The sequence below is a fragment of the Thermobia domestica genome, chromosome 16 (genome assembly GCF_964235325.1).
Source record: "Thermobia domestica chromosome 16, izTheDome1.hap1.1, whole genome shotgun sequence".
Classification (NCBI taxonomy): Eukaryota; Metazoa; Arthropoda; class Insecta; order Zygentoma; family Lepismatidae; genus Thermobia; species Thermobia domestica.
In genome coordinates this window covers 183,582,881-183,727,059 of record NC_137469.1, presented here as the reverse complement: position 1 = coordinate 183,727,059, position 144,179 = coordinate 183,582,881, and the positions used below count along the sequence as shown (strand labels likewise).

Sequence of the window (144,179 nt, the reverse complement as noted above, 5' to 3'; positions counted from 1 at the left end):
GACTACAATTAATGGATGATATTAAAACAGAAAGATCATACGCGAAGACGAAAAGGTTAGCGGAGGACCGTGGAGCATGGAAGCTTCTCAGCTGCGGCAAGTGACCTGCCAATAAAGGCAGAATACCTATGATGATGATATGCAGAGTGTTTATTTTAAAACTTCTCTCCTTAGGAATGAAGTGAAGGAAAAGTTTTTTCCCCACAGATCTGTATAAGGTTTAAGCAGTCTGTCAGAAGAGAGAAAGAGGAAGAGAAAACATGCATCACCTGAATGGAATTGGAATCCAAGACACCATTAGTCTACTAATAGTCACTTTGCCGATTGCGCCAATAACGAGGCAGGCAGAAAAATAATTTTAATATGATTTCGAGGGTTTAATTTATAGTTCTGTATAGAGGTAAGGAAAGTCGATAAGGCTGAAGACTTATCAAACTTCCGTTTCGAAAATTTACTCTCCGGCGCTCGAATGCCTTCGAGTATTTGAGATTGTCGTGAAACTAACCTTGAGAATTTTGGGTGCGAAGCTCCCTATTACAGGCCGTCCTGTCTGTCTGTCTGCATGTGGCATCAGACGATAACTTTTGAACGAATTGTCCGATTTTGATGGAACTCATTTTAAAATGCTCTCTTTTGCTTTCACCAGACACTTATTGTTTTGGTTGCCATACCACAAGGGGATTTTTCCCGAATTGAAGTATTTGTTCTTACTTTGGACGTAGGCGGGTGAAAGCTACGATAACTTTCGAATGAATTATCCGATTTTAAAGAGAATTGGTCTAAATGCATATGTCAGGTATCTGTTGCTCTTGGTTACTTTACGATATTTGATTTTGTGCATAAGATGCCGTGCGGCTCTGGGCATTACCAACCTCAGATTCAATGCGTACCTGGGAGGGGGGATGCGGCCGAAGCGTGGTGCCGACAACACCACATTCATCTACGACTGAGGGCACACTCCCTACATGCCCTCATGGCATGATGCTATGCACAAGGGAGAACTTTACCTATGACAGAACGAAGACTAAAGGTAAATGAAATGAAGTGAAATCTTCCAGTTGAATGACCTACTATTATGTCTGTTAGGCTAAGGGAGAAGTATGATTAAGGCAAGTGAGTGATGATGGAATAATTGGTGGAATGGGAATGTGGAAGGAAACGGGAGTACGCCGAGAAAACCCACGGAAACGATGTTGTCCACCACAAACTTACTTGGTCGGGGATCGAACCAGGGAGGGACAAAAGGGATGAAGGGGAAAGGGGAGAAAAACACACATCTTCTGACTTACATTTCAATGGCTCTGATTCAATTTCCATATCAAATTAAAATAACTTCCGATCACTTCTTAAGGAAAAATAGAAAACATTATTTCCTCAAGAGTTCTCTCAGCTGCTTCGTATATTGTTGCAAACAGACTTTCAAAGAAAGGTGGTCGTGCAGTTACTTGCTTTGCAGTTGTTGAAAGAAATATAAGACCCTATCTCTCCTGTTGTGTCCTGCATACAATAGACTACTTTTATCATTGTTTCTCTCTTTTAAGAAACAAGAAACCAATGTCTTTAAAACCGATTACGATTACATTGCACTTTGGTTGTAATCAGATTTTTCTATGGGAAACAAGGTTATACTGCTAATTCAAGCTGAAACGGTACTGGAAAGTGTGTTCAAGTTACTGAAGTGAAAATGTCAGCGAAAAGATCATATGGGATATTTGGATCATTCTGAAACCTGGATATTTGGATAGGGCACATACTAGTTCCTAAATAAAATCTTGACCGGACTACGGTAGATCCTATAGTATTGGAGCTATGGACCTATAAAGTTCATTTATTCATGTTTTCGGTATCCTATAACTCCAAAAGGAAGCATTTGTGCACCCAGGTTGGTCTATACTTTTTGTTTTATCTTGGTCTCAGGATAGGGTTGCCATATTTTGAAATTAGAAAAGCGGGGGATTCTAAACCGTAAGTACTGATGTGAATTTGTGTATTAGAAATACTGACGATCCTTCTGACCATTTTTTAGTGATTCCTTTTTTAAGTGACACTTCCAATGTACTTTTCTAACAAAACTAAAGTAAAGAAAATTTAGTTTTTGCCTTTAATGTTTTATTAAGTTCAACAAATGTGAGTCTCGAATTGTAAAGTAAGTATTAAATAAGTATTACAGTAAAATATCTCTAATAAGGATTTCTCTAAGACAAGTTTTCAAAAAAAAAAAAAATAAAATAAAATAAAATAAAATAAAATAAAATAAAATAAAAGCAAGCGATATATGGCAGATGTTGTTCATACGGTTTTCTCTCTAAAGAATACAAAATAATTACTAAACTTTTATCGTAAGAAAGCTAAAACATATTTAGGAGTCTTGGTCCATTTCTTATAAAATTTCTGATCATTTTCCAAGATTTCTACTTGAAATCATACTAACATACGAAAATACTACAGTTTCACAATATATGAAATACAGTATAAACATTTTAAAAGAAAAAATACTAATAAGGAATCTAATCTAAACAATATGCTAAGAATCCGTAGGTTCAATTTGCAATCATTTCTGAATATATAAAGACTAGTTGAACATATAGATTACGTAACAACATAGACGTGTTCAGTTGAACTGGACAGAATGTTATCAAAGAAATACGCACCCATGAGATCATACATTAGTATTCATGGGTTGAACCAAAATGTGTATGATTATGCCAATTTTTTTACATTTTTTCATTCCCTTTAACTTCCTTTAAAAAATCTCGATGGCATAAAATCTCATCATAAAGTTCTACGTATGATACGTCTTTCATATTGTACAAAACCAGTAGTAATAATTTGACAGTTTTTGCGTTCATCTTGTTTCTGTCATCTGTCCATTCGCGATTGAGATTGACACAGAAATGTAGCGGTTTACGTTGAATATAACAACACTATATCAACAAAGTCGTCTTAGATTTTTCTCCAATCCGAAAAAGTGGATGGTTTTTCGTGATTAAGAGATGATTAAGCGGGGGACGAATATAAGACCTGAAAATCTGGTGGTATCCGCTAAAATTAGGTAATGTGGCAACCCAAACGTTGGCGGTGTTGTTTTGAAACACACTATATAAAAAAATTAACCACGTTATTCTAAATTGATGCAAAACTCTTACGTTTTTAAAACCTACATTATTCGTCCAGGAAGCAATCTGCCTCCACCAAACGACGCTCCTGGATCCGCTAGTGTGTGGATTCATCATAACATACAAACCGACTGTATAGAACATATGCTAGACTGTATATTCACTGTCGAGGAAATAGATTTATTTCCGTTTTTCACCTTCATTAAACTTAGTGATGATTTCAAGGTTTCCCGCGCGTAGTCTTATCATACGTCCTAGATTCAAGCCCGATCCGGAAAATTGTCTGGGATTAACTAATGCCCGAAATTTTAGGGAAAATGGAAGATTGGGAAATTTCGCTGTGTTTGGTCAAGTGCTTGGCTTGCAATTCTGTCTTGTGCTGATATTTATGAAAAAATCAATAACGATAAGGTGTTCTTCGCAAGAATACTTTACTCAGGAAAATAATTAAGACAATAATATAAAAAAAATATATTTTAAGTACAGAAAATGAGCATAAGCATTTTAGAAAGTTAAGATTATACTTTTCTTAACTTCTCAATAAACACACACACCATTCTTAAAAATATCCAGAAATTATAGTAATCCTACCCCGGGAGATTTTGAATACACGGAGGGTGAAAGTAGCAAAAATACTGGTAAACCACGGTGAACATGATCAGAGATATGTTTGTGGGGAAATATTCCTCCTAAACAACCCCTGAAATCACCACTGATTTGACTAACATTTATTTTACTGAAAGGCTAAAGGGGGAGTTTGCGCCCAAAGCATCATCATATCTGATTGCGGCAATGTGTGAACTAGTGGCCATTAAGAGAAAGTAAACACGACAGAAGATAATACATTTGGATTAAAAATAAAATTTTGCTATAACATTTTAGCGATACCGAGTGTGATTAATATGGTTGAGGTGTTGGGCGTATACTATATCGTATGAAGAGCAAATTACCCTATTTGTACGTTTAAGACCTATCTCTGGCAACACTAATACACTAGCTGTTAGCAAATAACAAACAAGAGATAAAATTCAGGGAAAAATGAACGCTTTCTGTGGGAAGGGGGGGGGACGAAAAAGCAATCCCTTTGTGCACGCTTTCCTTTCTCCTCACAAGTACAACTTTGCAATAACTTATCAGATAAAAAAAGTTGTTTGACTAGTTTGGCTGCAAGAAGGAATCATTGGAGAGGTGAAGGAACCGAACTGTCTATCACTACTTTTGATAATACCCGAAACTTCGATAATACTCGAAATTTCGATAATACCCGAAACTTCGATAAAACTCGAAATGTCGATAATACCCGAAACTTCGATAATACTCGAAATTCCAATAATACCCGAAACTTCGATAATACTCGATATTTCGATAATTCCCGAAACTTCGATAATACTCGAAATTTCGATAATACCCGAAACTTCGATAATACTCGAAATTTCGATAATACCCGAAACTTTGATAATACTCGAAATTTCGATAATACCCGAAACTTCGATAATTTCAAATACTCGAAAGGTTTCGAGTAACCGATGACAACTCGATAAATTTTCAGTCCCGAAGTTCGATAGGTCCTCAGCCTTATCGAACACCCCTAGTTGTCATATTGCTACTTTTAAGGGCACCAAACTTTGGAATGGGTTTTATTTATATATATAAACTAAGAAAGTTTCCTCTTCTGGGGGGGGGGCGATCGCCCCGATCGGCCCCCTCTGGAGCCGCCCCTGTCTTTATGCATGTTTGCTCCCTCTCTTTTCAAAGCAGTGTTTCTTTGATATTGCTTCCAATTTCGGCAGGTTTTACCATGGGGGGAAGATTCCTAAGTGCGTTTGCACACGGCAACGATAATATCGGTGGAAGTGCCGATAATGGCGGTGAAATAGACTTCAAATCGTAGCTTGCACACGCCACCGACATTATCGGCCGATCCTCCGACACGCAGATGCTGTCGGCCAAGCCCCCGATATTGTCGGCGATATCGCCGACACCGATTTTGTCGGGGGCAATGTTTTCTTATGATTGGATGCACATGAGGCTTATAATGTCGGCCGGCCAGTGGGTTAGATGAAGAGAGTGAGTTACAAGGCGCTGTGTATTCTTGTTTCGTTTCATGTCTTTGGATTTTTTTTTCCATTTTATCTATTACAATTGTATATTAATATTATTATTATCTTGTCCTATAAACAACTTCGGAACAGCTTATTATTTTTTTACAGTCTCTGTTTTGGAGTAGCTAATTCCCTTTATTAAATAAGTATAAAATGTGGGAAGTCTGAAGAATACTGGTTTCCCTCTAAATAGCTATTACCAAATAGAGTATAGGAAATTTAGATAACTAATTTCTTGATTATTTTCCACTCCTTTTTAAATTTTTGTTCTTTCTCTCTCTCACACACACACACTCTTTGATGGTATATTTTTTAATCTATTAATGCACATAAATTTTAATACATTCTGGAAATTAATTTAAGCGTCATTTTCAAAGTTTGATACACTGTGAACATAAGCATATGGAAAAAACTCCTGATTATTATTACTTCCTTTTATTTTCATCAAAATTGTGTGCAGATCACTTTTCCCGGTCCCACTCAATAAGCAATGATTGAATAGAATATTTGTTGACAAGTCAAAGTAGAATTATCATTATTTTGAAACGAAACCAGCACAATCAAACACTCTTTACAAAGCTCCAAGGACAAGTGACTCATTTGGCATTTTCTTGATTGTGATCTCAACAACAGGGATGTGACTTTATGCTTCACTTGTTGCAGATTTTTTCTCTCACTTCCAAAACTATCCCAAATCCCCCATTTTTAAAAGAATTTGTGGAATGGCAATTGAAAACAAAGACCAAAGCTATGTATCGAAGTTTTCCCTCTCCCCTTTGTACCGGCTTCGACCCCCTGATAGAGTTCCGCAGTTTAGCTACAGTGACTGGATGAAAAGGTTGTGTATTATTGTATTCTTACCTTTCTAGTTTTGCTTAGATTTTTAGAGATGGCAAGAATTTTTCCATTCGATATTTTAACCCTTATTGAACTTGTGGAATGTAGACCTTACATATGGGATAAGATAACAGACTCTTTCAAGGATAGAATTGAAAAGCAAAAAGCATGGCAGGAAGTTTATGCAAGCCGATATATAGCGATGTTCAAAATATTTCTGTAGTCGAAAACAATGCTGTGGAGAATTGGGAGCAGAGTTGTCTTCAACATTGGGAGATGGACAGATTTGAGGCTTATTCTGAGTGGACATTAATTTCTTGTATGTATGAGTTTGTATGAGTTTTCTTACCGTTGGGTGATTGTGTCTAACCAAATGGAAAAACTTATGATTCCACCCCTCACATAAGTTATTTATGCGAGGATTATTAAATAGAGTTGCCTCATGAGCATCCCAAACTTCCGGCGGAAATCTTGGTAGCACTCTCTTAATTCTCACGACATCACAATTCTCAGAATTGAAATATTATTAGCAGTTCCAATTTTGGAACATAATGAATGAATCGAAAATTTATGTTGAAATCTTCATTTACCAAGTAAGAAATAAAATAGTTTAAAACCCGAGAGTTAAAATTATACTTTCTGCTTTTATGTCCTCCTGCCATTTCGTCCTCTGCTATTTCGTCCGCCTGCCATTTCGTCCTCTGCCATTTTGTCCTCCTGCCATTATGTCCGTCCCCCATCCTCCATGTATCCCGGTCTGAATCATTTGTCTAAAGCCCATAAAACATTCAAATTCAAATGTAGATGTTGCTCATCAGTGTCGACACCTAAATATTTCTCAATCAACGGTAGAGGTGTTTGGTACCCTCAATCTGTCTCCCTCTTATTAGCGGAGAAACACTCTATATTCGGTAGTAATTCCTTTGCTTTTAAGTGCTGTTTAATGTATGTAGTAACGCATAGGAAACTAAATTTTAATATACCGGTACCCTAGTAGTATAGAAACGCACCAGATGGTACCTTACCAAAATAAACACCTTATGCCAAGGATTCAAACATTAACAATAATAAAAAAGATATTAATAAACATTTTAAAGACAGTCTTTCATTAATCAAGTCGCACTTAAAAGTAAAAAAAAAAAAAAAAAATGTTTATGCATGACAATAAAATAAAAAATGGGATGCGCTCTAATATAGCCTTACAGTTACTTTATAAATTTTTAAAATGACGCTCACTATTCTTTTTATTTAGTCTTGCATAAACAAAATTATTTTTAACTTTTTAGTGCGAATTGATTAACAAAAGAATGTCTTTAAAAGGTGTTTTATCATTTTTTATTCATTGGACACATATTCCAAATCCTAAAGTGATATGCAACCAGGGAAACCAGGGCTGGTTCAAGGCTAACATTTATTTTAGAATAAAGAAGTTGAAAATAAAAATATATTAAAATTTGCTTTTAAAATAAATAGATATATTGCAAAGTATGAAAGTAACAATGGAATATTGTATTGTCACCGGACTTACGTCGCTCTGCAACAGTTCTTACTTCTATGACGTCAAGAAATAAGTTCAATTTATACGAACACTAATTCAATGTTTGAAAAACACCTGCTATGTCCTTGTACACTCATGTCCAAAATGATTGTTGCATATCTATAACTGTCTTCTTGTAAGAATATACAGTACAACCCCTCAAATCCGAACCCCGGAAATCCAAAAACCCGGCAAATCCGAACACGTTCTCAGGAGAAAAATATTAACTACAGCTGGAAAATGAAAAAAAAATAGATTTAATCACACAAATATAGTTTTTTTAAGGTTTTGACCTAATTATATTCTTACAAGAAGACAGTTATAGATATGCGACAATCATTTTGGACATGAGTGTACACCCGCCAGTCAAGGTCACTGCCCTTTCGACCACTGGGCCACCCTGTCTAACCTCAGTCGTTGTTTTACCGCCAATTCAGTGACGAAATAAGTACGTAATATTATTTCCCGGGTAATCCGAAGCCCCCGAAATCCGAACAGACTTCAGCCCCAATTAGTTCGGATTTGAGGGGTTGTACTGTAATGTAATAATGATTTTGCTGGGTACTTTTAATACTGATACTAATTATGTGTACAATCGGGAAATGTATATGTGGTAAATTTCATCGGAAAATAATTATAAATACGAAAATTAGAATGACTAAACAAATGTTGCTAAATGGACGCGAAAGATTTATTTTCGTTTTATTGCTCTTATATACTGCTTTTTTGACATGAAATTTGCCACATACATGTCTCTGCCAATTGTATACATACCAACATGATAAAAAATATCGGATGAATTCGTTATCAAATTATATTCCTACAACAACATATTTATAGACATGCAACAATAATTTTGGACATGAGTGTACCTTCCTAAAGAAGATGACACGTTTTAATTCTATTGTTAATGAAGTGGTCTATTTCCCCAAATAAAAAACAACACCAAGCAGGGTATATACTCCCTCCTGTCCTTCCAAGCCGGTTCCCAAGGACCCGGGTTCAATTCCCGGCGGGAGCTCATGTGGTTCGGATTCCACGTTAATCAGTAGGTCCACGTCTCATATAGCCTCGCTGCTGAACGGGACGTAAAACTCAAAATCAATCAATCAATCAATCCGGTTCCCAAGGCTGCATGTAATATTGCAGCCCTTTCCTGTTGTAATAGGAAAAACTCAGGATGATCATCCACTGGTATCGAACCCAGGACCATTCGAATGTGAAGAGAGAGGGTAAATCTGGTGGTCATATTTTGAAAAGAAAATAAGGAAATAAATCCCACTAGAAAAGAGTCACATTGTCAATACATTTCAGATCTTTGCCTGGGTTTTCTGCCTTTCAATTGAAAGTTTTTTTAACCACGATGGCCCTAAATAAATTAGAATAGTTTTATTTACTCTCCCTTTTTCTTTTTTTTTAATATTGGTATGGTTTTTCATTTTATATCAGACTCTTCTCGCACTATTCTGTTATTTGCCATAGGTAGAATCCTTTGAGAAAGAGATGTTTGTAACCGTCGTAGATATTTGAGTGGCTCTCTAGACACGGAGCTGACGGCTGATAATCATGTTGGTCCCTCTTATTTATTTTTTTTTCTTCAGTTCTGTTTCTCTTTTAGCCAAAAGAAAGGAATTTCACTCTTCTGTCCCATTTCCAGCCGTAACCACCCCCTCCTGCGCTGTCCAACTTTGACCACATGCAGGGGAAAACGAAGGAAAAGGAGGGGTGCCATTTGCTTTGACGGCATTTCAGCTACAACCCCATCTGTTGCCAAAATAAGGAAACACTTTGCACTGCAAGGAGAATCAGGAAGGCTGATAGATCCTCGATTTGTCAAGGTCACTTGACTCCTGCCGACTCTTAAAGCCACCAGGCATGGAAGCGTATATGAAAAAATATCAGATTGTCGGGATTCTAACCAGGACCACCTGATTCGTGGTCAGACACACTACTGCCTGGATCAGAATGACTCTATGCATTCATAATCACTTACGTAAAAGAATAATAATAATAATAAGATGTATGGATTCTATCCACGCTCAACACCAAAAAGAAATACATGGACGCAGATTAAAAACCAGATTACTTCTTTGCCCATCCCGGCGTATTTGGAATTCATTTCAAAGGACCATTCTATCACAGCACACATAATACAACGTAACTCAGAGTACATTTCTCAAGATCACTAATATTAGTTATTACTTAGTTAAAATTGTAGACTGCTTTTATTTTCAAAACAAGACAATGCTGCTTAAATTCTAAGGGGAGAAGTGACACCAATGCTTATAGTGTAAGTCTTCGTACATATACATATAAGCTCTACCTCAGCCTTTTCCAACCTGGGGTCCGCAAGCCAGTCTGAGAAAGGCACACACATGGGTTAGAAATACATCATTCTAATTAATGATCGAATTAATAATGACAAGTCAATCTCCGAAACGGCACTAGGATACTTAATGCCGTTTGCCACGACATACCGTTGTGAATCTACATTATCTGCTCTTTCTTATCTGAAGAATAAGAACAGGATTAGACTTGATGTTGAGGCGGATCGTCGCTCAAAAGTTTCTTCGTTTGATCCTGACATTTCCATGTTAGTGGCTGAAAGATAACACCAACCATCACATTAACGAAGTTGTGTACTTCGGTGAGTCATATACACTTATTATCATGTTAATTTGTTGAAGTTAATACATTTTATATTATTTCCAGAAAAAAATACTATTTTCTATACCAGATGGGTAGGCTATTGTTGTTTTGTGTTGTTTACGTACTGGATTTATTTGCAACATCTTAGTCAAGGTGTCCGGCCTGAGATTTGAAACCAAGGCCACCTGATTACAAGGTAGGCATCATACAACTCTAACAGGATTATACCACTGCAAAGAAAAACAAACACACCCATATATGCATTAACATGGGAAAAAATATAAATACTAACCGCATATTATTGCAAGGGGTCTTTCACATGCATTGTAGATTCTAAAGGGGCACGCAGTGTGGAAACGTTTGGGAAAAGCTGCTCTATGATATCATGAGTTGCGGTGGCTTCCATTCCACCCTTTGGGTAATTTCTCATCATCTAAAGTTATTCCCGGAGTTCGCATGTTTATTACATGTTGATAAAATTTACCGCCCCAAGAATTTAGGAAACACCGGTTAGGTGAAGGTAGAAAATAGAAAGGACAACAGAGGCCCCGGCGTGAGCAATAGCTCCGGAGAATGAAGGATATACAGTTCATCCAGTTTCTTCACCACTTTCCACAACTCTTCCAGTTAAGAGGAGAGTTAATGAGGGGGAAGTAGCCAAAATCTTATATTATTTAAGGAGGGGATATTATGTCAGGCGCTCCTAGTATTAAGGGAACTAATCAGTTACCAAACCCACCAATTATAATCGGCATGACTACGAAGAAAATTATAATGAAGGCATGGGCAGTTACAATTACGTTGTAGATTTGATCGTTTCGAATTAAGCTACAGGACGGGCGAGTTCTGCTCGACTAAGAAGACAGTGATGCACCTACTATTCCTTCTCAGGCCCTGAAGATTAGGTATATTGTACCAATGTCTTTATGATTTGTAAAAAATAATCATCGTTGCAATTAAATAGGATGGCCGAAATGTTAAGTGATAGATTGTAAATCTATTTATGGTATAATAAACCTCCTATTGAGTCTTATAGTCAATATCATGATGTCGGACTGCAATTTCGGAGTAGTAGTTAATATACTAAGACCTAAAAGGTTGCGTTTTATTTACGGCTTTGAAGGCCATTAGTTTTTTTTTTGAATTTAAAGTCTTATTTAAAGAGTGTTGATTGTGATAGGTAGAATAATTATACCTCTTAGTGAAATAATAATGAATGTTGATCTTATTGATGTTTCTTGATTTTTGTTCATGTCTGGTCGTAGTGGTTAATAATAAAAGCAGCGTAAGCAATTCGTAAGTAGTAAAAAGAGTAATTAGTGTTGTTATTACGATTAGAGTGAGAATAATAAATGATATTTGTTCAGCAGTTTTTATGATAATAATTCATTTCGGTAAAAATCCTAAGAATGGGGGCAAACCACCTAGGGACAAAAGGCTAGTGAAAATGGCTAACTTCGTTAGAAAAGGTTTGATTAATGTGAAATATTTTATTCATCATGAAGAGGGTGACTGTTATTGTTGAAAGTAGTGCGTAGAATAGAAAGTAAAGTGATCATGTTATATCACTTAATAATAGAGTTATAAGTATCCAGCCAATATGATTAATTGATGAGAATGCTATGATTTTACGTAGGGATGTTTGATTTAGACCTCCAATTGAGCCTACAATTAAAGATAGGATTAAGGTCAGGTGAATTAAGCTTAGGAGAGTAAACCAAGAGGTGCTAATTTTTGCCAGGTTATTAAATTAATGCAGTTTACTCAGAGTATAGCTTCTATTACTTCCAGTATTCAGAATAGAAGATTAATTTGAAGACCAATTCAAGTACCAAATCATGATGAGGAAGTTAGGGGAATGAGGGTCCCCAGCATAAGTGTTGTGGAGTAGAGTTTTAGGATTGGTGAGCACTAGAAAAAGAAGAGTAAATCCTCATATGCGGGGTATGAGCCCACTAGCTTATCTTAGGTTATCTTTCTACATCTTGGCGCACGGTGCACGTTGATTTTTGATGTCAAAGGTGAAAGTTTGATTCTTTTAGATGTAATAACAGTATATTAAAATACTTGATTCATCCTATTACGATAATCCTTTAATCAGGCATCTTATTATTTAATTATTATTTATAGTGGTATATGAGGATTTAAAAAGATCAAAATTATGATAAATTAATTAAATTTAGAGTTATTATATGTTAATAATAATTAAGACTTGAAAATCTATTAGATCCTTTTTATTAACCTGAGATACCGGCTAAAGGTAGATTAATAAGCTTAAGGTATCCATTAAGTGCTAGCTTTTACTGCATATGTGTAGAGAGAGAATAAATATACTTGTATAGGATACAATTTTGTTTGATGGGGGGAGAACCAAAATTGTACCTAAATAAGGGAGATAAAAGGGTTCATTTACTACTAATTCTTATTCATTAAAGTTAAACGCATAGGGCCTTATGCAGAGTCGTTTTGACATCTGATTAACGCCATACTACGTTGTTGACTAACGGATGGTTATAAAAATTGTATTCACAGTCTCTGATTAGAACGTAGTATTGGACGAAGTTAATCACATTTAACTAATTAATCTAGAGCAGAGACTAGTCTTTTACCCACGATTTAGTGTGCGACACAACATTTCGTATTTCGTAATTCATGTATTTTCATTTTTACAGACGACGCATGTGCTGATCTACTTTTCCGTAGTTGCCACATTTATTTTACTCACCGATGCATTGGAGTTAAATAAGTTAATCATAACCAAATCATCATTTTAGTTGCACTCAAAATTGACTCTGAATACCAAAAAGTGCACCTTCCTTAGTAAATTCCGAATTCTCTCTGAATACCGCCCATAGTTAATAGCTATTTAGTTTCGTATTATATCTTAATAATAAAATATTATCCTTGCTTTTCTTTCCTTATTTATCTGGTTGTACATGTAACCTTCGGGATAAGTGAAAAAGCGGTTGTTGTTGGCCTTGAAGACAAATAATGAAGTATAATTGCTAGCAGTACTTGCTTTTGTTTATTAATTGGCGTTTGAAGCAGTTAAGGTTAACTGGCGGTTAAGGTGTAGTTATAACTTGGATCGGAGGGCTTTATTTTTTTATTTTTAGGTAAAATTATTATTTGGAATAAATAGTTCTATTGTTTGAAGCTATGAAATTATTTATTAGACTAGGATTAGATGCCCTATTATTTTTAATGTGAAATAGAATACCTGGGTAATAGTAATTGTGTTCTTGAAACTCAAAGGATTTGACGGTATTTTAGACTAATCAGAGGAATCTGTCCCGTGATCGACAATCCACGATATATTTTACTTGCTGTTCTATTACAGTTTGTATACCGCTGTAGTTGATGATACTAGGAGAGAAGTTAAGATACTTTCAGTGTCTTTATTAGGAAAGGCTTCAGGTTAAGGTGCAGCTCATCAGTAAAAGGAGATGGATTACAATAAGATTTTTAATAGGAATTTTGATATGAAATTATTTAAATGAAGGTGGATTTGAATGTAATGTCAGTTATATTGCTAGCATGAGTAGGGCTCTAGGATATATACCCATCGCCCGTCGCTCTCATTTGTTTAGGTGAGATAAGTCGTAACATGGTGGGTGTACCGGGAGGTGTGCCTAGTTTGATTAATTACAAAGTAGAGCTTGTTAATTGAGCTATTCGTTTACATGGAAGAGGTTTCTGTGCAATTCAGATTATTTTGAATGAAGAATATACTTATTATTGTTATTATCTATATTAGTGTTAAGTGAATCAACTTGAATTGGTGTTATTGTATAGCGTATAGAATTAATTTGTTAGTATTATAGTTAATTAGTACCGTAAGGGAATGTTTAAATAAGTGAAAATTGTTTTGGGGGAAGAAAACATGAGATGTTGTACCTTTTCTATCAGGGGATACTAAATGATATAATTATATAATTATTTCCCGAACTGGAAACAGCTAAAATAATATAGTATTATAAGTGGTATATTATTTACTAATTTTATTTCAGTGGTGAAATGCCTTTCGGTTTCCATTATATCTGGTTGTACTGTACAAGAATTGAATTTAATTCAGCTGCGGTTAGCTTGTTAAGGATTTAATTTTCTTGTAGTTTGACCCTAAGTAATAGTAAGGGAGATTTCCTCTTTACTTTTCATCGTTTATAATGTGGTTTTTATATTATATGGAAGATGTGGGCTTAGAAGTAGAAATCATTTGTAATTTTGTTATAACTTATTTGAATTGTTTTATTACATTTCATATATTATTGTACTTTTATCTTAAAGTATCTTAGATAATTTGTAATGGTGTTATTTTGTATATTAGAGAGAATGAATAAAGGAATTCAGCAAGTTTTTCCTTCGCCTATTTATCAAAAATATGTCCTTTTGTTATAATATAAGGTCTGACCTGCCCAGTGAGGGTTTAAACGGCCGCGGTATCTTGACCGTGCGAAGGAAGTATAATCATTAGTCCTTTAATTGTGGGCTTGTATGAAAGGTTGGACGAGTGGAAGACTCCTTATTTGTGATGATGTTGAATTTTACTTTTGAGTGAAAAGGCTTAAATGCTTTAAAAGGACGATAAGACCCTGTATATTTTTATATTTAAGTAGTGATTTTTATAGTTGAGAATGGATATATTTGTTGTTTAAGTATTGTGTTGCGGTGACGAGAAGATAAATAAATTCTTTTTATGATAATTACTTTTGAGTATTTTTATGATCCTTTATTAATGATTGCTAGACTAAGTTACCTCAGGGATCACAGCATAATTTTTTTTGAGAGTTCATATCGACAAAAGAGATTCCGACCTCAGGTTGGATTAAGATTTTATCTAGGTGCAGAAGCTTAGTATATATGTCTGTTCGACCTTTAAAATCTTCCATGATCTGAGCTCAGATCGGCGTGAGCCAGATCGGTTTCTATCCCTTAATTTGAAGTAGTACTTTAGTACGAAAGGACCAAGTACTAATAATATTTATTATTAAGGAATAAAAATAATTAATGATTACTTTGGCAGATAAGTGGATTAGATTTAGGATCTAATAATGGATGAAGTAAGTCCAGGTAATAGTGTATTGTGATTATAGTATAGGTATTATTTCTTATTTAATTTTGATTATTTGTGTTTTAATTGGAGTTCCATTTTTATCTTCATTGGAGCGAAGGGTTTTTAGGATATATTCAGATCCGACGAGGTCCGAATAAAGTAGGGATTTGTGATTTACCACAACTTTTTGCAGATGGAATTAAGTTGTTTACTAAGGAACAAGTTTTTCCTACTATATCTAATTATTATCCTTATTATTTAGCGTCCGTTTTTAGTTTATTTTTATCTTTATTAGTGTGATTAAGAATCCCCTATTTAAGTATTATATTGACTTTTTCTTTAGGATTATTGTTTTTTGTGTTGTACCAGAATGGGTGTATATACTGTAATGCTTGGTGGTTGATCTTCTAATTCTTCATATTCTTTGCTAGGAGGATTGCGGGCAGTTGCACAGACTATTTCTTATGAAGTTAGTTTAGCTTTGATTTTATTATCTTTTGTATTTTTAGCTGAGAGATATAGATTGTTAAGTTTCGATTATTATCAAGAGGAATTATGATTTTTATCAATTACATTTCCTTTAGCGTTAGTATGTTTTTCTTCTTTAGCAGAGACTAATCAAACTCCTTTTGATTTTGCTGAAGGAGAGTGAGAACTTGCTTCAGGATTTAATATTGAATATAGAGCAGGAAGGTTTGCTCTTATTTTTATAGCTGAGTATGGTAGTATTTTCTTTATAAGAGTTTTGTTTAGTGTATTGTTTTTGGCCATGATATTTTTTCTATTTTATATTTTGTAAGGTAGTATTTATTTCTTTTGGATTTATTTGAGTGCGGAGGACTTTACCGCGGTTTCGTTATGGCAAATTAATATATCTTGCTTGAAAGTGTTTTTTACCCCTTTCTCTTAATTATCTTTTATTTTTAGGTGCCATGAAGCTTCTTTTTATTTCTCTTTTATTTTAAGTGTATTAAATTGAGAATAAGTTCTTAGAGCTTTGCTCTGTTGTATGTTTTCAAAACATACTCTTATTCTCAGCCAAAGAACTAAGTTTTATTTAATAAGGAATCTCATAAGGTGGAGAGGAAAGGCACAAATAAGATGTAGACAACTGTGAGGATTTGTCTTGTTAAAACATAAGGATCTTCGACTGGTCGAGCACCAATTCAAGTTAAAAGAATTTCTGTGCAGACTATAATTCAAAACATAATTGTAATGTACCATTACAATATGATGTAATGATATTTTTGGTAGGAGGGTGCCAGAAATTTTTTGCACCGACTGTACTTTCCACTTAGCAAAAAATTTCTTTCTGTTTATATAATTTATGTCTTTGTTCGTTATCTTATTCCAAATCAACATGGAAGATGGTAAAAATTCATTAGGAATCATATTTTTGGGGATTAATATCTTTATTCATATATTAATTAATTATAAATCTCGTATATGGATATTTTAAATGGATGATTACAAATCTCACGATGCCAGTGCTATTCGGAAATATAGGCCCACCATTGAATGGAAATTTTGGAATAATTAACCAATCTAAAATTTTGGCAGAATTGTCTGGACCTCTCTTCACCCCCTCTTAGATATCTATGTCTGTCTAAAATCTAGTTTAATGCAGATTTTACCATTTTTTATTCGTTTCAAATGCTCCACCGCCAAAAAAAGCTTTGTTTTGATTGGTGCAGTTACCGACGCGAGATATCAACGCGCGAGCATCGACATACTACACCAAGAAGCCGAAGACAGCAGATCCAGATTTCCCCAGCTCAGAAAAAAGTAGAAATTAGCTAGAAAAGCTGCATTAATAAGGTAAATCTAGTTTAATAGTTGAATAAATACCATCCAGGAAGCCACGGAGCCATAATCTACTAAATTTCAGAGTAAAAAATCAGACTGAAAAGCTGAAATAGGAAGTGTAAGTCAGTGACGCCATGTTTTGCAGATATTATTAGTGATGGGCAGGTTCTGCCAAGTGAAGTACATCAGTTTGTTAGTTGTCCTTAAAGATGCATAAACAGTTTCGGATGAGTAGTGTCTCTCCCTTAAAATCTTTTATCCTGAAAATTGTTCCTTTTAGGGTTACGTAAGGCCTGTCCCGGTGCTGTTTCTGTCCGTGTATGTACTGAATATGATTTTTTTTACTTATCTAGAAGTAACATGGCGGTATTTAATTTCATTGTAGTTAGAATAGTGATCATAATGCATGTGTAAAGTTTCAAGAGGGCTCCTGTTTACTCCCAACTTGGGAGTACAGCTTCCAGTAGGGATGGGTTGAATGTGTAGTTGTTATTAGGTTCTTTTCCCTTCAGGAAAGGGGCCTATATTTTTTCAATAAATAGTTTGGGCATTAACTAAACAGTTTGAATTAAGAATGTGATTTAGTGAATACAAGGGCCAATTGGCCCTGTTCCTTTCTGTCCCTTTCCTTTCGTAAACCGATAGAGCCGATTTAATATGGTAAAATTTGGGCGTTGTTTATGTGAGTTAGTAGTAATGATTAGTATGTATTAAACATGTATTAATGTATTCTGTAATTATAGATGTGGCATGTGTGTGTTTGTAATGTAGTATTATTAGTAGCAAATTGTAGTTGAGTGATGGAATAGTATGTGAAATAATTAAGTGTGGACAGTGTATCATGTGCTATTCACATTTTCGTATTCGATTAATAACTAAACCCATCATACCGATTTATAGCAATATCAGGAAATGAGAGTGATATAGTATCAAAATTCCGTGTACAAGGTCACATTTAGAGGTTCAAGGGTTGATAGTATCATTGTTAGCCCCTAGTGTCAAAATTTAGTACTGTCCGTCATTCATATGTCGATACTCAGTCATTTTGTGATTTAGTTTCTATGAGATTGACCTTTCTTTTTTGATTAGCGCCGAGCAAATATAATTCCCAGCCCATATGAACATGTATTTAGGTAAAGTGATCCGAAGCCAAGGTTTTCCAAAAATTACAACATGCTACGTAATCTAGAAATAAAAACATTTAAGTAAAAAGACATTGCATATATTCTTAACAGAAGTCAGCTGATATGATGCTAGTCTTCTTTCTGAAATTACAATATTAAACTGTTTTTTTAATGGCTGCAGAATAATTTCATTGTCGCACTCAGAATTTCATAAAATTAAGTAATATTATCGCAGATAATCTTACTTTCTGTGAGCGTATATATAATTTTTTTAATGAAGCTGCGGAGTATTATGTAGTATTGCGTATGTGGCAAGAGAGTCTTGAGTTCGGGTGAGGTTTTGTGTAGTGATCGGAACGATAAATTTGTAGTGATTTATAGATTTTAAAATATTATAATGAAATGTGTATATAGTCTGGGTATAGATAGATGAAATAGGGTGTTTATAAAATACGGCGTTTTAATAAATAAATAAAATGATAATATAAATATTATATAATATATTGTAGTAAAGAATAAATGATAGAACACCCATATACATACATACATACATACATATATATATATATATATATATATATATATATATATATATATATATATATATATATATATATATATATATATATATATATATGAGCCCAGTGTATACTTCGCCACATGTTGGCATATATATATATATTAAATCTGTAAGTGCTATAAACATCTCGGGTTCTGACCCCTACGCCGGAACCTCACGCGAACAGGAGGCGATATGTTTGGACTATGTTATTACTTCACAGTTTAATATGCTATAGCAGTAGTGTTTATCCATAAGAATCTCGTCTGACAGCATGAGTAGCATCATATAATCGCTGGCTAGACATGTTTAATAATCAATTATGAAAAGACAATAGTTGTTGTAGAACTTGGGGATGTAGTGAATTATGTTTCGGTCGGTTTCAAATAGAAAATCCTGCGACTTGAGATTTTTTACGACACCTATTTCTGGCTAACATACAGTATTCGCAGAGGCGACGGGTCGGATAGATTAAAATAATTAAATTAACTGGTTACTGAAAACTTTTGTTTTCGTACCCAGGTGTCGAACCCCCTCTCCCCCTTGAATATTTTCATTTCTTTTCTTAGTTTTAAAACTAGATAGTTATAGAAATTAGTCGACACCTTCAAGATTTGGCACTCTTGCGAAGGGGAGCTACTGGTGAGTTTTGGCAAGTGAAAATCACCAGTGCAAAATTCAGTTTATTTAAATTTTATTTTATTTTTTTAATTTTTGGCAAATCCATAATTAGGATCTCTCTTACTTCATCAACTTTAGTTTAATTTTCCTACTTTCCTCTCGACCCTTCTCTTTTTCGATGAGGTCGGATAGATTTTTTGTTGGAAATTCTAAATTAAGAGACTGCACCAACCTTCCGGTAGGACCGGAGTCTCTAAGGACACAGCCGGATTACGGTGAGGGGGGAATTCCTTAAAGCTTCCGCCTTTTTGAAAATTCCCTTGAGGGCACGGACTCGCTGTGAATTTGGAGACAACTTATTTTAGTCTACGTAATTGGGTAGACCACCTTTTCGGCATGTCAAGAATATTTTTGCTATGGATTTGTTGAGAATGAAATTCGACCTCTATCTTTGTAGGTTTAGTTATTCTCACTTAAGTCTTTGGCGCGCCATTCTTATTCTTCTTCTCCTCTCCTCTATCTCTCCTTCTCCATTCTTCAAGATTTTTTTAAATCTCAACCTGCTCCTCCCAAATTTTGAAGTTGTTAATTACCAATTACTTAACGTATAACTCTGATCTGAAATTACCAGCTGAAAGATTGTGAGACACAATTCATGGATGAAGTATATAGTGACTGTTTTTTCCCATCATATTTTGACCCATTGCCGACGTTCCTTCACTGTCGTCCTTCTGGGATTCTTACTAAATCCATTGGTCGCTTTCCTTCCCTTTTGGTTTCGTAAATTTTGTAAAAATTCTGGGCCCAAAATTAATATTGTGTTTAATTTATCTCTTTATACATATATAATTAGGAATGTTCTATGTTACGTGCCTGCTTTACATACTTTTTGGATTACTTCGAAATACATATGTGAAAACCACGAAATTCCTAGACACGCGGTATAAGAAAAAAATATTTTTTCTTTCATATGTCGGAAGTTGTCTGTTCTTTGTACAATGTTGCAAACTTGTGAAGAATTATTGTGGGGGTCAATGTATTAAATGTGTGCGCGTTTAATAAATATGTATATACATAGATAAATGTATACGTCAAAATGTAAATATGTTTAGTATGTGAATAGGATAGTAAAGTAAAACGTAGAATACTAAATGGATTATATGGATATATGTAAGAGCGCTCGTGTCTACCCCGAACGTAAAGTGGTTGCCAGAGTTTCGAAGCAATTATCCGACGGATGTAAATATGTAGATTTTCTTTTAAAAGTACCGCCGCGAAACTATACAAATTTTTACATTGTTCTGAATAGATGTAATTAGCAATCTTCTGTGGAATTATTGTCGATGACATGTGTTTTGAAATAATGGCAGGCCTAAAACGTAACCCAAACCATAATGAACATTATCCTTAAGTGACCAACCCGAAAATTCTTTTGGAAAGTGTACCCTAAATCCTCTTTTACCTATATATATATATATATATATATATATTCTAGAACTTAATCAGTGGTTTCCTTAATATAAATCATCATAATCCTCACACCTATGAAAGATCGTCTTAAATCTGAACGCTATATACAAAAGTTACACGCAATAACCGAAAAATGTTATGAGGTGACCCAGTGACGAACAAGTAACCTGAAATTGATCAAATAATGAAGTCGTAAATGGACTGACACAAGGGGAAAACATCCTCTGACCAAATTTTGTCTTTGGAAGTCCCTAGGTGGGAAAAACTGTTCAGCATGCGAGTGTATCTATAAACTGTTAGTTCATAGGTTCTCAATAAATGATTATTATGAATCTCTCTATATATATGTATACATATAAACGAAATTAAATTGAGTGAAATGTTTGGGCACTATTGTGGTTATGCTTATTTGAATTTCGAAATTCTTCTATTATCTCCTTTTTCAAGTTATACTGTGCATTGTCAACATCCTTTCTGTCTAAGAATATTTTTATCCATTGCCTACACTGACCTTTGAAAACAGCTGGCAATAACAGTTTCTTCTTATTATCATCGTAACCATTGATTTGGCATGCGTCGTCAAATTCCTCAAAGAATGCAACTATGTCATTTCCTGACTTTATATCAAAACGCGGTAGCTTGCATAAATCTGCCTGTATGTTTACCGTTACTGGATTAGCCTGCATGTTTGAGTGACCTTGATCGCTACTAATATTGCCAGAATTGTTCGTACTTCTAAACGTTAATCTTGTATCAGATACCTGAGTAATTACGTATTTTCTCTGTCTAGGAGGAGTAACACACTGAAGAATCTGATCTAATGTACTGTCTAATTCGTCTATTGCTTCATTTTGTTTCCTTATAACTTGTCTAAAAGACATACCATTCACCTAAGAACATTAGTAAAATAAGAACCTTGAACCTATAAACCTGTATATCTAAAATACGAGTCAATCCCTTATACCATTTTAACATTATTAATAATCACCTACATGTTAAAGTAACTTATAAATTATACCTATATTATTGTTTCATTATTAAAGATTGAAATTCATTTCACTTCAAGATCTTACAATAACCTAGAATCTTTGAAAAGGCGTAAGCCTAACGCGTCTTCCACCATGTGGTTATGCTTAAGGTTTATCCTAATGGGGGTACATTGCGAGAGGTTTTCTTTCTTAAACATAACCAACTCCGTCCTATTCTCCTTATAGAAGTGTTACGTAACATTAAATAAACCAAGAAATTCTAGGCGTGAATAAAAAATACAAGCCTCAAATATGTGACTGAATTTAATTTTTAGTGAAGTCATGAGATGTTTGTGAATTGGTTTATGTGTAGAGACATTTTGGCAGTTGACAGATTTCTGAAGCACATACCTGATTTCTTGTTGAAGATTATTGTCCCACGACAGTCACTCCAGGTCCAATCTCAGCCCAAGTCCTTATTGACACAACAGTGACTTTCCAAATTTTATCTGATATAGAATTTAATGTTCGAAGTCTCGAGACAAAATTGTTTCACATAGCTCAGTTACATGGAGACTATCGACGATGTAATCTCTGGTTGCTCTCTCTCTATCCCGGAAATATCGTGAGGTTATATACTATTTCTTTTGCTGAGGTTGTTACCCAAAGTGACGTAGATCCATGCCATGACCCAGAAACTCGGGTTCAATTTTCTTTTAATGTAAAATGAATGTCTCCTTTGCTTATGTTGTGAACTATAAATTTGATTTAGCATGCCTAAGACATGATATATGTAATTATTAGGTTTCGGATTTTTAGGTCCCAAAAAATTCAAATTAGGATTTTAAAAAGTGCATTTTAGGATTTTATAGGTTTTTAAAAACACCGTTTAGGATTTTTAGCGTTATATTACTGAAAACGGAATATTACTACACTTTAAACACTTCGTTAGCTATTTCATACTTAAATGGTAACCTTAATTTAGTAAGCTTTATGCTAACCAGTCTTCTGCGTAATAAAAATAATAAAACTCTTCTTACCTTGGACTTTTCTTGATAGCTGAAATATAGTTTAACATATGTATGGCCTATCGTACTATAGTAGTAGTAGTAGTAGTAGTAGTAGTTTTTTTGTCAGTTTTCTTATATTTGAAATTTTATACAACACCACAAATATCACTTCACTTTTCTAACGATACACTGAGGAAATACGAATGTTCAAATATTGTTTTTCCGGCACTTTTCATGTTTTCTATAGCGCAAAAAGTGGTCACTTCGCTCTCTGTAATGGTACTGAACAACAAAATATTTGGCAAGATTTTCTGTTGTGAACTTTTTCCTGTCGTCTGACAAAATTCTCTTGAATGCAGAAAAACTGCGTTCCACATCACACGATGTAAGAGGCGCATATTTCATACTGGCTAATTCCTCGGGATTTCATAGCAAATTTTCTTGAACATTGTCTCCATGAAGAATTTGGCCCACTAGTTGTATCTGTGTGAAATCAGGACTGCGTTTCAAAACCGCCTTCCACTTGTCCGCAATTTTTGTTCCAACTTCCCCAGGTACTTTTTTCTCTTTCACTTCTTGAAGAATTTGAAGAGCTTCTGTTAGTGGAAGAGACTTCTTCTCCATTTCAGTGATGGCTTGAGGCAGATGAGAAAAGTTGGCTTTAATGTAACTTATATGTTGTACAGCAAACTGTGACTTCAGTGCTTTTTTGCAGACGTGATTGATGCGGCTTCAATCTCGTCGAGTGAATCGATGGCCTGAACAATGCTTTCAAAATTATCTGCATAGTACAGTGCTGCTGAGAGCCACGTTCCCCAACGGGACACAACGGGTTGTGGTGGCAGTGGTGTGTTTGGAAGCATATCCTTGAAGGTAGCCATTCTGTTAGGAGCTTTCAAGAAAACCTTCTTTACAGATGAAATTATGTCGTTGACGATTGGGTGTAATTCTCGAATGACTTCTGCTACACGATGGAGTCCGTGTGCTAAACAGGTGTGTGAGCGTGTGGCCCCCCTCACTCCCATTCCATTTTAAATTTCCCAGTTTCTCTTGGCTGAATTGGAATGAGGCTCCATGTTCTGTTCGTCGACGCAAATTGTGCTCTAGTTTTATCTTTTTGTAAGTTGGCAATCCTGTGAGTGATGATTCGTGCTTCCTGTTCACTGAACAAAGGAGGCGTAATACGGTTAAAATGATGCAAAACATAGTTCGTCGAATTCAAACATCATCGAGACTTACTTTTACTGTTTTTAACATTTCAATTATTTTGTTTTAATGGTGAACTTATTTAACGCCTTTTAATATGCGTATTTCTGATAAAGAATATTTACTATGAACATTTGTAAAATCTTTTCTGGTATGCTCGGCGCAAACATACTGACGCTGAGGTAAAAAAGCCGCGAAGGTGTGCTAAGCAGTTATGGTGGTCCAGATTGCTCTATTTTGTGGCGGCTGTGAATAATATCAAAGTTTTTCTTCGCAATCGATCACGATTTTGTAAATTCGACTATAAAAAAAAACAAGATAAACCTACGCAAATGATAAACATAAAATTAACATAAAAATCAACGTTTGCGTGCTAAAATAGCGTATAATATGTGAATGTATGAAATCCACGAGGGATGAGTAAGGAACCAACACAGGTAAAAGGACGAATTGCACTCACAACTAAAGAGTAATAACTATCATGGAACCTAAATAATAACTGTTCGACGATCAACAAGAAGCACCAAGGAATCCTTCTTTTTTTGAAGAATAGCTACATGATTCCCCCCCCAAATCCGTCCACTTATAGTGCAGTTAAGTGTGATACGAAAATAGCGTGTGTTTAATGCTAGTGCATAGTGTAATGCAAATTTCAGCCGGCATTCGTAGTGCGTCATTTTCTTAAAGAAAAAAAAATAAAATAAAAATATAAAATAATTTCATCGCATAAATTCCACATTAATAAAATTTTGGGCTCATGGTATTTTGGTACATGTTAAATGAAAATTACTAACAAAAGATTGTAATGTCATAAAAGTAAGTATTATACATAACTTGTGTTAATTGAATAAAATTTACATACAATCTATTTCTTTATGTGCAATTATCTTTACAGCATCTCTGCACAATCACTACCCAAAATGGTGGATGTTATGTTTAGTAACTTGTACTTATTCTGCTATTGCCAGCAGGCGTGGCAATGATGGTGGGCGCTCGTAGTCGCAACCTCAATGAAATAGTATTCTGGTTCGCGATCCAACTTGGAGGTTTGCGCACTCTCTATTGTAGTATTATCATTTTTGTTGGGAATGCCTTCTTCATGCCAATTACTAAGATCCACCACAGGTAAGCTGTATTGAACGGGAGTTGTTTCCAGCAGAGTTATAAGATTTGGTTATCCCGAATGGGATCAGGTAAGGATCAGACTCTGCCAGTTACAAAAGTGGTTAGCTCGAACAAGAATCAGACCCTGCAGGCCATTAGAACGGCTGCCCCGAACTGGAACCGAACTCAACACGATCCAATCGTGTTACAAAAATGGCGCTCCGAAACAGGAACAGAACTCCTTCACCGTACATGTAAAAAGTAGTGATTTATGTGTAGAAACGTAAAGGTATAAAGTATCTGACTCGTATTTAGAAATTTTATGTAATGGTACAAAATGGATGAAAGCAATGCCAAGTTGTTGGACGCCATCAAAGGCGAAATGCAAAATTTACGTGAATCGTTAGAAAATAAAATAGAAAAAAGTAATATATCTTTAGAACACAAAATTGAAAGGGTTAGCGAGCAAACTAACAGTGTACGTGAGTCTTTAGAAAGCAAAATTGTTGAGATCAATGATTCCTTAGAAAACAAGATGTTAGAAATCTCAGAGGCAACAAAACAACAGATCGACGATAAACTTGAGGTGCAATTAGAAATATTCAAAAAAGAATGCGTAGGTAGATATGAACAAATATCCAAAGAAATAGATGAGAAATATGAAAAGGTTAATGATAAATGTGAAAAAATATGGGGGAAAACACTTCAGAATTATCAAGAACTTGAGAACATTACGGTCGATTTGGGTAAATGTGAAGAAAAGGTGGACCGAGCTTTTGAGAAAATTGAAGCAATCGAGGGGTCAGTAAATAAAATTGAAGATAATTTAGAAAATAAAGAAAAATGTTAGTGGGATTAAATGATACGACCCATAAGTTAGAAAGAAATGTCGTAGTTTTGCACAGTAGGGTTGATATTTTGTCACAGAACGCTATCCCTCCTGGTATTGATATCGTTAATATGAACCAAAATATTGCTTTAATAGGTGACAGGTTGTCAAGTTTAGAAATTAAGGTAGATGAAACCCAAACAAAGTTAACCTCATTAGCGGAGAGCGCTAGCAGAGAAGTGAGTGAGCGTAATTGGCGTAGATTAAGTATATCCGGTGATGATAGGAGTAGTCATAAGTCGAAATATAGCAGTAAGGAAGAAACTAGTAGTGCCAACCAAACAGATTGTAGTTCTTCGACAGCTAGTGAGACAACAAAACTAAAGAAGCGTATTAAAGTAAGAAAATCAGATAGGGGTGACGTAAAAAGGGCTAAACGACGAATATTGCGTCACGGTGACATCGAAATGTTCCCGAAATTTTCTGGTTTAGAAGATGACGAGTCACCAACTTCGTTTTTAGAGCAGTTTAAGATCGCAGCGCACGCTGTAGACGTACCTGAATCCCAATATTTAGATGTATTAGGGTTTATTTTTACTGGTAACGCTCGTGAGTGGTACAAGTCAAAATTAGGTACATTTCGTTCATTTAAAGATTTCACTAAAGAATTCAAAGCTCAATTTGGTTCTGAACAAGTCATCGCAAGCAAACTCTCAGTGTTGCAATCGCAAGCGTTCAACCCAAAAACTGATGGTACTGTTACCGACTTTGTTCACAAAAGGTTCAATAAGATACGTGGTTTGTCACCTAATATACCGGATACTTTTATTGTGAATACAATTAAACAGTTGATCCCTATTTCTTACCGACGACAATTAGCATTGTTCCCAAATTTAGATTTCAGTTCATTTTTAACCGCTATACAAAATCTTGAAGCACTATATTATGACAGCAGAAATACTAACGATAGAAACAACTTTCATGGTAGAACTGTACGTGTCAATCAGGTAGACGAAGTGCAAGGGAATTACGAGAATTTTAATAAAAGAGGAAATTATGGTAATGAAAACTGTAAAAATTCAGGTAAAGGTAAATTTGACGGACCCAGAAGGAAGGGAATTCCGAACAAGAGAAAGTTCCATTGGAATAAAGGTAAGAATAATCATAGAAGGAATAATGATCGCAATGAAGGTCAGGGTAATAATCGTAGTAATTACGAAGACGATCACGAGTATGAAAATTCAAATCAAAACGAAAGAGTGAGCTTTGTAAATAGTAACCATGATGAAGGTATGAACCGAACACAGCCAATGTCTACATATACTAATCTGCACCACAATTTCCGTATTATAGCCCAAGAGTTATGTTTCCACAAAACAAAGATCAAACTTTAAACTGAAGTTGCTCTCCAACGCGAGTGCGGTTGGCAGAGTTGGTAATGTAAATGGTAATTTTGGTACTGAAAATCAAAATGCACTCAATGATTCGCAATGCGAGCTTATTGTAATTGGAAAAATGTAGTAAATGTAGTAAGCTGGGACACTGATTCATCTGAAAGTAGTGATGAAGAACAGAAATTTAATAGCCAAGCTAGGTCAGCTGAAATAAAAGTACATATTTTAAATCAACCGGTAGTAGCCTTGTGTGACTCTGGAGCTTCGGTTAGTATTTTGTCGTTAGAGACATGGAAACGTATAGCGTCAATCATATCACACCCTCACTTGCGACCAGCTCCACATATTTTGTTGGTGGATTTTTCAGGTAAGAAAAAGAAACAGGTGCAAGGTGAAACAATATTGTGTATTGAAATAGGGAAGTTAGTTTTGACGTACGTGTGCTAGTTGTCTCTGATTTGAATACTGAATGCTTATTGGGTAGAAATTTTCTCACACAATCCAAGGCAAAGATAGATTTTGGTGATAATTCTATTACGGTTGAAAAGGAAGGAGAAATCGTTAACGTACCTATGCTAGGTGGTCAAGCTGACAACATAAAAGTTACAAAAATTCTGACTAAAAGTGATGTACAGAAAAAGGTAAATTTCGTATCTCAAGTTGGTATTGATACTAAAATGAATGTTACCAGCGACAGTGATGATGAATCAGAAATTTTATTTGAGATTGGAAAAGTAAATGTAGAGTGTCCCATAGTAAATAATTTGGTCAGTGAAAAACAAAAATTAGAAAAAGAATGGGTTAATCACGTTGTTCTTTCTGATCAAGCTTATAATAAAGTTCGTAATTCTTGTAGTAATGAAAAAGAAATGAAAGTGTTAAATCTAGAAGTTGCTAACGAAGATAAATTTTTGTTTGATTACTATTCACAGCAAATTTCAGAAATAGACTGTGAGATTGAAAAATCGCATTGTAAATCGTTAGGTACAGCTGCAGTTTGTAATACATTTGATAGTAAAATTGAAAGTGAATTTGTTCCAATTTCAGAAATACGGGAAAGGGTTATGGAAGCACAATTGTCTGATTTTGAGAAAGAGAAATTGTTCAAATTGTTGTTGAAACATAGGAAAATTTTTAAAAATATTCCCGGACGTTGTACCAAATTTGAATATGAAATTGAGGTAGACACTGATCAACCCTTGGTTAAAAGGCAGTATACATTACCATATAAATTCAAAGAACATATTGATTCGCAAATCGATGAGTGGTTACAATGTGGCGTAATAGAATCTTGTGTGTCAATCCATTCTCACCCAATCTTTTGCGTGCCAAAGAAAAACACTAGTAAAATGCGAGTAGTAGTTGATTTAACTGTCTTGAACAAGCATGTAAAAATAAAACAATTAAAGGTAAATAAAATTGATGATCTGCTGTTAAAGTTTCAGGGTGCTAAGTACGTATCAAATATTGATTTAGTAGGAAGTTACACACAAGTTCCAATTTCTGAAAATTGTCGAGATTACACAGCCTTCTCGTGGAATGGCAAAATGTATAGATTTACATCTATCCCCTTTGGATATGCAAATGGAGGTGTAGGATTAATGGCTTGTCTTTTGGTTGTTTTAGGTCATGCATTGTTTGATAAATTAGTTACGTACATCGATGACATTTCTGTACCAACATTTTCTTTCGATGAACAGTTAGAAATTTTAAATTTGTTGTTTACAAAATTAGAAGAAGCCAATATGACTGTAAATTTAAAGAAATCTTCATTTTGCAATACGAGTTTTCAATTTCTTGGTTTCGTAGTCACACCTGAAGGCGTGAAAAAGGATCCGTCGTATGTAGAAACAATTCGAACATTGCCTCGTCCGAAAAATGTAAAGGAACTTAAGCGAGTGTTAGGTTTGTTCGAGTGGTGTTCAAAATTTGTATATCATTTCGCTCATTTAGCCAATCCATTGTTCGAACTTCTGAAAAAGAATAAAAAATGGATTTGGACTGACGAATGTGAGCAAAGTTTTACTCAGTTAAAAGCATCGTTAGCTGAAGAAGTGTTGTTAAATCATCCGCTGTTAGATCACGATTTTTGTTTAGTGACAGACAGTTCCTTGGTAGCAGTGGGAAGTACATTATTCCAAGAAGTTAACGGTGAAAAACACATACTTGGTTTTTACAGTAAGACTTTGAATAGTGCACAGCGAAATTTCACTATCACGGAATTAGAGGCGTATGCAATCGTTACAGCCGTACGTAAATGGGGACATTTATTATATGGCCATCACGTGAAAGTTTACACGGACCATAACTCATTAGTGTTTTTGAATAAAATTCGCCATTGGAACTCTCGTTTGGCTCGGTGGAGTCTTGAACTACAGGGATTTGATTTAAAAATAACGCACATTTCAGGTAGTGAAAATGTAGCTAGTGATGCATTGTCCAGGATAGTTTTAGCTCCTCCTAGTGAAATTTTGGACATAAACAATTTAGAAGTACTTCCATCATTCTTCAGAAATCTCACACCAGGAGAGTTAACCGAAAAACAAAAGGAACATCCTGAGTATAATAAAATCATTAAATTCCTAGAGAAACCAAATGATCCCTATAGTAAGATGCAAAACAGAAATGTAGAAAAATTTTACAAACTAGAAAATGGTATATTGTTGTATAAGAACTTTCACTTTCCTAATAGTTGGAGAATTTGCATCCCACCATCTTTAGTAAATGTGGTAATTGAAGAAATGCATAATAACCGTGGACATTTCGGGTGCGAAAGAACAGTAAGTTTCATCAGCGAGATTTGTTATTGGAAATCTATGCGGCGAGACGTGATGAACTATATTAACGATTGTCTCGAGTGTAAACGAACTAAAGTCGATACTCGACCCCCGGCGAGACCTTTAGAAACCATACAGGTGAAAGGCCCTAGGAGATTAATTTCGATTGACATTATCGGACCTCTTGTGCCATCTCCCTCAAAGTGTAAATTTATACTCTCAGTTTTGGATGTTTTTACTCGTTACCTTGTTCTTTATCCGATCCGGAACGCTACTACGAAGTGCGTAGTTAAATGTTTGGAGACATTGTACTTTGTGCACTTGGGAATACCTTCAGCTATATTGGCGGACAATGGTAGTTGTTTTATCTCTAAAAACTTCAAACAGAAAATGGAGGAATATGGTGTTAAGATATTTTATTCAACGCCCTACCATCCGGCGTCGAACGCAGTGGAGAGAATCCATCGGGACACGAACAGGTTGTTCAGACTGTTTTGTAAAGATGATCATGGTTCTTGGGAGAAATTTATACCACAAGTCGTTGTGTTGCTGAACTATTCTATATCTAGCAGTCTTGGCGCGAGTCCAGCCAGTTTACATTTGAACATTCAGGCTGAAAAACCTATCTTCGAACATTTTGGCATTTTTACGAATGATACAAACGAAAATGACAATGAAAGTTGGGACAATAAATTGGTAATGGCTGATTTTAAAAGGAAGGAAGTAATCCGAAAGCGAAATGAAAGGTATAACTCACAACAGGAGAGTAAACACAAAATACAGGTGAATGATTTGTTTTTTTTGAAACAGACAAACTTAAGTTCCGCAACAGACAAGAAAATTTCCAAATTTTTCAATGTGTTCAAGGGACCCTATCTTTGTGTTAACAAACCATCAAATTCAGAAAAGGTGTTCGAATTGTTAGATCCTTTAACTGGTAAATCAATTGGTTCACATTCAGTAGATAGACTTAAGGTGTGGAAACCTACGAAACAAACTCGTAAAATTTGGTTAAATCTTGCAGTAAAACATAGTTCTGAGAAATACCATGATGTAATTTCAAGCGAATTTAAGAATTCAGATCTAGAAAGCAGTGTTGAAACTGTTCTTTGCAATGCATTAACTACAACACCAGTATGTTTATCTCAAAGTGTTCAATCCAGAAGTAATAACCAACGAATACATAAAATCTTGGAGAAATTGCTAGATATTGATAAGTATTTGAATTTTCTGTACTGTAAAAATTTGTGTTCATCTGATGTATTGGAATTTGCGTTAGTAAATCTACAGAATCCTTATGTGGCACTAAATGAACAAGTGCAAGGAATGTAAAAAAAAAAAGAAAGAAAAAAAGTCGTTTCATATGATATATGCAGGCATCTGTGACCCGCTATGCGACTTCCAGATGGCCGTTGATATTTCTTTTCCAAAGCAATGGAAAAACCAGCAAAGAAATATGCCAAGTCATGGAGATGAGGTTTCCCCCCCCCCCTTATGTGTATTGGGTAATGTAACATGTTTTTAATGCTCGGAGTAAGCTATTTTGGTAAATCCCATTCTTTATTATTTTAAGTTTTTAACCTTGTATTCTTTAATTCGGCCTCATCTCGGGGTGGTAAGAACAAATTATTCATTGTGGGTAGGTTCCTTCGAAATTTAGCCAGGCAGATCGCGTCGAGTGATCAGAGAGAGTCATAACTGAATTATTACGTTGTAAAAATTTAGCTGTGAATCTTTAAGGCGCCGATAAATTTTATTAAATCTCGACAAAACGTATATTACTCAATATTGTGTGAAATAAAGTTTTTAATATGTAATATGTTTTAAAAATTTGTTTACGAATGAAAGATTTCATTTCATATATTCGTGTTACTGTATTATTGCATTGTGTTTGAAGTTAACTAACTAATTAGTAGTGCTGTTTAAATGTTGTATTTTAAAGGTTTGAAGAATGGAAATATTATATTATTAGGAGTTATTTTGAGAATTAGTTATAAGGAAGCATATATTGATGAAAAAGGTTATTTTTGCATTTCATGTGTCATTTTTCTCAAAATATTGAAAATTTCATGTGTTTAGTACGATAAGAATATTTAGTGTAAGATGTTAAAACACGAGTCAGATACTTACAAAAAAAAAAAATTAAAAATTTTATGATTTAAGTAATAATGTAAGAAATATATTGGTTTGATGTTAATAAATAGAATATGAATAGGATATAATATAAAATGAAAATATAATAGATAATTAATATTATTCAACTTATATTGAAATATTGTATTATGAAAACACATGTAATCTTATATTTACACATACCAAAGGAGAGCCCATTAAAGTATATAGCCCATAAAATAAAAAGCCCATCTACGTTTGTGTAAAGTGTTAATGAACCATAATGGATAAAATGTTAATAATGGAAGAAAGAAGAGGAATAATAACCGGAAAAATAACTCTAAGAAGAGGAAACCCAAGGTCCCAGGGTTCTGATAATCTTCAAAGAAGATCATCGTCCGTGTCGCACGCCATTTGTGAGCGTGTGGCCCCCCTCACTCCCATTCCATTTTAAATTTCCCAGTTTCTCTTGGCTGAATTGGAATGAGGCTCCATGTTCTGTTCGTCGACGCAAATTGTGCTCTAGTTTTATCTTTTTGTAAGTTGGCAATCCTGTGAGTGATGATTCGTGCTTCCTGTTCACTGAACAAAGGAGGCGTAATACGGTTAAAATGATGCAAAACATAGTTCGTCGAATTCAAACATCATCGAGACTTACTTTTACTGTTTTTAACATTTCAATTATTTTGTTTTAATGGTGAACTTATTTAACGCCTTTTAATATGCGTATTTCTGATAAAGAATATTTACTATGAACATTTGTAAAATCTTTTCTGGTATGCTCGGCGCAAACATACTGACGCTGAGGTAAAAAAGCCGCGAAGGTGTGCTAAGCAGTTATGGTGGTCCAGATTGCTCTATTTTGTGGCGGCTGTGAATAATATCAAAGTTTTTCTTCGCAATCGATCACGATTTTGTAAATTCGACTATAAAAAAAAAACAAGATAAACCTACGCAAATGATAAACATAAAATTAACATAAAAATCAACGTTTGCGTGCTAAAATAGCGTATAATATGTGAATGTATGAAATCCACGAGGGATGAGTAAGGAACCAACACAGGTAAAAGGACGAATTGCACTCACAACTAAAGAGTAATAACTATCATGGAACCTAAATAATAACTGTTCGACGATCAACAAGAAGCACCAAGGAATCCTTCTTTTTTTGAAGAATAGCTACATGATTCCCCCCCCCCCAAATCCATCCACTTATAGTGCAGTTAAGTGTGATACGAAAATAGCGTGTGTTTAATGCTAGTGCATAGTGTAATGCAAATTTCAGCCGGCATTCGTAGTGCGTCATTTTCTTAAAGAAAAAAAAATAAAATAAAAATATAAAATAATTTCATCGCATAAATTCCACATTAATAAAATTTTGGGCTCATGGTATTTTGGTACATGTTAAATGAAAATTACTAACAAAAGATTGTAATGTCATAAAAGTAAGTATTATACATAACTTGTGTTAATTGAATAAAATTTACATACAATCTATTTCTTTATGTGCAATTATCTTTACAGCATCTCTGCACAATCACTACCCAAAATGGTGGATGTTATGTTTAGTAACTTGTACTTATTCTGCTATTGCCAGCAGGCGTGGCAATGATGGTGGGCGCTCGTAGTCGCAACCTCAATGAAATAGTATTCTGGTTCGCGATCCAACTTGGAGGTTTGCGCACTCTCTATTGTAGTATTATCATTTTTGTTGGGAATGCCTTCTTCATGCCAATTACTAAGATCCACCACAGGTAAGCTGTATTGAACGGGAGTTGTTTCCAGCAGAGTTATAAGATTTGGTTATCCCGAATGGGATCAGGTAAGGATCAGACTCTGCCAGTTACAAAAGTGGTTAGCTCGAACAAGAATCAGACCCTGCAGGCCATTAGAACGGCTGCTCCGAACTGGAACCGAACTCAACACGATCCAATCGTGTTACAGGTGACGTGCAACATGCGAGAATGGAAAGCCTTCAAGCATTCACCCATTTTCAACATATACGCTGCACTGTCTGTAACCAACAATCTCAGTCTATCTTTTTCTTCATTTGGGCAAAGCAATTGTAAAGCTTCCTTAACAGCAATGGCCAACGTCGAATGGTTTGTTTTGGGCAGTTCCTTACATAGAATAACATGAGGGAGTCCCGGCTCTTCACAGTCAAGTTTTCCCACGATTACACTTGCAATGTATCTGCCGCCGCTATCCGTTGTTTCATCCACATTTAGCCACATGAGGTTGTCACCAATGTCCTCTCGAATTTCTTCAATTGTCTTTTCATAAAGCAAGGGCAAATAATTTTTTCGAAGAGTTGATTTATCGGGAACTTTCTGCATGCAAAAATCTTCCAGAAACTTTTTAAAAATTGGTTTTTGAAGCGATGAAAACGGAATGTTGACTGAAGTGAGGGCTTTACAAAGTTCTAATTTAAAATTAGGTTCGTCTTCTCCGGACTTGAAACCGAGGAACGGTTGCTTGTTTCTCTCTTCTCTCTCCTTTCTACATTTGCTTTATGAGTGGCTGATTTCTGATGTTGTTGCACGTGAGATCGCTTGTCCGCAGGCACCTGAAAGACATTAAACAGGTACTCTGCTGTTGTATAAAGATAAAAAGTGAGGAAACATCTTAAATATTGCTATCAGAAAAACATATTACAGGTGAAAAGATTAAGAAAAAGGGACAAATATGTTTCGATGGACATTTTACATATCTTGTATTATGGGTTCTCATTTCTTTTAAAAACTTTAGTTTAAAAAAATACTCCATTTTCATACAGACCTTATTTCTCTTTCTGTCTGATGAAACAATCCCATGAGAAGACAAGAATACGAGGAAAACTGTACAAAACTGTACAAAAACATAAATAATCTACAGTGATGAAGGATACAAATGATTCGTTGAACACGTTTTGAATGTCTCCTTTATTTTTTCTGAGCAACTAATGAAAATAAATTAAAATTATTTTACGCTATTTTCACTTCCTGCCCCCTTTTTTTTTTAGTAAAATATTTCCCTTATTTGCCGTTTTAAGTTTTAACCTAAGGGAATAAATTCCTTTTAAGATTAGTATCAAGTTGGCCCCACCACTTTTGGACGGAGAAAAATAAATAATGCTATTCGTTTGTGCTACGTTAGTGCTGGTTAGTGCCCAAATTTCAGCGTTTGTGCAATCAAAAGAACAAAGTTATGAACAATTTAAATTTCGGGGCCAACTTGACGTCAAGTTGGCCCCGCTTTTTTCCCTAATTCAGATAGAATAGATTTTATAACGTCAAACGTTTGTGCTACGTTAGTGCTGGTTAGTGCCCAAATTTCGCTGTTAGTGCTCTTCAAATAACGCCGTTATAACAAAATTAATTAGCGTCAAGTTGGCCCCGCCTTTTTTCCCTAATTGAGATAGAATGGATTTTCTAACGTCAAACGTTAGTGCTGGTTAGTGCCCAAATTTCAACGTTAGTGCTGTTTAAATAACGCTGTTATAAGGAATTAATTAGCGTCAAGTTGGCCCCGCCTTTTTTCCCTAATTGAGATAGAATGGATTTTCTAACGCTAAACGTTAGTGATACGTTAGTGCTGGTCAGTGCTCAAATTTCAATGTTAGTGCTGTTCAAATAACGCCGTTATAACGAATTAATTAGCGTCAAGTTGGCCCCGCCTTTTTTCCCTAATTGAGATAAAATGGATTTTCTAACGTCAAACGTTAGTGCTACGTTAGTGCTGGTTAGTGCCCAAAATTTCACCGTTAGTGTTGTTCAAATAACGCCGTTATAACGAATTAATTAGCGTCAAGTTGGCCCCGCATTTTGTCCATAATTGAGATAGAATGGATTTTCTAACTTCAAACGTTAGTGGTATGTTAGTGCTGGTTAGTGCCCAAATTTCGCCGTTAGTGCTCTTCAAATAACGCCGTTATAACAAAATTAATTAGCGTCAAGCTGGCCCCGCCTTTTTTCCCTAATTGAGATAGAATGGATTTTCTAACGTCAAACGTTAGTGCTACGTTAGTGCTGGTTAGTGCCCAAATTTCGCCGTTAGTGCTCTTCAAATAACGCCGTTATAACAAAATTAATTAGCGTCAAGCTGGCCCCACTTTTTCCCTAATTGAGATAGAATGGATTTTCTAATGGGAAACGTTAGTGCTATGTTAGTGCAGGTTAGTGCCCAAATTTGAGCGTTATTGCTATTCAAGTAACGCCGGTATAACGAATTAATTAGCGTCAAGTTGGCCCCGCCTTTTTTCCATAATTGAGATAGAATGGATTTTCTAACGCCAAACGTTAGTGCTACGATAGTGCTGGTTAGTGCCCAAATTTCAACGTTAGTGCTGTTTAAATAACTCTGTTATAACGAAGTAATTAGCGTCAAGTTGGCCCCGCCTTTTTTCCCTAATTGTGATAGAATGGATTTTCTAACGTCAAACATTAGTGCTACGTTAGTGCTGGTTAGTGCCCAAATATCACCGTTAGTGCTGTTCAAATAACGCCGTTATAACGAATTAATTAGCGTCAAGTTGGCCCCGCCTTTTTTCCCTAATTGAGATAGAATGGATTTTCTAACGTCAAACGTTAGTGCTACGTTAGGGCTGGTTAGTGCCCAAATTTCGCCGTTAGTGCTCTTCAAATAACGCCTTTATAACAAAATTAATTAGCGTCAAGCTGGTCCCGCTTTTTTTCACTAATTGAGGTAGAATTTTATATTTAATGCAAACAATTTGTGCTTGATCGTTGGTGCTTGGTCGTGCTTCATTTTGTCCGTTAGTGGTGTTGAAATTGCACGTCCATGAACTTTGCGTCTCCAGTTAACGCATTAACGATAAAATTAATGTCAATCATTATTGCATCGTTAGTGCTACTAAGTGCAGCAACCTCTAACGTTAGTGCTTCGTTAGTGTACATGCTACAAGTAAAACAACTTTAGGGTTTCAAATTGGTGCTGGGCTCACTTTAAGGACTATCGAAATAATTAGTGCCATTCGTCAGTGCTTCTTACTGCACTAACCACTAACGTTAGTGTTTCATTAGTGTAGGTTTTAGAGCCAAAGCAATGGTCCTCGCTGATCTCTCCACACTATGCATTAATGAAAAAATCGTCCCATTCGTTTGTGCATCGTTAGTGCTTTTAGGAAACACTAATAGTTTCGTAAATGCTTTACTACTCATGTAGATATAGCCAATTATATGTCCCGAAACTCCCTTAAGAAATACATGGGGAATTTTTAATTGCGTGAAATTCCCGGCAAATTCAAAAGCACTAATTACTTCTTCTAGTGCAATCGTTAGTGCTTCTTAGTGCACCATCCCCTAACGTTTGTTCATCATGTCGCTGCAACAAGTGGAAAACCTATGTGGTCAGCGTGATCTTGATCCCTACTTTAAGCATTAACGAAGAAATCAGTGCTTTTCGTCAGTGCATCGTTAGGCTTCTGGAAAACACTGATTGTTTCGTGAATGCTTCACTATTAGTGTAGATGTAGCTAATTATAAGTTCCAAAACTCCCATATAAAATGCATGGACAATTTTCTAATTCCGTGAAATTCCCGCCAAATTCAAAAGCACTAATGACATATTTTATTGTACTCGTTAGTGCATCGTTAGTGCTTCTTAGTGAACCAACCAATAACGTTAGTGCTTTTTCAGTGTAGATGCTACAAGTAAAAAACTTTGGGTAGCTAAGTTTACGCTGCTTTCACTTCAAGCAGTAAGGAAAAATCAGTGCCTTCATTAGTGTATCAATATTGCTTCTTGGTGCGCCAACCAATGACGGTAGTGCTTCATTAGTGTATTCTCTAGAACCAAATCAATGATAGGGAGTAATTACCCTATAAGCCCCACTTTAAGCACTAACGGAGAAAATAGTGGAATTTCTTAGTGCATCGTTAGTGCTTCTAAAAACGCTAATAGTTTCGTTAGTACTTCGTTATTGTTGTAGATATAGCCATTTCTATGTCACGAAACTCCCAAAAGAAAAACGTTAATTTTTTTACTACTTAAATTCTCGCCAAGTTCAAAAGCAGTAATGATCTCTTCTAGTGCAATCGTTAGTGCATCGCAGGTGGTTGCTAGTGCACCAAGTCCGAACATTAGAGCCTCTCATTGTGAATGTTTTTGTAGGGAGGAGCTAGCGTGTAGTTAGCATCACCTAAGTTTTATTTTATAGCGTCCATACTGTTGAAGTACTAATGTTGGGAGTTCTGCAATAAGACCTATTAACGAAGTAGTAACGATTACAATACACGTCGTCATTAGTGCTTTTAAATTTGGCCTTAATTTTACAAAATGAAAAATGCTATGTCCGTAAAATTAACCCCGCACGGTTCTCGAATGCTACTATTTTTTTTTTTTACATATTTACAGCTTCTTTAGTGCACAATAGTGCACTAACCACTTACCTTAGTACCATAGTACTTTAAAAGTTATTAATGAATAACTAGGGCAGTTCTAAGTTTAGATTTTTCAACTTTCGCACAATTTTATAGGAATTGTGCCACAAAAGTGGAACTAACACCAGCGGTTAGTGCATTGTTAGAGCTCTATGACACAGTAAGCCCTAAAGTTAGTGCTAGCATAATTTAGGAGTTATAAGTTCATAACTCACTCAGCACTAAATTTAAGTTTATCGAACTTTACAATAATTGTCTCGCAAAGGTAGAACAAACGTCGAATTTTTGTACATCGTTAGTACTCCAAAAAGTTCTAACGGTAGTGAGTTATTGATGAGTTTGGGAGTTATTGATGAATAACTCGTGCGGGGCTAACTTTAGATCTTTCAGTTTTTGTAGAATTTTACATTTATTGTCAGATAGAAACAAGATCAACAACATTAGTCAGTGTATTGTTGGACCTCCATTAAACAGTAAGCACTATTGTTAGTGTTGTCATAATTTAGGAGTTATTATTGAATTACACGGATGGTACAGTATTGAAACCAGTGGCGTAGGGAAGGGGGGGCGGAGGGGCCGGGCCCCCCCAAAGAGGTCCGACAATGTACTTTGGTACTTTGATGTTTGTAATTTTTTTATATATTTTTATGTTTATATATTTTTTTGTTTGTAATTTTTCTATATGTACCTATAACAGCACTTGGCCCCCCCCCAAACACACATCCTGGCTACGCTACTGATTGAAACTTACTGAATTTTACACTAATTTCCCCATAAAGATAGGACAAACTCTAAAGATAAGTACATTGTTAGTGCTACATAAAACTCAAAACACTAACGTTAGTGCTATCATAGTTTAGGAGTTACCAATGAATAACAGAATTTAAAATTATCGAATTTTACTCTGTTTCACAAAGGTAGGACAAAAACTGAAGGTTAGCGCATCCTTAGCAGTCAAAAAAGAAAAACAAAAAAACTAGGTACTAACGTTGTACTATCTCATTTTAGTGGTTGTTAATGAAGAACTCAAGCTAGGCTATTCATTTTACACTAATTTAGATTCACATTAGATTTTTCACTTACACAATTGTCCCACAAAAGTGGGACTAATACCAGGGCTTAGTGCATTTCTAGAGCTCTATAAAACACTAAGCACTGTCGTTGTAATTTCATGAATAATTTAGGCAGGACTGAATTTAAATTAATCGAATTTTACTCTAATTGTTCCACAAAGGTGGATAACCACCAAAGCTTAGTGCACTGTTGGTGCTCCATAATACACTAATCACTAACGTCAGTGCCATCACAGTTTAGGAGTCAATAAATAACTCGGCAAGGATAAAATCAGGTTTTTCAACTTTTACACAATCAGTGTAAAATTCAATAAATTTTAATTGAATTTCGTCCGAGTTATTCACTAATAACTCTTAAACTATATCGTTATCGTCAGTGCTTACTATGTTTAGAGCACTAATAAAACACTAATATTTAGCGATTACACTACCTTTTGATTTACAATTATTGTAAAATTCGATAAATTTAAATTTAGCCTCGCGCGAGTTATTCATTAATTAATAACTTCTAAATTGAGATAGCACTAACGTTAGTACTGAGTTTATGGAGCACTAACCTCTGGTATTGTCTCATTTCTGTCTGACAATTAGCGTAAAATTGTATAAAAATTGAAAGATTTAAAGTTAGCCCCGCCCGGGTTGTTCATTAATAACTTGTAAACTACGATAGCAGTAACGGTAATGTTTAGTATCTTTTGGAGCACTAACGATGCACTGACCTTTGACGTTTACTGCACCTGTATGGGACGATTATTGTAAAATTCGATAAAACTAAATTAGTCCCGAGCGAGTTATTCCCTTATAATTCCTAAACTTTGAGAGCACTAACGTTAGTGCTTGATGTTTCGGCAGGCAATAACGATGCACTAACTTTTGATGTTTATTCCACCTTTGTAGGACAATTATTGTAGAGTTCAATAAATTTTAATTTAGTCCCACGAGAGGTATTCACTAATAACTCTTAAACTCACATAGCACTAATGTTAGTGTTTAGTGAACGAAGCACTAACCATGTGAACTGTTTTGGTAGTAATTCAGATGCGTGCGAATCTAAATTCAGACAAGTGGCATTTTCCAGTTTGTAAAATTCCCGCCAAATTAAAAAGCACTAATGAACATATATAGTGTAATGGTAACTATTACATTAGGAGGTTTTATTGCAGAACTCCTAATATTAGTGCTCCAATTGTATGGATGCTAAAAGGTGAAACTTGGGGGAAGCTAACTACACGCTAGGACTAGCCCCTCCGCACAAAAGCATTCACGACAAGAACCACTAGTTTTCGGAATTGGTGCACTAGCAAACACAAACGATTACACTAGAAGAGATCATTACTACTTTTGAATTTGGTGATAATTTGACTCAATGAAAAATTTCCGATGTATTTTTTATGGAAGTTTCATGATATAATTTGCCATTCTACACTAGCTACTAGTGAAGCACTAACGAAACTATTAATGTTTTCTAGAAGCATGACCGATGCACTGCGTTTCATCGTTAGTGCTTTCTCGGGAAACTAACATGTATTTAGACCTCCCAAAGTTTTTCCTTCTGGCATTCAAACTATTGAACAATTAATGTTGGGAGTTAATGCTCCAAGAAGCACTAACGAAGCATTAACGATTTTACTAGAAGAGATTATTAGTGCATTTGAATTTGGTGGAAGTTTGAGACAATAAAAATTTGCCCATGTATTTCTTATGGGAGCTTCGAGACATAAAATTGGCCATATCTACAGTAATAGCGCAGCACTAATGAAACTATTAGAGTTTTCTAGAAATACTAACGATGCACTATCGATTACACTAGGTTTCATCGTTAGTGCTTTCTTAAGGGCTAACGCTTTTCGCTTCTAGCGTCCAACCTATTGAAGCATTAATGTTGGGAGTTGGTGCTCTCAGAAGCACTAACGAAGCAATAACAATTGCACTAAAAGAGATCATCAGTGCTTTTGAATTTGACCAAAATTTGAGCCAATGAAAATTTCCCAATGTATTTCTTATGGGAGTTTCGTGACATGCAATTGGCCATATCTACTCTAAGAGAAGTACTAGCGAAACTATTAGTGTTTCCTAGAAGCACCAACGATGCAATAACGAATGGCGCTAATTTTTTCGTTAGTGTTTGAAATGGCGACCAGAGTGTAATTACATACTATCATGTTTTGGCTTTAGAGCCTCCACTAATGAAGCACTAACGTTAAGAGTTTGTGCACTAAAAAACAGGAACAATCCACTAACGAATGGCATTACCTTTTTGTTAGTGCTAGAAGTGTGGCAGAAGGTTTTGGCCCCACTAATCCCTACAATTGTTTTGGTTCTAGAGCTTACACTCATAAGCACTTACGTTAGTGTTTGGTGCATTAATAAGCACTAACGATGCACTACAAATGGCAGTATTTTTTCGTTTGTGCTTGAAGTGGGGGCAATGTCGACTTGATCCCAAAGGGTTCTTACTTGTAGCACCTACATACACCAATGAGCACTAACGTTAGGGGTTGCTGTACAAAGTAGCACTAACGATGCACTGACGATTACACAAAAGGAGATCATTAACGCTCTTGAATTTGGCGGGAATTTGTCGCAATCAGAAATTATCCATAACTACATTAATAATGCAGTACTAACGAAACTATCAGAGATTTCAAGAAACACTAGACAAACACCGTGCTCGTGGGTTTTCTCGGGGTTCTCCCGTTTCCTCCCACTTTCTTCATTCCACCATTTCACTCATCTCTCATCATCACCGTCTCTTTTAGCCTAACCGGCATAACCGTGGGACGTAAAACTCAAAGATTTCATTTCATTTTCAAGAAACACTAACGATGCACTAACGAATGACAATAATTTATTCGTTAGTGCTTAAATGGGAGGCTAAATTCACACTGGCCCTCCAAATATGTTTTACTTGTAGCACCTGCACTAATGAACAACTAACGTTAGGTGTTGATGCACCAAAACGCACCAATGATGTACTAATGATCGCATTAGAACAGAGCATTAGTGCTCTCGAATTTGGCGGGAGTTTGACGCAATCAGAAATTACCCATGTATTTCTTATGGAAGTTTCGTGACATGTAATTAGCCATAACCTCACTAATAGTGAGCACTAACGAAAATATCACAGTTTTCTAGAAGCATTAACGATGAATTAACGAATGTCATTAATTTCTTCGTTAGTTCCTAAAATGGGGGCCAAGTTCACGCTAGCCCTCCAGATGTGCTTTACTTGTACAACCTACACTAATGAAGAACTAACATTAGGGGTTCGTACACTAAGAAGCACTAACGATTGCACTAAAATAGATCATAAGTGCTTTTGAATTTACCGGGAATTTGACGCAATGAAAAATTACTCATGTATTTCTTTAGGGAAGTTTCCTGAAATGTGATTTCCATAACTACACTAATATTGAAACATTAACGAAACGATTAGTATTTTCTACACGCACTGACGGTGCATTAACGAATGACTAATTATTCAGCTATTGCTTGAAATGGAGGCCAACGTGAAGATGGAGACATGAAGGTTTTCTTTACTTGTAGCATGTACACTAATGAAGAACTAACGTTAGGGGTGGTACACTAAGATGAACCAACGATTGACACTAATTTTATTGTTAATGCCTCATGTGGAGGCCAAGTTCACTGACGTGAAATTTCATCACAACTATAGAACATATGGAAGCACGACCAAGTTCTAACATAGCTTGGCATTAAAAAAATTCTACCTCAAATAAGGAACAAAACCGGACCAACTTAACGTTAATTAATTTCGTTATAACGCCGTTATTTCAACAGCACTAACGACTAAATTTGAACATTAACCAGCTCTAAAGTAGCACTGACGTTTGGCATTAGAAAATCCATTCTATCTCAATTAGAGAAAAAGGTGGGGCCAACTTGACGCTAATTAATTAGTTATAACGACGTTATTCTTGGGCACTAACCAGCACTAACGTTTCACATTAGAAAATCCACCCTATCTCAATTAGCGGAAAAAGGCGGAGCCAGCTTGACGCTAATTAATTCGTCAATTAGATAATCAATTCTATCTCAATTAGAGAAAAAGGCGGGGCCAATCTGACACTAATTTCGTTATGACGGCGCTATTTGAACAGCACTAACCAGCACTAACGTAGCACTAGCGTTTGGCATTAGAAAATCCTTACTATCTCAATTAGGGAAAGACGGCGCGGCCAATTTGACGCTAATTAATTTCGTTATAACGGCGTTATTTGAACATCACTAACGGTGAAATTTGGGCACTAACCAGCACTAACGTAAAACTAGCGTTTGGTATTAGAAAATCGATTTATATCTCAATAAGGAAAAAAGGCGGGGCCAATTTGACGCTAATTAATTCGTTATAACGGCGTTACTTGAATAGCACTAGCGCTCAAATTTGAGCACTAACCTGCACTAACGTTTCCCATTAGAAAATCCATTCTATCTCAATTAGGGAAAAAAGGCGGGGCCAACTTGACGCTAATTAATTCGTTATAACGGCGTTATTTGAACAGCACTAACGGCGAAATTTGGGCACTAACTAGCACTAACGTAGCACTAATGTTTGACGTTAAAAATCCATTCTATCTCAATTAGGGAAAAAAGGCGGGGCCAACTTGATGCTAATTAATTCGTTATAACGGCGTTATTTGAACAGCGCTAACGTTGAAATTTGGGCACTAACCAGCACTAACGTACCACTAACGTTTGGCGTTATAAAATCCATTCTATCTCAATTATGGAAAAAAGGCGGAGCCAACTTGACGCTAATTAATTCGTTATAACGGCGTTATTTGATCAGCACTAATGTTGAAATTTGGGCACTAACCAGCACTAACGTAGCACTAACGTTTGACGTTAGAAAATCCATTCTATCTCAATTAGGGAAAAAAGGCGGGGCCAACTTGACGCTAATTAATTCGTTATACCGGCGTTATTTGAATAGCACTAACGGCGAAATTTGGGCACTAACCAGCACTAACGTAGCACAAACGATTGACGTTATAAAATCCATTCTATCTGAGTTAGGGAAAAAAGCGGGGCCAACTTGACGTCAAGTTGGCCCCGAAATTTAAATTGTTTATAACTTTGTTCTTTTGATTGCACAAACGCTGAAATTTGGGCACTAACCAGCACTAATGTAGCACAAACGAATAGCATTATTTATTTTTCTCCGTCCAAAAGTGGTGGGGCCAACTTGATACTAATCCTTTTAAGTGACTGCTTAACGCACAAAACCGTAGTTATACGAATAAACAATAAAACTGCCAGCAACCCAGACTTTAATGTTAGAAGATTAAGAGGCTCTGTAGTCTATTGGTTAGAGCGTTGGACTCTTATTCGCGTGGTTCCGGGTTCGTTTTCTGTCCAGAGCATCCAGTTTCGGAGTACACCCAGCGTCGTGGAGCAAAGAAATATAGACGATACGCTTGTTAGCGGGCAGTGCTTTCTAACAACTGCTCCGTTACAGAGGCGGATACGTAGTTCCACCATTTGCTAACCGATGACACTGAGGTAGCAAAGTCTGTGACTTCAGTGGTTAAACAATTTTAAAAATGCTAGATTACTAAAGGGGTTGCCTATCTCGAGCTGAATCGTGATTGAATAAATTCCACTTGCAGCAAATATAAACACAAGAAAAGTAAAAAGATAGATGGAGTTAAATTTTACATTTGGCAGTACCAATCCTACACATTTACGCAAGGAAAACTTTAAACCAGGACTTGAAGCACACAAACGACTATTTAGATTTTAAACTGAGGACAACATCTGCTATCCCTCAAGAGTCAATTACAACCTATTGTAAATTTTTATTGTAGTAAGGTGACATCAAAATAAGTTTACAACCAGCCCATGATTTGAGTTGTATCGTGGTCAGCACATCGTTAGTCTATGGGTCGTTAATGTTGCTAGTTTTCTTGACCGGAGTTTGCTATTTTTAATTTAAGCATCTGCACAATCGCAATCGCTTCATGATGATTGGCCCAAACCAAAAAATGAATGTCTAGACTGGGAATCGAATTAAATGCATTCTAAATTTAAACCGAAAATTTAGTACACATTTCAATAATTACAAGGCTTTCAGACAACGCAGGCTAATGCTCTTTAATGTTCATGCTTTTAGTGGGCATGGTCCCGATTTCGACCCTCAATAAATGCACAATTTGAGGTAGCTATCGTGAAGCAACTAAAGACAATAAACTTGGTTGAAAGTTGAAATAAAAAAAAAAAAAAAAGAACGACATTTAGACTAAAGAGCCAGCTACAATAACAATAATTAATGGCGATGTGCCGTTTACCCACCATTTCCACATAATTCCGTGCGCATAATTTTGTAGGAAGAAAGAATATGCTTAGATCAACTAAAATTAGGTGGTTAGTCGAATAGGATCACATGAAGGGGGGAGCCGTAACTCACTTGGTAGAGTGCTGCATTCCATTTGGGATGTACTCCGTTTGATCTCGTTCACAGTCACCAGACAAATACTGGAATGGTACCTTTAAGTAGGCCTATTTAAACTCAACAGAAGGTACCATTCCTTCATTTGCCTGGTATGACGGGGGGGGGGAGAGAAGGAAAACATAGATAGGATGGTCGGTGACGGAAACGGACGACTTCCCGAATGCCAAACCAACACTCTATCAACAAAAATTACTCGCCAAGGCCCATTTTTCTGAAATCTCTTTCCTTTGTTGTTTAAAATTCTCATTGTAAAATGGGCTTCCTATCTATATATGAATAATCCTAATTGTTTAAAAACATTAAAAAATAAAATTCTTAAAATAATAATTTATTAAACTCACCTGCTTGGTAAAAGATGACTTTGCCATCAGTTGTGAAGTTGTTGTCCGATATTATCCATTCTCGAATTAGAGCACTTTTGGATGATTTTTGTTTCGGCATGATCTTTCCTTTTCAATTCCAATCTTCAATGTTAAGAGGACTCGTACAAATTTGATATAATCCAAATGCAATCCCAATGAACACACTTCCTTCTCCTTTCTTACAAGGTGAGAACACTGACACAATGTCCATTGCTGACAGGGAGAAGAGGTCAACGCCATCAGCTTGAACTTTCTATCGAATGACCACTCACCTGTTGTTGCTAAAAATAAACTTGCTGCCCCGCTTATTCTCAATCGCAGCCGCAAATTACAAAGAAACATGCTGTGTGAAGGAAACCTTGTTATTGCATTGTTGAAAACTGATTGACTACGTGTTTGAAAGTATTTTTCAAGTTAAAAATAACTATAAAGAATCATTTAGGACGTTATAGGTTCGAAAAGCTAATTTAGGATTTTTTAGGTCGTAACCCCCCAATTAGGACATTTTAGGTCCTATAAAACTAATATAGTTCTACTTATAGTAACTTGAAATGTAAAGAAAACACGAATTTTTTGCATTCACTGTACAGGAATAAAATAGGTTCGAACCTAAGAATCCGGAGCCTAGTAATTATATTAATTTTTTTCTCTTTCCTTTAGTCAATGTGATTAAATATATAAAGCTAAATTCGAAGTAATGTCATTTGATTGTTTCGACTTTGAAGACATAATGCTATGTATTCTGTTGAAGTATAACTAAGAACTAATCCTTTCAATACTTTTTTTTATTCTTTCTTCTCCATAAATGTAACAAATGTTTGCGAAATCGTAGCTAGATGGTTTTCTTTAATGATATATGCTAACCCCATACACTGTCTTGTGTGAATGAGTGTGTGTCTGAATGATAAATTTAGTTTTAAGTTGTAGTAGTGATACTGTTTAGTTGTATTAACATTCATAATATATGTGTCATGATTTATGATATGTGTTGTATTGTATTGTATTGTATTTATTTCGTCCTTTTTTCATACATTTAGCACTGTAATACAGTGCATATGAAGTGGACACGTCATTTATATATGAATACAAAAGTAAAAGAAACAATAATAGTGAAAATTACACACACTAGGTTACTAATTATACCTTACTTCTTACATCTTATCACACTGTACAATTTACATGACATCATTGTTAAAAATAAACTTAGCAATTATTACTTGCAGTGTATTTAGAAATCCTGCAACAAATATCTAATGCTAAAAGCGAGTAATGACATTGATTTACTGTACATCATGTAACAACCCACACAGCAATGAAATATTTTCAAAACGTTTCTAAAACGTGCCATCATTTTCCTTCAGAAAATGTATCCTACTTCCCTTAAGGAAATATATTCCATATGTTGTTGAAAACATTTTCCACATAATACTGAAAATATTCTCTAAATACACTCAAAAACGTTGTAGAAATATTTTATACGCCGTTAGAAAAGTTTTCCTAAAAATGTTTTCTGTACGATTTCCAAACATTACTGAAAAAGTATTTGAAACGTTTTATACAATGTTAACGGAATGGTTTTTAAAATGTTTCTCATGGAATATTTTAAAATTATTTACCAATAACGCAGACAATATTTTCCTACATATGCCAAAATATTTTCTTTACATGACAAAATATATTTAGTGAATATTTTTTGTACATCACAGAAAATATTTAAAGAATAGTTTCTGTGCATGACAAAATATTTAGGGAATATTTTCTGTACATGACAAAATATTTACAGAATATTTTCTGTACATGATAGAACCCAAAGCCCATAGGCCAATTCGGTTACTACTGCAGATACGAAAACAAGGTAAGATACAGAAGGAAATTTTTAAAATGCAGCAAGTTTTGTTTTTATATTAGTATACCGCCCAATAGTAACGAAAAGTACAACGCTGCCACTGTTGGACAACAACGAATGAAAGAAAGAAAGTTTGAAATTATTTGGACCAAAGGGAACGGAAAGACACAATGAAAAATATAGTGCAAGACCCAATTTCGCGTCCTTCGTATCTGCTCCCCCCCCCTCAACACCGTGGTTGCTATGCCTCTGGCGTGGATGTTGCATTTGCATGTTTATCCTTCACTGTGTCTCCTTTCAATTCTTCTCGGTGTAGCTAATTTCAAACCACACATTCTTTCATTCGTGTAGCCCGACATGATGTATGGTAACGCATTTTCTTTATTGAGCGGTACACTAGTACAAAAACAAAAGTGTTGCTGGAATTTAAAAGAGTCCTTACATATCTTACCGTGTTTCCATACCTGCAATAGTAACCGAGTTGGCCTATGGGCTCCGGACTTTTGCGTCACTCTGCATATACGGTATAACGGCTTCTTGCTGGGAACAAATAGTAAGTTGAAAACAAGGCGGCCAGGCTGTGACATAGCAGCTGGAAGAAAACATAAGATTCTTCTGTACAATTTTACCTGCTTAGACGTCTTTGCCTCACTCTGTCTTCATGACGAGGAACCATTGCGGCCCACAGACTCAGATCAAAAAAATAAATAAATAGATAAATAACTAAAAACAAAATAAAAATAAAATACCACTACTACTACTACTACTACTACTACTACTACTACTACTACTACTACTACTACTAATAATAATAATAATAATAATAATAATAATAATAATAATAAACAGTGTAAATTATAACTACGTAATGTTAACTTGCTCTCATAATTTTAAGCATTTTTTTTTAAACTCAAACTCTTATTTACACACAAAATGTTTCTGGGTGTTTCACTGGTACTACTGGTATGTGGACACGCCGTGCATATATGTTGGGGTGTCTTATGTGACTTACGACATTCAAACTGCACATCAGTGTGTTCACAATCGTCGCCTGCCAGTTTTAAAAGCGGCTGTATTGGATTTTTTTTTTTTTAATACGAAAAGGATTGAAGTTTAGACATCCATTTCAAGAAACAATTGTTGGCAATCCTTTTCCTATCTTAAAAATAATAAATCCAATATAGCCGCTTTGTAAATTGGCACGCGATGATTGTGAAGGCTCTAATTTGCAGTCTGAACCTCGCAACATCACATAAGACACCCCAACGTACATAGACGGCGTGGCCACATACCAGTAGTAGCAGTGGGACACCCTGAAGCATTCTGTGTGTAAATAAGATTTTGAGTTAATAATAATAATAATAATAATAATAATAATAATAATAATAATAAAAGCAGCTTAAAATTATGAGAGCAAGCTAACATTATGTAGTTATAATTTACACTGTACACTATAATAAATATACATCTATATAAGTTTATATCGGTTAGTAGTTAAATAAAAATATAAATGTACACTATTCTGGCATTATTTATTTAAATACTCTTCAGCAGCATCTTCATGCTGCTCGTATTATTTGTTTCTATACATTAAGAACAATCTTCTCAAATATCACATTAAGAACAATCTTCAACACTTGTTCTAGAAAATTATGTCACTGACACTAATTAAAAAAAAATCAACAACAATATTTATGTAAAATATGTTGCTGAAAATATGTTCTACAAATCTACGGCGCATGGGGAACAGATCTTTTCACGAAATGTCACTTTTTGCAACTTTCAAGAAATATCACATTGTTGAATAACCAGAAAACGTATTTGCTTCTTTATAATGTCACTTTTGATTACCACAACTAACTATAAATTCGACGCTGCGAATTGTCAGTTAAAGTTCTGTGGAACTGCAGCTGAATTCTTAACTGATCTTCTTGTTCGTCTCTGTATGACATGTTGAAGCCAAATCCCAATAATCTACGCGATCTCATCGTTAGTTACGTTTCTCTTGTGTTACACAGTTTCTGAAAATAAAAATAATAGGCAGCGTTTAATAACATAATAACAGCAGGGAATGATTAAAGATCAATTATTACATCTTAAACTTACAAAAATATTTAAAATGTTTGTGTAGGACCTACAGCAGCTTGTGAAGACAATATTGTGTTACAAAAGTAACATCCTGAAGAAAATGTAAACGGCAAGGAAGACAACAGCTTCAGCTGAAAGTGACACACCTTAGACTGTAGCTTATTTACGGACGTTGTAACATGTTGAAGCGGTCACACATTTTTTTTAAAAAGTATAGCATCTTATAAATATTAAACCTATTAAAAAAAAAATTGAAAACATGTGGCAGCATTTGAGTTGATGAAGAACTAGCGTCTCATTCCGAATGCTCTGATCTCAAATCTGGACCCGATCATCCTTTTTCCCTCAGTCGTACCAGGTGAATGCCGAGGTGGTTACTAAGGCCTTGATGACCGCTACCTTGCTTGATTTCTTTCCCCACGGAGCAGGCCATACATATTATTTTGCCTTATACAAATGAATAATTTTGATACGTTGCATTGCAAAGAATACAAAAAATCGCGAATATAGGAATGAATCATGAAATGCTCAAGAAAACTACCAACATGACAGAACAATTCAGTAAAAGGATGAAATGAAAGGTAAGGGGAAAAAACAAGGAATGTCCATGTGTGTGCTTTATTGGGTACTTTGTCCTATGAGATGGTGACTTTTGGTACTATTTGCCTGTATATATATATATGCATCCGTAGATGTAAAAATATCTATGTAAAAACAGGCAAAAGATTTGATTAAGCCTATGCCTTTTTACGAGGTTTTCAATATTAAAACACCGTTTTCTCAAAAATACAATTTTGTGACATTCCTTCTATTTTCCCCTTACCCTTCAAATATACTCTATACATGTTCAACTCTCTCTTCCACGGACACTTAAATGGAACGTGTCACTTGAAGATGGGAAAATTGCGCATTTTGCTAAAATAAGGATTTTCAAAGTGTTTTGAATGTTATAATAGCGCTTGTAGTACATGCTTTTGGGAAATAAAGTTTACAGGAAGATGATTCTGAGAAGTATTCATGGCACAATAGTATGTATTTAAAGCGAAGAAAAAATAAAAAGGGCGCCAGAAAGGTTTTTTTTTTTTTTTTTACAAGAATTTAAACATAGTGTATCCCTCTTCAAATGACAACTTCTTTGATTCTTTCCACTCTGAATCTAAGGTACGGCTTTTTTAATGCATTCAGTGCATTCACAACTTTATAAAGGTCTTACGTTGAAAAAAATGGAATCTTTAAGTTTAACGTCCCACGGTTATGCGGTTAGGCTAAAGGAGATGGTGATAATGAGAAATGAGTGAAATGGTGGAATGAAGAAAGTGGGAGGAAACGGGAGAACCCCGAGAAAACCCACGAGCACGGTATTTGCCACCACAAAGTCCACACGGCGCGAGCTGGGATCGAACCAGGGACCCCAAGCACTGGAGGTGAACGCTCTACAACTGAGCCACCGCGCCCTCGGGTCTTACGTTGAATGTTGTATATCTTAGCGCGAAAGCAACTAATTCGCCCAAGGAAAGTCCAAAATCTAATAAGAACCACTTCCAATCACTTGATCACCTTAATTGCACCAATAATATACCAACGAAAAGCTCAAAAACCTAGGTGGGTTTTTCCGGGCTGGGCCCAATTGGGCAAACCCTGAACACAATACAATACACACACACACACACACACACATATATATATATATATATATATATATATATATATATATATATATATATATATATATATATATATATACGCAAATCGCAAAAGAATAATTGTAATCTTTCGGCAAATCTAGTCTGATGGCCCCCTTTAATTTTATATATGCCAGGTGAAATATTTACATGTCGCCTGCCGCAAACCATTTAAGAGAAAATAAGAAAATTAGCGAAAGAATTATAATTTTTCAACAATTATTTCGAGCGGCACGCCAATAGTAAACCTGCAGGCAGAATTAGGTAATACTTGTTATGCCCCACAACTATTCTTGTTTATACCTTGTTTATTCCTTTTGCTTGTCATGTTGTTGGTTTATTTGTGTCTTTGCTTTCTGTGTTTATATTCGTGTTGTTCAGTATGTAAATTTTATTTGTTATATGTTTTGTCATATGTCAACTTAATTTTGGTCGGTACCAGAAATTAATTTATTTAAATATTAGAGGAAGAAGAAAGAATATTAAGAATAAGAAGAATATTAAGTGAAAGAAATGTAATTGTGATTGGAAATTGTTAATCTGTTACTTTTAACGGAAAATTTAATTAAAATAATAATCTTCAGAAGTGATTAATGTGTTTAAATTGTCATCGGCCAAAGGTTACATAATTTAATTTATGATTATTTAAGTTTCGAACGTTTTGTGTATATTTTAAAAGTGCCAAGAAAATAATGAAAATGCAGAGTTAAATACTTTCTTCTAGGGCTTAGGCCCTTACTCTTCCCTACCGCCACATCACCGTAAAATGGTTCTAATGTAAACTATTGTGTAATCTACAAGTATAAAATCCAAATTTTAGTAACCTTCTACAATTTAATCAATATAAATCTTTTGAAAATAGTTATTTGTTTCGGCACGACTTTATAATAATCGTAATGCCTATTTTGTTACTGAATCGTTATCTACATGATTGAATGACATATGAATCCGCATATCATTAGATGTAATCTATTCCTTTGTGTGAAACCGAGTTAATCCATGAAATTTAAATACTGAATTATGAAGTTAAGTAGCATATACAGCAACGCCAGAACGATTACTATTTATACGGAGGCTATATAAAAGGAATAAAAGATATAATTATGAATATGAATATTTAAAGATAAATGTATTAATGAAAGATTTAAGAATGTATTTGAAATACGATATAATTTATAGTTAATATACGTAGCCTTTGTGGAATTAATGAACTGTGGGTAATGCTGGTTATATAAATAGCAACTTTAGAGTCATAACAAGATAAGTTCTTATCATGGAAATGCTAGATGCGGAATTTTTAACTAAGTTCGGTAACCAAACGGTATTATTGATTTGTATTAAGTTTAATGTTGGAAATTCGTATTTTACTTGAAAACTTCCATACATTCCGTCAGTTAGTCACGGTTTCTTCTCATACCTTACCGTGCAATGTGATCGTATAGATCTTCATGGTTGTTTGCTTCTGAAATCAAGGATCTGGAACTAAATATACCTTTTTTTTCCACGTTTTGCGTAAACGTGGTGGCGACTCAGTTTAGGCCTATACAATAACTCTAAAATAAAAGTCAGATTTGTCAAAATTATGAAGCTTGTCGAAGAGCGTGACAGAGAATTTGGCGACCTTTCAGCCAGGATATTAGATAAAGAAGGCAAATCGTCGTGAAGATGTTAATAAATCGCTCTATCGAATATATGAAATATGAAGGAATGTTTTTGAAAATTTCCCCCCAAAATGTTAACTGTGAAGACGAGGAAATAAATATGGTGAATGTGGTGAGAAAGAAGAAAAGGTGCTACGGTCCTAGATACTATAAAGATTAACATGTCAGGTACTGAAGTTGAAAAAGACCTTTTTAAGTGTTGCCAAGAAGTAGTTCCGACAATAAAGAAAGGAAGTAAGAGGAAAATTAATACACGAGATAAAGCAATTACCTGTGGTAACTGCACAAAATTGTTTCACCAGAGATGTGTGGGAACTATAGAAAACCCAGATGATCAAGATATGGAATACTTTTCGAACTGGATCTGTAAAGACTGCCAACTGAAAGGAAGCGAAAATAATAATAAGACAGATAGTGAGGATGATTTTGAAGATACCGAAGAAGAGAAAGTAAAAGGAAAGGAGAGAGAACTGGGAAAAGAAGAAGCTCAACGGAAAGAAGAAGTACAAAATTCAAAAGAAGAAGAAGTGCCAAACGAAGAAACTAGACAGGAAGAATTGCAGAATTCGAAGGAAGAAGGAGAAATTGAAGAAAAAACACAAGCAGATAAATCTCAAGACATTTGTATTTTAATGGAATCAGTCGTGTTACATGAAGCCAAGGAACAACCGAGTGTGCCACAATCAGAATTAAACAGCCAAGAAATGTTTAAAATGTTTATGCAGCAGATATCCCTATTTCGGTTAGAAGTTACCAATAACATAACCACATTGGCTAATAACATGCAAACATTCGGAAAAGAGTTGAAGGAAGAAATACGGGAGGACTTAAATATAGCGATTGGAGATTTGAAGAAAGAAATTGTAGGTATAAAGAAAAAGGAGGAAGAAACGGAGAAACGATTAGAAGAGGTGGAAAAAACGGTTGATTCGTTAGTCAAGGCTCATGATGATGTCAGTATGGAAGTAGCCACGACTAGGAGCAGACAAGAGGAGAATTGTCAGAAAATTGAAGATAATACCCGTCGAATTGAAAAACTGGAAGACGAAGTGAAAACTCGCATGACGAAGCTGGAAGAAGAAATGAGGAACCAAAGACCGTGTGAAGAAAAATCTTACATGAATGGGAAGGACGTAGGTCACGATAATACTCCGGTAGTACCTATATTGCTGAGTTCTGCGACCGTATGTAGTACTACTATTACAACGGTAACCAGTAATCAACAGAGTATCTATGCCAATGATTCGTTGATGACGAACAGATCTAGTATTGGTTCCATAGTTACACCTCACCCTGTACCAGTATGTTCTGTGATAGAGCACTCTGCGATTAATAATCCAGTAATGGGGAATAAAACCATCAGTATGAACCCGATCGAAACATGTGGAACGATAGGACGTATAACTATGAATGATTTAAGTCATTTTCCTAAGTTCGACGGTCAGCCCAATGGAACAGCAAAAGCTTTTCTGGAAGAACTTACCCAAACGTTGAATCTCTTCACGTTGCGTGAAGACGAAAAATTGGTAATCACGCAAAGATGTTTACTTAAGGGAGCAGGAGCATGGTTCAGGAACGTGTTGCCAAATCTGCAGACATACCAGGATTTTGTTGACAGCTTCAAGCGACAGTATTTGTCCCCAAGACTAGAGAGGGTACAAAAGCGGAGATTACAGAATATGCGACATGAACGGAACCAATATCCTTCTTTAACGGATTTCGTATGGGCAATAGTGGAGCGCTATCACGCTATAATAACAGATGGGAATGAAAAAGAACTCATGGAAATAATCTTAGATAACATACCGCCAGAAGATGCCAAAATCGTCCGAGCGAACCCTAGTCGAAATGTGGATGACCTGGTACTAAAGATAGCCGATATGGAAGACTATGGTGATCCGTGGAGTTATAATGAGTCGAAACCTCGATACTCAGGAAATAATAAATCATACATGCGAACTCCACAAATACGATACGCGAAAAGGATGAAGATGGACTCCGCATCCCAAACAGAGAACCCAGATAACAATCCATCATTTGTTAACGAATCACCATCTGAAAATATTAACCAGAACAAATGGAGATACAACTACGGACCAGTTTACCCTAATAGGAGAGGAAATAATCGTGGATGGTATATGAATCCATATGGTCCTCCACCACCTTGGTGGAATAGAAGAAGAAACTTTCGAATGGGTCAAAATCAGAATGGAAACTCAAGAGTTAATGCTTCTGAATTGGAAAAAATTAATGTGTCATCATCTGCTACCGATGTGTCACATCCGATTCAGAATCCGCAATCGGGAAACTAACGCCGCAGCCTACGGAAACAGGGGTAGGTGGCTGCGATGGAAATGTATCCCCTGATATAGTTACTAATGATGACATCGTACGCAACCCGAAACAACTGGGTCAAGATATTCACCGATTATATGGTAATTTTATATTTAAAGAAGATCCTGATTTGTATGATCCGGAGGAAATGAGGAGGAAGCAATCACAAGATGATTATTGCAACTTATTGAAGAATAAAATAAAAGTAGAAAACTCGGAACATATTAAATTATTCAGATCATTACTGTTTGTTAAGAACGTGAAACGTGGGAGTTGGCTTCTGGTAGTGCCCCAAACTATGGCCAAGGACATTGTTCGTCGAATCCATCAGAAGGGCCATTTTGGTCAAAAGAAGTGTTTAGCTTTTTGCAAATCCATTTTCTATTGGAAAACATTGAAAAAGGATATGATACACTGCATCCAAGATTGTTTAGAGTGCGCTAAGACTAAACCAGCGAATCGTAAAATCCAATGTGAAAAATATCATCTGGACGCAAATTATGCACATAATAAGATTTGTTTAGATTTAGAAGGTAAACTTCCTAATAGTCATGGTTTCCAGTATATTCTATCCGTTGTTGATGTATACTCACGCTTTGTTTGTTTCTATCCTCTACGTAAAGCTAACACCGCGGAAATAATTAGAACGCTAGAAAAGTACTACTTTTATGTTTTTCCTTATCCATCTTCCATTGTAAGCGATCAAGGAGCACAATTTACCTCGGCGCAGTGGAAAAAGTTTTGCCAGGAACGCAAAATTAAACATTGCCTAACATCTCCTTATAATCCTCGAGGAAATGGTATCATAGAAAGAAAACATCGAGATCTCAACCGGATTATAAGACTGTATTGTGCTGAAGAACAAAGTAATTGGAGTAAAATGTTGAAACCTGTACAGGATCTTTTAAATAATTCTGTGAATATCATGACGCAACAGGTTCCTGCCGAAATCTTTCTCGGGCATTCATCTGTGGACATATTCAAGAAAGCGTATAATTGGCCGGAGGAATTATATCCTTTGGATATACATGATAGAATCATAAGCTTACGAAATCCTGTCCTGCCGAAATCATCTACTAAAGCCACGAGTGAGAAAGATATTGTGCTGAAACCTGGAGATTTAGTTATGAAAAAGACACACTATTTATCATCTGCGTTCAAAAGTGAATCAGCGAAATATTTGAACTGCTATGTGGGACCTTATTTAGTAAGTAAAGTGTTACGCAATTGTGCAGTGCTGGATACTTTAGATAATAAATCGATTGGAACTCATAACTTCCGAAATTTGAAACTCTTCAAATGTTCACCTGAACAAAAAACTAAATTAATGGAAAAATATGCTATAGAGAAGACGTAAAAAAAAAAAAAATATCACTGATAATTTTTTTTTCTTGAAGAGGGGGAAAGTTGTTATGCCCCACAACTATTCTTGTTTATACCTTGTTTATTCCTTTTGCTTGTCATGTTGTTGGTTTATTTGTGTCTTTGCTTTCTGTGTTTATATTCGTGTTGTTCAGTATGTAAATTTTATTTGTTATATGTTTTGTCATATGTCAACTTAATTTTGGTCGGTACCAGAAATTAATTTATTTAAATATTAGAGGAAGAAGAAAGAATATTAAGAATAAGAAGAATATTAAGTGAAAGAAATGTAATTGTGATTGGAAATTGTTAATCTGTTACTTTTAACGGAAAATTTAATTAAAATAATAATCTTCAGAAGTGATTAATGTGTTTAAATTGTCATCGGCCAAAGGTTACATAATTTAATTTATGATTATTTAAGTTTCGAACGTTTTGTGTATATTTTAAAAGTGCCAAGAAAATAATGAAAATGCAGAGTTAAATACTTTCTTCTAGGGCTTAGGCCCTTACTCTTCCCTACCGCCACATCACCGTAAAATGGTTCTAATGTAAACTATTGTGTAATCTACAAGTATAAAATCCAAATTTTAGTAACCTTCTACAATTTAATCAATATAAATCTTTTGAAAATAGTTATTTGTTTCGGCACGACTTTATAATAATCGTAATGCCTATTTTGTTACTGAATCGTTATCTACATGATTGAATGACATATGAATCCGCATATCATTAGATGTAATCTATTCCTTTGTGTGAAACCGAGTTAATCCATGAAATTTAAATACTGAATTATGAAGTTAAGTAGCATATACAGCAACGCCAGAACGATTACTATTTATACGGAGGCTATATAAAAGGAATAAAAGATATAATTATGAATATGAATATTTAAAGATAAATGTATTAATGAAAGATTTAAGAATGTATTTGAAATACGATATAATTTATAGTTAATATACGTAGCCTTTGTGGAATTAATGAACTGTGGGTAATGCTGGTTATATAAATAGCAACTTTAGAGTCATAACAAGATAAGTTCTTATCATGGAAATGCTAGATGCGGAATTTTTAACTAAGTTCGGTAACCAAACGGTATTATTGATTTGTATTAAGTTTAATGTTGGAAATTCGTATTTTACTTGAAAACTTCCATACATTCCGTCAGTTAGTCACGGTTTCTTCTCATACCTTACCGTGCAATGTGATCGTATAGATCTTCATGGTTGTTTGCTTCTGAAATCAAGGATCTGGAACTAAATATACCTTTTTTTTCCACGTTTTGCGTAAACGTGGTGGCGACTCAGTTTAGGCCTATACAATAACTCTAAAATAAAAGTCAGATTTGTCAAAATTATGAAGCTTGTCGAAGAGCGTGACATACTCAAGCAGACTGTTTTACCAAATTTTGACGCATTTCTTGCATCTTCCGGTCTCTTTTTGCAGAACATGCACTAAACGAAAAGAAATCCTTAAGTTTAATATCCCACGATCATGTTGGTTAGGCTAAAGGAAACGGTGATAATGAAAAATGAAGAAAGTGGGAGGAAACGGGAGAACCCCGAGAAAACCCACGAGAAAGTCCACACGGCACGAGCTGGGATCGAACCAGGGACCCCAAGCACCGGAGGTGAACGCTCTATCACTGAGCAACCGCGCCCCCTATGTACTAAATGAGGAGCTCTAAAAGAAAAAGCGAAACAACTTCTGTTAGGTGGCCAGTAAAAAAGCACGCATGCTATCTGAGTCAGGGCAGAAGCACAGCAGGGGGGCACGCATAAACGAGGATGGTGCAAAAACATTTACAATATTTGTAATTATTCTTATCTTCAAAAACACTTAATTTCGATCCTAAAAAAAAAAAAATACCTTTCACAGCTAATACACGAGTGTTACACCGCCTTTCTTTCTTACCTTTACGACAGAAAATAGTGTATGTAGGGCTATTGCCTCTGTTCTGAATTTTTCTTCTTGAATAAATCTTTTCCACACTTTGCGCAGTTGATTTTACGCGCTTCACCATACCATGACTGTAGAAACTTTATAATCCTTCTCTCTTTATTACACAATTCTTTAAAAAAAAAAAAAGTTTACATTACGGCCATCGCAGATGTTCACAACTGACGTATGAACCGGAAATTCCCGCCGCTTACTTCTACCCTATTTGCATTCAAAATCCATTTCAATAAGCTGTGCAATGATAGAAATAACTTACATTAACACTCTCATTCCTTCACGAAAAATATTTCACATCATATTTTATCTATAAATTTTGTTCTCGGCGTAAACGTCTGCTCGAGAGAACCCAAGAATTATTATAACCCACTGGTGTATTTAAGGGGGGCTTCCGGGCTTAAGCCCCTTGAAATTGTACTTACTATATTAAAGTAAATGAATTATCTTGGAGAACAAAGTTAGCCAAGCCCTTCTCCCGTGAAAAAAAAAGTCGTAAATACGTCATTAAAATGGTAATATACGCGCAATTATCCCGTCACCAAAATAGAAATGTACGTGCCTACTCCCTTCGGAAGCATCCCCTCGGCCCCCCCCCCCGCCTTCACCCTCCCTGACTCGGTTAGATGGCATTCGTGCTTTTTAGTAGCCCCGTAACACAGATTGGTTTGTATTTTTTGGGCTTCTTATCCACACATCAGGAATCAGTATAAATACGCAAATCGTAAAAGAATTGTAATTTTTCGACAATTAATTCTGACGGTCGCCTTGAATTTATAAGTGAAAAATTTATACGTCGCTTGGCGAAAATCATTAAATAGACAACAAGAAGGAAAGTAGCGAAAGAATTATATTTCACTAAGTATTTCGAGCAGTGCTTCTTCCAGACTTGTCTTTGGGAGGGCAGTGGCTCCCCGGAGCAGACCAAAATAATACGTTTATAATAATAACTAGAATAGCACGAGCAATGCCCCCGGAACATTACTTTTGAAAGAAACACTGCTTTCGAGTGGCACACCAGAAGTAAAACTGCACGCAGAATCATTATAACCTGTCATAAAAATGGTAATGTACGCATCTTTTTAAACTCTTTACTTTGAACAAGGCAGTGATATTATGTCAGTACATAGTATTGCCGAATGAGCATTAGCGAAAAATGAAATGAAATGAAATCTTTTAGTTTTACGTCCCACGATTATGCCGGTTAGGCTAAAGGAGACGATGATTATGAGAAATGAATGTAATGGTGAAATGAAGAAAGTGGGAGGAAACGGGAGAACCCCGAGAAAACCCACGCACACGGTGTTTGTTCACCACAAAGTTCACTTGGCGGGGGCTGGGATCGAACCCGGGACCCCAAGCACCAGAGGTGAGCATTAGCGAGTGAAGGCGGGTTAGAGTCCCGCAGGGCACGTTGTTTTCTCTTTCCTTCTTGGGAACTGTAACTGCAGAAACCGGTTCAGATCAATTGGTCATTGTCACTGCCTTGACTAAAGTAAAGACTTGCCCGCATATTTTCCCTTTGGAAGCATCCCCTCGCTCCTGCTGACCTCCAACTTTGCAATGCTCTGACTCAGACAGTATTGGTGCGGGAAGCTTCTAGAACACAGGTCCCCCATATAGGTTAATAGATGTTTCTTTTCTGTATCAAAGTAAAATATTTAATTCACATAGTATTGCCGAGCGAGCGTTAGCAAGTGAAGGCGGGTTAGAGCCCCGCAGGGCACGTTGATTTCTGTCTTTATTACAGATAAATGGGAAGAGGAACCTGTGTTCTACATCCCTACACGTAGTACAGGCTGATTTATATTTTTTGCACTGTAGTTTTTACGTCATACATCCGGCAACGTATATATATACGCAAATCATAAAAGAATAACTATACTTTTTCGACAATTACTTCTGACGCTCCTTTTGAATTTTATCTATTCCATGTGACGTATTTCAAATCGCCTAGCGCAAATCTTTAGGAGACAATAAGGCTTGTGTATAGCCCGCTCCCCCCAGTTCTTTGTCACCGGAACTGGAAGAGTCAGTACTACTACTACTTATATCGAGAACAGAACCAAACCAACCCCTGCGGGGCTTCTAACCCGTTCCTACTACTATTGCTACTAACTACCACCACTACTACTACTATTGCTACTAACTACTACTACTACTGCTACTATTACTACTACCGCTACTAAAGCTACTACTACTAGTTATACTAAAGCTTCCTTACCGCAAGATTTACATCTTAAATCTTTATAACATGCGATTCCGATTCATTATGAACTAGTATGAATCGTTAGAATCACTATGATTCGTTAAAAATCATTGGGGGGAGCGGGCTATACTCAATCCGACAATAAAAAGAAAATTATTAAAAGAATCTATTTTTCAGCAATTATTTCGACTGGTGAGCCAAAAGTAAACCTTCACGGTATTTTATGTATAGAGATGAAAAATAGAAATCTAGCATCCCATACCTTTATTAATTTGTAAACATAAATTTCTCGATAATACATAGTATACATGAGAACACCCTGATCTGCGTTTCTTGTGTTCTATTACCATTTCTACATGAAATACCATAAATTTTCTACGTAGTGCAATATAAGAAGTACCCATGTGCACAAGACATGCGATATGCCTTAAATCCCCCCCTCCACACACACATAGTCATAGATAAAGTACAAGGGCACTACACATGCAGATATGCAGATATAAAGTACAGGTACGTTCTTTTTTTATTTTCGTATCAGTCGATAAGTAAATAAAAGTCGCTTTGTTACCCCCTTTGTAAGTTCGTACATACTCAATGAATAATCCCTAAAAGTATGAGCGTCCTGCTTATTCGGGAACTGATGCAGCTTCATGTATACTATACAGACACTCAATCACTTATAAAGACAATAAAACTAAATTATTTTATGTAATCGTTATACTTACCGACTTTTCTTGTCTTTCTTTCTTTCTTCTTCACTATTAACAGAGTTGAGGTGTGCCTCCGACTTCGGAAAAGTCTTCTTTAATTTCAAATCACTCATTAACTAATTAAAATTGGGTATATTACCAACTTTTTAAGTAGGTAGATATTCAATGAATAATTCCTGGCTCCTTAACTATAACCCTTTTTCTATATAAAGATATCTTCTTCAACATGACTGAATATAGTGAGATTTATTTTATTTTATTTATTTATTTTTTAAATATTCCTTCTTGTCTTGACTTGTGAATTCAACATAGCGCGCAAGGAATGCTGGTACCTTTGATGAACAAATGACGGTTGATGTAGCGATGCTAATTAGCAATCTCACACATTGGATATCATAAATTTCAAATTTTTAACAAATATATTTCTTTGGTGCTGCTATAATTAGTATAATGATTGGTAATAATGCTACTACGATACTCTCGTGAGAGAATTTATTCAACATTCGATAAAATATTCTGCAAATAATTCTAAAATATTACATGAAAATATTTCATTTAAGTTACAGGACAAGATAACAAACACATTTCCATACAAAATTAATAGGAGTTTTAAAAATATTTCTTATCTTACGAACGAATTTATTTTTAAAATATTCGAAATATTTTAAAAATTATATTTCATATGTTTTCTTGTAACAATAGAAAAGAATGTAAATGACATGTTGGAAAACATTTTATTCTGTTTATAGGCCTATTCTGTTTCCTTTATCATGTATGTAAAACATTTTTTGTGTTACTTAGAAAACATTTTCTCTCTCAACTAGGGGTAAAAGTACGGGGGGACGCCACCCCCACCTCGAGAAAATATATACGGCGTCTACCCAGTTCCTAAAAAAAATTACAATGGGCAAAGATAGGCAGGGTGAACGACGTGACGTCATCCGCTACCTACCGTCCCCCAACCTTTTCAGATCCACTTTTACCCCTGCTCTCAACATTGAAAACATATTACATTACATTTAACACAATATTTCTATTACAATTTGTGAAAATTTTCCATACATTATTTTCCTACTAACGTTCTAAACATGCACATCCTGTTCAGTGGCATATTTACGATTTTGTTTTGTGGAGGGAATCTTTGCTAACTTTATTCCTGAAAATGTGAAAATTGTGCAGGATATTTCATTTACTTTAATATAGTAAAACAATTTCGGGGGAGGATTAAGCCCGGAAAGCTTATTTAACGCCAATGCTTCCCGTAGTTAATTAAATGTTCTCCAAACACATTTTAAAAAATAGTTCCGGTATATAGTTGGGATACTTCTCAGATATAACAAGGAATATGTGTTCTCCAGTAACGGAAGAGTATATTCTGAAAACATGTAAAAATGTTTCTATAATAGACCTATATCAGAAAATGTTGTTCACTAAAGACACAAAATATCTTCCAAAACACAATGGAAAACATTTTCTATTCATTTTTAATGTTTTCTTTTAACTGTTTTAAAGTTTTATATTCAAAATTCCATAAAATATTCTGGAAATAATACTAAAATATCATACGAAAATACTTAATTTAAGTTATAGGAGAAGATTACCAAAATACTTTTGTAAAAATTAAGTAAACCTTTTTAAAACATTTCTGAAAAATATTTCTTATATTACGAAATAATTTATTTTTAAAATATTCTAAATGTTTTTAAAAATATATATTTAATACGTTTTCTCGTAAAAATAGAAAATATTACAAATAACGAATTAGAAAACATTTTTTAAATATGTGGAATATATTTCGTTTGATTGCTTTCCGTATCATATATGGAAAACATTTTTAGTATCATTTCGAAAATATTTCCCTTCTCAACAGTGAAAACATATTAAATTAGATCCAAAACAATATTTCTAATATATTTTGTGAATATTTTCCTGGTTTTACTTTCCGGCAAGCATTCTCAAAGTGTACTCCAGGTAATTTCTAAAATGTTTTACAAACATTTTTGGGAAAATATTTTTGGGAAATATTCGGAATACATTGGGGAAACCAGCATGGAAATCTTCAGAGAAGGAAAACCTTTTGAAAACCAAGGAAAATATTTTCTTTTGATTGAGGAAATATTCCTTGCTGTGTGGGAATTCTATTCACTTAGCAGTTCATGTATTCCTGTACCGAGTAAAAGCAATGTTGTAATAAATATTTCTGGAGTTCTTTTTTAAATTTAGCAACAGAGTCCTGAGTTTTTATTTCTTTCGGAAGTTTATTGTAAAGCATGATACCCGCGTATTTACACCTTTTTTCATATAATACTGTTCTGTGTTCTACAATAGAAAAGTTTTGTTTGTTTCTCGTATCATGATCATGTTGTTGTTCTACTCGCGTAAGGATACCTTGTAGGTGTCTCTTTACAAATATCAATAGATTTAAAATAAACAAACAGGGTACTGGAAGTATACGAAGTTTTTTATATATTGGTTTGCAATGATCTTTTGGTTTAGCAGTTGCTATCATTCTTATTATTCGTTTCTGTATCGTAAAGATTACTTTGGCCTTGTGTGTATTTCCCCAAAATATAATACCATATGTTAAATTCGATTGGAATAATCCAAAGTAAATTGTTTTTAAAATAGACTCTCTTAAAACATTTTTAAGAACTTTAATTGCGAAATATATTTGGTTTAATTTTTTACTAAGCTTAGTTATTTGCACATCCCAGGAGAGATTTTTATCTATCCAAATTCCTAAGAACTTAGTTGAGTTTACATATTCTATTTCGTTATTTTGAATTACAATGTTCCTAGGCTGTGCATGTTTGTTGCGCATGTGATGAAAATTGATTGCTTGTGTCTTTTCAATATTTAATTTAAGCTTATTTTCTTTAACCCAGTGAGATAGTTTACAAAGGATTTCGTTTGCACTACCTTCAACAACCTCATTTGTTTTACCTTTTACTATAATATTAGCGTCATCTGCATAAAGGGATGCTTCTGCTGGAGCAATATTACTTGGTAGGTCGTTAATATATATCAAAAATAATAGCGGCCCTAATACGGATCCTTGTGGCACTCCACATGTTATTTCTTGTTTCTCTGATATGTAGTGTGTAGCTTGGTTTGTATCCCTATTATTGTATGTAATTTCCACTACTTGCTACCGATTTTTCAGATACGATTGAAACCATTTGGATGCAATGCCTCTTATTCCGTAATTTTGTAGCATTGAGAGAAGATTTCTATGTGACACTAAGTCAAATGCTTTCGAAAGATCCAGAGAAACACCTATATATTTCTCCTTACTATCTAAACTTTTATGTACACTATCCACGAAGTTATATATTGCGGTTTCCGTTGATTTCCCTTAATAACCAAGGTCATGAAGGACCGATACTAATTGATTTAAATCGGCTCTAGGAGAGAAACCAAAATAACAGGATGAGCCTGAATACGACGTCTTCTGTAAGAGAAGTTGAAATTCCTATTGATGCAATACATAAATATATTAAGTTGATAACTTTAATTGTGTTCTTTCTTCGGCTAATTCATATGTGTGGTCGATCTCAGATTATGGAGTTCAGTGACTGGATAGTTAATATTTACCATTCAGGATTATCTTACAACCAATTAAGTTCCATTCGCTTGGGCTGGGTTTGGGCAACTCCCTCTTGTGCAGTCGCCTGGACCCAGGTCAGGCTCGTATGTATGGACATGTGTCTATTTCCGGATCACTTCAGAATTGATCCTCCGTTAAAAAAAACATTCAAGTTCATTACTATATTTCCTGAATTATCCAGTAATCATTTCTCCTCCAATCCTTTATCTTTCTTCATTCTTTCTCTTTTCCGCTTCTTCCCTGCCTCTCTCTGCTACTCTTCTTTCTCACTCTTCTTTTTCCTATCACTAACAAAACTGAAAACGGGGTCGTGACGGGGATTAGTCGCTATCAGCACGGTCAATAAGTTGTTTCGATAGTTTTTTTTCCTTCGGAAGTCCGATATGAAATGATTAACTCGAAAATGAACATATACAGAAATAATAATAATAATAATAATAATAATAATAATAATAATAATAATAATAATAATAATAATAAAATTTATTCATGATTTCAATTATCAGAGATGAAAGTATTGTATTTCTTCCTTACTTCGGGCGACTCCTCCTTCCAACCACGAGCAAAATACCCCCGTTTACATAATTTAATTAATAGGGTAAAATGGTTTTCCTCGTATTTTTCTGGTGTGGAAGAATTGTATGATTATTAAAATGAGGATTGATATTACTAATGGAATAACACCTCCTAGTTTATTAAGAATAGAGCGAAGAATAGCGTAAGGAAACAAGAACTACCATTCTGGTTGAATGTGCACGGGTGTCACTAGAGGATTAGCTGGGGTGAAAATTTCTGGATCTCCTAATATATAAGAATTTCAAACAGTAAGTAATATTAAGGCCGTTATTATTATTAGGAATTCAATAATATCCTTTGTTGAAAAGTAGGGGTAGAAAGGAATTTTATCTTGATTTTTATTAAGCCCTAAGGGGTTGTTAGAACCTGTTTGATGAAGAAATAGAAGGTGTACTATTGATATGGCAGCTACAATGAAAGGTAAAGAATAGCTTTAAAGTAGCATTATGTACGGCGAATCCCCCTCAAATTCATTGTACAAGTATTATTCCTAAATAGGGAATAGCTGAAAGCAAATTTGTAATGACTGTTGCCCCCCAAAAGAACATTTGACCTCAAGGTAAGACATATCCTACGAAGGCTGTTGCTATAACTAAAAGTAAGATAGCAAATCCTACTCTTCAAGTATGAAGGTAAAGAGAAGAGCCATAGTATATCCCCCGGCCCACGTGTAAGTAAAGGCAAATGAAGAAGGAGGAGTCATCGTTAGCATGTAATGTACGTAAAAGTCACCCAAAATTAACATCTCGACAAATGTGAATTACTCTATTAAAATCTAACTCAATTCTTGATACATGGTGTATTGCTAAGAATAGGCCTGTGGTAATTTGAATAATTAAACATAGGCCAAGGAGGGACATGAAGTTTCATCAATATGAGATGTTAATCCGTGCGGGGAGATCAACTAAGGCATTATTAGAAATTTTAAAAAGGGGATGATGTAGGCGAATTGGTGTTGACATATGTTTTAGATGGCCGAAGAAATCCTTGATATAAACTAATTTTTGCTACAGCAATTAATGTAGTAAATCAGTATGTGCCTAATATAATAGCGTTTATTGAGATTGCTGTTATGTAAAATTTTATACCAGGAATTTCTTGGTAGTTAGTTGTACATACATGAGAGTCAGGAATTAGGAAACTAACGAGCATTTATATTATCAACATGGCGGCTAATACACAGCAACCTTGCACGGGATGCGAACTAACAGTTTTAAAATTTGTGAAGCAATTCGTTGATTTGAAGGTTGTCTTGCTGAATACCGGTTTTACCGAGATACCGTTAACAAAATTCGTCCACGATTTCCTGCTGGAGATAGGGGAGTTGTAGCGCTCGCTCGGAACGAACCTAGCTACTAACTGATATGGGGTATCTCTGTTCTAGATCCTAACCTAACGTAACCTGATCTAACCTTTCCCCCACCTCGCGATGTAACGAAAGCAGGCCTAAAATCAGTTAAAAACGTACATATTGAAAGATTATAAATTTTAATAGCTTCTAGCTTCTATTAAGATTTTGCTAAAAAAATATCGGACGTCCAACTTCGGAATACATGCCAGAAAAAATCCGGAATTCGAAAAATCAGGAATTTATAAAATTCCGGAAGTTTTAAAAAATTGGATTTTTCCGAAATCGAATTGTTTCGCGAAATTGGATTTTTTTATAAATAAGGGAAATAAACTTCGGATTTTTATTCGAAAAATCGAAAAAAAATGGAAAAACGGAACATTTTTGGAAAATAGAATACTTGGATAATCTGAATACGAAAAATTTCCGAAATTTTGATAAACAGAAAATTTTCTGGAGAAACGGGTAACAGAAAAGTCGTCGATAACCAGAAAATTTCTCGGAAAATGGAAAATTAGCAGAAACGTCTTTTCAAAACAAAACAAAACAAAAAAGATAGCCATTTATAAACCATATAACTTCGATAATTATTTCTCAAATACAGTGACTCAAAAAAGTATTCATACACCCAAAAATTAGTCGTAGGGGAGTTATATGTGTGAGCGGGAAATTGGAAGTTACATTGAAACAAAGAGACGGAATAACACTAACAGTTGCATGAGTTGAAAATCCGCCAATACTATAAGAAGACGAGCACAATGTGAATCACGTAATTATGATACTCAAAAAAGAATTCATACAGCGGGACAGTTATCCTGTTCTGTACCTTGAGCACTTGTACTGTCCAACTCGAGCAATCGTACTGTATCTGCAGCAAGAGTTCATTGTATGCCTGTTAGTCTGCTCTCGTTGTGAGTGCTAATGGTCAAAATGGGGCGCAAGAAAAGTGAACTTTCCTTAACGCAACGTGATGGGGTTGTTTCTCTTTATAAAGAAGGTAATAATTATCGTGAAATTGCAAAGACTCTCTCAATTAGTTTTGGTTCTGTTAGTTCCATCAGAAAGAAGTATAAAGAGACTGGAACAACAAAAAATAGACGAAGATCGGGACGCCCAAATGTTCTTAGACGCCGCGACCAATGGAAATTAGTCAATTTAGCACGTAAAGCACCCTTTAGAAGTGCTGTGTCTTTGGCTGAAGAAATCGCGTCAACATCTACTTGCATTGTGAATCCTCAAACTATACGAAATGTGCTATATAGTGTCAATTTTAATGCTAGTACAGCCAGAAAGAAAACACACATCTCAGAAGTAAACCGACAAAAGCGCCTAAAATTTGGCAACGAATACCATACTAAGCCTTACGAATTTTGGGACACTGTTGTATTTTACGATGAATCGAAGTTTAATATATTCGGATCAGATGACAAAAGATGGATGTGGCGAAAGCCAAAGACTGAATTGCAATCGCAACACATTATCTGTACAGTAAAACACGGAGGAGGAAGTGTGGTGGTTTGGGGATGCATGGAATCTTCTGGAGTGGGAAACTTAGTTTTTATTGAAGGGGGCATAGATGCTAATAAGTATATTAGTGTGTTGCGCCATAACGTATGAAACAGTGTACAGAGGTTGGGTCATGACAGTCTTTGTTTTCCAACTGGACAATGACCCTAAGCATATCGCTTAAAAACTAGGGAATGGTTCCTGTTCCACCACAAAGCCCAGATGTCAATGCTATCGAACACTTGTGAGATTATCTGGGCTATACAGTACAGAAACGCCGTCCTTTGAGCAAGAAAGCACTACAAAAGATACTTTTGTATGAGTGTTCTAAGATTTCCCCAGAAATGACCAAAACGCTCGTTCGGTCGATGCCAAGGCGCCTCGAGGCAATAATTAATGTTAAAGGTATGCACACAAAATATTAAAATCTTGATTTTCGCATACAGATTGTTAGAACATGTCGTGATTTGTAATTCGTGTTGCTGTATGAATACGTTTTTTGAGTTGAGAAAACATTTATTTACTTTTGTCATCTGAAGATTTTTTTGTTTTGAATGTTTTTTACGAACCTAGTAAATTATGTAGGGGAAACTGCTGTACCTAGGGACATATGTACCATGACCATCGTTTATTTATTGTAGAAATAAAGGGATAATATGACTGGCTCTTTTCTGGCCACATTGCTTAAGCTAACACCTGACTGTCTAAAGTCCTAGAGCTTGTTGATGTTCATGCGTTTTCCTATGAGAATACGAAGTTTAATATTTGTAAATTGAAATTGGAGATTTTGAGGTAAGTTTTTCAGGTATAGCATTACTAATTTGATTCTGTTGAAGTATATTTGGTGTGTTTTCGAAAGAATACGTACTCAAGTATATATCATAGAATAAACGTAAGGCTAGTGAATAGTAGTAGTAAGTAGTGAATAGTTTTGACTCCCGATGTGATTCAAGTGAGGTTGATGTACCTGTGGACAATGATCCTAGGGACATGGCCCTAGGTACATTGTTGTAAAACTGTCATTTCTTTTCAGGATATTGAGGAATGCCTCGTAGCAAATCAGGGATAAAACGACCAGGTCCTAACAAAGAAGACGTGGAGAGGGCTGTGAAAGAAGTTATTAAAAAAACAATTCGTACTGCAGGAAAAAATACCATGTTAGCAAATCAGCTTTGGCTCGTTACGTTAAATAATGCTATGACTCTAGACTGAAGGAATTTACTTATAATCCGAAATATGATAATAAGAAAATATTTACTGATGAAGAGGAATGTGAACTAGTAGATAACGTGAAGCAAAGTGTAAGCCTACACTATGGTCTTACAGCACAGTGTATGAGGCAGCTAGCTTGTAAGTACGCATAACTCAATAAAATGAAATATCCATCTGAATGGGATCGTAATGGGAAAGCTGGTGAAGGGTGGTTGCGTTGTTTCAGAGAGAGATACAAAAGTGAAATTTCACTTTGTTAGCCCGAACCAACTAGTATAGCAAGATGTTCATCTTTTACAAAGGAAAATGTAAGCAAGTTTTTCACCGTTTGCAAGGAAGTCTTGAGTAGAGGAAACTTCCCGCCCTCTAAAATATTTAATGTTGACGAGACCGGGATTTCAACCGTTCATACACCCCCAAAGATACTTGCTCCAAAGGGAGAGAAGCAACTTGGAGGAATAACATCTGGTGAAAAAGGACGAACTGTTACGATGATTGCGTGTGTCAATGCAATGGGAAAGAGTTACACCTTTCTTTGTATTTCCTCGAAGGGGAAATATAAATTGAATAAAAAGTTGCGGTTCGTGTATTAATTAAATTTTCATATTTTAAAGAGAAAACAAAGAAAATTATACATACCTTCCACTCCAAGTTCTTTAATTACAACTGCCCATAGTTTGTTCACGACTTATGGTTTGTGGTAATCTGGATGAGCTTGGATCAACAATGGAACTTTATCAAAAACACAATTTATTAAAGCATCAACATCTATTTCCAATTTTATTTTTATTTTTATTTCCGCACCTCGCAACGACGTCTGCTTTCACGCAAAACAAACTTTTTTTCTCTCACGTAGTGCTCAATTTCTCTGCAGACGACTCTCAATTCGCACGAATTCGGACGAACAATCCCAGCATGTTGGGATCGTTCGCATTCGCATCTTTTCGTTGGATTTCGCAATTCGCAGGTCGGAACTAGTCGAGGCACTCCAATTTACTTACACGTGCTGGGAAATTCGCAATCGCATTCGGAAGCAATGAAGGCGCGGCCTTTAAGAATCATAGGGCTATTTTAAATAACGATGAGCGTGAATGTAATGCAAAATTTACGCTTTAGTTTATTATAATCCGATTAACTGTTATAAATATTGGTGCATATGTTTGGACTGTTGGACCAGAATATTTTGCTTAAATTTCGTGCTTTTTTGCTGTATTTTCTGTACTTTTGATGCTTTAGGTATGCTAGGTTAGTTTGGCTTAGGTTAGGTTAGGTTATGGTATTTAGATTTGTGGGAGCAGAATGCTGTGCTTAAAATTCGTACTTCCCATATTTTCTGTTTTTGTTGGTTTACGCTAGGTTAGGTTAAATCAGGTTAGTTTCACGTAGGTTATGTTAGTATTTAGTAATTACACGTAAGTTACACCAACTTGTTTCTCCCGTAAACATGGTAATTTTTACCTGATTTTTGCCTCCCAATTCCAAAATAATTCTAATATGTGCATGTTTAGCTTTGCTAAACACTCCGCAGATTTTGCGAATGCGTGGTACGGAATAACTTTCTCGGGTAATGGGGCGTTTACACTTAGTCGATTTGCGTTCGATTCAGTTGAATTGATGTCACTTTCAACTTAATCGACCGTGTAAACAGGACTTCAACTTAATCGCTTGTTGATCGAAAGCGACTAATCGACTAACAACTGAATTGAAAGACGTTCTATTTTCTGTGGTCGATTCTATTTTCTTCTGCTATAACACCGCAAATTGTACCAATTACTTTTTGCTTGGACATCTTTAAAATTGCCAGTCGATTTCGAATCGACCAGAGGAGAGCGAGTCGACAAGCAGCATTCAATTTCGGTTGAAACAATTGAACACATCCATCGATCTCATTCGGTCTAGTTGCGTCGATTTAGTGGCAAATACAGCGAGTCGATTTAGTCGTGCGACTAAATCGACCAAGTGTAAACGCCCCATAAGGCGGCCTTGAACTTTTGTGTTGTTCAATTTAAATTATTGTACTTTCTTTCTAAAACACTTAGTAGGAACATTGTCCATTAATTATCTACTGATATAATAGAACAGTGATGACAACCTGATACAAAATGAAATCCCATGTCGAGATGCAAAAAATCCCATTTTACATGTGAATTTCCCACGTTATAGTAATTAAAACTATGCTGTAATATTATAAATTAAATTTCTCTGTGTTAGTCACTTTTTACAATATCTAAATGAATAAGCTATAAATTTCGATCTTGAAAAATCCCATATATGCTGCTCATTATCTCTTTCATGGAAATAGGATCAAAAACTCACAGTTATGAGATTTTTCCTACGGTTGGCATCACTGTAATAGAAAAGAAATATGGCGAAGATGAAGTATTGAGTGTTAGGCAATGGCGCACAGTTAAAGGATGCATTATGACATGGTTAATTTATTTTTAATTTCAAAAATACTCCATGTCAGATACACATAAAACAATTATACCTTTGTTGCTTATAGGAGGTATGTCCGAGGTTTTTTCGTTAACTACTAGTGTTTCTGGAGAAGAAGAAAAGACAGTATGCTGACGTGAACTTAAATATATTGATAAATCAAGTTAGTCATTCACTAAAAGATTCCTTACTCTTATCGGTGATTTTCATTGTTTTTTAGAATATGTTTCGCTGGGCCACATGGTAATATCCTACTTAGCATGAAAGAAAAATTCACGAAATCCATCTGAAGTAATGGTTAAATAATAATTTCCTTTACTATTTGCGTGATAATACTGCATTCAACAACAAGAGTAATGCATTACTCGAACAGACGGTTCTACCAAATTTTCAAACATTTATTGCATTTCCTGGTTTCCTTTTGCAGAACATGCATTAAATGAGTAGCTAGTGCACAAACCGTGAAACAACTTGTGGTAGATGGCCACTAAAAAGCACGAATATTATCTAACCGAGTGAGAACAAGAGATCGAGCGAAACTAGGAGGTGCGTCCGTTGGTTGCAGGCGCATCAGCGACGAGGTACATTATCCAAGATAGCGGAAAAATACATAAAGTATGCGTAATTTTTGTACATTCAAAAACAAACGTAATAATTTTTACCTATAAAATGGATTCACTGGTTTTCCGTGTATAAATGGCCCGCTGCGAGGAAAAATTCGTCTGTTCTGAACTTTTACTTCTTTTCAACACTTCGCACGATTGATTTTGTTTCAACATGACATGGCACTGTGCAAACTTTGTAATATGACGCTCTTTATCACACAAATCTTGGTAATGAAACTGTGTGTTTGCATTGCATCCATTGCTAACACTAACAGTAGATTCCCGTCGTTCATTTCCACCTTCTTCGCATTCTTGTATTTTTCTTCTTCAGTAAATAGTTACACTTAGAATACGTTCACCACTATTTAAAATGTACTTCAATATGATGGGGCGTGGTAATTTTGGCACCAGTAGTTTGGCACGAAGAAACGAAAATTTTGGCATCATTTGTAATTGAAGCACAGATAATGTGAGAAAATACTCTGAATGTAATGGATATTTAAATTCACATGTTATTAACTAGGACTGTTCCAGCACGACGAATCAAACCAGTGACGAATGTACAGTCAGCGACAAAATTTCTCTCTCCTCTGTAAAATTTATTTTGCTTATAACTTTGGAAGTGATGGACTGATTTGAGAAGTTTTCTGTAATTTATGGTAAACTGTACCTTCTTTGAGTTGCTGAAGACTGCACTATGTTCACTGCTCCCAGGGACGAATGTACAAACACCAGTAAAAGATAATATTGGTAGCTTCATTAGATATTCAAAGCAAGTCAAAATTATCCCTTAATGGGTTTGTATTTTAGTTTCAAGTGCAAACAGTAACAGCTGATTCGAACCATGGAAATTGAAATACAGAAAAAAAAAAAAAAATAGAAAATACTCTGGATATAATAGATATTTACGTTCACATGTTAATGACTAGAACTGTATCAGCACGAATAATGAAACCAGCGATGAATGTACAAACACCAGTGAAAGGTAATATTGGTAGCTTCATTAGGTATTCAAAGCAAGTCAAAATGGAAATTATTGATCTCTTAACGAAGAAAACTTAAATACACACGCAAAAAAAATTAACAAATCAATAAGTGAGTTTCAATAACACATGATTTGCAATAATATATGGTTCACAATAATATCCAAAATTCTTGCATGCTCTTTGTTCCAGCACTGTAGGCCAAGCACAAATTTTGAACTCTTTTCTGCAAATGTTCATACATCCGCTTCGTCTTCTTGGCTGGACGCTCTCCTACAGCAACCTGCAGAAGCAGTGTCGAGACCACGGCTTCATCCTGCTGGATGCATTGGATTAATTTCCACGTTGACGGATTAGAGACTCCAACCAGATGTTTGAACTTGTTATTCCAGGACTCGCACATGTTGTTTGTTCTCAGTTCGTTATTTAGTGTGACGTCGTGAACATTCCATACTTCTGGAGGAAAAATAGGGCGCACATTTCTTAGACGGATGTTATCGTCGTTTCTTCCAAAGGCCCGAACACGCCGTTATGTACCCTAAATGTAGGTCTGGTCGAAGTAATCCACAAGCCCTATTGCTTCTTGTGCAGCCTCTTCTCTAAGCAGTTGCATCCCTTGGCAAGATTGCACGGGCATTTTCAGGTAACTGTGTCTCAACCGCAGTGAAAACCTGTGATGGATTTTCATCATTCAGAAGGTACCTCTTCCTCATTTTTTCTCGGCTAACAGCAACCTTTACTGCATCTTCGTCACCGATATGGTTATGTTCGTGAATCAAAACTGTATAGCACTTATTTAAATCACTGTTCAAAATTCCTGGGCACTGAAGGCTAACTCTTTTACAACATCTCCACCGAATACTTTCTTTCGAAATCTTATGTTTTGTATACATATAACCCCGTAAACACAATTTCTCGCATCCTCGCGTTGAATTTATCACCTCCATGCTTTAAGTTAATGACACTACTGAAAATAATGAAGTAAAAGTCATATACTGAATTTATACTTTCACTTTTCGACAACATCCGTTGACCGGCCAACTGGATTTCAGCACCGTCGTGTGACAAGCCAATCATGTTCAGGGATTTGTTTCAATTTCAATCTTAAACTTTTAATGAGGCTTTGGGATATGCGTGAGAGGGGAGCCGGAAGTTTCGATGGAAAGAATCTCGGTGTAATCTCCTCTGCAAAATAAATTGGTACATTTACATCTATTATATCCAGTGTATTTTCTAATTTTCTTTCTCTGTACTTCAATTCCCATGGTTCCAATTAGCTTTTACTGTTTGCACTTGAAAGTAAAATACAAACTCATTAGAGGGGAATTTTAACTTGCTTTGAATATATAATGAAACTGCCAATAGTATCTTTACCGGTGTCTGTACTGTCAGTTACAAAATTTTTTTCCTATGTTATAATTTCTTCCGCGACTATCTCTCGAATGGACGGACAGATTTGAGTGCAATATTCAGCAACTTAAAACAGATACAGTTTTCGGTAAATTTCAGAAAACTACTCAAATCAGTCCATCAATTCCAAAATTATAAGCAAAATAAATTTTACAGAAGAGAAAGAAATTTTGTCGCTGACTAGATTCGTCACTGGTTTGATTCGTCGCGCTGGAGCAGTTCTAGTTAATAACATGTAAATTTAAATATTTATTACATTCAGAGTATTTTCTCACATTTTCTGTATTATTATTATAAATGGTGCCAAAATTCCGTGTCAAAACTACTGGTTCCAAAATTTCCGCCTTTCTAATATGATAACCAAGGACAGAAATTTCTTATATTCAAACTCTTCTTCTTTTACAAAAAGTGATTCACTTCGTATTTTACCTATAAATTTTGTTTTCCGTAGAACCGTCTGCCCGAGAGAACGCAATAGTAATAATAAAGGTAGCTTTCGTTCCCCCTCACAATCTTGCACTTAAAAGATACCGAGTGTTCCTTACTTCACAAAATATAGCTGAGCGACCGAAAGCGGTTAGAAGCTCCGTAGGGCTCGTTCTTTTGAACCTTTATCATAATTAATACCAAAGAATGTACTCAGTTCAGAAGTAATGGAACGTGTTGGCGAAGATTTGAAATCCCATCCAATACTACTACTACTAATAATAATAATAATAATAAGTACACTGCAAAGATAAACGAATTTGTGCTGAGTATACATTTGCGTGGTTAGTATCCGTGTGCTTTACAAGTACCAAAATGACACTATATGAACGATACCGTGTCTGAAGACAACTTGGTCGAAGGTCGGGGCATTCGAAAACAAGGAAACCATTTATACCTTTACCGAAATGTTTAACTAGCTTTAATTACTGACATGCAATGAAGGAATTCAAAAGAAATGCTTTCGGTAAGTTTCGTGTTCTAATCTTGATAATGTCCCAGATACGGAAGACAAGAATTTCTCACATTGAACTCAGAAAGTTAGGCCATATTGTTGCATGAAAGAAATGTTTTACAGCACTTCGCCGAGCGAGCTAAACGTATAAAAAATATTGTCAAAATATCATGCGAATAAACGTTTCAAAATATATGTTTTGTGACTCATCCGACAAAAAAAAAATCACTTTATTGAGACACGTAATTAAATCGGTACTAACTTTTCTTGCATTTGATTTTAAAATAAATCAAAATTTATTACACACTTACTGAGATGTTACTTTACTAGCACCAAGGAAACACTTCTCTACTTCAAATATTTGTCAAATATGGTCAGTGGCGTATTTAGGGGGGCTTCCGGGCTTAAGCCCCCCGAAATCTTACTCTAGTAAAGTATATGAAATATCTTGCAGAATTTTCACATTTTCAGGCAAAGCTCCCCCGAAACAAAATCGTAAATACGCCACTGATTATTGTAATTCAGCTTTTGGCCCTGACAAAGTTTGCGAACGCGAGAACCGGTGGAAATACGCACTCGGAGTATTCGGAAATTTCAGGTGTGATGATAATTTCTTTGCAGTTCAACAATGTGCTGCGCGTAGATGATAATTATTTTGTATTTTAAAAGTGTTGTTGATTAAGAGTTCTGCTTCAGCTCACGGTGCATTTTGAAGAGGAGTAGAATCCAAAAAGCTACATCATTAAAATCGTAGTGGAATGCAGTTTTACATTATTTAACTACTTGGTGGATTATTTTAAGATTTTCTCAATATTTTAGAAATCATCATTTGTCCCCTAAGATAATATTCGAGAAATTTCTTTACCTCAACTAACAAGATTTTGTCATTTTGCATCCTTCACTTTAAATGAATGTCATTCCCTACCGTCTTCCTGCTTTCAACAAAATATGGTGGACGCATACATTGTTTCTGTTAAAGTTAGTTCCAATTTTTTTTTGTTTTATTTATTTAAAGAAGAAGAAAATTAATATATTGGATGTATCCAACACATTAAGAATATACATAAAAATACAGAAACATATTAAATTATAAAATAACAATATACAAAATATTAATGAAAATAAAATGAAAGAATAAGAAAATAACTGCTACGGAAATTAAAAAGTAAATTTTCTACTTATAAGTGCTATTACTTCTCTAAAGGAAATCGGACTTCCTAGATTCCCTTTATTAATAGAGTTTAACGTACCCGGCACTCAGAGACGACAGGACTTCGGACTTCCAGAAGTCATGCCTATCTCCCAGTGTTGGGTAACTTAATTCAATGCACTTATTTCTATATTGCAAATTTATTTTGTATTTTTTATGCAAAGAATATATAAGATAGAAAATGGCTCACATAAGCAAATGCTTGTGTGTGAGCCTGATTCTCGTGTTTTATTTTTCTTATCGTAACATATAAGGTTTATTCTTACTTTTAGCTAACAATAGTTTTTTTAAACACCTTTTAATTCTTTTAACCACTGTAAAATTAACCTTTTATATGTTTTGAAATTACTTTCATCTTTGATTCGGAGTGGGAGTTCATTATAGATCTTTGGAGCTCTGTAATGTGTTTGGTATTGAGTTATAGATTTACTCGTTGCTCTAATTTCTAAATTTTTGTTTGTCACATTTCTGGTTATATACGTATGTTTTATTACTTCCAATTTATTTCTGTTCTTTTTAACATATATTAATACCTTCTGCAAATACAATTTTGAAAGTGGTAGTACTGAGAATTGGTCATAGAGTCTATCTAGTCTACTTTCAAGTCCCTTTTTTAAAGATATTCTTACAATATTATTTTGCTGAACAATCAGAGGTTTTAAGTGAGTAGGGTAAGCAGCACCCCAAATTAATATACCATATGTAATTATACTATTTACCAGAGCATAATATACAGTTCGTAATATTTTTATGCTTACAATGTTTCGTAATTGAACAAATTTATATAATAATTTTCTTAGTATTGTGGCGATATGTGTAATATGAGAAGACCATTTTAGATGCTTATCAATAAATATACCTAAGTATTTTACTTTATTTTCACTAATAAGAGGACTACAGTTACATTTTTCAGAATTTTCACAATAATGCAATTTTAGTGACATGTTCTCTGGCTGTCCTGTTATAGTTGGTGAAAAAGTTATATACCTGGTTTTTTCAGCATTTAATACTAACTGATGATTATCAAGCCATTGTTTTACTTTCTTCATTTCTGCTTCAGTTTTTTTGAATACATCTGTGCATGTTTTACCAGTAAATATAAGTGAAGTGTCATCAGCAAATCATTGTATATGCCCGTCCATTTTTAAATTACACAAATCATTTATATAAATTAAAAATAATATTGGGCCTAATACAGTTCCTTGAGGGACTCCTTGTTTTACATATAAATAATTGCTTTGAAAATTACCTATTTGGACGGCCTGTTTTCTGTCTTTCAAGTAACTGTTAAACCAAGATAGTGATAAACCCCTTATTCCACATCTTTCTAGTTTATTTAAGAGAACTTTGTGTGATATTGTGTCGAATGCTTTAGCTAGGTCTAGGAAAACTGTAATTACTTTTTCAGCTTTATCAACATTTTTACAAAAATCTCTGTTAAATTGTATACCGCATCTGATGTACTTTTACCTTTTTGAAATTCTTATTGATTTGAAGAAAATAATTTATTTTGGTCAAGAAAATTAACTAATCTTCTCTTCATACATTTTTCTAACAGTTTAGCACGGTTACTGAGGATTGATATAGATCTATAGTTAATTTTCTTGACCAAAATAAGACCAGGTCAGCCTTTGAGCTTTTTTTATATATAGGTTTTATTACAGCAGTCTTAAAATCATCGGGAAATACACCTGTTTCTAAGCTTAGATTAAAGATATACTGCAAAGGTTTTAATATATTTGGTTTCGTATGTTTCAATACACTTGCTGATAATCCGTCTATACCAGATGTTGTTTTTGGTGATAATTCATTTATGAAGCGTTTAATTTCCTGTTCAGTGATTGGAGTGAAGAATATAGAGTTTACTACTTTAGTTTGAGGATTCAAATTTAAATTTATTTTATCATCAACCTCTTTGTTAAGTATTTTTTTGCCAACACTGGAAAAATGCTCATTAAAACTTTCAACTATTAATATTGGATCACGTTCAAACGTTACTAGACCATTTTTAGTGTTTAGTTCATTTATTTCTACATACTTTTTGTCTTTTTTATCTATAATATCTGTTATTACCTTCCATAATTTACTAACATTGTTATTACATAATGTAATTTGTTTTGTATAGTAGTCATTTTTAACTTCTTTTATTAATTGTGTAAGTTTATTTCTATACCTTCTGTAATATTCCTTAAATTCTAAATCGTTTTGTTTTTTTATTACTAAACGACTTAATCTATCTCTTTCTCTTACAGAGTTGACTAATCCTTTTGTTATCCATGGTTTTATTTTACGATATTTACTACTTACTTTTTTATTTTCATTGTTAATACGTGAATTATTTATAGAATTTTTCATTATTTGCATGAAATTCGAAGTTGCAGTATTAACACAATTACTGTTTATTACCAGATTCCAGTTACATTTTTTCAATTCTTCATTTAATAAAGTATAACCTATAATTGATGTTTCATATGATATTTTTTCCCTCTTTTTCATTGTAATGGGAACATTTATACTAGTGAGAAAGTGGTCAGTTATACTTGTTTGCAACACAGCTGATGTGACATTCAGTGGACTTTGGTACTTTAAAAATGTATGATCTATACAAGTCTTACTATTTTCTGTAACTCTAGTGTGTTTATTTATGCATGAAACATAACCATGACTATATAGTAAGTTTAAATACGTGTCTATATTTTCACAGTATTTGTCACTTAATATATCTAGATTAACATCACCTAAAAGCAAAGAGCAAGTTGATGAATTTTCAAGCTCATCATTTAGTGATTGTAGAAATGCTTTCTCATCACCACTTGGAGTGCGATATATAGCTATTATGTTACAACCTTCTGCATTATTTAAATGTAAGCGCATTCCAGTGGCGTCAGCAAGATTCAGTTCCGTTACTTTCTCAATGTCAACTTGCTCGTTTACCAATATCATGACTCCATCTGCACGTGTTAAAGACCTATTTGTATAATAATAGCGATATCCGTTTATGTTAATGTTACAAGTTGCTTCATTTTTCCATATTTCTGTTAAGACAATAATATCTACATTTATAGCAATATTTTGTAACAATACTAAAAATTCATCTAAATTTTTTCTAACACTTCTAATATTCAATTGAATAATCGTGATGCCTGTTGTGTCACTAAATAATTCATTAAAAGAGTCTATATTATTACAGATGTTAGTGTCTATATTTTGGTATAAGAAAATTTCATTAATTACCTGTTCCATCTTGAGTGAAGTTGACAGTCCTGTTGAGCCACTTAGTTTTGCATGTTTTGTAGATCTTCTAACTTTTTAACATGTTTCAGTCGGGATGTTTCGTCTTTGCTTAGAAACATTTAAACAAGCCTTTTTGTAGAATCGAAACTGAATTTAAAAGTTCGTTAGTTTGTACTCATATTAGGTTAGGTTAGACTCCAAATATTTAGTCCTCTTCGTCTAAACAGAAAGTTTTTCCTATATTTATAAAGGTGTACATTTCATGCGAGGATGCCAAGATACGAATATATTGGGTTTATCCCCCAGTGAGGGATAAACCAAGATACGACGGTAGCAAGGGTTCTGTGTCGAGCTATTTAAATAGATTTGTGTTTTCCTCCGGGTACCCAACGCCACTGACGAGCCACACGATACGATTACAACTGAATATTATATATGGTGGTCTGGCCGTCTTCAATAGCCGGGGTTTGGAAAATAATCTTGTCTCTCGCAGCGTCAAGGGACTATACCAAATTTAAATATAAAATAACTCGCACACACAGAGGTTGTCTGGAAAGTAAGTGTAAAGTCGTACTGCATAACTAAATGTACATGGCAAACAAATCAATATAGTATTTAAACAAACAATGTTAGAGCTTACCTGAAATAAGCTTTCATCCGTACTACATTACGAATACATTCCAATAATAAACAACAGTGTACTTCCGTCACTTATTAATGACACTACGCATGTAAATTAGAGACTTAATAATACATTGCTTTTGATTAAAAAATATATTAAAATGATATGAAAAATATCGATTTATTAATATTGCACATTCGTAAGCAACACTTAAATTTTGCACAATAAGCATACGTATATTATATATGTATTTCACTTACTGGCCCATATTCAAATAAAGTACGATCGCGCTTAGACGGTCGCGTTACGCTATTTGCCACGGGTAAATGAAAACAAAATTTATATCATTGAGCGATGATGCAGAAACCAAAAACAATCCATCCATCATTCCGTAGTGAAAGTTCCTAATTTCTTCTCCATACTGCTGCTTTCCTAATATTCGTAGATTATCGTTTGCCCATAGTGTAGCATATGCAGATATATAAAATTTATAAACTAGCATGTGCCTTTTTGATAATATTTCTTCCTGAACGAATTTTAAATATTCATGATTCAGACAATTAGTAGCGCAGTTTTTACTATCACTTCGTAAAACAGATACTAACTTTTGATTGTTACGTATTTCTGGTAAGGAATACATATCTTCCTCGTCCCATTTTGAGTTCTACCTACGCACTACCCGCCTCTCTCACATTCACGTTTTTTGTAGACAAAGAGAGCGGATTAATACATACGTTATTGGGAAATAGTTTCTATAAAACTACACTTTATTATTAAATATTTTAACCAGTTAAACACCATTAGGAGAATTGAATGTCTATTAATTGAGTGATTAATACGTAAACAGGGGATAATTCACTATCAGTTAATCACTGGTAATTGAATACATTATTATTTTGGACATCAGACTGCGTAGGTGTGTGAGGGAACGAGCAAATAACTTCCGAAATAGGATTCGGCGAGAGGTGCTGAAATGACTTGAAAAGTGAGGCACCTTCTGGGTAGAAAAATTCCATAGTTTCGCTCTTCTGCAAATTTCGACTGCTTAAGCACTAATTCCAAGAATTCCTCTTGCGAATATGAGGCTTGGTTAAAAAGTACACAACTTTAGTGTCAGATATTAAAACAGTTAGATCTCGTAACACAGGAACGCAAAATTTTGTATCGTACATCACTAGAAAGTTTGAGGTTTCCTATTTATTTTGGTTTATCATGTTATACAATTTTAGAACATGGCAATATTAGAAAGTGCATTACATATTGTATAAAATTCACAATAAATAAATAAGTAAATAAAGGTTAACGAGACAGGCATGCAAAAAGGAAGTCATGCACTCTATTTCAACTACTATATTTTGTTTATTATTATTAGTTTTTTTTATATAACCCATCACTACACTATCAATTCATAATGTTAACTTTTTCATAAATGAAAAATAAGTGGAAGCAAGTCTCTAGTTCGTATTATGTTGTGGAGTTTTGTGTAAAATGTGTTTTCCTGATATAAGCGTAGTAATTGAATATAATTTTCACATATTAAGAAGGAATAGTTCGTGTCGGGTGTTTCTGTTGTACAGTATACAAATAGTAATACAAAGCATTGAAATATATAAAGTACTTCTGCATGGAAAATAATTTTGGCACTTTCGCCAAATTTTTGTTTCAAATTTATGAGCGAGACATCATAAGATATATTTTCTCGACAATTTTGCCGTAAGAAAACATCCACATGGCTATCTGATACATCTAGTTAATCGTAACTAGAATTTCCGTATCACCTAGTATCTAAATTACATTCCTTGAAATCCAAGTGTAATTCAAGATTGGTAAATCTGTACAGGAGGGAAAAAGTACAAAACACATTTTGTTTTGGAACACGTTTTTGTATGTGATGAAAGTCTCCATATGTTTGGCCACTCCGTGTATATACTTAATTAGTATTTACAGTGTTAATATGTCATTCGAGTAATTTAGTGTAGCAATGAAGAATTCAGATTTGTTTTTTTGTTTTTTTTTTGAGATTGAGAGAAATACTGGGAAAACTCTGGTAACCCTGGATAATTCCTATCCGGAAAGGAATCGCCTTTGGAAATTTTCTAGCTTCGGGAGGTGGTAGGCATTCAATGTGGTACGAAACAGAAAACTTTCTAAGCTTTTATAAAAGATTTTTTTACAGCTATTAAATAAGAGACCAAAAGTTACGTTTCACTGAAACCAATTTTTATAAAACAGAAGTAAAATAATGTTTATTTGTAATGTAGAAAAACTGACCGTTCTGATCGTAAAAGAAAAAAGAAAAATAACTATTTATATGAGTAGACCTTTATTTTTGTAAAATAAATTTGTATTGTAAATTTCATTAAGTAGAAGGGTAATAGTATAGAAGGGTAATTTCTTTAAGTAGAGTTCTCTAAATTTTCATTTACTTTAATGTTGAAAAGAAATAAATTTTTCGTTAGCATATATGCCGATAGGACAGTTCAATGTTAAGTTTTGGTCGTATTGATGTTGATGTTTTAAATATCGAGAAACATCGTCACATCGCAAAACAAAGATGCTATAAGAGCAGATATCGTTTTGTTGAATATTTCAGTTCAGTAAAGTTTATCGTATAAATACGCTCATACTATGTTTGTTCTTTCGGAAAATTTAGATTGGTATGCGCTGTACTGTAAAAAGATTAAGAAGGTATATGCCTCATTACATCCTATGCAAGAGCTCTCTACATGCAATTTGGTTCGGGTGAGAGCCTTCTGTGCGAAGAATCCGTTCATTTGTGGTAAGCACTCATGTTAGGATCGAATATTAACAAGTAAATCCATGTTTCCAGTAACACTGGTACTAAAATGGACGCTGTACACCAATACAAGAAAGAAATACTATAATTTATTAGCAAAAATATCCAGTGATAATTTTATACTTGGAAACAGAAAATACTGAAAAAGTGCGTGACCTGTAAATTAAAACATAATACAAAGAGGACAAAGTGAATTTAACTAGAAATTGCTAGCGCTGAGGTATTTGAGCAAAGACTTAAGGCTGCAGAGAATAAATAGGTCTGTCTTTAAAATATTACAGTATTTGTTGAAAATGTTATCCGTTTTTAAGGGGAAAGTATGTATAACATTGCTTTTCATATTTTGCTCTCTTTAATATATGTAATCTAGCGTAATAGTAGAGAAAATTTTAGTGTTGGAGATTTCCGTCCTCATGCAACACTGAAAGTACGTTGAAAATTCCTAGCTTTACTTAAAAAGAAAATTAAAAGAAAAAAGCATGAATGGTACACCTATAAAATGTACCTGTAAATAGTAAAACAAATGTAGTAATGTGCATGAAACGTTATATATCCCTATAATATACTTGTATGTAAAGTAGAGAAGTTTACTTTGCTTTGCTTTAACAACATAAAAAAGAAAGAAGATAACGGATATTGGTCAGTATTTCGATATTACGTTATGTTTTTCTATTTTTTGGTATTGAGGTATATATATATATATATATTCGTATGAGTTGTAGGACAATTTCAGATATTTTAATGTAGTAGTTTCGTTACATTTTGTATCCCTAGTCTGATCCCAAAGAATTGTCCCCGCTAACTTAATCGCTTCTCAAATGGAACTTACGGGAAGGTTCTCGAACACAGGTCCCTCCATAAAGGTTCGTAGGTAGGTTGGTTTCTTTCCGTACGAAAGTTACGGAACATTACCTTCAAGAAACGGAACATTCCTTACCAAAGTAACATTTAATTCACATAGTATTGCCAAGGGAGCGCTAGCAAGTGAAGGCGAGTTAGAGCCCCGCAGGGCACGTTCTTTGTATTTATTATTGCTAAATGGGAAGGAAAATATTATTCTAAAACCTTGCCGGAAATTACCGATATTTTCTCTCTGCACGGCAATACATTTTGATAAAAAGGAATAATATTTTTCTTGTTCTTTTCAGATTTGTTTGGTTTTGTTTATTAAGTGGTGAAGTTTCAAATGTCCAACTTGAAGGATTTAGCAAGCGAAATGTCTTTTCAGTATTTGAAGTTCTCTTGTAATGGAATTGAAATGGAAACAGAAAACGTTCCTATTAAAGTTGAAGTAGAAACAGAGAACGAGCAATTTGAGGAATGCAATTATAAACTATGTACTAGTAATACTAATGATGATAAGGATCCTCTTGCAGTACATTTGGAGTGTAAGGAACCAAAAAGTGCAATGGAAGAAAAGAATATCGCTTCCGAAATGAATCAGGATGAAACAATATCAGATTGGAAACTGAATTCGAGAGCAATATGTTTGGTCAAATGTTTGTCAACAGCTGAAATACTTGTAATAACGAAAAGTTTTCAGAGTGACATCAAACCAAAGTCTTCCGATTTTATACACAATACGAAACAGTTAACCAGTGACAATTCTGCCAGTATTGGAGATCAGATCGATCACGAAGAGGACGTTGAAGAAATCGGTGATATAAAAGCATATAACAATGCTCAGGCCCTCAGGTACGTTTAATCTGTTTATTTCATCATAGTCATGTCTATATAAATATTTCTTTTCAACTCTTGCAATACTTAGTTAAATATTGTTTTCATTTAACTTAAACTGAGTTAATGGAATTGCAAACATTTGAATAGATAAAATAACGGAACCTAATACTTAGTTATGTATGAGATGAGACAATTGGGCAATGAAATAAGTTTCCAAACGTAACGGTAAATCACTATAAAGCTCCTCCTTATAGCACGGCTTGAGTGTTATAATTGAATAGTGCCAAGCTACTGTGTAATGCCAAGAGATAATCTTATTAAAAGTTCTGTAATGCCAAGAGATAATCTTATTAAAGGTAAAACGATCATTCAGTAATACTTTAATCAAGATATAAATTGCTATCAAATCTCAAAATTATTTAACAAGAGTATTGTTAAACATTAACTGCAATAGGAAGTATAGGTATTTTGCGAGCATAAAATTCAGTAGTATGTTTTCTATTATTGACAGCAGTACTTTACTGGCTTACCTATAACAGTACCCTCTCACTCAAGATACTTTCGTGATACAGAAGCTCATATAATACGCGACAAAGCATTACAATCTTTTTCCTCGAAGGTGAAGGTTTAGAGAATTACTTGTCCTTGATATGAATCCTTCTTTGTAACTAGATTCCGGCGTTGCAACTCCAACTCTGATAGAACTATATTGAGCTCTGAATATGCGTAACTCCATTACGGTTACAATAATAGCATCGTACAGCGTTTGTTCCGTTTGACATCCGTAGCTTTTACACTGGTATTAGTGTGATTAAAGAACGTACATTTCGGTTGCTAGGCTTTGCCATGCTCCTGTCATGTGACCGTATATGAAAGCTACGTAGTTTATTCTATAAAGAAACCAAGAAAGTTCTGTCGCTTTTTGTTCAGAGACTCTCGCACCGTGAGTTGAATGTGATTGGAGTTAAGGCCAAGGTCAGTTGTTGGTATTGGTATATCCAACATACTAGCTGGTTGTGGCAGTTCAGTTACACCGTGAATTTTCGTAACGACAGAATGAATATGTTACCTCCACATAACGTCTTAAGGCCATGTATGCTGTACGAATAGAAACTGAAGTCAAACGCCGCTGCAGTTGTGCAGAGGTTATGCCAAGCTCTCGGTGATTGTGTTGTGACTTCCCGGAGCGTGCAGCGGTTGTTTAACAAGTTTAAGGACGATGACGAAACACTCGAAGACAGTTTACATGTGGGAAGACCAACACGTAAAAAATGAAAATCTGCAGGCAGCAATTGAAGCAGACAATGGCCATATATGTGAGGAACTGGGACTATAATTCAGTTTGAGTGGAAGAACTGTTCGGCAGCACCTCCATCAACTTGGAAAGCACTTCAAGTTGGGTCGGTGGATTGCACATGATTTGGCTGCGGGGCAGAGAGCAACGCTGCAGACACCTGTGTTTTTTTGCTGTCTTGTCTGAGAAAGGAGCCATTCCTGGACAGTGTTGACATGTGGGCCATAAAGTAGGTCCTGTAGGAAGCTCCACTGCGCTGGTATCATTGGTTAGCATCCCATATACCGGTTCCAAACAGTCAAAACCAGCACTAAACCAGAAGAAGGTCTTCCTGTGTGTACTGCTCGCGACATCGTGCATCAGGAACTGTTACCAGCTGGTCAGTGAATCAATGCATAGTGTTCATTCAGCAGTTGAGCCGTGTTGAAGGAAAACTCAATACTCTGGATCCAGCACTACTGAATCGTAAAGGGGTTCTCCTGTTACAGGATAACTCTAAACCCCACCTATCTAGAATGACCTTTGACACCTTTCTACGCCTTGAATGTGAAACACTATTGTCTCTGTCATACTCCGCGGACATTGCGTCATCTGTTTTTTCACCTCTTCCCTTTCTTTCCATTCACCTTCGGGGACGCCAGTTCAAATCCCTAGTAGAGTTGCAAAGTGCTCTTGATACATTCTTGGCTTCACTTCCCACCAACTTCTACCGGAATAGATTCCATGGACGTGGCAAAAGTTCGTCGATGCTGATGGGGAGTATTTCATCTTTCAGGTACCTCGTAGGTGACAGATTGATTTTGAAATGTGGCGGGTAAAAAAGTAACAGAACGTCCTTGGTTATCTTGGTACTTTATTCTGGTTAAAACACAAATTACTTTGATATAAATTATGTCGAGAATTATGTAACTGTTATCGAATATAGAAAAATTTTGTCTACTCCCAGTCCAAGCCTTTACATTATGCTTTCACCATAAGTGACGTAAAAGCATGCTCTAGATAGGAGAGGAAGAGTATGTAGTGTATACTTCCTTAGATCTTCAACTTCGAGCACTGCGTAAAGGAATATCGTACAAGTAAATTTATTTAGTTACTCGACCTTTAAATACTGCTGGACATTCCCAGTTGCCTCCCGCCCTGCCGCTTGCTCCCTCACACCATTTTGACTCCTAACAAGGAATGCGATATATTTCATGCCAATGTTAACAATTGACTGATATTTTATACTGAGTAGCGCTCGGTATTTGTTTCTCTGTTTTTTCTATATTAGTAACAAGGGATTTTCTGAGAAAAATTGCCCCATACCCCTAGAGATACGCTTCTCTTACGCCTAAGTTATTCATGTTTCTTACCATTCTTCACAACAAGTTGATAATCCATGGTGCACCGCAACACTTCTTCAGATTACTATTATTTCCATAGGAGAGGAAGAGTATGTAGTGTATTATTTCCAAAATGTATTAACAGTTCTCACAATACATCAGATGGATCCAGCGGTACAAACTTGTCGCAAAAGTAATGGCAAATTTCATTCATCCCACTGGATCCATCTGATAACCAGGAGATATGTCTATAATAAAACATGAGAGAAGAATACCTCATTCTACCCTCTATCACATGTATGAATTTACGACTAAATAATATGAATATTTACTTTCATTTATTTGAAATTTCTCACGCTACATTTTTAATGTCCATTTTTCAGATTATATCGAAATATACGTTATATGTGTTTAAAAATGTGTATGGAGAGAAATGACCGCTTACCCCTGCCTACACTACGTACATCTTAGTTATGTATATGTCTGCTTCAATTATTGAAAGAAGTTTCAAATACAGTTCATGGAGAACGATACTCGTAATTCTTCCAAAAAATCAGAAAAGAAAGTAAAAGGAGACATAAATTATAACTTTCGAGCAATAAGGATCATGCCTACGAATCGAGTTGATAAAAATAAAAAAATATTCGAGCAACTAATTTTATTAGATTAAGTTAGCGGTCTCTTAAACACTGGATAGTGAAAACGACGACTCAGCTCTTTTGATTATCTGAAACAAAATGAGATTAGCGGGAAATATCTTTCTTCTACATCATGCTGCCAGCTATTAGTAGATTTGCGAACCACAGAAAGTTGTTTGCAAAGAGTACCGTTCGAACACAACGTAGAGTTCTTTCCCATAATGATTTCTTTCCGGTGGCACTTCAAAGTACTGTTAGTAAATATAGGGGTAAACAGAAACATTGCAACCGGTGCTTAATAATTCTTTAATGCAATGGCAGGCATACACTTATTAGGATAATGTGTGCTTTGGTTCGTTTATTAAATAATTAAGATTAAATTTGATTGGGTTATTGCCAGTGAACAATTGAATAACTAATTTAAGATCTTCAATAAAGTGAGCAAATGAGTTTTATTTTAAGGAACATTTGTTGGATTTATTCTTAATCGACATTGATATCGTTATTTATTAGAAATAGATTGCGGCATTAGATAAGTAATGTTTGCCTGAATTTTAATATATGGAAAGAATGTCAGAATAGCGTAGGCAAAATGGTGAGGTATATGGGGATTATGTGAAGAAATTTTTCGTTTTTAAGATTACAAGTAACAATGGCACCTGCGATCTATGCGTAGCGTAAGAAATAAAACATGACTTTCGATAGGGCCTGGGAGGGCATTTTCCTCCATTAAGCTAGCAGTCTTTTTCGTTTTTTTTCCCCAATGCGAACTATTTTTTCTTAGTTAAGTACTCTATATTATTATTATTCACATCAATATTTGTTATGATGCTATACTTAACTGGTTAGCATGTACTTATTGTGCACGTATGTTATGAGATCAGTTGCTTTACATGCCACCACAAGAATGAGTTTTCTATGTGGTTACACCTTTAGACTCCGAGCTACCACGAAAATTCTCCTGCGATAAATGTAAAAATTCTTATTGAGCAATAAGATTACATACAAAAGTAACAAAAAAGTTTTGTCTTACTGGTCAGACAGGAAGATTAGAGCAAACTCGGGGTGTCCTTTCATTGACCTTGCCTCAGTTTGAGGCATTGCTTGCAAAATTGTTTCATCCCAACAGTAACAAGTAAGACAAAATAATCGCAAGTATCTCTGAGTGAAACACGCACCATCTTCTCCCTATTTGACTAGAATTTACTTTATACATATACGAACGAAACCAACGCTGAAGTGCATAGTTGTTCATCGGTAATTTGAGTACTGTAATCAACAAAGATAAAGTGTGAATGTATGTTGGAATACATTCTAATAGACATCTTGTAAATTTTCCTTCTATTGCTGTTTCGTTTGTAATCATCTACCTGGATTATACACTTTTACTGGAAGTAACTGGCCACCGTCCTACACACGAAAGGGAAGAGTAAATCACTTGAAAATACCACTAACGGACACAACACTTCAAAAGAATTTGCATGTTTAAGGAATTCTTGGCCTGTTCTCGAAGAGTTTAAAAACGCTTTCCAGATATATGTTTCATATATGGACAAAAGATATTTGACAATGTTAGCAAAACACGTTTGAACATCTTTTGCATATACGACCGAACTCATGTAATCATTCAAGAATATAAAATCAGAAGAACTATTGTTATTTCTCTTTTGTGGATCAAATTCTGAAGCAATTACTTTCTGGTGTTATTGTGATACACATATGTGCGAAAATGCGATGATTCTGGATGCAATGCACCCTTTCTGTTTCAGAGCAATAGATTAAAACTTAGTGAGGCCATATACTAATGTATATGGTTAACTGTAAGAAGCTGTCTATTCTTTAAGCGGAATCAGTGGGCCAAACGAGAGTTGGATTATATTTAAATTTAGCGTCCGGTTCAACACCGGGGCTATATGAGGCATGGACCTACAGCCTAACTTGTTATCCGAACAACATAACCTCCCACTGGGAATCGAACCCTTTTCTTCCCCGCCAATAGCACGTACTCCATCTACATCGGTGCTCATTAGCCAAACGAGGATAATGAGGATAAAACGCCCGCTGTAATTCTTCTTTAAATAAATCATTTATTTCTATATTAAGTTTTTTCAGTTTGGATACATATAACCGATGACTTGTGTTTACGTTTTTCCCTCCATTTTACGTGCAGTCTTCAAGTAAAATTTTCGTATACGCTAAACAGTGTCTATGTGCCTTATTATAGTGTTAATTATGTGTAAATATGTTTGCGATAGGTCTGCTTATTTAATTTTAACGCTTCTTTCACATCATTTGGTTTTCCATATTGTTTCTAGTTCCACTCTCAAATGTCTATTCCAACATTGGGCAAAATTTCGATCCTCATACTATTCACAGAGAGAAAAATTGGAGTGGGTAAATTTATAGTAAATTCTCACCTAATAGTCTCGGTTGAATAACATTCGTATAAAAAAGATTGTGCGAAAAGAATGTCACAAATTGTAAAATAACTTTGTGTTTCTTGTTTCCTGAAACAATGAACATATCTTTGTTACGGAGGGCAATTGCTATTTTCGCCGTAAAAGTGGTAGCAGGCTAAGTTCTTCGTACTGTATACAATAACAATATACAGCTGTAATTTATATAAATTTTCCTTTCAATTTCGTAACAACTCTTTTAACAAATTAGCAAAGTTAGATTATTATCGTAAGTCTCTATTCCTATAAGTATCTAATAATTTTCTATTCAGTAATATATCCTAACAATTTTCTCTGGTGTGATTGGTTGTGGATTAACTTGCTATTTACGTGTGCTTCATAGAATATTAATGGAGGAGATACCTCATATATTCTTTTTAATGCCATTTTTCGGAGTAGATTACTCTCAAATGTGTTCATGATACACTTTTTCGTTGTTTTTTCTTTAGTGTTAATTAACACCATTCAGTGTACTGTTCTGCAAAGAATAAAAATGATATATGGTAATGACGTGTGATCTGTTTTAGGATATCTTTGACTCCTTGTCTAATTTCGCACTCCTACCTATTTCTCTCTTATTAATGGTGTTTTATTACATAGAATGCAGAATTTCCCCTTTGTTTACTAGGACAGAGTTGCCAGATGTAACCAAAGATGCAAATCAATTTTTTACAAAACACATAAATTGACTCGTAACTCATACGTATGGATGTTCTGTCGTTAATTTTCAATTTGTTTAGTTGGAATAGCTCGGAAACTATGGAGCAGTAAAAAGAATTTTTCACTTTAAACCGATAACTAGTCGGATGAAGCCTCCGTAAGTGTTAACTAGGGAAATCGTAGTTTTCATAAATTAAGTCAGAATTGGTAACACTGCTGATGTTGTAGTGCATCAAAATGTGTGTTAAGGATTTGTCTACATTATACAATTCCTGGAAGCAATGAAAAAGAAACTTTGAAATTATCATGATAAAACTTTAATTTACATCCACTCGGGAACTGCTATTCATTTCTATGGAGCTACTTATAAAGCAAGAGGTATACAAGAATAATCCTCAAACTATAGGAGACCTGGTAACGAACATTCGCAGTGCCATTGGCAACATTAATACTTGGTAGAGTTGCTGCCAACATGGTGAAAAGTTTGAACCGATGATTGAATCAAAAGAGGGGTCACTTTCAGCAACTGTTATAGAGTTGATAACTCATTTCGTGAATGTGTCGGATGCATATAAGATCACGATTTTCCCTAATTCCTCCTTATAGTGGCCCCATCCGATTAGTTATCGGTGGAAATTAATTATTTTCTGATTCATAGTTTCAAGCTACTTCAACTAAGCAAGCTGAAAACTAAGGACAGCCAATTAACGAGTTATGAGTCAATTTACGTGTTTTGCAAAAAAAAAAAAAAAAAAAAAAAAAAAAGTTTACATCTTCGGTTACACACTGTGCAGTTCCTAGTGTACTCCAATCGTTCTTCCTAGTTTAAAAATATATACATGAACAAGGCCTCATTTTGGTATAACCATTATTTATGTATTGCATGACGTTCCAAAGTTGTACTATCCTAAATTCCGGGTTGCGTTGTATATTGGGCACCCTTTATAACGTATAACGTTTCTTCACCTTCATATTTTAATATACAGGAAGGAGCAAGAGTGTGGAAATGGATTCATTCAAAAACCATGTTTGACAAACCATATTGTTATTCATACATACCAAAAGTCTCACACGTGCAAAGAGTGTGGAAAGGAATTTAAGCGTAGGTCACGTTTAACAGATCACATGTTAATACATGCAAAGACTCACACGTGTCAAAAATGTGGAAAGGGATTTAAGCGTCGATCATGTTTGTCAAGACACATGTATATACATACAGCTGAAAAATCTCATACGTGCCAAGAGTGTGGAAAAAGTTTCAGACGTAGGTCACATTTGGTGGAACACATGTGTATACATAGAACTGAAAAACGTCACATATGTGAGAAGTGTGGAAAAGGATTTAATCAAAGGTCAAGTTTATCAAAACACATGTTTTTACATACAAGTGAAAAACCTTACGCATGCCATGAGTGTGGAAATAGATTTAAATGCAGGTCATACTTGGTAAGCCACATGTTAGTACATACAGGGAAAAAAGTTTATACGTGCCAAGAGTGTGGAAAGATATTTAATCATAGGGGAAGCTTGCTGTCACACGTGTTACTACATACAGGTGAGAGACCTCACTCATGTCAAGAGTGTGGTAAAGTATTTGGTCGATTGTTTAGTTTAACAATACATAAATTCTTACATACAGGTGAAAAAATTTACACTTGCCAAGAGTGTGAAAAGGGATTTACGGAAAAGTCAGGCTTGGCAAAGCACATGCTAATACATACAGGTGAAAAACCTCACAGTTGCCAAGAGTGTGGTAAGAATTTTAGGCGCATGTCACATTTGTCAAGCCACATGTTTATACATACAGGTGCGAAACCTTACACGTGCCGGGAGTGTGGAGGAGTCTTTAGTCAAAGTTCAAGTTTAAGAACGCACATGTACATACATGCAAATGAGAAACCTTACACATGCCAAGAGTGTGGAAGGGGGTTTATTCGAAGGTCTCTCTTGGTAAAACACTTGGTAATACATACAGGTGAAATTCTTTGTACATGCCAAAAGTGTGGAAAGGCATTTAATCATGACAGAAACTTGCAATCACATATGTTGATACATACGCGTGAAAAACCATAAAGTTGCCAGGAGTGCGGAAAAAGATTTATTCGATAAACTTCCTTGGTAAAACACATGCTACTATATACAGGTGATAACCTTTTCACATGTCAAGAGTGTGAAAAGAGATTTAATTGTAAGTCATACTTGGAAACACACATGCTAATACATACACGTCAAAAACCTTACGCTTGCCAGAAGTGTAAAAAGGTATTGACACAGAGGTCAACGTTAGAAACACACATTTTAATACATTCAGGTGAAAAGACTCACACGTGCCAGGAGTGTGGAGGGGGATTTAGACTAAGATCAAATATGTCAAGACACATGTTAATACATACAGATGAAAGACCTCACACCTGCTAAAAGTGTGGTAAGGGATTTAAGCGTAGGTCACATTTGGCAAGGCACATGTTTATACATGCAGGTGAAAAATATTATACGTGCCAAGACTATGGAAATTGAGTCAGTGTTAGCTTACTTTTGACAAGACATATTAATGCATAGCAATGAAAACATCAAAAGTGGAGAAAGAAATGTAGTCAAACGTCTAATTTGCAAAACTCCATGCCAATATGAATAATGAGATCTGCACACGCACTGAAAGAAAAAAAATGTTCAAAATCAAAGTTAGAAACATGTTAAAAATGTAGGTGAAATATATTAAATATGCCACTGGTGTGGAGAGAAATTCGATAAATTTGGTATTTACATAAACACATATTAAGATATTTAGAAGACAAAACTCTTACTTGTGAGAAGTATTTAAACGCTCACATATGACATGCTTGGCAACGAATGGCATATATAAATTTAGGAAGCTTCTATCGCATAAGATGCAAGGGAGAATTCAATTAAAGTTGAAATATTGGAAAACAAAAGTTTGCATGTGCAGTTGGAAAACACCGTAGCCATTAAGAATGTTGGAATAAGATTTATTATTAAGTCCAGTTTCGTGAGACAAATGATATCCAAACTTTTTATTACTTATATTCTGAGGTCATACTTGTGAGTTCCTATATATTTCCTGACATATATTATGGGAGAGTTCAAAATGTTATTGTCCTGACTATCCAAATAGGCAATTTAATCGCAATTTTATCTCGGAGGTTGTAATTGACGCAAGACATTTTCTCCAATCCAATGCGATTTGCGACTCTTTCGATACTTACTAGTATATTTTTCAGACGTAGATTACCTAGGCTCAATACTCATTTTCTGTCACTATTTCACGAGTCCGATATATATATATATAATTTGTTTTTCTGTGTTTTCCCTTTCTACAAAGCTCTAGCTACACTACTAAAGTTAGTGTATATATAAGTATCACATCAACATGCAGTGTTATTCTGTCTTTAGAATAAAAATACATTTACGACGCAAGTTATGTCTTCTATAGTGGAAATTGAGAAGAAACCATCGCCTGAAGTATATTGTGTTATTAACAATTAACTACGCTACCATTTAATTTAATTGTACGTTCATATTGCCTTGCGATTTTCAAATACATGTATTGTTAACAAATAATAAGCCCACCGTACAATAACCTTTTTCTAAGAAATGAGTGTATCAGTTGCGTAAAAATTATTGCAAAATGAACGATCTGAAAAGCACATCTTGTGGATTTTGTTTAAAAGTGTATGAGCCAAACAAGATTTGAGTATAATTTGGTGGGTATCAGATTCCCTTCAAACGACAATTGTATTGGTACATAAGGGCCACGGAAAACTATGATGATCATCTCGGAACGGCAGCTTTTAAAGATAGCGTCGTATCAAAGATGGCGACGGATCGATTTATAAAAGTGGCAATATCTCGGCTCCTAATTCTCGAATCTGAACGTTTTTTTTAAACGATAGCTCATTATATTTGCAAGAAGCAAAGTTGTCGTCATTTTGCCGTATCTTAGACGATATATGAGGAAAATACATAAAATGAATTTCGAAGCGCTTTAAGTTTTATTTAATCTAAATTAATCGTGATAACAAAAGATTTTATGAGAAAGTATTGTAGGCAAAAAAAAAAAAAAAGCTTTTGTTTGATGTACTTTTGAATATGCTATCAATAATACCGAAAACATCAAGATTTATATGTTCAAAGATACTTCTGAAAAAAAAGCACGTAACATGAGTTACATTTCATATTATTTTACTCTCTTTAATTGCGAATTTATGTTTTAAATTTTAGTTCTCAAAACCCAACTACTTCATTAACTGTATACTCCTCAGGATCTGTTTGAGATAGGTTGTCACAGTCTGCGAACTTACAAGCAGGTGTATACTTCTTGTTATTAAGCAAACAAAAACGGCTAGGTAGCTTACAGGAAAGAAAACAAGGGCAACTCAAAAGTTTCAAGACAGTTTCTGGAGCTCGTAATCAGTCATAAAGTGAACAGATACGTGTCCACTCCGTCAGTTGTCCAGCTATGGTTTTCAGGCTCGGGAATTTCAGGAAAGATATCCAGGCATCGTTTCCAAATTGCAAATTGGTAATTTGCTCTCAGAGTATACTGATAGGAGCAATCTTCGCAGGGAGTAAGTTGAACACAATCGATTACACTTCGTTTACTTCGAAATAATTGGGAGTGTGCCTGTTTACTTGATCAATACGCTATGTCTCAAATACAGGAAGCAAACAAACTTTTGTAGTTGGCTGAAAAGTTGACTGTTTCTATTCCAATCTTTTCCAAAAAATTAAAATACATTTATAAATTCATCATCATTTCGAAACTTTAATTGCATTTAATTTTCCTTGACTACACATAGCACTAACTGAATCAAAACCAGTCATTTTGTGAAGGTAAGGTAAAGCACACAATAAAGGAGATCACAAAACAGAAAAATTTCTTTCATCAATAAGTCAAATTTGTTTTTCGTTCCACGTTTAATGAAAACATTACTTAACTTTCAATATCCACAGACGCATATGCACAAAGAACTAACACATCCGTGTCATTTGATTTACATACGATATTTGAAAACTCTTGTGAGACATGTATAATATGTAACATCATTCTCGTATCAGCTTCCTCTTGACAGGGGCGGCGATCGCCCCCCTCAGAAGAAATTTTCTTGTTTTATGTATATAAATAAATTCCATCCCAGAGTTTGAAGCCCTTAAAAGTAGCATTATGACAACCCGCCCCCCCCCAGAAGTCGCTCCTGGATCCGCCCCTGCTTCTTGGGAAAATGACAGTTCTGGCACTTCATTGATATCCTTTGTACTTTTTAGACACTTGTTTCCATACATTACGAACAACTTTTTTCCCCTTTCAAACTTTTTTTCCCTTTTCCTAGCAACTATTTGCTACGACTCTCGTTAGCTTGTTCTTGCTGTCATCACTTCTGATGAGTCGCTTCCAGTTTGGTACTTTATACGCACTCTTCAACCATGCAGTAATATGACTTCATCAGCACCTCTCGAAGTTCTTTCAGCGGACTTTATTGACTTCTCTTTATAAGTTTCAAAAATTACGTCTATTCGGTCACTGACATGACCTACTTTTTGAACTTCTAGCAGGATTAAATGAGATTTTTCATCAAAAGTACATTTTCTCCATATAATTTTTGAATAAGCTCCATTGCGTCAATAACTTGTAGATTTACCTTGCGGACGGTTAGTAGATGAAACCATACCCTCAAGAAAATTCGCTAGTCTGGCTTTATTAATTTTTCTTAAAGTACCATCAGGATACGCTAGACTCAAAAGCAAAAGACCCAAAGGATGACTGAAAACTTACTCTATGTTTAGGTTACGGTTTTCTGCTAACAAAATCATATTCCCGAAAATATATCTTATCTGTTTTAAAATTATTTCTTTGTTTTTCTTTTATGCCTAACCCCTGGTTATTTTTGAAAGTTTGCAAGTGATTCTTTTTTTTTTTTTTTAGAATCAGAAAAAAATATTCTTTTCTAAACGATCATGTTGGAAGTCTTGGTGAGCTTTTTCCTTTTTCTCTGTTGTCAATAATAATCCTTTTGAACTTTTGTCTGCGTTTCTACGTCTTTGAAATGTGTAATGTTAATGTATTTTTGTCCAAAGGGTTGGTCCACTCATTTTACGGAAGCTCAACTAAAGCCGAGACGTATTTTTCGTCTTTAAAAATACGGGTCTTCTGAACATTCGAAAGCTGGTATTTCTTGTTTGTAATGATTTCTACAAATTTTCGCATCTTGCCAAGTGCTGAAGCTCGATATTCTGCGGTTAAATAGTATTTAGTGACTACTCCTACTTTAAACTGAATCCTTTTGTCCCATCTGCTGTCTAAGTATCTTTATTTACTGTCTCCTCTAAATCCTGATCAACTGGAATTCGTGCAAATAAATTCTTTGATTTAAGCTGGACAGAAAATTCTACAGACATGTAGAACTCAAAACAGGAAAGATTTGTATTTTCCGATTGGGATAGTTCAGTCAATTGGCTTAATAGGTACCTGTCGTAATTTATTTTATCTAAAGAAAACAACATGTAATCATTTCTTGCAAACACCAAAGATAGTGTAACCAATAAGTTTCTCTCGAATCAAGCTCAAGAGTAACTCCATTAAATCTATGCAAAATATCCAGAAAGACGACGTACTCCATACTCATGTCTCTAATGATTCAGATAGCCTTCAACAACAATAAAAATTTCTTTGATTTTGTCGTCTCCGTATAACGTTTTAAAACTGTTTTGAGATATGTTTTCAGCAAATGAACCCCAAAATAACTAATTTAATTCTGTAACTGTAAAAGGAAGCTGATATTTTCGACTTCGACTTGATCCAAGAATTCCTTCCCAATTATTCTCATTAATCCTTCGTAGACGCATTGGTGGAGCCTTACAGGACGGTTGTATTGCTTCTCGTCTAAGACTTGACAAATGAAGCCAATTGCAATTCTTTCTGATTCTACTGTTAAGACTAAGTCCAGCATTACTAGTAACTTTCCAATATTAGAAAGTAGGTTACAAACTATGTGAAAACGTCCCATCATTATGAAAATACTGTCAAATTCATTGAGACGAATCCATTTAATTTCTGCTGCTTTTTGAAAAACTGGCCTGATCTACAACAACAAAAATATTTTCCAAATTTAGCCTTGACTTTATTTGAGTGCACTCAGTCAATATTTCATAAACTTTTGACTTATCAGTTGCTGGGTGACTTATGGAATGCAAATAAGCTATTGGATTTCGGTAACGTTTTTCCTGACTAGTATGTTAAATCCTGTCCAAGACCTAACTGTCTAATTTCCAGAATTGCAATGAAGACTTAGAACCCAAAGTAAATTTTTCCGTTTAGATTCCGAAAACAAGCTAAGGCATTCAGGATTTGGCTGTGTTGTAATGTTAGGAGACTCAGTCTTCTTACTTGCACTATATTCTGGTAAATAATATGCAACTTTTCTTATTATTAAATACAGGTCTCAGAGATGGACACAAGTCTGATACTTTCTGAATTACAATGCCATTAACTATGTGAGATGGAAACATTCCGTCTCAATATTCATTGTTTACATTGAATTGCAGTGCTGCCGTGCACACCTTTGAACATTCAAATCTTGATATTTCCGGCTGTGTTACAGATAGAATGTTCGCAAATAAATCAAACGAAAGCTAATTAATGTGTCTTCTCTTTTGGCTAAAGTATTTTTTCATAAGAACCTTTTGTTGTTACGATCAATATAGACTAAATAAAACTTAAGGCGCTTCCACATTCAGTTTTTCTTATTTTCCTCATATGTCGTCCAAGATACGGCATAATGGTGACGTTACTTGCTGCAGATATAATGAACTATCGTTTAAAAGAAAGAGCGTTAAAATTCGATAATTAGTTGCCGAGATGTTGCCAGATATAAATCGACCCGGGCGCCATCTTTGATTCGACACCATCTTGCAAAGCTACCGTTCCGAGACGGCCATCATAGTTTTTCGTGGTCTCATGTACCAATACAATTTTAGTTTGAAGGAAATCTGGTAGCCGGAAATTATACCCACGTTACCTATACAGGCCCATGAACTATTAGATTCCTTTTGAAAAAAAAATTTACCATTTCAAAACCAATGTTAGTACATGGACAATTTTTAATACCGAGATGTACGGAAGAAAGTATTCACCTCCGTCTAAGAAATCTAAATAAAATCTATGATAAAAGTTAAAGCGTGAGAAAAACTTGGCGTTAGTTTTTCACAAGCTATTTACACAATTATGGCTGAAGAGGAAAGAAACTCTTGGAAATGATAGTGGACAGTGCTTAAGCATTAAAGGTTAATCAGTACTAGTGTCAGAGATTACATTCAGCTTAAGATAATTCTTACAGATAAAATTTACAGTTCGACTCTTGATAACAGTCAATATTTTAGTAAAGTGTTCGGCGCATTAAACATTAAAAACTGGTTTTTAATATCCAGCAATAATTTATGCAAATTTCGGAAAATCGGAGCATATTTCACTAATACAATGAAAAACTTTTTAAAATGATATTAAGAGCATGGTTTTTAAGTACGAATCAGTTATATTATGCTCTTATTTATTATTATCATTCCATTTCGTAAAGTCGACTCTTAACGCATAATAGCCCAATGTTTTGAAAGTAACAGTTGATTCAATTTAATGATTTTTAGAGCATATTTAAGGATTTTTAAATCTGTTTTAGGATTCTAGAAGCAATTGTTAACTGTGTAACAAGCACATTTATTTTCAATTTAGCGCGCTTCTGTCCAAATAGAATATAAAATTCTAGGATACGTGTTTTTTTTTCCAGTGTGTGATATATATGGCCGGTACTATTCCCGTGTTTTGTTGGCATGAATCAGCAGAGCCTTATAAAAACATCACTCAACATAGCACAGAAAGAACTGCCATACGTACTCGACAGAAAAAAGTATGAAAAGTAAAATTTAAAAGGAAAACGTCTCAATTCTTAGAATGGAACTCATCGTGAACTATTGTGTTGAATCATAAAAAAACAGGAAATTACTTGCATTGCTTTGAGAAAATATCGTTTCCTAATTAAATTATCGTAATACTTAAAAACCGTTAAGTAATATCTCCCTAAATTTCTAGTGTCTCCAGCGTATGCGTTTCGTTTTCTGAATAATTTCACTATGTCTTCTGGTTTGTTGAATTGGATTTTGGAGTTTCTTACACAATCGGTGCTGTATGAGACTTGGACATACAGCCTTATATGGAATAAAAGCCATAAGATTACTACGACATGTGACTACGAGTGCGTTCACTTCGTTCTTTATCTAATTTCCTGTTATTCTTGGAATAAAATACGCAAACGAAATGAAGGTAGCAGTAGTTAACTACTTGTTCGAATGCATAAGACTTATTTTCCTTATCCTTTGAAAGTTCACGATATAAGTTAAAAGACGGAGATAAATCGATAGTAAGAATTACATATGCTACACAAGGTTAGAATATATTGAGCCAGTTGAACTGCAGCGAGACGAAGTGAAAACAGAACAGCAAATTCGAATTTGGCAATTTCCTACTGACGTTCTTCAAGAATCTAGATGCGAGCTCATTCTACTTTGGTGTTTCCGGACTATTCAAGTGCATCTACCTCGTCGTCCAGTCCTCGCCGTCACCGGCCTGTGAAAATTCTGCAAAGAGAAGTGAGGTACCATACACGTGATCCAAATGGAAAGTATTCTCCTGGAATGGAAACGTAGGTACCGGGAATAGCCATTAGAGATAGCCTGCAGATCTCACAGAATGTGTGATGAAAACCAGGTATTTCCTAGGTATGTGGCACAGTGAAATTTGGCTCAATATATCGTATACTGTATCGTTGTGAGTTTAAATTATAAAAACATAACAAAGAAATTTCTGTCGCTTTTTCATCCGCCACCTTCGAGCATTAATATGTCATCTAATACGTATCTGGAAGATCAAAATTACTTCCCATTAGCATCGACTACCTTTTTCAACGTTCTTGAAGACCATGGATTCTACCGCATTAGAACTTGGTGGGCTATGAAGCGATGAGGGTATCAAGTGCATTTTTCACTTCTACTAGGGATTTGAACTGGAGTTGCCTAAGGCAATTGTCCAAGGAATGGAAGAGGTGATAATCGGACGGTGCAATGTCCGGGAAGTACGGCGGATGCAATGGTCTTTCCCATCCAAGGCGTAGAATCGTGTCCCGGGTCATCCTATTTCCATGGGGTTTAGCGCTGTATTGTAACAGGAGGACCACTTTGCGATTCAGAAGTGCTGGCTCCAGACTTTTTCTTAAACACGGCTCAACTGCTGACAGTATACAGTTCCATTAATGATCTTAAAAGCTGGTAGCAATTCCCGATACACGATGCAGCGAGCAGTCCACGAATAGACAATGGGTTATTCCTCTGAAGCAGTGCTAGTTTAGGCTGCTTTAGAACCGTTTCTTGGGATGCTAACCAATGATAACTGTGCCATGGAGCATTGCACAGTACTCACTTCTCATCACATGTCAACCGCCTGTCCAGAAATGGCTCCTACCTCAGACGAGATAGCAAAGAGACACAGGTTCTTGTTCGCGTTGCCTTCTGGCCCGAAGTCAATTCACGTGGAACCCATCGACCCGACTTGTTGTGTTTCCCAAGTTGATGGAGATGCTTCTGAATGGTTTCTCAACTCGCACTTTATTGTAGTCCCAGTTCCTCACATACCTGGTCATTGTTCGCCTCAGTTACTGCCTGAAGATCTTTATTTTGTACATGTGTTGGTCTTCCGGCTCATGGTACGTCTTCGAGTATTTCGTCACTGTCTCTAAACTTGTTAAACTACCGCTGCACTGTCCGCGCAGTCACGGCACCCTCACCAAACGCCTGACATATATTCCGCCCCCTGCAGAGGCGTTTGACCGCAGTTTGAACTCGTGCAGCATACATTTCCTTATGACGCTTTGTGGAAGTCACATGTTCACTGTGTCCTTACGCAAGTTAACGGTGTAATTGAACTGCCACAAACAGGTTTTATGTTGGATATACCCAGAACGTCAACTAACCTTCACCTTATTCCCATTCGCATTCAACTCAAGGCGTGAGGGCCAATTCAACACAGACCTCCAGGAAAGCAAACTGAACTTTCCTGGTCACCTTTATAGATTCATTGCTTGTAGTTACTCTTTGTATCAAGAATGATGTTCCAGTTCTGTAGTTTACATATATAAAGCGAGGCTAACACACACACACACACACACATATATATATATATATATATATATATATATATATATATATATATATATATAGATAGATAGATAGATAGATAGATAGATAGATAGATATATTAATTAAGTTATTCTGTATAGTTTGTCCATAAATATTAAAATTAATTGATTTATATATCTCAGAACTTATATTCTGTGAACTACTTTGCGATATTATTTTATGTAAACTTACTTATAATATTTAAACTCTTAAGTTATACGCGACATTCAAAACCGGTATTGGAAGTGCGTGCGACAAAGAAGTGCATAATTCGGATATTCCTTCTCTTGACTATCTAGTTGATTCTGATTATTGCCATAAAGATATACACAGCGCTAATAGTTTCATTGATCGAATATTATTTGTCGCAGTTTGTTTGTTTATCTATTTCGCTGTTTACTTTCCTTAGTGTAACCGAATGACTCTGTTTAAGTTAGTAAAGAAAGAAAATATTAAGAAGCATAAATAAGTATTAAATTGGGTGTACCTCAAATCATATTTTGTTAGAAAAACTCTGCCCGGATCCATGTTCGGTCTGGATTGTATTTTGCTCATGTGAAAAAAAAGTAGAATATTAATACATGATGTAACTGCCAGTATTTGTATTTTGTTAATGCTACAATTATGCATTATTGCAATAACCAATTAGTGCAAATATGTTTTAAAAAATTCATTTGGCAACAAAATCCTGTATCTCCTGTTCTTTAGTGAATATGTATTTTAACCCATTTTTCGCTGACGTTGCATGTATGCAACACTTAATATGGTTTGTCTTCTTTTACTCAATATATCTTTTAAAAATGTTGTATTGTTGCTTCAAGTAGAGTTAGGACCTTATGTTTTTGAAGTAAACAATTTTCAATATATGCCGATGTCTTTGGAATTGTTCTTTTTAAAATATTAATTTTGGGATCAACGTCCAGTGATTTTTGTATTTCGTATCTCGCAACATGGTCTGCGCTTGAATAGAGGTGACTCGTGTTACTCAGTTCTTTAGTTGTTATATTCATAGTAAGCCTAAATATGCACTTCACGTTTACCATGTTGATGTCATACGCAAAATATTTGTGGTGTACCATATATGCAATGTCAGCGAAATATGGTATATGAAATTCAGTGTAGTACTAAATATGGGAGGAGTCGACCTACTTGACAATTTGGTGTCAACCTATAGAATACGCGTTCATGGGGGAAAATGGTGATGGCCAATTTTTGAGAACTTCATTGATGTAGCAGTGGTAAATGGGTGGAAGCTTTGGCAGATAATACATGAAGATCAAACGATGTTGGTAGTCCTTTCGGCGATCAATAGCACGTGACTTGCTAAACTCAACAATTCGGATGATTGGAAGTGCTATCCAGAGACCATGCCGGTTCAGTTCTGGAACTTCGCTAGCTGGCGTTCTTCCAAATTTTTTGAGGAAAAGTGACAAGGAAAAAGGATGAAGATAACGAAAATGCCACAGGCAAGTAACATTTGAATGTACAGTTTGTGTTGTTCCCTAGCACCAGGAGTGTGTTGCTTTCCAATTTCCATAATCAGTAAATGGATGGTTAGTTCGCAGAATTACATTCATGATAATAGATGTATCTACTTACATAATAAATGTTTTGAACACTATTCAGTAGAACATTACGCAAATAAGATCCAGAAAAGAACATGTTATATATAGCGGGCAATAGTGAAAAGGAACGCGGGCGTACGTCGTCCCCCCACTTCCAAAAATATCTGTGACGTCTCCACTTGCTAAAATTATTACAATGGACAAAGATAGGTACACACATGTCCAAAATGATTGTCGCATATCTATAACTGTCTTCTTGTAAGAATATAGTCTGATAATGATTTTGCAGGGTGCTTTTAATACTGATACTATGTGTATAATCCGAAAATGTATATTTGTGATAAATTTCATACGAAAAAGAATAATAAATACGAAATTTAGAATGAATAAAACAAAATGTTGCTAAATAGACAAGAAAATTTAATTTTCGTTTTATTGTTCTTATTTACTTTTTTTTTTGACATGAAATTTGCCACATATGTCTATGCCGATTACACACATACTGACATTATAAGAAGTACCTCGCGAATTCGTTATCAAATTATATTCCTACAACAACAGATTTATAGACATGCGACAATAATTTTGGACATGAGTGTACGTGGGACGACGTGACGTCAAGATTGTGAGTATTCGCTTTCACAACAGTATTTCAAATACCAATATACACGTTTAATAAAATCAGTAAATTTTACTACCTCATTACGCTAACGTTGCATATATGAAACATCCCGTTTTTCGTCTAACCTTTGTATATTGTTTTTTTTTTTTTTTTTCATTTCTCTATTATATGAGTCTATAGGAACAACATACGTAAAATTCAGCCATTTTCCAGAGTGGATAAAATTGCGGCGTAAAATGGGTTAAAGCAATCTGAATAGTCTTAAAATTCAAACTAGATACCGATACCGACTGAAACGATATGATCTATCTGAACTGAAAATTTCATAGATCAAACATACACATATTAAATACAGTATAATAGCTTGAAATATGTGTTAAGATATATCTGGTAACAATTAAAGTCTAAGTTAGGTGGGAAGGAAATGCAACTGTAGATTCCGGAAATTTTACGTTCTTTTACGGGAAAGGAAATAAAAATCACGAATTAGGAACAGGCTTTTTTTGTACACAAACGAATATCAGCAGTTAAGCGGGTTAAATATGTTACTGACAGACTTTCTTTTACTACTCTTAAGGGTCGGTAGTGTGATATTGTTTTAAATGTACATGTCCCAACAGAAGATAAGGATGACGATATAAAAGACAGTTTTTACGAAGAAGTGGAACAGATATTTGACCAACTCCAGCGATACCATATGAAAATTCTATTAGCGGATTTCAATGCGAAGGTAGGACCAGAGGATATTTTCAAACCGATTATAGGAAACGAAGGTCTGCAAAAGGAAAGTAATGACTCGTGAACTTTGCAACATCCAGAAACCTTATCGCGAAGAGTACAAAATTCCCACATCGCTACGTTAATAAATACACGCTGACCTCACCAGACGGAAAAACATAATCAAATTGATCACGTTTTAGTAGATAGAAGAAGACAATCTAGCATAATTGATGTCCGGTCGTTTAGAGGTGTTGATTTTGACACTGATCACTACCTGGTAGTAGCGATAATAAGAGAGAGATTATCGTTGAGTAATGGAAATATTCAATGTCTGAAATCGGGGAGATTCAATTTAAAGAAATAAGAACAGAGCCAGGTAAGAGAGAAATACCAGATTGAAGTTTCGAATAGATTCTCGGTTTTAGAAGATTCGGAGTGTATTAGTGTTGAGGATACTTGGATTGAAATTAGAGATAGCATTAAAATTTAAGCAAAAGAAAAATTGAGACACGTCGAAATACGTAGGAACAAACCATGGTTCGACCAGGAATGCATTAAACTAGCAGAGAAGAGAAAACAGGCAAAATTACGTTGGCTACAAAATCCGAATGAAATAACAACACAAAATTTCGTAGACATCAGGCGGGAAACTTCCAAAACTTTTAAAACAAAGAAACGCGATTTTTTGAAAGCTAAAATTAAGGAATTTGCTGATAATAGAAAAAATATTCGGGACAAGTATAGGGGATCAACGAATTTAAGAAAGGCTACCAACCTCGTGCTTACATATTAAAGAAGGCTGACGGAACAGTTCTCACTGATACAGGTAGCATCTTAAATAGATGGAAATATTTCTTTGACGATTTGCTCACACGCAGCCAGGAACTAATGTGCGTGGAAAAATTGAGATATACACTGCAGAACCGTATATTCCAGAATCCAACCAGATAGAAGTAGAAATCGCTATAAAGAAATTAAAGAAACACAAATCTCCGGGTGTAGACGAAATTCCGGCTGAGTTAATTTTAGCTGGAGGCAAAAAATCGTGGAACAAGATATACAAACTCATTATCCTTATTTGAACAAGGAAGAATTACCACAAGAGTGGAAAGAATCAATCATTGTTCCGATTCACAAGAAGGGCGACAAAACTGACTGTAATAACCATCGAGGCATTTCTCTTCTGTCAACATCCTATAAAGTTCTTTCAAATATTCTTTTATCAAGCTTGATCCCATACCCAAATGAAATTATTGGAGATTATCAGTACGGATTTAGACGAAATCGACCAAATATTTACCATTCGCCAAATACTCGAAAAGAAGTGGGAATACAATACACCGGTATATCAACTCCAGATTGATATTAGAAAGACTTACTACTCGGTTAGGAGAAACATTGTACAACGTTTTTACAGAATTTGGAATACCGGAAAAGCTAATTAGATTAACCCTACAATAAGTGCGCGGGCTACTATTGTAACCCAGCGTTTTTGTTCTCGTTGCCGCGTAGTAGTTCGAGATGGTAACACAAAGTGTGTCTGTGTACCTTTCTATCAACTATCATTCTGCGCATTTAGTGTGTGGTCGAACGTAAAATCGAAAGGAGCTCATTGTTATTCTGGTTGAAAGTTTCATGGGCTACATCTGTAGCCCGCGCGACTGTTGCTGTCACGAATGTTCGAAAACGTCAAAGTTTATTCATTATAGTTTGAGTGTTATTCAGATGGTCAATGAGTTTGCAAAATGCCAATTCTGATTAGGAATGTTTTCTAGATGGCGACAGTGAACAATTTGAGACCGCAGAAATGCATTTTTCGGACAGAGAAATAGTGAAAATTCAGATGTGACTGAGAATTCCGAGCGGCAGGAATCACTGATACCTGTTGATAATAGTAGTAAAGACAGTTGTGAAGTAAATTATTATGTAGCAAAAGATATTTTCAAATGAAAAAACGACACTCCTAGTCGTAATATTCGCACTTGTGCTCATAATGTGCTTCTTTTCCAGGACCTAAAGCTAAGGCCAGGTCTGCGTTGTTGCAATTTGAATGTCTAGAACTGCTTTTAGATGCAAAAATTTTGAGAATTATAGCTGATTGTACCAATATTTACATTGACAGGGTAAGAAACAGATTTGTACGTGACCGTGATTCAAAACTTACAGACGAGACTCAAATACATGCTTTTATTGGCATTTTGATGCTTTTGATGAATCGTCAATGCTTGAAGGAAAGTGTGCTCAGACCACTCATCGCTTATGTGCCGAACATGCTTGGTCGGAATTCATGATAAAGTGGAATTCATGATTATAATTTACATGAATAGAAAAACAGAAAAAAATTATATGAGTATAATGGCATATGTATAATTATGCAAAATTGTAATCAAATCTTGATAGCAAGAAGCCATTAAAAATCTTTCGCTGAAACAATATAGGTTTTATAGATAATACGTTTATTTGTAAGCTTTGATTGTAAAATTTTAGTAAAATTATTCATATCTTTTAAAGAATTCTGACACATATATTTACCATAGAGGAAAGTTTGAAATGCGCCAGATTGGTACATTTATTGCTAAATACAAATAAGTTTGACAGTCTTATTCGTGTATTACTTTAGAAAAATGAATGCTATTGGTTTTCTTTGTATATACATAGCTTTCAAACTAAACATATTTCTCAAATTCAGCATAAAAACTTTAAAACAGTTTATAAATACAATTCTATACAACAGAGATATTAATATTAACAAAGCTCGGAAATATAACAAAAGAATAACAAATGGGCTACAGTGGTAGCCCGCGCGACTATCCATGTCACAGAAATCTGCAGGCGTATTGCAGGGTTAATTAAGGTATGTTGAAATACAGAGATCTTATTAAACGCTTGCAGGGACATGGGTTTAGAAGTAAATTCAGAGAAAACTAAATACATGGAAGTGCGTCGGGACCGTAATATGGCAAATTATGGATGCGTTAAAATATTAAATAATACTTTTGATAAAGTGGATAGTTTCAAATATCTAGGATCAATATTAACAAAGGAAAATCATATTCACGAAGAAATTAAATGTCGACTAAAAGCAGGGAATTCGTGTTACTATTCGGTTCAAAATCTCTTGTCGTCGTGATTTCTGTCGAGGAATTTTAAGCTTAAAATATACAAATCGATAATTATGCCTGTTGTTCTGTATGGCTGCGAAGCATGGTCACTTACTCTGAGGAAAGAGCATAGACTGAAAGTATTTGAGAACAAGATCCTGAGACGAATATTCGGATCCAAGAGGAACGGGAATGGCGGAAACTTCATAACGAGGAACTACATAATTTATATGCTTTACCCAACATTGTTAGGGTCGTCAAGTCTAGGAGACTTAGGTGGGCGGGTCATGTACCTAAAATGGAAGAAAGTAGAAACGCTTTCAAAGTCTTGACTGGAAGACCAATCGGAAAACGACCATTAGGAAGACCTAGGCGCAGATGGGAGGACAATATTAAGATGGATCTCGCAGAGATTGGAATACAAAGTATTGTATTGTATTTACTTTCATCCTTTTTCATACAAATTGTTCACAACGTGAACGTATGAGTTGGACACGCCATAAGAACACTGAATGTGTACATATGTATAGATTTAAATCTACATGCAATATTAAATATAGTGTGAATTTATGTAAAAAAAAAGCACAATTTTTCATTATTCTAATTTACATACATCGATATAAAACAACATAACAGTTAATAAAACCTTACATTATAGATATACAAAATATATATACTTTAAACATTATTTACTACAGGCGAGATATTCTTCTACAGAATAGAAACAGTGCTCGAGTACGTAGGACTTGACTGCTTTATTGAAACCAGATGTTTTGTTTTTTTTAAATGGAAGGAAGCTTGTTATAAATATTCACTGCCATAGGAAATGTACTATTCTTATGTACTTTTAAACGTGAGGACTCTACATGAAGATCAGACGCTTGTCTTGTATTATGCATATGAATATCTGAGTTCAACCGGAAGCTGCTTGTACCTATCTGTATATGAACGAGTGAGTTGAAAAAGGTACACATTCCAGAAAATAGGCAAGCTAAACCGGGATGGTTATATTCATTTTATATATACCTACACCGCTTGAGAAGAACAAGGAAGGCATTCATTAATTTTACGTCATCTTTACTGAAGTCTACTGGAACGTATGTGTGAAAAATCGAAGATATTTCTGGAATGTGTTCATATTTCCACCCATGTTTGAAAGTTGAGGTTTTTGGAATATGTCCCTTTTTCAACTCACCCATTCATATCTTTTCTTACAAATTTTAGAAGTTCATATATATATAAACATGGAAGAGGTAAGATTTCAAGAAATTTAAATAGAGGTTTACAAGAAGTTCGAGGTTTACTTCCGGTCATAAACCTTAAAGCTCTCTTTTCTAAAACTAATACGGAATTTAGCAGTGCAGTAGATCCCCAGAATATAATACCATATTTCAATTTAGAATGAAAAAGTCCAAAATAAGTTGTGAGCAGAACATGTTGACTGACACTATTTCGTAAAAGCTTTAACATGTAACAGGTTTGAGCCAATTTACTGGATAATTTTTGGATGTGAATTTTCCAATCTAATGTATCTGACACCCAAAGACCAAGAAATTTGATATCCGAGACGTAATTCAACGTTTTGCCGTTAATTGTTACACAAGGGCGTTTTCTTATCTCGTTTTCGGCCCTGGTCGCCGAAATAGGAATACAAAGTAGAAACTGGATGCAGTTAGCTAAGGATAGAAGTCAATGCAGAGCTTTTATGAAAGCGGCATTGAACCTCCGGATTCCATTTAAGCCATAGAGTTAGTTAGTTAAGAATTAAAATCTACAATAACCAATAAGTGCAAAGTAATATTTTCCTTAAAGTCCATTTGGCATCAAAATCCCGTTTCTTCTGTTCTTCAGTGAATATGTATTTTAAAGCAATCTGAAGTCTTAAAATCCAGTCCTTTCGGACTGATATCGACCGAAACGATATGATTGATCTGAACTGAGAGTTCTGTAGATCAAACAATCATATGCTAAATACAGTAAAATTTGTCGAAATATCTGTTAATATATTTTATATCTGGTAAGAATAAAAATCTACAATAACCTAGTTGTACTTCTAAATATCTACTCGACGTTAAGTAATTCGTGAAACTTTAGTGACAGTATTTTTATGGAAGTTGAACCGAATATAAATTTACCAACAAACAAAAATATACAGAAGATATCTCAAAGTAATAATGATCCACACACACTTATATATATATATATACCAGGTGCGCCATTTATAATATCAGACCTTGATGACGGAGAAACCAAAAGAGAGAGAGAAGCGAAACTTTGCACGAAGCAACTATACAAAGGGGCACATTGGTAGACGTATTATTTGACATCACCGGATGAACAGTGTTGCCAACCTAATATAAAGTTATGATTTTTTTAATGGAACGACCTAAATTGTATTTCATAATTGAATTAAACACTAAAAAGGAAGACGAAAGATATGCCACCCGCAGGTCAGTGTTGCAAACTTATCGAGAAAAAACGTTAAATATGTGTCACATTTAAACGCCTTTTGCACACACAGGGAGTGAGGTACATACTAGTTTTGCACAATAATTTAAATATTGACCAGAACGGTTTAAATTGATACCAAGTTTAGATAGGTCCGTTAAACAGTGTTGACATAACAGAAAAGACAAAAGTCGAGTTTGGATATGGTGCAATAACTCGAAAAAGGCCATAAGTACATTACGGTTTAAAATTTTAGGACAATTTGGTATGTCATAAGAAGCATTCTCACGTTTATTTGAAGTCGATAAGTCAAGTACTTACGGAGATATTCGGAATTTTGTAAAAGCTGACAGCGTTACCAACTTCTACAGCGCAAAATGCTCAGCTTTTACAAAATTCCGAATATCTCGGTAAGTACTTGACTTATCGACTTCAAATAAACGTGAGAATGCTTCTTATGACATACCAAATTATCCTATAAACTTTAAACCCTAATGTACTTATGGCCTTTTTCGAGTATTGCACCATATCCAAACTCGACTTTTGTCTTTTCGGTTATAACAACACTGCTTAACGGACTCATCTAAACTTGGTGTCAATTTAAACCGTTCTGGCCAATATTTAAATTATTGTGCAAAACTAGTGTGTACCTCACTCCCTGTGTGTGCAAAAGGCGTTTAAATTGACACATATTTAACGTTATTTCTCGTTAAGTTTGCAACACTGACGTGCGGGTGGTATATCTTTCGTCTTCCTTTTCAGTGTTGAATTCAATTATGAAATACAATTTAGGTCGTTCCACTTAAAAAATCATAACTTTATATTGGGTTGGCAACACTGTTTATCCGGTGATGTCAAATAATACGTCTACCAATGTGCCCCTTTGTATAGTTGCTTCGTGCAAAGTTTCGCTTCTCTCTCTTTCTTTTGGTTTCTCCGTCATCAAGGTTTGACATTATAAATGACACACCCGGTATATATATATATATATATATATATATATATATATATATATATATATAGAGAGAGAGAGAGAGAGAGAGAGAGAGAGAGAGAGAGAGAGAGAGGGTTTCCAAAGTTCCCTGACATAGGGTAACTGTTATCAGAGTTACAACAAAATGTAAGAAGAGAGAAACCGTCTCCAAATATATGTTTAATCTAAAATGAAGGAATTTTTAAATCGGACGAGACGTTTGGTTTGTACACTCTTTATGCGTCCAACGTTAAATGAAAACACAACGTTGCTATTTACCTGTATCCACAACATAAGTGAATGAAGTTAGTGTTTTAAGTGGGGCATTTTCATTTAATATTGTGCTCATAAAGAGCGTACAACCCAAATGGCTCGTCCGATTAAAAAAATTCCTTTACTTTGAATTGAAAATATCATATTTGGAGATGATTTGTCCTGTTACGTTGTGTGATAACTCCGATATTTACAGTTACCCAATGTCAACGGACTTTTGAGAAAAAAATATATATATATATATATATATATATATATATATATATATATATATATATATATATATATATATATATATATATGTATGTATATGTGTAGGGGTTGGTCAAAAAATCTAAAACGTTTGCAAAAGTGTGAAAACCATACTTAGTGTGGTGTGGGGCCTGCTTTTGCGCCCAAAACAGCTTGAATCCGACGTGGAATGGACGTATACAGCTCCTGAATTGTGATGTGTGGAATTTTGTACCATTGTTCCTCCAAAACATGCCTCAGTTCCTTAAGGGATGCTGGTGGAGGGTAATGAAACCGAACACATCTTTCTAACTCAGACCACAATGGCTCAATGATTTTCAGAGCTGGTGATTGTGGGACCCAGGAGAGGTATTCCTGGTCATGCTCCTCAAACCATGATTTCACCGTTTTTGCAGCCTGAAAGGGTGCCAAATCATCTTGTTGGATTCCATCACCATCAGGGAACAATATTTGGGACATGGGTAGAACCTGCTCCCCCAAAATGGCCTCATACGCCTTAGCATTCATCATTCTATGCAGGGCTATGATGGAACCTGCGGAAAACCATGATACCACTGTCCATACTGTAACAGAACCACCCCCATGCTTTACAGTTGGGAGAAGATAGTCTTATCATAGGCCTGCAACGGTGTTCTCCATACGTAAACACGACCGCTTGTTGGAAACAAGGTGAAGGTCGATTTATCGGACCACATTACGTGTTTCCACTGCTCATGAGTCCACGCCTTGCGGTCCTTGCACAACTGGATACGCCTCTTCGCATTTACTGCTATGACCAGGGGTTGGCGATAGCGGCCCTGCCATGAATTTTCATTTTATGAAGTTCCCGTTGCACTGTTTTCGATGAGATCGGGTTCTGTAGGCCGGAATTGAGTTCAGACGTAATTTTCATTGCAGTGGTCTTCTTTTTAGCTGCTACAATTCGTTTTCATGCCCTCTGGTCCCTATCTGACAGGATTGTCTTTCGACCACTGTTGTGCTTTGCAGACGTCGTTTGCCCATGAATTGTGTGCGCCCTCGTAACATTGGACACAGTGCCTTTCCATACCCCCACAATGTTTGCCACTGTTGCCACTGAAGCTCCAACCAGACGGGCACCAACGTCCATGCCTCTTTGGAAGTCTGTCAGGTCGCCCATTTTACCGCACCCCTTTCACACCACGACACTCACAGGTAAACGGCTTACTGCTAACGGAATAGGAAGGTCCACATAGCACATTGAAAACAAGAAAACGATCGGCAACCGCATCACGTGTTGTACAGTGGAGGGCCAAACTTACGTGTCTTGTCTGAAGAGTTTTTAGATTTTTTGTCAACCCCCTGTATATATATATGTAAAACTCATATATATCCGTATGAGTATGTGAGTTTGTGTATTTTTAATATGTGAATTAATGGTAAGTAACAAATTCAAAATTTCCATTCATTAAGGAATTAATTAATTATCATAATTTCAAACACATGTAGTAGCCAAACTCTATTTTGGTTTTTAAATAGACACATTAAACATACTCTTCACCTCCCTCTATCAATATTAAGAAATTTACAAAAAAAAAAAAAAAAACGCTCCTTCCGAACTGTTACATTTCACAAAATATTTTTTACCGTAAAAGAATCGAAGTCAAAATGCTATTTATGTGACCACATACAGAATAAAAATACAGAAGTTTACTATTAATACAAGAAATTGATGCTCTCACCCATTTCGAACACTTTAAATGCTCATTTAGTTTCTAATGAATTGAAATTTAATTTCTTATCGATACTATAAAACGTTTTTAATAATTGTAAAGTTCCATAACTGTTCTCCAAGTGGATTTGTATAGTACAACCAAAGGTAGTTTTATGAAGTTTAATAAAAAGTCCAAAATAAGGTTCTTGGAAACAACTCTTACACATAATGATTATTTTAGGTTGTCGTAATGATCTGTCCAAGTAGCTTGATAAAAATTCAGCGTATCATAACAACAAAAGTTTCTTCTCTTATTTGTAAAAAAAAGAAAAAAAAGAAAAATAAAAGGTAAAAAGAAAAGCTTTCAGGGTGAGTGTAGGGGGTGCTGAAATCTGCAGCTAAGATACCATCTTTCTCCCCATTGTTTAAATTCGGTGTTGATCTACGCTCTTTAATAAGTACTTATTTTCAAATATACATTGAGAAAATGGATTTCGGGAAAGAGAATCCAGTAAATCCTCACTTTCTGTCCATTCGGGCATTCTGATGACAACACGCACGATTATTACTGAATTATGTACGAAAATATAAACACACATGCACACCTACTTCCCGCACATTCTTAAACAAAGAGTTACAATCTGGGTTGCAAATTCGCAGGAGTCCTACTCCCCTAAAACTAGTTTTTCCAGAAATATCGTGGATCAATGAAAACTTGACCCCTCACCCATCGTGACACACTACCAACTATGACTCACCCACCATAAATCACTCTGACCGATTATGACCTATCAAAATCCATGATCCTCGCGCTCGTCTCCATTGACCAAAGAGTTGATTTTGAGTTTAACGTTCCGTTCATCAGCGAAGATATATGAGACATGGACCTACTGATTAACATGTAATCCGAACCACATGAACTCCCAGGACCGGATTTATAGGGGGGCAATTCGGGACACTTGCCCCTGGGCGCAGCTGGTTGCGAGCATATAGGGCGCGCCATTTCGAGGCAAGATTAATGCTGGCAAGTTTCGAAGGCCGTATGGACGATGATGAGATGGTTGGTGGAATGAAGAAAGTGGGAGGAAATCTGAGCTGAAAAATATTCTTGCAGCATCTGATGAAATTATAACCACTTCCTCTAATTCAGAAATCAAATCAGTTGCCAAAAACTTAATGAAATCAATCAAAGATCTGAAATTTGTAATTAATTTAGTATTTTAGGACTCAGTTTTGCATGAAATAAATGGAGTTAACAAAGAAATAAAATAAGCAGCGTTTCTTTCAGAAAAAAAAAATGTTCCTTTGGGACACACTTAGTATTCGGAGGGTCACATATTATTTTCACACGTACTATTCTATTTATTATTATATTATAGACGTATTATTTTGGTCTCCTCCGGGGCGCCGTGTCCCCCTAGAAACATGTCTGGAAGAAACACTGAGAATAAAGATTTGACTTTGCAAAGGTCTCTTGATTTGTTATCTGATCTTTTGAACACAATCTCCAGGTTTTGAATTATGGATTTAACAGATGGCTGTCGGAAGCGAAGGTTCCTGTTAATTTGATAGATGTGGAAGATCAGTTCAAAGAAAAATGTATCTTGAAGAAGAAGAGAATATCAGGAGAGGATTAAGCAAGAGTTTTTACTGAAGAGGATCGCCTTAGACAATCTTTCTTCAGATTTCTTGATCTCTTACGGGAAGAACTCTTTAGTAGAATGAACAGGCTCAAAGAAGTAAGCAAGGACTTCAGCTTCTTCAGAGGAAGCTCATTGTGTAAAATGTCTTCGGAGAACCTGAAAAAAATCGTGCGCGGATCTCGCTTTGAAATACCAAGACAGTTTGAAAGCTGTATTGCAGGTTTCAGATGAGAAACGACATGGCCTTGAGTTGGCTTCACACGGCGTCCAATTGGCATTGAGCAGTGTTGACAGTTCGCGACAAGCAGTTCTGCCCGCTGTCTTGTGACAGGACACGCTGCCCCATCAGCATTTGGATACGCGTTGTTTTCGCAAGTTTTGCATTTCGCTCACTTCGAGCGGTGTGACTGAGCGCTCCGCTCAGTAACCTTCTGAACTCCACCAATGTCTAAACTTCACTGGCAACACTGTCAACACATGATCAGGGAGCAGTAGTCAGCAGTGTGAATCGACAGCAAGTGGGCAAGTTGAAGGAGAATAATAAAAGAAGAATGCAACTATGAAGAATTATTTGTAAGTGAATTAATAGAACAAAAATTGTTAAAGGACTTGTTTTGTTTTAACCTGCCGGTAAAGGTAAGAAAACTGAATGTGCTCGAAAAATAACAAGTAAGCCATATTCGTGAAGAAGCCAGCCACTGCAAGTAAACATCGCATGTCACGTACTAATGTCAACGAAAAGAATTAAAACAAATGATATGTGTATACGGTATACGACACACTAAAGCATGCTTAGCATTCGTAACATTATAGAATTCTTTTGATATTACCGTAAAAACATATGCGCATATAAAAGGTAAATCTACAATATTGATACATTATTTATGTAAGCCGATATAATATTATTCATTTCAAATACCTCACTCATAACCTAATCTATTTTATTGGACACTGCATCAGTGCTACAAAAAGTAAATATAAAGTTTCTTGCGCCAGTCAATATTAGTAGAAGTTAATAATTTGTAGACACTCTAAAGGATCAGTAAATATAGAACGTCGTGCATATAATGAGCGCATAATATGAACGCATTACTTTGCATTGAATTCTTTTAGTCTTAAGCTCAAGTTTGAAACATATATCCACAAAAAGCGCTTGAAAGAAAATCAATCTATATTTGATATAGGCCTATATAATAGCGGAATATTACTTCAAATTATAGCTATAAAAATATCTAACAACCACAGTAGTGATATAACGTCGTTACATAACTGCATTATTTATGAAAACTCTGCTAGCTAACATATTTATCTGTGAAGAATGTTTGAAATATCAGTAATAAGTTGAATTCAATTTAAATAAAAGTTCGCCAGTCGCGACTATCAAGTGTCAATCAGTTAGTCACTTTACATTCAAATTAGTATTTCACTAGTGAATAATCTGTTCAAGCAAAGACAGAACTGAAGATAGAAACAATTATACCAAGCGGCAAGTATAATATAATAGTTTAGTGCATCCGTAAAAAGGAAATAATTAAAAATAATAAATAAATAATAAATATAAAAATAAATAAGAGATCAAGCTTCTCTAAAACAATTCTTTCTGGACTTATGAAATAACATAATTTGCTACTGTCGTATGGACTTTCCTTTATTCTGAAAAGACTAAATAGTAGAGAAACCTTATTGCATGTATTATTATTATTTTTGTTGTATATAGTATTTTGTATGTTTCCTTGTTTGATATATCTTATTTCTTTTAATTACTTGTCAATCTCAGTTTTATGTTAAACGGTATTAATAATTAAAGTCAGTGACGTTATCAAATCATTATTGAAGCGACTGTTTACGTCAAAATATTGTTCATTTGTGGTAAGCGTTATCTATTTTGTATATAAATACTATTTTGTGATAGAATGTGGTATTATAGAAACAAATATAGTAAATAAATACATGTGGTTTTTGATAAGTTTACGCAAGTGTATTCTGAAACTCCAGAGTCTAGATTGCATCATCTCTCTACGTCCACGCTACGTCTGACAATTTCGTGAATAACATCAGTGTGGAGATTTATATTGAATGCTCGAATGGTAAGTTGTCGATTACGACCCAAGAGTGTTGTAGTATTAATATTAGTATTCTTATTTGAGTTCATTACTTCTTGATGCACTTTGTTTTTGGAGCGTGCGCTCCTGCTACCGAGATTCCGGATAACGGGAGGTTATTAAAATTTTGTTTCATATTTTAACCACTAATACCCTCCACCGTTACAGTCTTCTCGCGCTACTGCGAATCTTCACAATATCACAGGCGCTACTTAGAAATATTGTACTAGCACATTAACTGCCCACTTTACCAAGTAGAGAAAAGAATTACGAACAAATGCGTGAAAACTACATCTTTCTATGTCAACTGGTTGTCATGATAGACGCTTTGAAAGGTTTCCATATAAAACAATTAGTATAACGAGCGTTGAGTCCCGCGTCTAATTTCCAGTGGATTTTGTTTCGATTTGCAAATAGAACTCACAACTTTTATTACAGGATAATCAGGGGTGTAGCCAGCAGGTTCTTTTAGGAGAACATTACTTCCAGGGGGAGGCAAGCTTTTCACATATTAAAAGCAGAATAAATTACCTCTTTCATAACATGAAAGCATTTTAACTCACCATACATACATACATACTATGCGCATATTATATTTTCACAATGCTTCCTTATTAAAAGACGGGTCTTGACAGTACTGCAGTTAAAAACCGGAGTGTAAAAGGTGAATTAATAAGCTATTCATAAGAAAACAAATGCTGTTTATAACAGTCTGTTTATCTGACTTTGTGTTTCTGTAGGTTAAAATACTAAAGGGAAGAAAACTCGAAAAAATATTAACTCCGATATTATTATGCAATAATATAGTAGTGAGTTCACAGTGCACCCAGTTAGGGAAATGAAAATATAAAGCATATGATTAATTTTAGTTGTTTCAATTAGGTATAGAAACCGTATTGATGATGATTGATTTTTTTTTAATTTTCATATTTTATTATAAAGTCCTTCATTTGCATTAACTGTTAAATAAGTTTATTAAACATATACCAGACGAACCTCATTTTGGAGCTGGAAATAGTTCGGAAAGACAGAGCCCCCCTTTCCCCCGTGGCTACATACCTTTGCAATCTGATTCATATACTGTATATACGCCTAACATCGTAAGAATAAAGCATGGGAAGTTTGTAATTTGTTTTGTAATTTACTTCAAGATAGACCCTTTCTTATTCGACAGAAGGAGCGCAGTATGTTTTATGTTTCTTTTTTCTTTCACGTTCCACTGCCTTATTATGTGCGACTTTTAACACCCTCTTTTCTCCTCTATAAGGGAACCAAAAGCATCAGGCGTCTGAATGGTGTCATAAATTATCGTAACCCAAAACAAACTCGAGCATATCGAGTTGCTTAGGAATCAAATGGATTACTTTCGTGGCACCTACACCAAGCCCAAGCGTGCTACTTGTTATGAAAACGGAGAAGGAAACAAAGAGGCTAGTTGTGTAGGAACTAGCTTAAGAGAATTCATCAGTGTCTCGTTGTTTTCTTTCGTGGTAGTTGACAATGTCTTTAAGCAAACCGAGTACAGCAGAAGTTTTATTTTCTGTCTTCTTTTTTTTTCTTTTTCTTTCAAGTGCTACGAAGTCAAGCTCGAAGAATTATTTTTTGTTTACAGTTTTTGGAACTCATAAAAATAAATTTACAAGACTCAGATTCAGACAAAGACGAAATATTAACGGACATAGATGATAGTGAAAGTAGTGTTGAAGACAAGTGTTTATCATTTCCACTGGAAAAGTTAACATGTAAGTAATTTAATTGCTATATATACTTCTAGGATGCACAGTCAAAATTCTTGAGTTTGCTGGAATAGTACATTTACATTGTGAATAATGTTGCCAATGTATGTGTCATAATCTCAACTGGAGGAAGAGCGAGAAGGGAAAGGGGAGTTCGAAATCCGGCAACACCCCGCGAAATATCGTGCTCCATTGGCCACTGTCCGTGATGCTTTACATCTGAAACACACAGTAGAATTATGTACAGAAATTGAGAATCTTAATGACCAGGCTGTTGTATTCTTGCCGGACCTCAAGAAGTTCACCCCAAGGAACATACTTGACATGGGTACCGAAATTGGCCTTCAAAGTGTCTGTCCAAACGTCTCAGTGGGTGGCTCTTAGATTTTTTTCTTATCCTTCCATGCAATGTGGCAACTTGTGAAAGAAGTTTCAGTAAACTAAACTCAATAAAACATACTTACGTTCATCCATGGGAAAGGCTCTCAGATTCGGCAACATTAGTTATAGAAAACAAGATTGCTCAATCAACATCTTATGAAAAAATTGTTGAGGACTTTGCATAAAAGAAAGACAAAAAACTATTTTTGTGAGTGCATGTTACAAAACGAGAAGGGAATTATATAGAATACCGTTATTAATAGATACTATAAATAAAAGTACTTGTTCTTTATATTTATTGTTACATATAAATAGATGTGAAACGTGTGTAACTATCTACCTTAAACTTAAGCATATTACTAGAAGAAATTATTTACACACAGGTGGAAGGTCCACACATAGAGATGGAGTGGGTCAAGTGAGTCAAGTTTTCTGAGTGGGTCAAGTGAGTCAAGTTTTCTGAGTGGGTCAACAGCATGTGACCCACCACCTACCTTGACTCACTGCGATCCACCACCCACCATGGCCCACTGCGACCCACCACTCACCGTGACCCACTGCGACCCACAACCCATCATGACCCACTGCGACCCACCGACTCAGTCTGATCTACCGACCCACTCTGCTCACTGCATTGTAGACAGTATCTTCTGAAGACTGGTAAATTTGTCTTCGTTTTATTCCCTTTCTTTTCCATTTGTTTCTGTCTACTTACCTGAAGTGAGTATATCTAACCAAGTGAAAAAAGAACTTCAGGCACTTTTGGATATTGATGTTTGTAATTGTAATAATAGCAATAGGGCTTATATTACTACTTGACTTTCGAGACCTGTGAGATTTCAGAGGAGCTAACTACTGTAAAAATACCTTTTTGAATCACTGTAATATATAAATTATTATATAAAAAAATTGAATGTAACTATGTGTGCTTCATCATCACGGTCAAGTTGCAAAGTCAAATGAAATTACTTTTGTTATATAGATAGGCCTTAATCCAAACTGGGATGTTATATTGCTTTAATACATAATTTCCTAAGGAGGTAGTGAGGATCCGAATTTTTGCGAAAAAAAAAGAGTATCTCGCAAGCCGTTAAACTTACGGAGCTGAAATTCAGTGTATTAACTCTTTATTAAAAATAAACAGAATGTGTCCTAGCATTTTTTAAATTCTCCTTTATCGAAGGGGACACTTTCTATATGGAAAATTGGTAGTGAGTTGGTTTGTAAAAATGATCGAAAGCGTTCGATATTAGTTAAGAAAAAAAATCAGAATCAAAAAATACAGTGCTTTGCTTCATATAGCCATTGCTTTCTACTATAATAATTGCTGAAGCTTATGTTTATTATATGGAGCGCTTACAGCACATTGCAATCAATCCATAAAGTTGTGAGAAAAATAGACATAAAATTTGTATTCTAAGCTTAATTACACGCAAATTTGAAGTTTGGATTGTACGCATAATTATATGGAAAATTTTACTATCTTTTCCTTTACGTTGGTCTACTTACCTTGATTTGGGACTTTCAAATTTCATCCTTTTTTCCACTGAAAATTAGCGATAATTCATCAAGGAAATAATTATATTATGATAATTTAATTGAAATTCATCGTAATTTGGCCTATGGCAAACAGCAGTGTGGTAATTGAAGGAGAAGAAAGAGGGAAATTCCCATTCACCTCCGAACACTTCCCCGGAACCTCGTTCCCTTTTGCTTTCTAGGGGGGAGGAGTAGTAACATCAAACCTTCATGTGTAATTACAAAAAATAAATTTATAAACAAATAAGAAATCATCAGTTTATCTGGCTTTAATTGAGAATTTATGCACAAGATTCCCTATCGAAGGTGTGGTAGATGAAGTTTCTGTTCTCCATGAGTCGATTGCCAATTGACATGGTCGATATGGAAAAGATGTTGTATGGTGATAGAAAGATGATACTTCTTGCTGAGTATTTCGAAACTGGCCGAGAAAAATCGTTATCAGACTTAATTCTAACAAGCAGATTGTCGATGAGGAGTTGCGGAATCGGGTAGAAGTATTATCAATTTCCACGACAGAGTGCGAACGGGGATTTCCCCTTATGATTTTACAGATGACTGATATTAGAAATAGACTAAGTGCTCAAACATTGTCTAACTTGTTGTTCATCAATGCTAATGGCCCACCGTTAGACAAGCTTAAAGTATACGAGCTAGTTATTTCTTGGCTGAAGGATGGACATCATTCCGCTGCGGATGACTTACCACGAAAAAGTTCTGGAGGTCAACAGGAAATAAACCTGATTTCAGATTTGTTTTAAGGTGGCAAATTATGAGTTATGGAAAATGTATACTTGTATTACTAATGGCTTATTTGTGTTATTCAACTTTGCACCTAATTTTTAATAAGTCTCTTCTTTGCTTTAGGTAAACTACTTTGAATAAATATTCATAATAATTGCAATTTTGCATATTTGTAACTTAAATTTAACATGGTGTTTTGTTGATTACACAAATTACAATTATGAGCATACTTTATGGAGATGCTCTCACATAGGGTACCCGAGCACCTTTATACACTATGAAAAACTGATTTTTCAAGTCTTTTGTGAGAAAAATACTGTGAACTGAGAAACCATAACCTTTTCCATATTGTAGGCCTACAGGGGTATTTTCCTGTGAATAGAAGTTTCTTTTGGGATGCGTTGAGAAATTAACACTTGCAAGAATACTCTCTTAGTATGACAAGTATATTTTAGGCACACACTAATCCCACCCCCTCCACCTCGAAGTGCTTTAATTTCTTCACTGACAAACACTTTACCATTTGATATTATAAAGGTCAGATCCACCGTTATTGTAACAGAGTGGTGCTTGAGCGATTGACTAGAAATTCAAACTCCGATTAGTGACAATTTCACAGTCTTGTTTTATTACAAGTGTAAACTCTTTAGTCAGTACAGAAGAGGCCGTGGATCGTGTTCAGAGTTGATGACGATGGATTTTGCTGACTCAGACTGGGTCACAGTGGATGAGAGTGGTTCATGGTGGGTAGTGGGTCACGGTGGGTCAGAGTGGATCATGGCGGGTCGTGGGTCAGAGTGGGTCATGGTGGGTGGTGGGTCAAATTTTCATTGACCCACGCCAACTCTGCACATAGACTAGCCAATATACACATGCGAGGAAAAGGCAATATAGACACGCGAAAAGCCAATATACACATGAGGAAAGCCAATATACATAATCATCTACATACAGGTGGAAGGCCAGCACATAAAGTGAAGTCACACATACAACTGAAAAGTCAATTTACACACAGAGGAGGAATCATAAAGTAAGTCAATGAAGAAGAATTTCTTGAGCCAACAGAACAAGAGGAAGCTACAAGTTATCAAGTTAAGGGTTCGTATATATTTATAGAAAAATGTTTCTAAATATAAAGGTAACCAAGGAAGTTCTGTCGCTTTTTAACCCAGCACATTCGAACAAGGATATGTCACCTAAGACGTACCTAAATCAAAAATAGTCTCCATTAGCATCGACGACCTTCTGCCAACGTTCTGGAAGGATATGGATTTCATCGCGGTGATCTTGGTGAGCCGAGAAGCGAGCAAGGTATCAAGTGCATTTTGCACCTCTACTAGGGATAAGAACTGGCGTCCTCTAAAGTAATTGTCCAAAGAATGGAACAGGTGATAATTAGATGGTGCAATGTCCAGAGACTATGGCGGATGCAATAGTGTTTTTCATCCAAGGCATAGAATGGTGTCCCGGGTCAGTCTAGCCACGTGGGGCTTAGCGTTGTTCTGTAACAGAAGGATCCCTTTGCGATTCAGAATTGCTGGCTGAGTTTTGAGTTTTTCTTGAACGCGGATCAACTGCTGACAGTACATAGTTGCATTGAAGCTCTGACCAGCTGTTAGCAGTTTCCGATGCACGATGCTGCATGCAGCCCACCAAACACATAGGAGGACCTTCTTCTGGTGCAGTGCTCCTTTCGGCTGTTTTGGAACCGGTTCACGGGATGCTAAGCAATGAAGACGGCGCCGTGGAGCTTCGTACAGGACACACTTGTCATCACATGTCAACACCCTGTCCAGAAATGGCTCCTTCCTCAGACGAGACAGCAAAGAAACACAGGTGTCTCCTCGCGTTGCCTTCTGACCCAGTGTCAAATCATGAACCGAGTTGGGACCCCTCGACCTAACTTGTAGTGCTTCCCAAGTTGATGGAGGTGTTGCCGAATGGTTTCTCCACTCACACTGAATTGTAGTCTCAGTTCCTCACATGTCTGGCCACTGATCGCCTCAATTGCTGCCTGAAGATTTTCATTTTGTACATGTGTTGTTCTTCCGGCAAGTAGGTGCATCTTCGAGTGTTTCGTCACCGTCCTTAAACTTGTTAAACCACCGCTGCACTGTCCGTGTAGTCACAATACCCTTCTCAAAGGCCTGACATATCTTTCGCCCCGCTGCAGAGGCGTGTGACTCCAGTTTGAATTCGTACAGCATACACACCCTTATGACGCTCCGTGGAGGTCCCATGTTCACTCTGGCCTTATGGAAGTTCAGGGTGTAACTGAAGTGTCACAAGCAGGTAGTATGTCGGATATACCCACACCAACAACTGACCTTCGCCTTTTCTCCATTCTCATTCAACTCCTGGTGTGAGGGCTAATAAAACACAGACCTCCACAAAAAGCTACAGAACTTTCTTGGTTACCTTTTTTAGCTTGTTTGAATTGTTATGTATTTGTTTTGTTTTTTCTATTACAACACTAATATTACTTTGCGTTAAAATCTGAAAGACATTTCACAATAGATCACAATACATGTATATAACAAAGTTGCATCTTCTACAACTATATATCATACTTCTTACGAGGATAATCTTGAGAACTTTGTTTTCAGTATAACAGAGTATTTTATTTTTGAAATAAATGAGCTTCAACAAAAGAACCGGTTTGAGAATTTAAGTTTTAAAAATATATAAATCTATATTATAAAATTGAAAGTGACTATGTTTGTGAATCTCAATCTCTTGATCTGCCCAAACGATCTCGATCAAATTTTCAACGTAGATGCGGTTCTGCCCTGTGAGTATTTTTAGCTATTTACTTTGACTGTCAGAAAAAATAAATAAAACTTAAGAACTCTTGAACTACTCGACCGATCTTGATCAAATTTTCAATGTAGATGAGGTTCGGGACTGGGATTACTTTTATCATTTCAATTTGACGGACCAACGTAGGGGAAGGGGTGGAGGAGAGATATCTATAGAAAAATCAATAAATATAAAAATAAAAGTGACTATGTTCGTGAATTAATTACTTTTGAACCACCCGATCGATCTCAATCAAATTTTGAACATATATGAAGTTCAAACCTGGGAAGTTTTTTTTAATCATTTCATTTTGAGAGTAGATCTTAGGGGAGAGGGAGGGAATAAGGGGAAATATATAAAAATGAATAAAACTTAATAACTCTTGAACCACCGACCGATCTCGATCAAATTTTGAACATAGATAAGGTTCGGGCTTGGGATGTTTTCTTCATTTCACTTTTACAGTGCAACGAAGGCGAAGGGGAGAGGGGAGATATATGTAAAAAAAAAAAGTAAAAATAAAAGTTACTGTCTCTGTGACTTCATCACGCTTAAACCACCCGACCGATCTTTAAAAACAATCAACATAGATGAGGTTCGGACCTGAGATCAGGGGCGCCGCAACAGGGGGGCAAGGGGGCATTTATACTTTTAGGCGCAGCACCCATATCATTTAAAACCCAAAAACAGGAAGTGACCTTATAGAAATCAAAATCTAAATTATACAGTAATAATCTCTAAAGATTTCAATATAGTTGGCACATACTTACAAACTAATGACGGTACTACAAAAGACTGAAAATACGAGGTGTTTTAAAAATAATTTTGTACTTTTAGGTTCAGCTCCCATACCAATTAAGACCAAAAGTCGGAAGTGACCTTGTAGAAATCGAAGTCCAAGTTATACAGTAAATATCTACATCGAACCCAGGATTATTCATACCCACTTGTAAAACGGAAAAAAAAAGAAGAACCATCGTGGTTGAAGGAGGAGTCGCTTAATTTAGCAAAAGAGTGATAATGAAATATCTACTACTAATTGAAATTACAAATATTTTATAATAAAGTAAATTTTGAATAAATTATATTATTATTCTTAGTCTTTCTGTATATATTCGTTTTAGAGTTAATTATCCCACATCGGACTTCCGAAGAAACTTATCGAAACAATTTATTGACCGTGCTGATAGCGACTACTCCCAGACACGACCCCGTTTTCAGTTTTGTTAGAAATAACAAAAAGAAAGGGTGAGAAGGAAAAGGAGAAGGAGATAGGAAGAAGAAAAGAAAAGAAAAAAAGAGAAAAGGAAAGATTGAGGATTTTAAAGGAGAATGGATTACTGGATGATTTAGGAGATATAGTAATGAACTCGAATGGTTATTAACCGGTAAATCATTCCAAATACTATTAGTGGAGAATCAATTTTGAAGTGATTTGGAAGAGACACATGTTCATACATACAACCCCGACCTGGATCCAAGCGACCGCTCCGATCGGTTGCCCAAACCCAATCTAGGTGTGGAGAAAATGGAATTTAATTCTTTGTAATTTAATTTTAAACGATAATTGATAACTATCCAGTATCTGAACTCCATAATCTGAGATCGACCACATATGAATTAGCCGAAGAAAAAAATCAGTTATCAACTTAATATATTTATATATTGCATCAATAGGAGTTTCAATTTCTCTGAAAGAAAAACGTCGTTTTCAGGCTCATCCTGCTATTTTGATTTCACTCCTAGAGCCGATTTAAATTTGTTAGTAGCGGTCCTTCATGACCTCGGTTATTTACCTTAACACATATATTAAATCATGACACATATATTATAAACGTTAATACGACAAGACAGTATAACTTAAACTAAAATCTATCATACATTCACACGCTCACTCACACAGGACAGTGTATATATCGTTAAATAAAACCATTTAGATATGATTTTACAGAATATTTATTATATTAATGGAGAAAACGAATAAAGAATAAAAAAAGAAGTTATTATTGAAAGAACAATTTCGTAGTTATGTGTCAAGGGAATACATAAAGTTATACCTTAAGTCTAAACAATCGAATGGCATTTCTTGGAATTTATCTTCATATATTTAATCACATTGACGAAGGAAAGAAAAAAATGTTAATATAATTACATATACCACGTTTTAGGCATGTTAAATCAAATTTATACTTCACAACATAAACGAAGAAGACATTCATTTTTATATTTAAAAAAATTGAACAAAGAGAAAAGCAAAACAAACTTTTATATATAATGAAAAATCTTTATGATTCTCTATCTCATGTCAAGACATTAAAAAAAAGAATCCTTATACTTCCTGTAGTGTATATCAAACTCGAGCATTCAAGATTAATGTTAATGCACTAAAGGTAGTGTCCAACACATTTCGCTCGATTTAGTTTAGTTTATATTTATACACATATATATTGATTTATAGTATACACGAACTACCAGTTTGTAGCTGTATTTGCATACTGAAAAATTCCACCCATCTAGGGATTTAAACGACAACATTTGGTCAGAGGAGGATTCTCCTCTTGGTTCAGTCCATTTCTGAATTCATTATTTAATAACTCCAAGTTACTCGTTACTCATTCATCACTGGGACACATCATAACACTTTATTCGTGAATTACGTATAACTTTTACGCATAGTATTGATATTTGAGAAGAGCTTTAATAATTGTGATGATTATGGTGATTTATATCGTGGCAAACACTGGTTCAGTCATAGGATACACACTGGAAAACAGGGGGGATTCTAGGTACACTTTCCAAAAAGAATTTTTGGTTGATCACTAAAGGATAATACTTGCTGATGGTTTGAGTTACGTTTTAGACCTGCTGTTATTTTGAAATACATGCCATTGAAACTGTCCACATTACTGATCACTAATTACATTAATTCAGAACAAAGGAAATCATTTAAGTTCGCGGCAGTATTCTTAAAAAAAGAAATAGGCTACATCATTCCATTCGTCGGAAAACATTACTTAGAAACCCATGGCAACCAATATACGTTTGGGGCAGATGCGGTGCTCTTACATATATCCATATTATAAATTTAACATTTTACATTTCACTTTAATATTCTATATTTCATACATATTTACATTTCGACGTCTATATCTATATATTTAATACACGCGCACACATTTAATTACATAACCCCAACAATAATTTGTCCAAGAAGAAGGGCACAACATTACACAAAGAAACAAAACTTCTGACATATCATAATAAAATATTATTTTCCTTTATATCGCGCGTGTATTAATTTTAAATTCTCACATATTCAATTGGAGAGCAGATCAAGGAAAGAAAAGGAGAAAAGAATTGTGAGGCAGGCACGTAACACAGAACATTTCTAATTATGTATGTATAAATAGATAAACCAAACACAATATTAAATTTTTGAGCCCAGAACTATTATAAAGTTTAAGAAACCAAAAGAGAAGGAAAGTGACCAATGGCTTAAAAAATCCCAGAAGGACGACGGTGAAGGAATGCAAATGAAATGTTGTCAAGTACGAAGTCATTATTCACTTCGGCAATAGGTCAAAAATGATGGAAAAACCCAGTCACTATATATTTCACTCATGAGTCGTATCTCGCAATGTTTCAGCTGGTAAATTCAGATCAGAGTTATAAGCTGAATAATTATTAATTAACAAGTTCACAATTTTGGGGGGGCAGGTTGAGATTCAAACAAAAAATTGAAGAAGAAGAAGGAGAGATAGAGAAGAGAAAGGAAAAGGGAAAGAATGGCGCGCTGAAAATGTAGATGAGAATAACTAAATCTACAGGATAGAGGTCGAATTTCACTCTCATCAAATCCATAGCCAAATAGTCTTAAGATGCCGAAAAGGGTGGTCTACTCAAATACGCAGACTCAAAAGCTATCTCCAAGCCCACAACGAGCCCGTGCCCACAAGGGAATTTTTAAAAAGCTGAAAGCTTTAAGGAAATTCCCCTCCTCGCCGTATCCGGTTCAGTTCTTGGAGACCCCGGCCATACCGGAAGGTTGGTGTAGTCTTAATTTACAATTCCCCCCAAAAAACTACCCGACCTCACCGAAATTCAGAAGTTCGAGGAAAGTTCGAGAAACTAGACTAAGGTCAGCGAAGTAGGAGAAATCCTAATTATGGATTTGCCAGAAATTAAAAAAATTAAATAAACTGAATTTTGGATCGGTGATGTCAATTGCCAAATCTCACCGATAGCTGCCCTACGCAGGAATGCCAAATCCTGAAGGCGTCGATTAATTTCTATAACTATTTAGTTTTAAAACTAAGAAGAGAAATGGCAATATTCTAGGGGCGAGGGGTTCGACACCTGGGTACGGGAATACGGAAGTCTACTGTAACCAGTTGCTTTAGTCATATAGCCCTGTCTGACCTGTCGCCTCCATGAACACCAGCCCGAGTAGGTAACGTGAGGAGGAAAAAAATCTTAAGTCGCAGAATATTCTGTTTAAAACCGACCGAAACATAATTCCCGACAGCCCCAAGTTCTACAGCTACTATTGTCTTTTGCATAATTGATTATTCAATATATCTAGTCAGCGATATGATGCTACCCATGCTATCAGATGATATTACTATAGTTGATCATTGCTATAACACATTAAGCTACAAAGTATTACCATAGTCCGACTATATATCGCCCTCCTGTCCGCGTGATATTCCGGTGAAGGGGTCAGAACCTGAGATGTTTGTAGCTACACGTATCTATTCAATATATATATATATACCAACACGTCACGAAGTATGCACAGGCTACTATATATATATATATATATATATATATATATAACTATATGGGTGTAGTGTTGTAAATAGAAAAAAACCGTATTTTTTCAGAAATGTAAGTTTTTTTAGAAAAAATACATTGCTTCCCGTTTTTTTCTAAATTTCGTTTTTTTTTCAAATAGTCATTTGTTATGCATCTTACGTCTATTTAAGTATGAAATATTTTTATGTAGGTGTAATCACCGTAAAATGCAACATAAATTAAACGCTAGATACTGATATGCTGCAAATATTTTACAATTTACATGAATACCATACCTACTAACAATTCGGGTTTCAGCAGTTTTCATCAATATCAACTAAGAAATAAAAGTAGAAATGAAATTTTGTTTCTTCGTGAAAGCAGGCCTTTAATAAATACGAAAATAATGTCACGAACAGTATAAAATTCAAATAACTTGTCTAAAGGTAAAAACTAATACTAATGTGCCTAATAGTATTTTTCTAATTCTCATATATAAATAATTTGTCGACTAGATATATATGATATGCAGAGCCGGCTCTACCATATATGCAACATGTGCATTTGCGTGGAGCGGCAAGTTTGGAGAGTATGGCAAAATCTGTCATAAGTATATTATTTAAATTAGATATTTCTTGTTGGAAACAGACTTCACGATGATGATAGTTACATTTACTAAGCTGCCCTTCTATTTGAATACTACATTCATAAATTGTGTTTAGGTTGCATTAGTTTAAGATCACATGGACAATGCTAAAGCAAATGGTCGAATAAATCCAAGCATAAATTGCTTGATTGTTGTCAAATGCAAGAATTCAATTCTCGAATAGTAGCGAATATCTGTTTCATTTAGTAAGTTATCACAGTTTTGATATGACAACTAGTCACGTTTTTTTTTATCAAAAACAGGTTCCTTATCATTGAAGATAGAAACAAGTTTTTTTTAATGTTAACAGATGTAGAAGAAAAATCAAGAAATAAAGATGAAAGAGCTACTTGCACTGGAACTACAAACTGATACATTGAGATTGAAGCTCGATATTGAATTCTATAAAAAGGATTACCATCTTTCCTCTGCAGGTGTGTTTGCTTTATCTTTCACTAACATAATAGATTAATATTTTAAAAAAACAGACACAACGGGATTGCGTTTTTAGTAAGTATTTAAGCCTTTCTGAGTGCAACTGCACTTACCCTCCCCTGCGTTATTTATGCTGGAGTACTATACTTAAAATCATAACTTTTAAGATTTGTTCTTTCTGGAGAAAGGGGGAAGCGGCAAATAATGCCATTACACGGGGCAACAAATTGCCTAGGCCGGCTCTGATGATATGTATATACAAGACATGACTATAGGATGACACAATTTGAAGTAATGCAGGGTGTTTCAAAATGAATGTTAGGGTTTTGAAATTTTGTAGTATCTATTACAATTAACTTACAATTATAAATATTATATCAAATGGAAGAGCAGCTTAAACAGTTTTGTACGCACGCATGCACATGCATTGTTTCTTCTGTCTGCCGTTAGAAAGAGCAAGTAGCAAAGATGGAGACTAGAGAGCAGAAAGCTTTTTGTGTTTTAATAAAGACTGAATCTGTAGTTACAGTGCAACCGTCTGGGTGAAAAATATTAAGGATACGCTTACAACTATGTCCTTATCGTTTGCAGTTGTTACAGGTCTAAAGCCTACAGATTACGGTTTACGTGCCAATTTTGAAAGTGAAATATTGCTGCATAACAATGAAGATTTTCTGGATCGTGTCGTCTTCAGTGATAAATCGACATTTCACCTAAGAGCTAATGTAAACACTCATAATGTTTGTACCTGGCGGTCAGCAAATCCTCAGGAGATCGTACAGTTGAAACGAGATTCCCCTAAATTGAATGTGTTTTGTGCCATATGGCGGAAAGTTTATGGGCCTTTCTCGCCTATCGACTAGATGTGCGTCGTATGACGAATGAATCTCGCATCGAACACTTGTAGCAAAGACTGTTTGAGGTGCTCTTTTACTTGATGCATTGCTTATAATTGTACGTAAAATGTAATAAGTACTACGAAGACTTAAAACCCTGATATTCATTTTGAAACACCCTGCATTTCTCACCAACAGTGTTGGAACTAAGATGTAAAAAGGAGAGAAAATTTTCCTTATAAAGTTATTGTTTACAACAACGATATTATTATTAGTCGAGACTATAACTACATCAACAACAACACGGATTAGTAGTCAAAAAATGTAATCAAATGTACACTTGGTGGCCCAGTTGGCCAAAGTGGCACACACGGGTGTGTCACTTTTTTAATCCGCTCCTGTGTGGACACTAATTAAGATAGCGGGATATTATTCTTGCCAAATATGGTTGGACCATAGTTTATCATATTAATTTCTTTTTCTTCTGGTGTCGAATTTCCTTCTCAAATTTCACCCCAGTAAAAATTCGAGAATTTTCTAATTTCGAATTTCCTTTACTTCTTTTTTTCCTGTAGCTTCCTTCGTTGTAGAAAGACCTCCTTAAGACTTGCCCGGTAGATACCTCGAATGCATACCTAACTGTTGACATCAATTGAACTGGCCTGCGCGCAGTGTTGCCAGTTAGGGAAATTAAAATTTCCCTTAATTTGGGCAAAATATTCGAAATTTTTGTTTATAAATTCGTACCTATACGTCCGAGTGCAAGTCAACTTACGCCAATCGAACATTTGTCCTTACTTATCAAACGCAAGTACAGATCGTTACAATAGGGTAATTAGAGGGCGCACGAAAAATTCGTATTTAGGTTCTAACCCTTGATTTCTATAGTTTTTCCCTACTTTTCTGTTTACCGTAATATATTTTTGGTAATTAGAAGCTTTGTTCCTTAAATATCGCCGTAATACTTGTAGGATATATTAGTGGTGTGCCAATGTTTAATTTAAGATAGTTTGCGTCTGTCTGGTAGCATGTTGCCAGCTACAGAAAATTTTTAATTCCAAATTTTAGGGGGGAATTTTGGGAAAATTATGTGTTTTGTCTCAATTATTTCCCTCTTGTTGGCTATATCAGAACAAACATACCAGTATCTGAAAGTATCGTCTTTGCCCTACACAACGCACTATAGAAAGTTTCACTAGAATAATTAGAAGAAGTACAGTTGAGGTTTATAATAAACTATGTTCTGGAAATGGTAAGAAAATGGTAAATTTCTGAGGTAGAATGAGATTTTTTTAAAAAAATTATGCTTACTTTCTTAGATATTGCCATGATACTTGTAGGATATATTCTTGGAGTACTAAGGCTTATTTTCAGATAGGTTTCGTCTGTCTGGTGGCAGTGTTTCCAGCCAAAACAATTAATTCCGATTTTAGGTGAAAAATTCGGAAAATTTCTCTTTTCCCCTGTATTATTACCCTCTTGCTAGCTACACTGAAACAAACGTACCACTATCTGAAAGCTTCCTCTTCGCCCTACAGAACGCACAATAAAAAGTTTCATTGGGATAATTAGAGAAGCTGTGGCTCCGACATATCTGCTGATTTTTGCTTCTGAGGCGTAAAAAGTGTCAAAATTTCGTGTGTATGATGACAGAATTTTTTTCTTTCCCTCTTTGAATGGAAGCCAGCAAGTTCAGGATTTCATTGTATCTTGTCAACATACCAAAGAAATTTTTAGGTGACTTGAACCCATATAGCAGCAGCGGTGCTAGATACAAAAAATTTTGAAATTCGCTTAGGGATTTTTTTTCTAAATTTTCATCCTTACATTTCCCTTAACAATTTCCCATCCGTTGGCAACACTGCAATGCAACTTACACAAAAACATAGCCACATCCATTTTCTAAAAAACAAGGCCTTAACCATATCATCGAATGAATGATTTTTGAGCAATAAGTCACTAACTAAAAATGTAGGAAAACGCCAAAAATGACCTGGGTCCAAAAGGAATAATCACATAATTTTGCTCGTATAGGTACAAAGAAACAAACGATTTGTAAGTTACGAGGGCTTCGACTCAAGTTCTGTTGATCATTTCAATAATCTGCAACATAAATCAATAAATAATGGTTGCCAGAAAAAAAAACAGACATTTGAAAAAAACATGAAAAAAACGATGTTTTTTATTGAAAAAAACTTCACAGAAAAAAACAACCGTTTTTTACAACACTATATGGGTGTCCTATCATCTATATTCATCTACTACAATATTCATATAATTCATATTCATATAAATATTCATATAATATTCATATCATCATCTTTTTCCATTTACTACGACGCTATATTTTACAAACACTCCTCTATCTACGCCCAGCCTACAAACACATTTCTAATACTTTAAAATCTATAGTCACTACAAACATTTCCCATTCCGATCACCGCACGATAACCTCACTCGAACTCAAGACTCTTTCACCACACACACAATACTATGTAATACCTGGTAGCTCTATTAGGAGAGAAAAAAATCATACGTATGTTCACTGAAAAATAGAATTATCCGCGATAATATTTAATCTTACGAAAATTCTGCAGCAACAATGAAATTCTGCAGCCACGAAGAAAAATGGAAAAGATAAAAAGAGAACATTTTAATAGTGTAATTTCAGAACGACAACTAGCATCATATCAGCTGACTTCTGTTAAGAAATTATGTAATGTCTTTTTACTCGAATATTTCAATTTCTAGATCGAATAGAATGTCGTACTCTTCAGGAAATCTTTATTCGGGATTATTCTACGTAACTACACGTTTAGGTGGTCTGGGAATTATATTCACTCGGTTTTAATCGAAAAATAAAGGTCAATTCTATGAAAACTAAATCACTAAGCGCTTGAGTTATCGACATAAGAATAACGGATAGTACTGAATTTTGACACTAGGGGAATAGCGACGATATCAACAACCCTTAAACCACGGAATATGACCTTGCACACTAAATTTCGGTATTATATTACTCTTATCGGCTGATATGGATTATAATGGGTTTTAAGTGCTAACCACATACGAAAATTAAATGGTAAACGGTACACTGTCCACTCTTAGTTAATTCACGCACTATTCCATCACTCACAATTACACTTACTACTAATAGTACTACATTACAGACACACACATGCCATAAACTATAACTACAGAATGCATTAATACATGTTATAACGTACACTAATAAACACTACTAAATAACCTGAACCCAAGTTTTACCATATTAAATCGGCTCCACGCAAGACTAAAGGAAAGGAAGGAACAGGGCCAATTTGCCCTTGTATTCGCCAAATTTACATTATTGATTCGAACTATTTATTGAGTGACCAAACTATTTATTGAAAATGACCCTTCCCTGAAGGGAAAGGGACTCTGAAAACTATATTCAACCCATCCCCGCTGGCAGTGGCGTAAAACACTTTTGCGGGCCCCCAGAAGGGGCCCTAGTTGTAAAGCCGATAGAAGTAAGGTTGAAGTTCTACTTCTTTAAATCTTTATTCATCGCAAGACTTCGGGGCCCCCTATACCTCGGGCCCCCCCGCACTGCGAGGGTTTGCGGGAGCAGGTGCTACGCCACTGCCCGCTGAAAACCGTAACCCAATTCGGGAGTAAATAGGAGCCCTTCTGCTTAATTTAAACGTACATGCTGATGGTTACTAACACTACAAACAGACCTAAAAATACCGCCGTACATATATATTTAAAAAATCACGTACTAACTACACAGACAGATTACTGAACGGGCAGGTCTGAACGAACCTACACTGATTCAGGAGGAGCAAGAGGAAATTTAACTATTTGATTCACTGAACTGCAAACTCGGTTTGGGAAAAGAGATTAAATGCACACACTATCCTGAATTCTATCCATCACGATTCCTGTTGTCAAATATGGCGTCACAGAAATTGATGTTCGTATATCAACTAACTTCTATGGGTTTTATAACTGATAAATTCTCTGTTCTCAACTATTGACAGCTTCCAGCCATGTTCTTTTTCCCTTGTATTACGTATTTACCTGAAAATCTGCAGTTTTTGGGTAGAATCTGCTTAAATCGTCACTATCAGAAATTATAGAGCTTGCTCAGCCGGTTTCAACAAAATAAGACAAGATGTTGGCGCTTTGATATATCGCGTCAGTAATTGCACCAATCAAAACAGAGCTTTTTTGGCGGTGGGGCTTTGAAGCAAATAAAAAATAGTAAAATCTGGATTAAACTAGATTTTAGATGACATGGGTATCTGGGAGGGGGTGGGGAGAGGTCCAGAAAATTCTGCTAAAATTTTAGATTGGTTACTGATTCCAAAATTTCCGTCCAATGGTGGGCCTACATTTCCGAATAGCACTGACACCGTAAGATCTTGTAATCAGCCATTAAAACATCCATATACAAGATTTATAACTAATTTAATATATGAATAAAGATATTAATCCCGAAAAATATGATTCCTAATGAACTTTTACAGTCTTTCACATTAATTTGGAATAGGATAACAAACAAAATTATGAGTTATGTGAACAGCCAGAAATTTTTTGCTGAACGTCAAGTACAGTCGGTGCAAGAAATTTCGGGCACCCTCCCTCAAAAATATCATTACATGTGATTGTAATGGTACATTACCCACTTAAAATCTAGGGATGGTACTACAAAAGACTGAAGTTACGTCGTGTTTTAAGAAGTAATTTTATACTTTTAGGTCCACCTGTCATAACAATGTAGACGCAAAAATCCTAATCCAAAGTATACAATGTAAGTTTTTATAGAGACTGTTATAATTGACACCCACTTAGAATGTTTGTACGTTATTACAAAAAATACGAGGCATTGTTAAAAATAATCTTATACATTCAGCTTCAACTTGTTTGCCATTTAACACCTATAAACCGGAAGTAACCTTATTTGAATCGTAGTACAAATTAACCGGTATTAATTTTCATGAATATCGACACTTACTTACAATGTAAGGACGTCACTATATAAGGACAAAAATGTGAGGGTTTGTGAAAATAATTTTATACATTCAGTTTCAACTCGTTTATCATTTAAGACTTATAAACCGGAAGTGATCTTCCATGAGTCATAATACAAATTATCCAATATTGATCATTATAAAGTCCACTCTAATTGAAACACACTTAGAATGTAGGGATCATCACACAAAGTCAAATATTCAAAGAATTTTAAAAAATGATTTTATACATTCAGTTCCAATCCCTTTTTGATTGAAGACTTATAAAGCGGAAGTGATCTTATATGAATCTTAATCAAAAGTATACAATATGAATCCTCATAAAACCAGAATTTACGCCCACTTAGAATGTATGAACGTCGTTACAAAAGGACAAAAATACGATGCAATTTAAAAATATTTTTTAAAATATTCAGTTTCAACTCGTTTGGTTAACCCTTTTAGGATTTTTGGTAACTTTTGTTACCATGGCGTAGTATCGTCTTTGGTCGCTTATTTAGGTTCTATAACAAGTATTTAAGCCGTTTTTTTATTGGTCAAATGGTGGATGGACCACAGAATACCCAAAATGCGTTTTGGAACCGGTTGATCAACTTGGCGGCGCCAAATGGGACCGAAGAGACGTGCCTTTTTATTTTTTCTTAAGGCATATTTCAAAAAATTTTCACGCCTTTAGTTTTCAAGATACCAGATTGAAACTTTGCATACGGATTGTGTGTACCATTGGGTATTTGTCAATTTTTCTTTGGAGATCCGTTCGCGAAACTGGAGCCGGGTCTGAAGGACGTAAGTGTTAAAATGAGGTGTTTTTTTTTTTTTTCAGAAAAATTTCCAGTTTTTCCCGACGTTTCCCGTTTAATTATACGATACGAACATGTGATTGGTACAGTTGGAAAGGGCTTGTTATACTTAAGAAAATGACGTCTGAACCAAGACTCTAGTCTTAATAGTAATGACGCAGTAAATTTTTACAATATATATATATATATGTAGTGGTGGATCCAGGGGGCTATAGGCCCCCCTTCACGCTCAGGTATACACTGGATAAAATGGGCTTCAATCCTGCTTTACACTGGATAAAGCGGTAAACTATGGTTTAGCCCCTCCCTTTATCATATCCTGGATCCGCCATTGTATATATATATATATATATATATATATATATATATATATATATATATATATATATATATATATATATATATACGTATGTCTATTTATATGTATATAGGGATTAAATTCAGACTTTCAACAATTTTTCCAACCTTTGTCTTCAGATACAAGATAAATATTTTGCTCACGTTTTATATATATACATAAGAACGTATTACTTACAAAAAAAATCAGATCCCTATGGCAAAGTTTTTGGTGGGATTTTCAAAAAATATTCCGGGTTTTTCCCGAATTTTCCAGTTCAGGTGTATAATACGGATACGTGAGTGGTACCGTTGAAAAATGCTCGTTATACTAAAGAAAATGGCGTTTGTGGCCAGGTACTCATCTTGACCTGGTTAGTCTTGAACCTGCATTTTCCCATAAGACATTCGTTACATACTACTCTGTATGTTGGTCACCTGTCTGTCTTGGGAGTTGGCTGCATTAAACCAATGTTTACCCTATGATGATAATGATAAATTTACCTGCATATCTTGGCCACGCAAAATACCGTTTTCTTATTTTTTGTATTCCCATATGAGAGACAGATGTCTGTATTTGTGACTGGAGACAAGGAAGCATAGATTCCCACATTTGTTCTTGGAGGTCAATGGCCAGAACACTACCCTGATAAAGGGGTGGTGAAGGAAGATGTGAACAAGAAAAGGCACGAACAGGAATACAGGAAACGGTTTGCATATTTCTGTATCCTGTATCTTTTGGTAAAAACAATACCTATATCGGCTCCTTTCATCAGTGAGGGGCTTTAGTAATTCCGGAAAATTCTCAAGGTTAAAGCTACCATTCATAGATGGCCATTTTCCACTGGGCTCGCTCGGGCTCGCGCTCATCTCTCTGGACTGGACTCGCACTCACTCGGCCTCACGATCATTTCTCCCAACTGGGCTAGCGCCACTCGCGCTCGCACTCAGTAATCTTATCTGGGCTCGCACTCACTCGGGCTCACGCTCATCTCTCTCGACTGGGCTCGCACTCACTCGGGCTCGCGCTCACCTGTCTCAACTGCACTCGCGATCACTTCTCGCAACTGGGCTCGCGCTCGCACTCACTAATCTTATCTGGGCTCTCACTCACTCGGGCTCGCGCTCACTTCTGTCCACTGGGCTTGCACTCACCCAGGCTCGCACTCACTTGTCTCAACTGAGCTCGCACTCACTCGGGCTCGCGCTCACCTGTCTCAACTGCACTCGTGATCACTAGCGCTCGCGACCACTTCTCCCAACTGAGCTCGCACTCACTCGAACTCACGCTCACTTGTCTCGACTGCGCTCGCACTCCGGCTCATTTCTCTCAATTGGGCTCGCGCTCATTCGTGCTCGGGCTCAGTTCCCTCAATTGGGCTCGCGCTCACGTATTTCATTGGGGCTCGAGCTCAATTGCACTCGGGCTCACTTGTCTGAGTTGAGCTCGCATTGACTTGTTTCATTGAGGCTCGGGCTCAATTATTTAGCCCGAGCCCAGTTGAGCGCAAGAGCCATGCTCGCGAGCTTGTACACCTTAATGGGCTGATTAATGGCGTATGCCCCCTCCAATTTCAACCCCTGATGGAGTTGTTATAATTAATCGGAGTTTTCTAACTTTTCCTATTTTTGCGGCAGCCCAAACTATTATCTAAATCGATTTTTGTTAAAATAATGTGAGTCACTTTTATATCGATTTTCACTGTTTCTGTTTCCAGAATCTACATGGATAGAGCTATCATTTAGTTACAAAATAATGTTTTTTCTTATCTCATAGAAATACCTGACACGTTAATACTAAACTTCGCTAAAACAGCTGCTTTAACAAAATGAAGTAGTCCTACAAGTCATAAGTTGTTTATGTAGCTGAAATTTGAAATACTGTTGATTGATTAATTGATTATTTTTCACCGTCTCCTTTCATCAGCAAGGTTATATGAGACATGGACTTATAGTTTTAACGTGGAATCTGAACCACTGTCGTTCAATACTTTCCCAGAGGGAATCAATCACAAAAGTCGCGCGTGCTAGCCACTAGATCAGTGGAAGGGCTTGTAATACGTTGCCCAATGATTTTTGTTAGGAATAAATTATAGTTGATTTTTTTATCGTTTAGTCAGCGTATGTGAATGTGATAGTGCAAGTATTAAACCATTATGTGGTCCACAATCCAGTATACACCTTCTGAACCCCTGTCACCAAGGTATTCAAAGTGAAAGTGTTAGTGCTCTGAAGAATGTTAACCCTCCCCCCGTCACATCCCCATTGTTAAGAAACCAACTATCCAACCCCGAGTCAGTGAAGCGGAAATCGATCTTGGCCGATGATAATTTTGTGCTCAGGAACTGCATCAATTAATAAGTACAACAAAATTAGTAAATCCCAGGCATGTTAAAAGCAGACCTTCACCTTCAATCAAGTTTTATTGCATTGCCAAGCCTCGAAGCTTATTCATTGTCGTGCTCTGTAGATAATAGCTATGTATCTGAGACCATGCTTCAAAACCATACACTGAGAAAAAAGTGAACGTGGCGTATGTAAAAACGTATGTTACATTTGTAAATCCTGTAGTTTTTGGACTGCAAACGTATAGCTGAAAACCCATGTTTTATAATACTTTCTGTAAGTATTCCATGTGTACGTACTTTCCGTATAAAACAATATGGGCGGTCAGGATCTCATATACAAATGGACAAACAAGGGAACGTATAGCCTGTTGGCCTCTATCTAGAATTTGAGGGAGTCAATAGTTTGTATTAACAAACAAGCAATATTTTCTAAAGTTAATTCTGCAGTAGTTTCTTTATTTCTTTACGTTTCCAACTTCTGATGAAAAAATAGGCCTATTAAGTGATATGACACCTCCATGAATACCAGGATGATATAGTCTTAATGCGAATTTTTTACATAGTTTTCAAGACGAGACAGCCTCAAATCTTGTCTCGTGCGCATCCCTAATAACGGAAAAATTGTACCTATATAAAATGAGGTAATATTAAGGACTGCGTTAAAAGAGGAAATGTAATTATGTCAATTTACGAAGCTATCGTGAAATTTAGAATGTTTTGCGTTTGTTTGTTTGGAGCTTAATATTCTTTTTCATCAGTGAGGTTATAGGAGATCTCGCTCGTCTGGAAGATGAGAATACTTACCACTTATTCACAGTGAATCAATATGAATAAGTGCCTGGCAACCCTTAGCTATTTCGTCAGGTATGTGCTAATCTTCACGGTAATAAGATTTGATAAATCTGCAATGAAAATATTGTGGCAAACAACATCAAAATCGAATTGTAACCAAGGGTAAAAATGGATCTGAAAAGGTTGGGGAACGCATGACGTTATACCGTCCCCTGTGCCTAACTTTGCCCATTATATTCTTAGGAAGTGGAGGGACGCCATAGATATTTTTGGAAGTGGGGGATGACGTCCCTCGTGTTTTCCCTCACTTTTAACACTGGCTGTAACAAACGACACGCCATCGTTTCAGGGTAGCTTTCGAAAAAAGACTTTAATGAAAGGAGGTGTGTGTGTGTCTTATTTTTTTGGATGTTGAATTGCTATCTTTCTTTTTTTAATAGCCCATTGACTTATATGAGGAAGTATTTTTCTTTTAAATTGACGAGATTTTAATCATTCAATTTTACTAATTTCTTTTTCTGGCCTATTTAAGAGTTCCTTGCTTTAATAATATTCAATGTAATATTGTTTTAGTTTTTATTTATATATATTAAAATTACATAATACCGTAGTAAAATTTCGCACAGAATACATATAAAGATCTCAAGAAGAAGTAGTCAGTAAAATTAACAGGCTAAAATTCTTTTATTTCAAAAAATTAAAACGATGTTTCCTCATATAAATTAATGAGCTGAATAACCATTATGGTGCAAGTTATCAACATTCTTAAGAGCTACTCTTGTTTATTGGGATTTAAAGAAGCTACAATTAAATAATACATAATTATTTCGCTCGACTTTTCTATGAACGCACAGCTTCATTAGTTGCTAGTTGCTTAGTTGCTTAGTCGCTTAGTTGCTAGTAAATAAATTTCCTACTTCGCAAGGTCAAGTAGTTTCCTTACTCTATAATCTCACAAAAAAAAAAAAAAAAAAAGATTGGGTCATGGAAGTTGTTATTACCTGACCAGTATATTAGTGCGGTTTTTGGAGGATGGCGCTGACGTCCGAGAAGTTGATCCCCCCCCCGATTGAAGCACTAATGATATCTTCTAGTGCAATCGTTAGTGCTTCGTTAGGGCTTCTTAGAACACCAACTCCCAACATTAGTGTTTCAATAGTTTGGACGCTAGAATCAAAAAACTTTGGGAGGGGCAACTTCACGTTAGCCCCCCAGAAAGCAGTAACGATTAAACCTATTGCAATCGTTAGTGCATCATTAGTACTTCCAGAAAACACTAATAGTTTCGTTAGTGCTTCACAATTAGTGTGGCTATGGCCAATTATATGTCACGAAATTCCCATAAGGAATACATGGGGAATTATTAATTGGCTCAAATTCCCCCAAAATTCAAAAGAGCTAATGATCTCTTCTAGTGCAATCGTTAG

The 144,179-nt window shown here is 35.3% G+C and overlaps 1 protein-coding gene and 1 long non-coding RNA gene across 4 annotated transcripts; one reads left to right on the top strand and one right to left on the bottom strand.

Moving 5' to 3' along the window:
* Positions 1 to 49,920: 49,920 nt before the first annotated feature.
* On the bottom strand, positions 49,921 to 62,728 carry LOC145673543 (uncharacterized). Its single transcript, XR_014128782.1, has 2 exons — positions 62,422 to 62,728; positions 49,921 to 50,428 (listed from the first exon to the last, which is right to left on the bottom strand). It is a non-coding gene; the product is annotated as an uncharacterized LOC145673543 (long non-coding RNA).
* Positions 62,729 to 73,019: 10,291 nt separating this feature from the next.
* Positions 73,020 to 127,829, top strand: LOC145673542 (uncharacterized). 3 transcript variants are annotated; one of them, XM_081743347.1, is made up of 3 exons: positions 73,020 to 73,161; positions 86,041 to 86,587; positions 127,585 to 127,829. In XM_081743347.1, the coding sequence occupies exons 2-3, from the start codon at positions 86,079 to 86,081 to the stop codon at positions 127,604 to 127,606; spliced, it is 531 nt and encodes a 176-aa protein (XP_081599473.1). In that variant the 5' UTR covers positions 73,020 to 73,161; positions 86,041 to 86,078; the 3' UTR covers positions 127,607 to 127,829. The 3 variants fall into 3 exon arrangements, with proteins under 3 accessions (XP_081599473.1, XP_081599471.1, XP_081599472.1); XM_081743345.1 differs by lacking the exon at positions 127,585 to 127,829 and adding an exon at positions 93,929 to 102,807; XM_081743346.1 differs by lacking the exon at positions 127,585 to 127,829 and adding an exon at positions 93,929 to 102,807 and having other exon boundaries at positions 73,020 to 73,254.
* Positions 127,830 to 144,179: the final 16,350 nt, after the last annotated feature.

What these genes read in the sequence shown, in the direction of transcription:
- LOC145673542 (XM_081743345.1), top strand. Translation starts at nt 86,079, where the DNA reads ATGTCCAACTTGAAGGATTTAGCAAGCGAAATGTCTTTTCAGTATTTG. An exon ending in AACAATGCTCAGGCCCTCAG is followed by an intron (nt 86,588 to 93,928) that starts GTACGTTTAATC and finishes TTTAATATACAG; the next exon opens with GAAGGAGCAAGAGTGTGGAA.